Raw genomic sequence first — 144,179 nt, 5'->3', positions numbered from 1 at the left:
TCCAAGGGCCCTTGGAAGGACCCCGCTCCCATCAGCGAGATAAGCATGGTGACCATATACGCCCCCAGGTCCAATCCCTCCAGCCCCTCAGGGAGGCCCAGGATCTGCAGATTCTTCCGCCGCGAGCGGTTCTCCATTTCCTCGAGCCTTGCCTGCCATTTCTTGTGGAGTGCCTCGTGCACCTCCACCTTCACCGCCAGGCCTAGGATCTCATCGTCGTTCTCCGAGGCCTTTTGCCAGATCTCACGAATCTCCGTCCCTTGGGCCGTCTGGGACGCCAGGAGTTTGTCGAATGAGGCCTTTAGCGGTTCCAGCAGCTCAGCCTTAAGCTCTCTAAAGCAGCGGTGGAGCAGCTCCTGCGCCCACTACGTCCACGCTGCCTGTTCCCCGCCCGCCGCCATCTTGGTCTTCCTCCCTCGCACCTTTCTCTGCTCCAGTGCCGATTTTTTTACCGCCCCACTCCTAGTCTAGTCCAGTCCATCCACCAGCAGGGAAATGTTGCTGTTACCTTCCTACACCGGGAAAAGTCAGACAAGCGCCGTTACGGGTTCTAAAAAGAGCCCAAAGGTCCGATGATAGCGGGAGCCACCGAACATGCGGCTTAGCTCCGCATAGCCGCAACCGGAAGTCAGATCTTACATAAATTAACCTACACCAATACATAATCATAGATACACAATTTTCCAGACGATTTAGAACAAATTAACTGTCTGTTGAAATGGTTAATTTTCCTCCAGACAGTAAAGGGGCGGAGAGTGGGCGGAGAAACCCTTCCCTTTACGTAACTTAAATTCTTACTTTGTTCTTTTCCTTCAATTTTGCTCAAATTTCAGCTCTTTTGTCGATCCTTTCATAACCAATTTTAATTTCCAATTTTTTGCAACCCAATCAAAGTTACAATAGAAATTTGGTGAAATGGGTTTTAGCATACTCTCAACATTTTTATAATTCAAATGTTTTGAAAGACTCAATTAGATTGCTGCCAAAGTCGCCTTATTGTTTTGTTTTAGAACAGGCTTCCGCCATTTGAAATTTGTCCTACTTGCTTTGTCTCAATCCCAAACACAACCCTTGTGGATTTCTTTTAAACATAAACTCACTGAATTTTAGTTCCCTTTCCAAACTAATTCTTTATTCACCTCTTCCAAATTTCCCCTCAATTGTTCTATCTAAGTGTTAACAGTAGTCATTCTTGGACTGTACATTTCACCTCTCTTTCCCATCATTCTTGGCTTCACAATATTTTAGTCTGTTGGTTATACAGGGCGAGATTCTCCGCCCAGCAACGCCAAAATCGGGAAGTGCGTTTGGGCGGAGAATTGCACGTGAGCTGGAAATCGTGGCTGGTGCTGGACGCCCGATGGAATGCCATGTACCTCGACAGCAACGGCAATGCGGTATACTCCACACCTACAGTAAATGCTCTGGGCATATCACTGCCTGCCTCTGCCAGGAGGAATTCCCAACGGCGGGTTTCACTTGTGGTTTTAAAAATCGGGAAACAGGCATTGTGGCTGCTGAGGGAGAGAGAGGAGGTAGGACATGTCCCCAGGGGCGTGACCCTGGGGGGGTTGGGGGAAGAGTAACGGGGGGGCTGACCAGGAGATGGGCCATGGGATCGGGGTGAACCCTCGGGACTAAGGGGTCCAGGCACGGACCGCTATTGCCGCAGACTGCAAGGAAGTCATCTTGCTGCACTCTACCCCTCCCCCACTCCACCAACATCCCCAACCCCACCCAAACGCTCTCCCTCACAGATGAGCGCCATCCTGCAGGTGGGGCATCACATGGCCAACCCAAGGGCAACACCCAGGATAGCCCCTACAGGAGGGCGCCAGACAAGGGCCACAGAGCACACATCCAGCATGGGTAGGGCCAGCCGCTGGTACCCCTGCCAGCAGGGACAGATGTCAGAGCGAGAAGCCCAGTGGTGCCGGGCACGAACAGGGCCAAGGATGTGGCGCGGAGGGCAGAGTTCCAGGGGGAATGCTGGTAGTGGGCGTGGGGATGGGGGCGGAAGGAAGAGAGGAGGGGAACATGTGGAGGCAGGGGCTGCAGTGCAGGCTAGGGATACTGTGTGACCCGTTGGGCATGGTTGGGTACGCACCATGCTAACATGTCTGCTTTTCATCCCCCCGCAGACAAATATTTCGGAATCCAACCAGCAATGGTGGCCTTCATCCTAGCCGCAGCCCTGGGGGATGCACTGAGGCTGTACGAGCAGGAGCTTGGGAAGGGCCCTGCAGCAGTGGAGCCTGCCCCAGAGGAACAGGAGCCAGCTGTTGAGGATGGAGAGGCAGCCACCCAACAGGCCGAGGAGGAAGTGGGAAGGAGGCAACGCATCAGGAATTGTGTGTATGGCAATGCCTGTCATTCAAGGACCTGCCGGACCAAGCACGTCACGAAGACTCCGGCTGAGCAGGGGGGCACTGCAACATATCTACTGGATTATGGCGTACCTGGCACCACAGGGATATAGAGGAGGGCACCCGCTCCCGATGGCTGTCGAGGTGATGATCATCCTGAATCTTTATGCCGCGGGGTCCTTCCAGGCGCCGATTGGGGACCTGTCTGGGATTTTGCAGGCCTCGGTGCACGGGTGCATCCGCATTGTCACGGAAGCCCTAGATGCCCGGTTGGCACAATATATCAGCTTTAATGTGGACCGAGCCTTTCAGGAAGTCCGGGTAGCAGGGTTTTCCGCCATCGCAGGTTGCCCCATGTCCAGGGGGTGATCGACAGGATCCCTGTTCCCCTACGAGCATTGGCCCATGACGGTCTTCACAAACCAAAAGGGGTTCCACTCGATGAACGTGCAGCTGGCGTGTGGCCATGAGCTGCTCCCAATACCTTGGCAGCATGCACAACGCCTTTGTCCTGGCACACTCAACGGTTCCTGACAACTTCAAGGCACACCTCCGGATGAGGGGTTGGCTCTTGGACGACATGGGTTATCCACTGCGGCCGTACAGCGACCTGGGGCGTGATCGATGAGTGCTCTGGCATCCTGAAGATGCGGTTCAGGTGCCTGGACTGCTCTGCAGGAGCCCTCCAGATAAGAGAATCTCCCACATCGTGGTGGTCTTCTGCATCATTCCGGGCGACATTCTGGAGGAGATGATGAACATCAGGCCTCGTCTGGCGAAAAGGATGTTAGGTGGTGGTCAGCCGGTGGGGAGGTGGTATGGAGGTACGATGGGATGTTCGTGCCATCAGCCAGGGCCTCTAACCGGTGAACCTGGAATTGCTCCGGGACTGGCACCAATTTAGTTGTCGCAGAAACTCACCAATTCAGCCCCGGCGCCAACACTTGGTTTCTGAAATGGAGGATCCCAACCACACCCGTGCCAAACCGATACCACTCTTGTAGAGTGCAGATTTGCCCTATTGAGGCTGCCCACCTACTTGCCAATTCCGCTGCAATGTCAAAATATATGCAGATATTGCTACCTTCCCACCACATGTCATGGTTCTCCATGGCCCACTTTAGGACCCGCTCCTTCGATTGATAGCCGTGGAAATAAGCTATCACTGCTCGCGGTGGTTCATTCACCCGTGGCTTTGTCCGGAGTGACCGGTTGGCCCGATTGAGCTCAATGGGGGACCCTGATTCTCCTCCCCCATCAACCTCCTAAACATTGACTCGGAGTATTCAGTTGATCCCGGACCCTCCACCCGATCAGGTAGCCGCACGATGCTAAGGTTCTGCCGTCTCCACCTATTCTCCAGGTTGTCTACCTTTGCTCTACCTTCCACCCTCTGCAGCTCTGCATCTAGTGAGGCCAACTGCTTGCTATGTTGCAACAGCACCTCCTCCACCCCTTTCAACACCTCACTATGCTGCTGCACTGTCTCTGGCATATTTTCCAATGCCTCCTTTATCAGCACCAGGGCCTCATCCACCAACTTTCTGAGGGTCTCCATCATTTCCCTCCCATCCCTCTAGAATTGCTTGCCAAAATGTTTATCCAGTTTGACAGCCATTACCTCTGGCAGCTTGTGTACCGTGATAGGTGTGGCTCCACCCGATGAACTTGCCTCCGTCATCTTAGATCCTCCTGAGCTCCGCACCTTGTTCGTCTCCTCTGAACGACTACTGCTTTCACCTTTCTTAATTATATTCTTTCTTGTGCCTTTTGACATCTTATCACCAACGACTCTCAAATGGGACGAGTCTATCCACCAATTATCCCTGGAAACTGGGTAAAAAGAACCAAAAACCAAAGACTCTAGCGGGAGCTACCTTACGTTTGACCTCTTTTTACATGTTGCCACTGGAAGTCCTCCTACCAGTTGAATTCATACAAGTTTAATATAACTATGTGTTTGTTTAAACAGTTACATAAGCTTCAAGACTCACGACTTAAACAAAACTTGGCCAAGTTTTCTCTGGAGGTATGCCTTGTGAGTCTTTAAACTCAGGTCTCATCATACGACAGTTGATCCCTAGGGTTGAAATCTCAGTGGTTCTGTATTTTATAAGGTTTCAATTAAACAAAACGTCATTCGAGCCTGTTCTTTATGTTCCAAAAACAAGGGGTTCTCTGGTTCCCATGAAAGTCATTCTGCAAAGAGCTGCAGTTTTCTCTATTTGCTTGTTTAATATTAGTCATTGCCTTCTTTTCCGAGCATTCCTTATGGCACAATGTTAGTCGTTGTCTCTTTTCCCAGCAGGGTTGGAGAATCGCCTGGGGCCGCCGAAAATCCTGCCCCCGCCGTGGCAGAGATTCTCCGCCACCCGGGAAGTGGCGGCGGCGGGAATCGGTATTGTGTGAAGCAAATAATGGCATGATGGGAAAACTAGTCAAGTCTTCTTGGTACAATTGAATTTAAACCTAAGGCACAGATACAAAATACACAGATACAGCCGAGGTCAACATGACCTGAGAACTGGGTGACTCTGACATTCTAGATAATGCTTGTTCGTCATGAACCTAGAAGCAGTCTCAACCAAGCTGAAAAACTGTCTCTTCCTGTTCGTAAACAAATTTGTCCCTTTCTTAAAACAAAGACAAGATAATGATATGAAACTCCATTCCCCTAAAGGTCAGCAAGGTGACGCCATTGTAACGATTATTACTTATGTTTTACTTTCGATCAAATTCCTGACCAAGTTGTATTCATGTTATCTTGATCCTATAATGTATAAAAATCGCCTTATTCTTCTGTAATATCGCAGACTTGGGACGGACTCAGCAGTTTGTACTGACTGCCTTCCGACTTCAAAAGTCTCAGCCATTACTGCTAGCAGTCAATTCTAATTCGTAAATAAAGTTCAGTTTTGCTTACCTAATGAATGCTGTTTGAATTTCTCTATCACAGTCAAGAAGCGGGGAAAATATTGAATACGACATTTGGCGCTGCGAGAAAAAAATCCAATATCCTGAAGTGAGCTTCCGTGAGGGACTGAGAAAAAGTGATCAAAGCCATGACTGGAGTACAGAGATAGGCGCCGGCACAAGGTAAGATTGACCTTGGTCTCTCTCTATCTCGGATCTGTGCTGCAACCCCTCATCCCTGACGGAAGTAACTAAACAGGTGATGGTTCTCGAATCTAAATTTGACTGTGAGTACATTTTTTTTGTGTAATTAGCCGCAGGTCAGGGACCTTTTTGATCTTGTTTTTCATCCGCATCAGATGTATACAGGCTGTCAATACGTTTTGGGGTCAGGGACCCTCTCAGTAATTTTTTGGGGTCAGGGACCCTCTCAGTAATTTTTTGGGGTCAGGGACCCTGTCAGTAATTTTTTGGGGTCAAGGACCCTCCAATTTGATTTGGTACCAGAAATTTTTTTGAACATTTTTTGCCAGGGGCACATTTTTACTGACATTATGGGACAAACTTCAGATAAAACTAGCGGCAATTCCCCTCTATTTTTCATGTGTTTAGAAACCCCTTCTCAAGAACGTAATATTCGAAGACTGTCTGCAGCGCTGCTTTAAACAATAAATTAGGTAACGATATCTGGCCACTAGGTTACACAGGGATCTTGGAACTTTGACAATAGCATTGAGGCAGAAAAAAAAGCAATCTGGAAAAAGAAATGCCGGTATCAAATTGTTTAATTTTACAGTGGAAAAAAAAACAGTCCACTTAACGCAATGAACAATCACAATGCGTTGGAGAGATAACGCCCGCAAAAGAGATATTAATGAGTGTGTGAACGGTAAATTGAAAGATTGGAAGACTTTAAAATTGTAATGTGAGCTTTGGGATAGAAAACAGTCAAAACACTAAAAAAGCAATTTGGCAATAACAAACCTCCTGTTAGCAGAAAAGTAGGACTGGCCAATCAGATTATAGGAAAGGAGGATCCTCCCAGTTGCTCTGGTATGCTGATGTTCCCCTATTCAAGCGATACGGAAGACGAGGAGAATTTGAACCCTGGATCCACCCACATTTTGCGCTCCCCGATCCTACAATTCCACTTTCCCAAATCCTGACTCCCGCTTCTGATCCCATTACCAATGAAACTCCTGCTAATGTATCCCCCTTAGCGACATGCACTCGGTCACAGACGCAAGCCGTAAATATCGAACAACCCTTCTCTACGGAAAACATGATAATTGACTAAAAGATGTTGATTAAAAGATCCACAATAAGGGAATTATAGAAGTGAAGTTAATGAGTTTCCAATTTAGAAACATGCTGGGAATAATGACTGGATTTTAACATTGTTTTTGAACGAAATTTAGTACATCAGATAATGTAAACTGACTACTGCTTGGAATGTTGTACTGGCCTTATTATGATAACAAGTGGTTCTTCTAAAGGACAACAAAATGAGTACTCGAATTGTTTTAAAACTAATGGCAATACATTCATATTTCCTCTTGCAAATGTTCCCAAATTTGTTCAGTTCACACTATATCAGTTTAAAAGAAAGTAACTTTACGAATAAGAGTAATTGAAATATGAATAAGTTTTTAGATTGCGTGAAAAGACGTAAATGGCATCATGCCAAGTTCTCCGCCCCTTAGGTTCTGCAGGAAACATTAACCATTTCAGCAGACAGTTGGTCTTTTCTGAATTGACAAATGAAGAAATACATCTCAGAGAACAGCTAATGCCTCTAAGATTAATCAGTGCAAATTGACTTAAATGGAATAACACAAATAAAGTTTTCGAAAGAGAATGAAAAATTTTTGTTCAAAATTTGTCCGCAAGGACAAGGGCTGAATCCAAGAGAGAGAAAGAGAGACAGAGGAAGAGATTGAAGGAGAGAGAGAGAGCCAGCGACAAGAGACAGGAACTGTTAGAGACAGCGAAGTTGAGAGAGCGAAAGAGAGCGAGTCAGGGAGAGGCAGAGATGGAGAGGTAGGCAGATAAAGAGATAGAGCAACAAGAGTTCCAAAGACAGCTAGAGTTACGTAGAGAGGGAGAGAGATAGATAAGAGAGAGAGGGAAAGAATTCATATTTCATTTTTCAGACTTTGACTTTAAAAATTATGTTTCAAGCTGTGATGATTTGAAAGAGGTAAAGAGATATCGATGCCAACATGGTCCTTTTTATTACCTGAAACCTTCGCGATAAAAGGTTCCCGTTAACTTTGTAAGGCGGGTGACACAGAATCTTTACGGTGTCAAGGACCCTCCAATTTGATTCGAGCTGTTAATTGGTTTGTACGGAGCGCGATTACTTCGTGATTTAAATTATAATCTCCTGCAGATGCGGATAACTCTGCTTAATAACACATAAACAGGGCAAAAAGCGTGCGGACCCTGACATAAAACATCACACACGTAATTTCCTTAATCAATTGTTAAAATTGTAATCGGAAGGACCATCTGGCATCAGACAAAGGGTGCAATGGGTAAAACTTTAGATACAACTTTTTTAAATGGCAGCGTACTGCAAACGCTGTGTGAGCAACTAAAGACCTATCAACAGTAATAGAAGCTCAACAAGTGATTTAGGAAAATAATAGGGGGTCAACTGCTAAAAAGTTAGTTGCTCTATGGAGGGAAGATTGTCCAAAATTGAAGGATGCCTCCTTGTTAGCCAGCTGGCAGGATAAAGGATTAAAATTGGGTATAGAATTGACAGGTCTTGAAAACGGAATGCGCATTTTTCATTTCATTTTTCATATGGGAAAAGAACCAAGTTAGGCTATCCACCTTGATCAGAAAGGGGCTAAAACACTCCATTAGTTTTTGTTCAGGAATAACTGAGGATGACAAATCGCCCAAAATGAAAAAAAGGGAGCAAAGTCAATACAAGATTAAGGTTAGGAACTTAACAATGGATTCTTGTCTAAAATAACTTCAGATCGTTTCAGGCCGTCCAGATAGACTCGGCGGTCGTTCAGTTCATTTGAAATAAAAAGAAATAATAAACATCCAGTAATGTCTCTTTCCAAAAAACTGGTTAAATAGCAAATATTGAAAATTGACTACTCATAGCCCTCTCCCAGGAAGGATGTACCTCAACTAGCGACACCTGACTCTATTAGGCAGACACACTGCAAATTCGGAGCGGTAATACAAGCGCATTAATAATGGTATGTTTATAGAACTGTCTCAAATACGAGGTCACCAGCTGCAGAATTTAATAACTTCTGAGCCTGCGCCTGATTGCTCTGTGTTCTATGCTGGCAGCTAACGTTAACCCTGAGTACCACTGTTTAAAACACCCGATAGAGTCCAGATGAGAGAATATAGTGACCCAAGCCTTGAAATCGGCATTACCATATCACCTATCCCGCAGGCCCAGCTTCAAAACTTTCCCCTATTCACTACTCCACAGTGGAGGTCGATTGATTTTGATCCCTCACACTTTTCACCTCCCTTAGATATTCCCAATCCACATGTCACTCTTTGCTACGATCATACAGTAACCTCGCCCGATTTGGAGAGCATTTACCAAGACAAAAAAACGGTCTGCCTTTGTTGTCAATTTATCCCACAGCCTATGGCGTCAATCGAGACTTGTGTCACCCCCACGTGACCCTTTCTGTAAACGAAGGCTACAGTGCCAAGTCCTTGGGATTTCTGGCAGCTGCACTAAGAGGACAAGCTGATCCTTTCCTTAATGATAGTCAAACCCTACCCGCAGGCACTTTAGAATATTTTAAACGCCCATTTGTCCACATTGGCACACTGCACCACCATTGTTCAGTCCAATCTACGACTCCTGAACTACCCGCAGATTTATGGGCAGCCTCCAAACACGAAGTTGGTCTCACTAATGTCCCTCCCGTTGTTATTAGAATCAAACCTGATATGCCCTTGCCCTCAATTTCACAGTACCCTTTGCGGCCCAAGGCTGAAGAAGGAGTCTCGGTCATGATTTAATCGTTCCTTCAACAGGGGATTTTTATACCGTGCCAATCGCCCTGTAACATCCCGATTCTTCCACTTCCTAAGATAGGTAGACCATCCGAATGGCGTTTGGTCACTCCCAGTTAGCAACATTAGCACCTCCTGGTGGCTCCACCATCATTCAATATGTTGATGACTTACTCCTTGCCAGCCCTGATTTCATCGCTAACCAGCGTGACACCTTTTAGCTGCTCATCCGTCTCCATTCATGGGGATATGTAATCCCGCCCGCTAAAGTTCATAAAGGTCAACGACAAGTCAGATTTTTGGGTGTCCTAATAAGTGCTACTGATCACTCCCTTACTCAAGAACGCATTACTCCTATACTGCAGACCCCATTTCCTACATCGCCCAAGCAGGTGCGAGCCTTTTTAGGATTAGTGAACTTTTGCAGACAATGGATTCCGAATGTTACTGTATATACTAAAGAATTAACTCCGTACTCCTCTCAAAATGCTCCTCTTAACTTTGAACTACCTGATTCAGCAAAGCTATCTTTTATTACTCTGAAACATGCCCTGGCTACCGCCCCAGCGCTAGGACGACCTATGTATGACAGACCTTTTCAGCTGTACGTTAATGTTCTTGATAAATGCGCCACTGGTGTTGTTACACAAGAACACGGTGACCGGCGTCGCCCGGTCGCCTACTATTCTACTAAATTAGATCCTGTAGCTTGTGGTCTACCTCCCAGCACCCAAATTCTTACTGCTGTCCATTTGTTAGCCCAGGCAGCCTCCAATCTAACCCTTCACCAACCAGTACAAGTGCATACTTCACACTCTATCGTGGCTCTCCTAACGTCTCAGCAAACCCAGCATCTGACTCAAGCGCGATTGAGCCGCTATGAGATTTCACTATTGCAAAACCCCTACCTCTCTTTTCATTATTGTTCAACCTTAAATCCTGCTGTGTTCCTCGAACAGCCCCCCGATAACCTTGCGACCCACCACACGATTGTTTGCTGCGGAATCACTTCCTTACCGCACCTCGCCCGGATTTAACAGACAGGCCTATTGATAATCCAGATCTAATTTTTTATGTTGATGGCAGTTCGTCCATTTCCCCATTTGGCGTCCCACAGTCGGGATATGCCGTGGTAACCGACACTGACGTGCAGGAAGCAGCAGCCTTCCAGACCCCTGTCTCTGCACAAAAAGCCGAGCTATTCGCCCTTACTCGAGCATGTATTTTAGCCACAGATAAAAGTACTAATGTTTACACTGATTCTAGGTATGCCTTTGGCGGGACCCATGATTTCGGCCGCCTCTGGCAACAGCGAGGTTTTCTCACCTCCGCCGGAACTCCCATTCAAAATGCTCTTTGGGTTAAAAATCTCCTCGATGCTATTCAGCTTCCCCGTCAATTGGCAGTTATTAAATGTGTTGCGCACACGAAGGGTGACACTCCTGTTCAGTTAGGAAATGCCCGTGCTGATTCAGCTGCTGCTAAAACTGCAGCTTCATCAACCTCTTTAATTGTTCCCAGTGGGGCTAATCAGGCTCTAAACCAGGTACCTGCATTACGGACGAAGGGCATGCCAGAGGTAGCTGAAGTTCAAAATTTACAGAGGGACGCCTCTGATTCTGAGCGAACACTATGGAAGTCAATGAGGTGTTCGCACTCCTTGACACGAGACCTCTGGCTGACTACAGTTGGTCAAGTTTGTATTCCGAATTCTTTATTGCCGTTACTTGTTGATTATTTGCATTCTTGTACCCATCTTGGCAAGGAGGGAGTGGTACAGCTACTCCTAAAAACTTGGTGGCACCCAGATTTGAATACAGCAGCGCAAATGCGGCTGGATCGATGCGTCATTTGCATGAAACATAATAAGGGTAAAGGTATTAAATGCCCTCCGGGAACCACCCCCTTGCCAGATGATCCTTTTGCTTGTATGCAGCTTGATTTTATCGAATTGCCAAAAGCACAGTGCTATAATCAATAATCAATATGTTTAGTAAATGGATTGAAGCCTTCCCCACCACTAATTGTACGGCACATACAGTAGTGAAGTTGTTGTTAACGGAAGTCATTCCTCGTTTTGGGGTACCCAAAATGGTGAGCTCAGACAATGGACCACATTTTGTAGCTCGGATCAATACTGAACTGTGCAAAGCACTTGTAATTAAACAGCAACTGCACTGCGCGTATCACCCGCAAGCAGCAGGAATTCTGGAAAGAGCCAACGGGACTTTAAAAGAAAAATTATCTAAATTAACTGAAGAAACTGGGTAAAATTGGCAAAAAGTATTACCCTTGGCACTGTTTCACATGCGAGTGACTCCCCATTCGCGGACCGGACTGTCAGCTGCAGAGATAGTATATGGTCGGCCAATGAGGACTCCCTGGGATGCCCATGAAAAACCCCTAGAGGGAGTAGACCTCCATGTGATGGGGGAACAAATACAGAACTATTTGATGCAATTAACACTTTCTTTGAAGTTTCTTCACTCACAGGTAAAACAGGTACATCTACCAGTAACGACAGGGACAGCCGTCCCTCGATATCCAGTGGTCAAACCCGGAGAACTCGTGTTGGTAAAAAACTGGGACAGAAAGAAACTAGGACAGGAGCTACTACTGGCGACGCCAACTTCGGTCAAACTTGAAGGACGTGCCAGTTGGATACATCTATCCGATTGCAAGAAGATAGTCTCCAACCCAGACGAGAACACAGGATGAAGATCTTCAGTGTAATTTTTGGACTTTCTGGACTACTTAGCCTTAATGGCCACTCGGTAGTAAAAAAACGAACTAAACAAGACCTGCCTTCCAATACCTATTTACATATGTCATATCTTTACGCCGAAAAATTGAATATTAGCAAGTGTTGGGTTTGTACCCATATCACCGTCCATTCAAGGGAAGGAATACCTCTCCAATCCCTCCCCTTTCATACCACAGAAACAGTTGAATGGATTTTACGACAAAATCAAACAGGCATCAGGGGAGATAGGGGGAATATGAAAATATGGAGATCTGCTGGCTATAACATGACTAAATTTTCAGCTTCGTATCAACCTACCTATAATCATGTCCTGACTCCACCCTCCCTCACTGTCCACTCGTATAATGATCAAGGTTCCATATGTTTTAATAAATCAGGGAAAGGAAAGTTAATGGGGCAAAGTAGGTGCAACCTACCAATATAATCCCCTGGATGACATCAGCTGATGATTTTACAGCCTACAATGGAACCTGTTTCATATGCGGCACTAAAGCATATCCGTGGCTCCCCATTGATTTGACAGGATCCTGCTTTTTGGGATATGTCGTACCCCAAATGCGTCACCTACCCACCCTTAAGCACTCCCCCTCGCGAGCAAAAAGAACAATTTCTAAACAGAACAGTTCCTTATGATGGCCTTTCCCTTGTACGGAAGCTGCAAGGCATCCAATGAACTGATCTACATGGCCTCAGCATTGGAACATCTGGCAAACGTAACGGCAACAGAAGCCAGGGACACTGGACAGGCACTGGCCGAGGTCTCAGCTGAGCTAGTGGCTGTCCGGACCGTGGCATTACAAAATCGACTGGCTTTGGAGGGGACATGAGAAGTCTTTGGCAGGTAGGATCAAGGAAAACCCAAAAGCTTTCTATAGGTATGTCAGGAATAAAAGAATGACTAGGGTAAGAGTAGGGCCAGTCAAGGACAGTGGTGGGAAGTTGTGTGTGGAGGCTGAGGAGATAAGCGAGATACTAAATGAATACTTTTCGTCAGTATTCACTCAGGAAAAAGATAATATTGTGGAGGAGAATGCTGAGACCCAGGCTATTAGAATAGATGGCATTGAGGTGCGTAGGGAAGAAGTGTTGGCAATTCTGGACAAGGTGAAAATAGATAAGTCCCCGGGGCCTGATGGGATTTATCCTAGGATTCTCTGGGAAGCCAGGGAAGAGATTGCTGAGCCTTTGGCTTTGATTTTTAGGTCATCATTGGCTACAGGAATAGTGCCAGAGGACTGGAGGATAGCAAATGTGGTCCCTTTGTTCAAGAAGGGGCGTAGAGATAACCCCGGTAACTATAGGCCGGTGAGCCTAACATCTGTGGTGGGTAAAGTCTTGGAGAGGATTATAAAAGATACGATTTATAATCATCTAGATAGGAATAATATGATTAGGGATAGTCAGCATGGTTTTGTGAAGGGTAGGTCATGCCTCACAACCCTTATCGAGTTCTTTGAGAAGGTGACTGAACAGGTGGACGAGGGTAAAGCAGTTGATGTGGTGTATATGGATTTCAGTAAAGCGTTTGATAAGGTTCCCCACGGTCGGCTATTGCAGAAAATATGGAGGCTGGGGATTGAGGGTGATTTAGAGATGTGGATCAGAAATTGGCTAGTTGAAAGAAGACAGAGAGTGGTGGTTGATGGGAAATGTTCAGAATGGAGTTCAGTTACGAGTGGCATACCACAAGGATCTGTTCTGGGGCCGTGGTGTTTGCCATTTTTATAAATGACCTAGAGGAGGGCGCAGAAGGATGGGTAAGTAAATTTGCAGACGACACTAAAGTCGGTGGAGTTGTAGACAGTGCGGAAGGATGTTGCAGGTTACAGAGGGACATAGATAAGCTGCAGAGCTGGGCTGAGAGGTGGCAAATGGAGTTTAATGTGGAGAAGTGTGAGGTGATTCACTTTGGAAAGAATAACAGGAATAAGGAATATTTGGCTAATGGTAAAATTCTTGGTAGTGTGGATGAGCAGAGGGATCTCGGTGTCCATGTACATAGATCCCTGAAAGTTGCCACCCAGGTTGATAGGGTTGTGAAGAAGGCCTATGGTGTGATGGCCTTTATTGGTAGAGGGATTGAGTTCCGGAGCCATGAGGTCATGTTGCAGTTGTACAAAACTCTAGTACGGCCGCATTTGGAGTATTGCGTACAGTTCTGGTCGCCTCATTATAGGAAGGACATGGAAGCTTTGGAACGGGTGCAGAGGAGATTTACCAGGATGTTGCCTGGTATGGAGGGAAAATCTTATGAGGAAAGGCTGATGGACTTGAGGTTGTTTTCGTTAGAGAGAAGAAGGTTAAGAGGTGACCTAATAGAGGCATACAAAATGATCAGAGGGTTAGATAGGGTGGACAGCGAGAGCCTTTTCCCGCAGATGGAGGTGGCTAGTACGAGGGGACATAGCCTTAAATTGAGGGGTAATAAATATAGGACAGAGGTCAGAGGTGGGTTTTTTACGCAAAGAGTGGTGAGGCCGTGGAATGCCCTACCTGCAAAAGTAGTGAACTCGCCAACATTGAGGGCATTTAAACGTTTATTGGATAAGCATATGGATGATAAGGGCATAGTGTAGGTTAGATGGCCTTTAGTTTTTCCATGTCGGTGCAACATTGAGGGCCGAAGGGCCTGTACTGCACTGTATCGTTCTATGTTCTATGTTCTATCTGTTAGCCTCGCAGGGAGGAACGTGCGCTATCATAGGCCAAGAGTGCTGTACTTACATTCTAGATGGCTCTGAAAATATCACTAACCTGGCCGACCATATTAAGAAACAGGCTGCTCAAACTCAAGAAATTGGCAGTGAATTTCACAACTATAACCCGCCGGGTTGGCTAGGGTGGTTGGGTCATGGATTATTTGACTGGATCTTTAAGGCCTTTATTCTACTGCTACTAATGCTACTACGGATAGGATTACTTGCCTGCTTGTGTAAATGCATTTTCAAACGAATCATGGATATACCTATTTAGCTGGTTGTCATGATATGACAAAAGTGGGGAGTGCGGTATTGTGTGAAGCAAATAATGGCATGATGGGAAAACTAGTCAAGTCTTCTTGGCACAATTGAATTTAAACCTAAGGCACAGATACAAAATACACAAATACAGTCGAGGTCAACATGACCTGAGAACTGGGTGACTCTGACATTCTAGATAATGCTTGTTCGTCATGAACCTAGAAGCAGTCTCAATAAATACCAAGCTGAAAAACTGTCTCTTCCTGTTCGTAAACAAATTTGTCCCTTTCTTAAAACAAAGACAAGATAATGATATGAAACTCCATTCCCCTAAAGGTCAGCAAGGTGACGCCATTGTAATGATTATTACTTATGTTTTACTTTCGATCAAATTCCTGACCAAGTTGTATTCATGTTATCTTGATCCTATAATGTATAAAAATCGCTTTATTCTTCTGTAATATCGCAGACTTGGGACGGACTCAGCAGTTTGTACTGACTGCCTTCCGACTTCAAAAGTCTCAGCCATTACTGCCAGCAGTCAGTTCTAATTCGTAAATAAAGTTCAGTTTTGCTTACCTAATGAATGCTGTTTGAATTTCTCTATCACAGTCAAGAAGCGGGGAAAATATTGAACACGACACTTTCTTGTGCCTTTTGACATCTTATCACCAACGACTCTCAAATGGGACGAGTCTATCCACCAATTATCCCTGGAAACTGGGTAAAAAGAACCAAAAACCAAGCGGGAGCTACCTTACGTTTGACCTCCTTTTACATGTTGCCACTGGAAGTCCTCGTGCCAGTTGAATTAATACAAGTTTAATATAACTATGTGTTTGTTTAAACAGTTACATAAGCTTCAAGACTCACGACTTAAACAAAAAATAAACTACCCCAATGGAGAGAACTTGGCCAAGTTTTCTCTGGAGGTATGCCTTGTGAGTCTTTAAACTCAGGTCTCATCATACGACAGTTGATCCCTAGGGTTGAAATCTCAGTGGTTCTGTATTTTATAAGGTTTCAATTAAACAAAACGTCATTCGAGCCTGTTCTTTATGTTCCAAAAACAAGGGGTTCTCTGGTTCCCATGAAAGTCATTCTGCAAAGAGCTGCAGTTTTCTCTATTTGCTTGTTTAATATTAGTCATTGTCTTCTTTTCCGAGCATTCCTTATGGCACAATGTTAGTTGTTGTCTCTTTTCCCATGTGTCTTACGGTTAATGGGCGAAATTCTCCAACCCCCAGCAGGGTTGGAGAATCGCCTGGGGCCGCCGAAAATCCCGCCCCCGCCGTGGCAGAGATTCTCCGCCACCCAGGAAGTGGCGGCGGCGGGAATCACGCCACTCCGATCGGCGAGGCCCCTGCGGCGATTCTCCGGCCCGCGATGGGCTGAAGTCCCGCCGCTGGGAGGTCTCTCCCGCCGCCGAGGTTTGAACCACCTCTGGTGGCGGCGGGGTTGGCGGCGCGACTGGGCCCCCGGGGTCCTGGGGGGGGCGTGGGGCGATCGGACCCCGGGGGGGTGCCCCCATGGTGGCCAGGCCCGCGGTCGGGTCCCCCCGCTCAGACTCCGGGCCAGTACCCTGGGTGCACTCTTTCTCCTCCGCGGCTGCCACGACCTCCGCCATGGCGGAAGAGAAAGAGAAACCCACATCGCGCATGTGCCGACCGGCGAAAGCCTTTCGGCCAGCCCCGCTGCCAGGCGGCGGGCCTGAAAGGCCGCTGGGGCCGGTTTTTTGCGCCAGTCTTCTGGTGCCAACCGCTCCGGCGCGGGGCTAGCCCCAAAGGTGTGGAGAATTCCCCACCTTTGGGGAGGCCCGACCCCGGAGTGGTTGGCGCCACTCCCCTACGCCAGGACCCCCCGTCACGCCGGGTAGGGGAGAATCCCGTTCGCAAATGTCCCACTCAGCAAAGGAGTGAACGTTTAAGGTACGAAGGTGGTTAGATTATTTTTTTTATTGGAGATGGTGATTGCATGAATATTACTTGCCTGAATGTTGTCCTGGTTTGCAGTTTGCTGGGCTGGACTTTATTGGTATTTGAGGAGTTACAAACAGTACTGAAAACTATGTCATCATAGAATTTACAGTGCAGAAGGAGGCCATTCGGCCCATTGAGTCTGCACTGACCCTTGGAAAGAGCACCCTACCTAAGACCACACTCCATCCTATCCCCATAACCCCACCTAACCATCAGTGAGCATTCCCACTTCTGACCTTATGATGGAGGGAAGGTCATTAGTGAAGCAGTTAAAAATGGTTAGCCCCGTATGACCCTGAGGAACTCCTGCAGCAATGCCTGGGGTCAAAATAATAGACCTCTAACAACCAAAACTTCCTTCCTTTCTACTAGGTATGACTACAACCAGTGGAGAGTTTTCACCTGATTTGCATTCATTTCAATTTCATGAGGGTTCCTTGATGCCTCACTTGATGAAAATGTCGTCTTGATGTCAAAGGCAGTCACTCTAACCTCAACCTGCTAAATTCAGCTCTTTTGCTTAGGTTTGCACTATGGATGTTCCAAGGTGGAACCTGAACTGAACATCAGAGAGCAGGTTATTGCTGAGTAAGTGCCATTTGACAGCATTGGCAATTATACATTCCATCACGTGGTTGATGATTGAGAGTCAGCTAATAGGGATAATTGATTGTATTTGTGGACACGGCATACTAGTGCAATTTCACATTGTTGGATAAGTGCTAATGTAACTGCATGGGACCACGTTGGCCAGGGTGCAGCTCGTCCTGCAACACAAGTCTTGAGTACTACAGTTAGGATGTTGCCAGGTCCCATAGTCTTTGCAATATTCAGTGCCTTCAGGTGGAATGAACTGAATAGACTCAAATCTGGCATTCGTGATGGTGGAGGCCTCAGGGGAAGGCAGATATTAATGATACATTCAACACTTCTGCTGGTAGCCTTGTTTTTTTGCACTGCCATCACTGAAGATAGGGTTGTTTGTGGAGCCTCCTCCTCCAGTTTGTTGCTTAATCGTCCCCCATCATTCAGTTCATGTTGTTTCCAATACCTAGCTCAATTTCATTCTTCTTTGAATTTTCTGTAGTGGCTTAATACAACTGAGTGACTTGCTAGGTAAGTTCAGAGGACATTGAAGAGTCACCACTTTGCTGTTGTCTGGAGTCACATATAGGCCAGATCAGGTAAGGATGGCAGATTTCCTTCCCTAAAGGACATTGGTGACCAGATGGATTTTTTTTTTACAACAATTCAGTTATTGCATGGTCACAATTACTGAGAATAGCCTTTTATCTCTGATTTATTTATTAATGAATTGAATTTACATTCTACCAGCTGCCATGGGAGGGTTTTGCATTCCTGTCGCTGAAACATTAGTGTGGATCTCTGGACATTAATCCAGGGACATAACCACCATGTTTCCATTCACTTATCCAGCTTCTCCTTCAATCATCTATGCCATTTGCTTCAACTATTAATTTTGGCAGCATATTCCACATTAACCACTCTCTGGGTAAAAAATCAAGATATTCTTCTGAACTTCCTATTGGGTTTATTAGTGATGAACTTCTATTTATGGTCCTTGGTTCTGTACGGGCCCAAGAGTGGAAAAGTCTGCTCAAGCCTACACAATATTGTTCATCATCTTGAAGACCTCAATCAGGTCAACCCTCAGTCTTCTCTTTTCTAGAGAAGAGACCCAGCCTGTTCAATCTTTATCATAGGTATAATTTCTTAATTCTGGTGCTGGATTTTCATCTCGGGGGTTGGATAGGAGAAACCGGGACTGTTTCCATGTCCTGAAACCAGTCCTGGGAGGAAGCAAACACAAACCTGGAATTGAAACCGGAGCACTTCCTTAATTAGCATGGTTTCCTGTCCAATGAAAAGTGACAAGTGGGCTCTTGAAGCTGGAGGGCCAATTAGAGGGCATCCATCTTCAGAGGAGTACCCGACAACTGTACAAGGTCATGAACTGTGAGGCGTTCTCTCAGCCACTTTGTAAAAACATTAAATAAAAAAATACAAAAACGTAGCTAGTTCACTATTATTGGAAATGGAGGCCTCGACAGGGTGACCTTTGGGTGCACCCTTACCTAGGCAAGGAGACGGAGCCTTCGGCCCTGCCTGGAGTGTTGGCACCCAGTCTTCCACTGGGTTACCATCCTGTGGCAGTTGATCTGTGTCACTACTTTCAGTCATTGATGTAGCTGTACCCCGATCCTGATTTTTATTTTATTATTTATGTATTTGTAGAATATTTATTATTCCTTTTTATGTCCCTTGAGAATTTAATTTTGCACCTTTTCAATGCATTCCCAATTGATCTTCAGACTTTATTCCGTAACTCTGCATATTCCCTTTTGATATCCTTTCCTTTGATGTGTATGTTCTATGTCTAACGTGGAAACATTTTTCTTTCATTTAAATTCATTTAAATTTTCAGTAATAATTGCTTCTTTATTCATCCTAGGTGTGTCATTGCCATCTAGTTTGTTCTTTGTTTTAGTGGGATATATTTCTTTAAAACCCGATTAATCATTGTTTTAAATGTTACTCTCAGCTCTTCTATTTTTTCTGTCAGTTACATTTTGCAGATTAATTTCCCAGATTTCATTCCCATCTCTTCAAAATCAGCTTTTTCCCCGACTTTATTTGATCTCGGTCCTACTTATGTCCTTCTCAATTGTTTTCTTGAACCCTACTGTGTTATGATTGCTATTGCTTAGATGTTCCCCTCATTATATCTTCTAGTTCATTGCCCAGCATTAGATCCAGTAGTGCTCGCTGTGTTTTTTTATCCATTCAAGGGATGTTTCCGTCACTGTCATTGATTGCCAATCCCTAACTGCCCTTGAGAAGGTGATGGTGATCTGCCTTCTAGAACCACTGCAGTCTCTGATATGTAGGAGGAATTCCAGGATTATTACCCAGTGAAAGTGAAGGAACTGCGATATATTTTCAAGTCAGTTTGGTGAGTGACTTGGAAGAGAATTTCCAGGTGGTGTTGTTCCTATGCTCTTGTCCTTCTAGATGGTTGTAGTCATGGACTTGGTAGCTGCTGTCTAAAGTAGGGTTTTGCAAAGTGCGGATCATGACCCACGGGTGGAACGTGGTGGCTGTCAGGAAGCTCATAGAGCGATCGACCTTGGCATTTCCCAATTGTGGGAAAAGCACTCAAAGGCCACTACCAGCATTTCTATTGAGAATAGTAGCCGTAGCCACTTTTAGTAAAGAAGGAAATGAGGCTGTGTGTACAGTCTTCCAGCCAGAAGCATGCACGGTAGCATGGTGGTTAGCATAAATGCTTCACAGCTCCAGGGTCCCAAGTTCAATTCCTGGCTGGGTCACTGTCTGTGTGGAGTCTGCACGTCCTCCCCGTGTGTGCGTGGGTTTCCTCCGGGTGCTCCGGTTTCCTCCCACAGTCCAAAGATGTGCGGGTTAGGTGGATTGGCCATGCTAAATTGCCCGTAGTGTCTTAAAACAAAAGTAAGGTTAAGGGGGGATTGTGGGGTTACGGGTATAGGGTGGATACGTGGGTTTGAGTGGGGTGATCATTGCTCGGCACAACATTGAGGGCCGAAGGGCCTGTTCTGTGCTGTAATGTTCTATAAGTAGCAGCAGTGAGCAGATCATGCACCTTCACATACATTTGATGTCAAGCACCATGTACATATGTGCTTTCGGCGCAAAATCACCAGGGCAGCTTCTTCCACTATCTAGCTGCTGGAAGGCAAGGCAAGGTGAAGGTGAATCATTTTCTTACAAGTAAGAGATGGCCAAAGGCACAAATAGGCAGTATACCTGCTGGCCAGGGTCTCATATCTGAATCTGCTGGAGAGAGCTGGCCAGGAGAGTCCAAGACAGGACAGAGCAGTGTTAGTGTTAATTCTGTACAGAGCTCCAGGGCCTCTAGTGAACAGCCTACAAAGAAGAAACTTTTTTTAAAAAGCACAGTGGGCTAAACAGCTGGCTTGTAATGCAGAACAATGCCAGCAGAGCAGGTTCAATTCCTGTACTGGCCTCCCCGAACAGGTGCCGGAATATGGTGACTAGGGGCTTTTCACAGTAACTTCATTGCAGCCTACTTGTGACAATAAGTGATTGTTATTATTATTCATTCAGGCATAATTTAGCGTGGCCAATCCACCTACCCTGCACATCTTTTGAGTTGTGGGGTGAGACTCACGCAGACATGGGGAGAATATGCAAACTCCACACGTCAGTGTCCCGGGGCCGGGATCGAACCCGGGTCGTTGGCGCCGTGAATAAAGAAGAAACTTAACTGAGGAACAAGGTGGTATAAAGATGATTTCTTGAGGTATGGTTTTGGCAATTGTGTCAATGCAAATGAAGCTGCAAAGCCCAAGAGTGTTATATGTAGGGAAATACTGGCGAATGAGAGGAGAAGTTTCAGATTTTTAAAGAGAAGTGGTTCGTGAAAAAATTATTTTGAAATTGAGACCCCAGAATCAGTTACAAACTTACAGCTTATATCAAATGAAAAGCAAATGCTGCTGTTCCTGACCTATGACAGTGCATTAAAACATGTCAAAACCCATGTGGCTGCCAGCATTCTGGAATAGCAGCTCCCAGGATTGTCCAGTACTGTTGCCCTTCACGATGACCTACATGTGCGAGGTTGGATTTTCCTTTCTCACAAAGATGAAAATGCCACAAAGGAACTGGCTGAAGGCTGCACCTAGGATGTGCATTGCTCTCTCCTCTTGTGAACCTGATTGGAGTGAGATTGTGAGGACCAAGCAGGCTCCCCTTTCATATTGCAGGTAAGTGAACGTGAAATGGGTCGCAAAGGTCGGCACGCGTGGGTCGGAAACATCGGCTGCCATGGGTTGCAAAGGTCAGCCAGAGTGGGTCCCGAAGGTCGGCCAGTTGGCAAAAGTGGGTCCTGGGGAAACAAATTTGAAACACACTGGTCTAAGGGATCCTTACACATTGAGTACTCAGACTCGTGGACATTATAAAAACTCTAATCCATTTATCCCTTTGATGCCTCTTCTTACCACTTTCGGGGCTGGTTTAGCACAGTGTGTTAAATAGCTGGTTTGTAAAGCAGACCAAGTCCAGCAGCGCGGGTTCAATTCCCGTAACCAGCTTTACCGAATAGGAGCTGGAATGTGGCGACTCTGGGCTTTTCACAGTAACTTCATTTGCAGCCTACATGTGAGAATAAGCGATCAAATAAAAAGTAAAAATAATCATGGGGTAGTTAAAATTTCTCATGGTTATTATTTCAGAAACTCTACTCATTTTATACATTTGTTGACCTATTTCTGCCTCAACCTCCCTTTCACTATTGAGTGCAATGTATTACACCGCTATTATCTTTTATACCAATCCATATTGATTCTGTTTCTAATGCTCTGTTAGTTATGGCCTAGGCAAATTTACAATAAAACACATTGAGCCTAGGCACAGGGCCCCAACCAATGGGGGGGGGGGGGGGGGGGGAGGGGGGGGGGGGGGGTCCCACGTCAGCCGGTATCTGTGCGCACCAATCAGAGCCGGATAACTCTGCACTTGTTGATAGGCTCATTGATTTAAACTAGGAAATTATCGGTTTAAGATAGCAAATTTTCAAACTCAACTGGGATAAATATAGCTGTAAATGAATAATAATTAACACGGAACCTCTTCAACTGAGTGCAGACTCCATCTAAATGCAAAAGAGTTTGGTGAGTGCAGGTGTTCAATGAGATTGGGACAAGAGGTTTAAATATTTGTTTAAATATAAACAAACAGGATTAAATTAGTGTGGCAGGCTAGGTAACAGCGAAGACCTAAAGCTTATAACTAAATATAATAAATAAAACACAGTTATTAACTAGAATAAAAACTATAAATAGATAATTAAGTGATATTTAAAAATATGAAAATCCAACTAGTTAAATTAAATACAGTGGAGATAACAGAGCAGGTGATGTGTTGCAGCTGCAGCATGTGGGATTTGGTGACTCCAGTGTGATCCATGGCTACCGTGACTGCAACTTGAGGAACCACAGCTCAGAGTTGATGAGTTGGAGTCTGAGTTTTGGGCAATCCAATGCATCAGAGAAGGAGAAAGTTACTTTTTTTTTTAAAAGCATGTTTATTAAGAAACTTTTCATAATAATCATTACAACCCCAAAACAATCAAACAGAAAAAAGGCAAACGAAAAAGGAAAGTTATGCACAATACCTAATTAACTTAAATACAAACCTTAACCCCTAATAGCTGACGGTGGCTGACTTCTTAAAAAAGGGAATAAATGGTTGCTATCTTAGATAGAATCTCTCCACCAAATCCCTGATGGTGAACTTGACCTTCTCAAAATGCAGAAATGGCATTAAGTCACCCAGCCAATTAGAGGAACTCGGCAGAGTGAGGGATCTCCACCTAATCAATATTCACCTCCAGGCTGTCAATGAGACAACCCCACAACCCAAAAATAAGTGCAGGATAGGTGAATTGGCCACACTAAATTGCCCCTTAAATGAAAAAAAAGAAGAATTGGGTAATCTAAAAAAAATTTTAATGTCCCGCCACAATTTGAGCAGGTTCCGGACAAAAGCTCGGGAGTTATAGGCCTTTAAGTCAAAATTAAATTGTGGGAAAGAATTGAAAACCCTTCTGCTGGCAGTGTTGGAGGACCTCCCATCAGGACAAAACATAAGTCCTGCTTCGGCCCATAAAGTCACTTTTTTATTGTGTTTGAGCTGGGTTATTCAACTCTTCTTTTGGGGACAGTGTGATTGAACATTTGGACAAATACAAGCTAATCAGACAAAATCAACAGGGTTTTTTAAAAAAGAGTAAGTTATGCTTAATAAGCTTAGTTGAACTTTTTGAGAACGCAATGAACATGGTACATGGGGACAGTCTGTGGAATCTTATTAATATGGCTTTCCAAAAAGCATCCAATAAGATTCCACACGGGAGAATGTTAACAAAAATGAGAGTATATATCAAGTGAGTGGACAGCACTGCATATGAAGTTCAGTATTGAAAAGTGTGAGATCACCTATTTTGAAACAAGAATCACAATTTTCTAAATTGTGAGAAGCTGGGATCTGTGGCGAAACGGCAATTTTTAGATCTATGTAAAGAAATCACTAAAAGCTCGCGGACGCGTACAAAAAATAATTTGAAAAGCTAACAGAATGTTGGTCTTTATCTAAAGAGGGTTGGAATATAACGGTTATGCTATAGCTGCGTGGAGTTCTGGATAGACACCATCTTGAGATCAGGCACCATAACTCAGGAACAGAATTGCCCTTGGAGGAGAAGGCGGTGCAAATTCAACAGAATGATACTGAGGCTAAAAATGTGAAATTATGAGGACAAGTTGCATGGATTTCTACATAGACGAGTGATATAACTGAGGTGCATACGGTAATTAAAGGATTTGATCGGTCAATAGAAAGAAACTCTTTCCTCTCGTGCATAGTCCAGAAAAAAGGGGCCATAAACATAACCTTAGAGCTAGATTACTCAGGCGCAATGCCAGAAAACACTTCTTCACACAATGGGTAGTGGAAATCTGGAAACCTCAACTCCAATAGGTCTACTCAATGGCAGATGAAATGAATGGCTCAAGGCAAACAAATCAACAGGAGGCAGCGGTACTTTGTAACAATGCACTAAAACAAGCAATTGTTGTAACCTCTTAACATCTTGATATTAGTGTATTGAAAACCACCTGTGCCACTTATGTGAAATGTGCAGAACATACTACACAACCGTTCATACCCTCTTCCTTATCCTGAAAGTGTTCTTTCCCTCATTGCTGAATATCGTCAAATTGTAAAACGTTTATTTGACAGGCATTTCATTGTCAAAAACTGTCCCCATCCTTGATTCCGAAACCGGAAACTGCTTCCACATGATGGCGAGCACATACTTCCTTCTTAAAGGGGAATTTGTGTAACAAGACAGGCAATGAAGGACCTCAAAACAAGTCTTCCACTACACATCACCACCCAGCTACTTCAGGACCTCCTGCCAGGAGAAGTAGATGGCTATGCTCACAAAGGGACTGAATTGCGGGTATTAATTGAAGGGCGCTATCGTACACAGTGGGAAGATGGTCAGATTTGTTTTCAGTAAACTATTTCATTTCTGACAGGATATGTACATAATGATTTACAGCAAAGTGGGGAATGGGTGCATGAAGGAGTAGCGGCATGATTTTAAAATGAGAACGTTAGTAGTTGGGCAGAAGAGCTTGTCCAGAGACAAATGAGCTGCAAATGAACACATTTGTTAGTTTTTGGTCAGTTGAGTTGCACCCACAGCTATTTGTCAGCTAGAATAATTCAGCAATTCCTTCATGAGGCAAACATAGCAGTACTTAGAAGTTATTGTGGTAGTCATCTGGCCTTTTTTTTCAGATAGTGAGGGATGGGAGCATTGCATAAGGCAGAAAGAGAACTTGTCTATTCTCTTCCAGTGACTTCCTTGTACCCCCTTACACTTTTTATCCTTACCTCCACTTGTGTCTCCCAGTTGAAAACACTCTCCTCTAAGTTGCTTACATGAATGTTACCCTTCCCGACAATAACTTCAGCAGCCATCAATTTGCTCAGCTATTCCCCCATCTCAATTTTAATGTCTCTATGCAGCAAACACTTCACTCTTTCCCATTCTGGTAATTGCTCTTACTTCACTTTCCAGTCCACTTTTATGGGAAAAGTGCTTCCTGATTTAACTCCCAAATAGCTTAACGCTAATTTTAATACTATGCTCTCTTGTTCTGGAGTCCCCCAATAGGAGAAACAGTTTTTCTGTACTTGTTCCATTCTATTAAATCCATTTAACATTTTAAAAATCTCAATTAGATCACCCCTCGACCTCAATGAAGGTTATACAACGTGTCCTCAGAATTTCATTCCTGAAATTCTAGTAACATTCTGGTGAATCTGTACATTACTCCTTCCAATATCCCGTGCCCTAAACTGAATGTCTTGTTCCAGATGAATTTCCGCATCTGCCCGGCGACCGGGAATTCCCGCCCGACACCAATGGACCTTTACATGGTCCCCGTACCGTCCGTGGCGATCTTGCGGCAGCTAACCTCCTCACTTCTGTATTCCAACCTCTTGACAGAAAGGCCAACATTCCATTAGCGGTTTTATTATTGTTGTATCCGTACACTTTTAATGATTTGTGTCCATGGAAGCTAATATCCCTTTCCTTCTTCACATATGCTAATCTTTCTTTTCTTAAATATATTTTTAGTTTTTCCGGTTTGGGGGCAATTTAGCGTGGCCAATCCACCGACCCGGTTGTGGGGATGAGATCAACACAAACACGGGGAGAATGTGCAAACTCCGCATGAGCGGTGAGCCATGGCCAGAATTGAACCCGGGTCCTTGTGAGGCAGCAGTGCTAACCACTGCATCACCCCCATATTCTAATCTTTCACCATTAATAAAATGTGATGATTTCTCTTTCTCAGACCCATAGTGGATAATCTCCCTGACCCTGAACTCTATTGAAATGCTTGCCCATATTTAATGAACTCAAAATATGGTATCAAAATGTGGATCCTCGGCTGCCTGATTAATATTGCACATGGCCTCTGTTGATGTTTTGCAGAAACCAGAGCCATGAGAGTGCGGGCTGCAGTGACCTTTATTTCAACTGTAAATGCCATACAGCATTTTAGTCCTGGCTGAAAGTCATTGCAGAGCATGTCACAGAGATGACTAATAGTTTCCTTAGTTAACAGTAGTCACGAGGCGTATAGCTCGTCTGACATGTCCCCAAATGTACACTTCCTTAGCGTATGACAGCAGACAGACTAGTGTGTGTGTTCTTGCGAGCTGACCAGCATCTGTTGTTTCTTTTCCTTACTCTTTCATTCTATGACCTTGGGTTTTACCAACAGAAAAAAATGATGCTCAAATTCTGAGATAAATTAAAGCCTAGATGGCAGCGCTGCCTAGAAGTCCCGCTTTACACTGTTGGGATACTGTGGGTCCCTATACACTTGAAGGAATTGGGTAAAGATTTGGGATATTATTTTTTCTCTAATAAATCCATTGGGGAATTCTTTTCTTTAATTTTTCCAATTAGGGGGCAATTTAGCGTGGCAAATTCACCTACTATGCACACCTTTGGGTTCTGGGCTGAGGCCCAAGCGGACTGGGGCCAGGATTGAACCCGCATCCTCGGCGGCGTGAGGCAGCTGTGCTAACCACAGCGCCACCATGCCGCCTCAAGAAGCAATGTTCTCTAATGCAATGTTGGCCAAACTCCACACGGACGGTGATCTGGGGCCGGGATGCAACCCAGGTCCTCGGCGCGGTGAGGCAGCAGTGCTAGCCACTGCGCCACCGTGCCCCCCCCCCAATCCAATGGTGAATCCATGAGAATTACCAAGAAAGTGGTTATAATGAGGCCTTACTGTGACAAGGAATAGATTAGGCAACAAGCATAAATACATGCAAGGGAAAGGTAGATATGCACGCAAGGGAGAAATGAGTAGAAGGATATAATGGAGTTAGACGAAAAAGAGTGAGAGGAGGCTCATGGAGTCTAAACACCAGCATGGATTTGGAAGGCTGTAAATGCTACATAAATAAAATTGTCCTCATCTCCCTCCAGCTGTCTTGAAAATTATCTTGGTCAGTGAGCCACTGACAATGTAGGCAGTTTCTACTTACTTACTATCAAAATTTTTGGACACCTGTTGCGACCAATGTATAATTGTTATGTGTCAAGTATGGTAAAAAGGGTTTCAGTTTCGTGTAGGTTTGCTATTAGCCTTGGTGACTAGAAGTCGGGGTGGATCGGTGGTTGAAATGTCAGTGTTTTTGCTTTGTTCATGTGAATATACATTTTAATGAGGTTTTACAACCCCTGAAGTTAAACCGATGGTTTAAAAGGGGGTTGGAAGCTTAATGGTTTTGTGGAGGGACACACAAAGTAGGAGAAACTAGGCTGTTGCCTAGCAACAGTGGTCAAGTGACACAGAGAAAGACCATAAAAGATATGCAGTTGCATTGCATCCGAAAAGCAGCGTGGCGTGGCTAGTAGATGCCGGAGCCCGCTCGCCACGCCTCCCTCCCGAAATCTAACAAGATCTCACGGGACGTCGCAATTTGAATCCTGCCCATTGTGGGCGGGATTACTATTTTGTAAATTTGCATATTAGAGCGTGACAGGTGATCTCATTCTAACATGCACTTCCCGGAAGCATCCGAGGCATTGGGATCCAACCCCTTCGCCTCGGAGACCTCAGGTGAGTTCCGTTCAGTGCTAATCTCCACAAATGAGGTCCAGACGGAATGGCACTTGTATGCGTCTCCCAGGGATCAGAGGCGCCTAGGTGCTTGCCCTACAGGCAGGGTGGCACCCTGGCACACTAGCAGTGCCACGTGGGCACCTTGGTACTGCTAGCCTGGCACCCTGGCAGTGCCACCTGGATGCCAGCCTGGCACTGCCAGCTGGCAGGGGCATTGCCAGGGTGCCCAAGTGACACTGCCAAGGTACCAGGCTGGCATTTTTCCTGTGACAGGGATCGGGCCTGGGGCTCCGCTACACAGGTGCAGGAGGGCCCCCTAGGACCCACTTATAGGTGAGTTGGGGCTTTTGGGGGGGTTCAGGGTCACATCGGGGGGGGGGAGGGGTCGAGGGGTCGAAAGACGGGGCTCCATTTAGAAATGGTGTGCCAATCTGTCCCTGTACTGAAGAGCTCCTGTGAGCCGAGCTCCTGAGTGCAGGAAATGGGACTAAGTGCAGCCTCGTCGGGGAGTTCCCCACTGAGGCCCCGAATGAACCAGAGTCTTAGGAGATAATAATAATAATAATCGCTTACTGTCACAAGTAGGCTTCAATGACGTTACTGCGAAGAGCCCCTAGTTGCCACATTCCGGCATCTGTTCGGGGAGGCCAGTACAGGAATTGAACCCGCGCTGCTGGCATTGTTCTGCATTGCAAACCAGCTATTTAGCCCACTGTGCTAAACCAGTGGTGTTTCTTGGCACTGCGTATGCTGGGAAACAAGCAGCTAAATGCACCCGTCCTAGGAACCTAGGGATTTTCAGCTCTCTGAGATAATATTACAAGGCTATTGGGAGACTGAGTTTAGGGAACTCGTGTTTGCCCTGCAGTTGAAGCAATAGTGAATTTAGAGTGCAGGTTTGTGGGTTTCAGGGAGAGATCCAAATTGGGTGAGAAGCATCAAGTGAATGCTCAAGAATTTACCAGATGAAAACTATTTGCATGTGTGTCAGTCTCAAGCAAAAGCATTTGCATCAAGAGAGTAGTAACGCTTCACTGGGTTGTGTCTCTAAAGATATTGCTGGGTAACAGAATATTGAGGAATTCAATCGTCTTCTGTTTGCACTGAGGTCTTTCCAACCTTTTTATCTGGAGTAATATAGTTCATTTTTTTTGGTTTAATATTTTATTCTTTGTGTAAGAAGCTCATCAGCAGACTCCTGTGAATGTGTTCTGTAACTTTCCTCCATCATTTCTAAAAAGAACGTTAGCAGGCCCGGAGAAAGGTCAGTTACCGAAGCAGATGTCGGCATCGGGTGAAGAAGTGAGACCCAACTGAGATGCGGATTCTCTATGGCACATGTGTCACCCTGCACCCCCGGCCCATGGTCCAATCATGAAATGAAAATCGCATATTGTCACAAGTAGGCTTCAATGAAGTTACTGTGAAAAGCCCCTAGTCACCACATTCCGGCGCCTGTTCAGGGAGGCCGGTATGGGAATTGAACCGCGCTGCTGGCCTGCCTTGGTCTGCTTTAAAAGCCAGCTATTTATCATATATCCTGTCTAGTGTTTTTCAGGAGTTCCAGGTGACCCCTACCGCAACCACAAGTGGAGAGCAGCGATGATGAGGACACGGACAGCGATGGGACCCCTGGATCTGTATTCTGTGACACCCCAGAGCTCGAGTCCAGGGAAGACACCAACTTCCCGACACAGCTATCTCCAACACCCTCCACCATTCCAGAGACACTCACCTCGGTTGGCCACTTTCGGGAAGAGGCTCCTGGGGCACTATCTGGTGCGAACCACACACGTGTCGCAGAACGGGTGAAGGTGGGAACCTCTGAGAGGGCGGAAGGTTGGGGGATGTGCTGACCCCAGGAACTAGCTGCCATCCAGATGGGTTTCGAGCTTCTGGATCAATCCCATCGAACAAGAGCCAGGGACTGCATGAGGGGGTGTTGGCAAGCATCCAGCGCCTGCAGGAGTCCAATCATGTGCAGGAGCAGGAGGTTGTGCGACTATGCTTGCCACTCAGCCCAACACAATATGGGAGGCGTCCATGTGGCGGCCTTGGGAGCAAAGGTTTCAGTCATGGGTCAAGATGTCCAAGGCCTGGGCACTGTGCAGGCAGTAGCCGAGGCCCAGGACAAGGCTGCCCTGTCACAGTCAGCCATGTACCAGAGCCACTTGGCCCGTGCCTGGACACCCCGGTCCAGTGTGGGGACGGTCCCTAATCAGCCATGGCACCCGTTTTCCGATTTTTAAAAGCACAAGTGAACCTCGCCATCGATGGAAGCAGTGGAGGGCCCGGAGAATACTGGGTCAGGCCCACTAATGATATGTAAATGGCATTTACTGTATGTGTGGAGTGGAACGCATTGATGCCTCTGTCGAGGCACCGGAGAATCGTAATTTGGCATGAACCCAGTCGATTCTCCACCTAATCGCCTTTCTCGCTTTCGGTCGACCAACAGAGCATCTCGAACAGGATCTGCCAAGCCAGGTTTCACTCTGGGACCCGACTTGTCCGTTATGAGCATCACCTGAAATTGTGACCAAGTGGGGCCGCTAGCAGGATCAAAAAACCTTGCATTTAAGTGGGGAATGTGCATCTTTAAATAAATTATGTCAAGATAAATCGCGACTGGGCAGAGGCTCAGAACTTGCTGTGAATTATATTACATATGTTGGGACTCAAAAATAAACACCTGTTCACAAACCTTCCAAACTACCACGGTCCTCTATCCGAGGTGTGCGAGGGATGTGTGCTGGGTGGGGGTTGAAACGTGTGGGAGGTCAGGCAACGAGGACCGTTGGGTGTACGCCCCGGGGCCACCCCCAGAGGCAGTGGAGCTGGCAGTGACCAGGCTCCCTAATCAGCGAATCTGGAGATCATCAGGTTGTCCCGTGCATGGCGACCCTGGCTCACACGTCATGAGGCCATCTGTGCCTGCCCAGGCCCATGCACTTCACATCCATCCTGCCCTCCACAACATCCTCCTCATCAGATGAAGCCTGGCATTCCTCCTCCTCCAGCATATCGCCCCTCTGCTGCATGATGTTGTGGAGGACGAAGAAGGCCAGCGCGATGTGGGAGATCCTCCTGGGGTTATATTGAAGGGCCCCTCCAGAGCGGTCCAGGAACCTGAACTGCATCTTGAGGACGCGGGTTCACCCCTGGTCACTGCATGGGCGTCGCTTTAACAGTTCTCCGCATGGGTGTGGGACCTCTGTCTTCCACAGCTGATAACCCTTGTTGCCCACGAGCCAACCCCTCACCCGAGGGCGAGCCTTGAAGTTGTCGGGAACCGATGAATGTGCCAGGACGGACGCAGCATGCACACTGCCTGGATGCCAGGCAGACGTCCACGATGTGCAGCCCGCAATCACACACCAACAACACATGCATAGAGTGCCAGTTATTCCTATTAATGGAGGACGCCCCCTCGTGACCAGTATCCATAGGGGGACACGTGTCCCACCTATCACTCCTTGGACCTCAGGCTTGTGGCGAATCCCACTGCCCGGGCAATCTGGTGGGTTGGTGCAAACTGAAGTTGACGTATTATGCTATCCAGGTGTAAAGGGCATCCATGATACCGTGGTTGCACCTGTGAACGGACATCTGCGAGATCTCAGACAGTCACCACTTGGCACCTTGAAGAACCCCGTGGCAAAAAGGTTCAAGGCAACTGTCACCTTGATGGACACCGGCAATGGGTGTCCTACCCCATATCCCCATGGTTCCAGATGCATCACCATCAGCAGAGATATCGCACTGTCTACTTGCTCAGCCATCGGCGACACTATCAGTCTGGCAGGTCCTCGAATGACAAGCGCTGTCGGTGTACAGGAGGCCTGATCTGGCGTTTCCTTCCCACCACCGTCTCGGCCTGTTGGGCGGCTGGCTCTCCAGCTTCACCGGTTGGCCCCTGTTCCTCTAGGGCAGGCTCTTGTTCTGCAGGGTCCTCCCCAAGCAGCTCCTGCCCGTGCAGCCTCAGTGCATTAACAAGGGCCGCCAGAGCCAGGCAGATGCCAACCAATCCTAGTTGGACTCAGAAATCCATTGCCTGCAGGGCGTAAAGGGCAGACATGTTAGCATGGTGAGTACTCCTGTGCCCATCCAGGCCCAGCAGGCTACACGGTGGCCCTAGCCTACACTGCAGCCTCTGCCTTGCATGTCTCTTTCCCCCCCCCCCCCCCCACTCTGTCATCTGCACCTCACCTCTGACCCCATTGGTGCCTGGCACCAGGGAGATTTGATCACACTGTCACCCAGCCCTGCCAGCAATGGTACCAGTGGCTGGAGCTACATATGCCAGCACAACACTCCACAGCTCCGGTCCTGCACCCTCCTCTGGGGTCTATTGAAAGTGTCCTCATTGGATGGGCATGTGCTACGCCATCAGCAGGGTGGCACCTGGGGGTAGAGTGGGGTGGGGGCCACCTTGTGTCACTGACCAGCAGCATTTTTGGTGGCATACTGTTGGGCAGAGCCAATGGATGGGGTTGCACGAGGTGGGTGGGCACTCGTTGAGGCAGTAGCTGCAGTGTGCCATGGGTCTCTTTGCGACACACAGGTTATGCCGACCTGTAATAATCTTTGCAGGGCAGGACTGGAACCGATGTCCTAGGGGGGATGTTTTCTAGAACTGTTGGGGAGGGTTTAAACTAATGTGGCAGGGGGATGGGAACCGATGCAGGAAGTTGGAAGGTAGTAAAACAGGGACAGAAGCAAAAGGAAGTAAGGGGAAAAGTGCAAGGCAGAGAAGACATAGTCAAAAATCTAAAAGGGTGACAGTACAAGGTACAGTGACTGAGGGGAGCTCAGTGAATAGGCCCAGTAATAACAAAAGGAATAAAACTGGAGATGTTAAGATTCAAAACAGAGGTAAATAAACCAACATAAGTGTACTTTACCTGAATGCTCGTAGTGTTCGGAATAAAGTAAATGAGTTGATGGCACAAATCATCGTAAATGACTATGACTATTACTGAAACATGGTTAAAGGATGGTCATGACTGGGAGTTAAATATCCGAGGGTATCAAACTATTCGGAAGGACAGAGTGGATGGTAAGGGAGGTGGTGTTGCTCTGTTATTTAAGGATGACATCCGGGCAATAGTAAGGGATAACATCGGTGCTATGGAGGATAAGGTTGAATCCATTTGGGTGGAAATCAGGAATAGTAAGGCGAAAAAGTCACTGATAGGAGTAGTCTATCGGCCACCAAATAGTAACGATATGGTGGGGCAGGCAATAAACAAAGAAATAACTGATGCATGTAGAAATGGTACAGCAGTTATCATGGGGGATTTTAATCTACATGTCGATTGGTTTAACCAGGTCGGTCAAGGCAACCTTGAGGAGGAGTTTATAGAATGTATCCGCGATAGTTTCCTAGAACAGTATGTAATGGAACCTACGAGGGAACAAGCGGTCCTAGATCTTGTCCTGTGTAATGAGACAGGATTGATTCATGATCTCATAGTTAGGGATCCTCTCGGAAGGAGCGATCACAATATGGTGGAATTTAAAATACAGATGGAGGGTGAGAAAGTAAAATCAAATACTAGTGTTTTGTGTCTAAACAAAGGAGATTACAAGGGGATGAGAGAAGAACTAGCTAAGGTAGACTGGGAGCTAAGACTTTATGGTGGAACAGTTGAGGAACAGTGGAGAACCTTCCAAGCGATTTTTCACAGTGCTCAGCAAAGGATTATACCAACAAAAAGGAAGGACGGAAGAAAGAGGAAAAATCGACCGTGGATATCTAAGGAAATAAGGGAGAGTATCAAATTGAAGAAAAAAAGCATATGAAGTGGCAAAGATTGCTGGGAGATTAGAGGACCGGGAAATCTTTAGGGGGCAACAGAAAGCTACTAAAAAAGCTATAAAGAAGAGTAAGATAGAGTATGAGAGTAAACTTGCTCAGAATATAAAAACAGACAGTAAAAGTTTTTACAAATATATAAGACAAAAAAGAGTGGCTAAGGTAAATATTGGTCCTTTGGAGGATGAGAAGGGAGTTTTAATAATGGGAAATGAGGAAATGGCTGAGGAACTGAACAGGTTTTTTGGGTCGGTCTTCACAGTGGAAGACACAAATAGCATGCCAGCGACTGATAGAAATGAGGCTATGACAGGTGAGGACCTTGAGAGGATTGTTATCACTAAGGAGGGAGTGATGGGCAAGCTAATGGGGCTAAAGGTAGACAAGTCTCCTGGCCCTGATGGAATGCATCCCAGAGTGCTAAAAGAGATGGCTAGGGAAATTGCAGATGCACTAGTGATAATTTACCGAAATTCACTAGACTCTGGGGTGGTCCCGGTGGATTGGAAATTAGCAAACGTTACGCCACTGTTTAAAAAAGGAGGTAGGCAGAAAGCAGGAAATTATAGTCCAGTGAGCTTAACTTCGGTAGTAGGGAAGATGCTGGAATCTATCATCAAGGAAGAAATTGCGAGGCATCTGGATAGAAATTGTCCCATTGGGCAGACGCAGCATGGGTTCGTAAAGGGCAGGTCATGCCTAACTAATTTAGTGGAATTTTGTGAGGACATTACCAGTGCAGTAGTAACAGGGAGCCGATGGATGTGGTATATCTGGATTTCCAGAAAGCCTTTGACAAGGTGCCACACAAAAGGTTGCTGCATAAGATAAAGATGCATGGCATTAAGGGTAAAGTAGTAGCATGGATAGAGGATTGGTTAATTAATAGAAAGCAAAGAGTTGGGATAAATGGGTGTTTCTCTGGTTGGCAATCAGTAGCTAGTGGTGTCCCTCAGGGATCCGTGTTGGGCCCACAATTGTTCACAATTTACATAGATGATTTGGAGTTGGGGACCAAGGGCAATGTGTCCAAGTTTGCAGATGACACTAAGATGAGTGGTAAAGCGAAAAGTGCAGAGGATACTGGAAGTCTGCAGAGGGATTTGGATCGGTTAAGTGAATGGGCTAGGGTCTGGCAGATGGAATACAATGTTGACAAATGTGAGGTTATCCATTTTGGTAGGAATAACAGCAAACGGGATTATTATTTAAACGATAAAATATTAAAGCATGCCACTGTTCAGAGAGACTTGGGTGTTCTAGTGCATGAGTCACAGAAGGTTGGTTTACAAGTGCAACAGGTGATTAAGAAGGCAAATGGAATTTTGTCCTTCATTGCTAGAGGGATGGAGTTTAAGACTAGGGAGGTTATGTTGCAATTGTATAAGGTGTTAGTGCGGCCACACCTGGAGTATTGTGTTCAGTTTTGGTCTCCTTACTTGAGAAAGGACGTACTGGTGCTGGAGGGTGTGCAGAGGAGATTCACTAGGTTAATCCCAGAGCTGAAGGGGTTGGATTATGAGGAGTGGTTGAGTAGACTGGGACTGTACTCGTTGGAATTTAGAAGGATGAGGGGGGATCTTATAGAAACATTTAAAATTATGAAGGGAATAGATAGGATAGATGCGGGCAGGTTGTTTCAACTGGCGGGTGACAGCAGAACTAGGGGACATAGCCTCAAAATAAGGGGAAGTAGTTTTAGGACTGAGTTTAGGAGGAACTTCTTCACCCAAAGGGTTGTGAATCTATGGAATTCCTTGCCCAGTGAAGCAGTTGAGGCTCCTTCATTACATGTTTTTAAGGTAAAGATAGATCGTTTTTTGAAGAATAAAGGGATTAAGGGTTATGGTGTTCGGGCCGGAAAGTGGAGCTGAGTCCACAAAAGATCAGCCATGATCTAATTGAATGGCGGAGCAGGCTCGAGGGGCCAGATGGCCTACTCCTGCTCCTAGTTCTTATGTTCTTATTATTGTCATAGGTAGGCTTACATTAACACTGCAATAAAGTTACTGTGAAAATACCCCAGTCACCACACTCTGGTGCCTGTTCGGACACAGATCTTAAGGACTTGTGGGTGAAACCCACGCAGACACAGGGAGAATGTGCAGACTCCGCACAGACAGTGACCCAAGCCGGGAAACAAATCTGTGCGCTGTGAAATATCAGTGCTAACCACTGTGCTATTGTGTCACTCGGTGGCAGGATGGGTGAGAGCAGGGCACAATGGGCAAACAGGAATTTTGACGGCCAGTGGTCCTGCGGGGTGGGCTAGCTGCTAGTGCCACAGATGGGGCATCCACCCTGGGGGAGTGTGCCAGGCTGGGTGGCAAAGGCCACTGTACATTCGTCCTCTGTTCAGGGTGTGCTGTGTGTGACATTAAACAAATGCAAAGCATGTGAATAGTTAATATTATGTTAAGCCTGGCCACTAGAGGGAGCTAAGGAACAGTACTATAAATTGCACTGGCTCTTAAGCTCAGGGGAGGAATTTAGACTGGAGCTGACGAAGAGAAGATTCATAGTGTGTTGCAGAGTTAGTTAAGATATTTAAGCTATAATTATTAGATAGAGATAGTGTTAGTGAGTGTAGTTTAATTCTTAGACATATGTTTGCTATCCAGAATAAATGTCAAACTCAAATTTAGTAGTGTTAATAAAATTAGTTTTGTTCTTCAAATAGAGCTTTATGTATCTTTGTAATCACTACACCTTCCATCCTGGAAATCCCTTACAAAGATCACCACACTCTGCTCTTCCCCTGCAATGGGGCAGTGCCTCGCATGCATGCACTGAGTGTCAGCATCTGGTAGGCCACTGGTTGTGCTGGACCATGCCCATCCCATTGATGGGTCAGTTGGGGCCTGGGATCCACGGGGTTGGCACTCTGCACATTTACACGCCACAGTGGGCAGTCAGTGGAGTGCACAGCCAGGTGGCTGCCTTGCGGGTCACATCAATGGTGGTCTGTGCCTAAAAATCCCAGACTCAGTGCCCGTCTCCTGGTCGCCCCCCCCCCCCCCCCCCCCCCGCTACTCACGCCGGGCCCTGGCAGACCCCCCACCTCCCATAGCCAGCAGCACAACTGTCAGGCCACTGTTGCGCCTTTAGACATTTTTCTGGCCTCCTCTCTCCCTCAGCAGCCCAGAACCTGGTCCCAGTACTGAACAGTGCTCGCCCAAGATTTCCAAGGCGAAAGGGATAGATCCCAATGCCTTGGTTACCTCAGGGAACTACATATTAAATTGACACTAGCTGTCTCACTCTAATATGCAGATTTGCCAAAACGTGATTCCGCCCACAATGGGTGGGCTTCACATTGCGAAGTCTTGGGAGATTGCGTTAGATCCCTCAAAGCTCGGCGAGCCGGATAAATCCCGGGATGGAATCTCCCGACATTTACTGACCATGTTGCTCCACGGCACACGCTTTTTGGGCACAGCATGGCCAGTAGATCATGCCTATGGTGTCAGATATGGTGATGTATTGCCTCAGCTTTGTACAAACTCAGTAAATTCCAACACCAGTAAAACTCAGTAAATTCCAACACCACTTCAATATCAGGTCAAAGGATGCTGAAACACAGTGGCTGGCTATTTAACAGAAAGTTAAAGGCTGTAATGAAATACATTGCTATTTTCATGTTCAAATGGGCAACAATTCTTAAAATCCTGGCAACACTTTGATCTATTGATTTTAAAGTGGGATTCAGGAGACTACAAAATGGATGAAAACCAATTAAAAGGGAAATTATAAAAGTTCACAAAACTTTACTCAAAAAGATGCCTGAAAATTCATTTTAATAAGTATTAAAGTATAATACAAAAAAGTACAAAAATGTATTCAAATAAATACAATGTAAACAGTAAACCAGACTCTTTCCCTTCAAATACAGAAATAATAGATTATACTTGAACAAATAAATAGTGGAGCCAATTTTTCAGGACACGTTTTTGGATGAGAAATGTGCTGTCCCTGTCCAAGTTGAGCTGCAACTAAATTTGGTGGGCCAGATGATTATTTTGGCAGGACCGCACTCTTACATCGGCATGTTCCCAGATATTGGAATAGAAACAAGAGTAACACTGGGGACCTAAGCATCAACTGACACTCTGGTGGCACTCCCACTAGAGAATGGAGAATGCAATGGTTTGGGAGAGATCTGGCACAAGACCGCCCATCAGCTTCTGAGTATCTCATTGAAGTGAATATGTTGGTCATAGGAAGAAACAGATTTAAGAGGTCTGGGAACAAATACTTGTTCCTGCTTGTACCTATTGAAGGTGCAGACCCTGCTCTGCCTGTTTGTGAATTCCTTGGACCAACAAAGGGGCAGAGAGTCAACCAAGTCTCTATCACATTTTTCATCTTTATGCCAGGATGTTGGCATTTCTTGGGGGCAGTGGTCTGGTAAATATGCCCCAGCATCTTTGATATCTCTCCTGAAGCTTCATATGTAGCCACAATTGACCCACCTTCCCAAGTGGCACTACGAGGAGACACAAGTCAGTAACTTCCTGGAGCAAAAGCATTTGTTTAAAAACCTCGCCAAACTAGAAGCTTATTTGAATTGAAATTCATTAAGAAAGCACATAATTATATGATTATAAAGAAAAGGAAATTGCAATACCAGGCACTTTTCTCGAAAGACTTTTCACATCAGCATATCAAACGGAAACAAATTGTGATTTTCAAAGTTAAAACATTATATAAAACCAAAATCTTTAAATCTCTAACGTTCTGATAATTGCTAAAGCAGTTTTAGATCAACTGTTGAAAACAGCATTGAAATTGCTTACAGTGCTACAAACTCCAATTCTGATAGAGAAGTTTTTTTAGTCTTTACCGACAGTGTGGCATTAGATACCAGGGACAAAGTTCCAACTAGATACTTCAAATTAATTAACTTTCATCCACAAAATCATTTTGGTTTTGGTCTGCACATTTGAGCTCACACCAAAATTATACCAGGTTATCAGCATGAATAGGTAAATTCATAACATACAAGTCTGGCACAGGATCCACTCACTGCAATTTAAGTTGAATTTTTAAAAAAATCATGGGAGAAACAAAAAATGTGCCATTGTGGATGGTGATGAATTTGATAAAAGCTAATGTTTTGTGTCGACATCAATCATCACAAAACCGTAACTCATTTTTTCTTTCCATCTAATGTAACTTGCATTTTAATTTCAACTTTCAGCATTTGCAATTTTATTTCTACCACATAACAAATGACCTGAGAATTCTTGGGGCGATGGTAGTGTTACACAGCTGATAGTCATATATATGATAGATCGACATAGACTCATGCTACAAATATAATTCTGGGAGCAGTGTATAAAGATTATTTTATAAATTCATAAATTGCTTGTGAATTTTATCAGCTCAAGATTTTGGATTCTTGATCATAGGCTTTGTTATTTGATTTTATTTAAGACAAATGTGATTCCAGTTGACAGTATTGAGAAGAATTCATGTCCCAAAAAAGATTAGTAAAGCAGTTGAATCAGGTTAAATTAGTAAAGTTAATTCATTAAAAAATATATTATCTAACAAAAAAAGTGTATTATTGTACAGCTGATAGTGAATAACTTAGAAAGATAAATGGTAATATGATCAATTAAAAAAACCATTCGAATTATTGCATTTCAAGTACCCACAACAATAAAACAATGTATTGTACATATGAAATATTAAAGGCATTTCTTTAGGTAAAATTTGAAAAAGGCAGAAAGCAATCTGGTAGTTAGTTTTTAATTTTACAATGATGAAGAGACAATTGGAATTCATTTATTACATATGTGTTTAGTGGGTACTGCGGCACATTTCACTGCAGTATGCACAAATCTGAGGACCGTATATTTGTTTTGTTTCAGGAATATGCAAATTAGACCCAGATATCAAATCCCTCCAGGCAAAAGTAATAACACAATGGAACTTTCATGTGAAAGATTTGGAATTCTTAGTGACATAACACTCTTCATTCCAACTCTTTTCCCATATGGTTATCAATTCTTATATTAGCGCAGAAAATACTTGGGTTCCCAGAGTTTAGATTCACACTTCTGAAGAGATATGCTTCCTTGAACCAACACAAAATAAAAATGAATTTTGCATTGGCTTGATAGAACGCAAGAGTTGCCACTACAAATTGGTTAAGCTAAAGTTACTGGTCACTTTATATTTAGGATATTATTTCAGTTCTTTAAACTGCCATTGGAAAATGAATTTGGTTGGAAAATAAAACATTTCTGAGTAAGATTTACATGCATATTTTAGTGCTTAGTTATTTGCCTTAACTTTCAATAAACGTTCATTTCCGTCAGGAAATGTCAAGGATACATGTTTCATGCACTTTATCAATAGCCCTAATAATGTAAACATATATATTTATTTTCTTTACAGAAAAGGAAACTGTAAATCATTCAAATAAAGGATGCAATCTTGCCAGTGTTAGTAATGTTTTCTTCAGTTCTAATTCTTATATCTAAGTTCAATAGCAAATAGACCTATTAGGAGGTCAGATTTGTAGCTTATTCCATGCTACACATCAAAATTTATAGTGAAGCTCGAAAGGAATTGTTCCTAAGCATGTGACTACACATAACAGGATATAATAGTGATGGGCATAAGCAGGCCGTTTTGCTTTTCTTTCTACCATAATTTCACAAAAGAAGTTCTCCAGTAAATTCATTTCCCCACCTCTGTTGACAGCAGATTCCATTTCACAGGTTCTAGATAACAATAGTCTGGTATGTTTTTTGACAGTGGAAGACATCACAGTGAGTTTGGTTTCATCTTCACCTGCTGCCCACAGACACACAAAGGAACTGATTTTGGTTTCACATTTAAAACAAAACGTCCTACTGGCTACCAAAGCAGATCTCAGCTATTGGTTACCTTTTAGAATCCTTGTGACACTCAATGTTTGTCGTAGGGAAAGTTAGAATATTTGTGAAATTATGGTAGTTCACATCTATCAAAACTACTCGAGTATAATCCTATTTGGTGGAGTTGTGCTCAATCAGTCGGACAAGAGCATCACCTCATTCGCAGAAATAACTGATTGTTGCAATAGTGAGGAATGTTTTCACCAACAAAAGCTGTGATTAGAGAACAAGATGGCAAACTGATGACATTCAAGATTGCTACTTCAATATGCTTTGCCAGGGTGGGATACAATTTCACACCTATCATACTTCACACAAAAAGTTGATCATCTCAATCATGCCATCCATCATGCTGAGAGGAGATGTGGAGACACACATGCAGATTGTGAACCAGGATATGGCTCTCAAAGTCCAGAGAGGAAAACCTTATTAGACACGAGTCTGCAAATGATTGCTAGATGGAATGCTGATGATAAAAATTAAATACAGTAGTAATTGCTAGCATTACATTTAAATGGAATCTTTAAAGAGCTTTTGAAAAGTGTATATTGTTTAATGATCATAATGGCATTTTATTTTTAATTGTGATATTTTTGCACCATTCAAAACACATTTAGGGTTTAACATTTTGCTTTCACGCAAGTATGCATATTGACAAAAATATTGTGAGCTTATTAGCACTGTTCTTAACCCATAACCAATTACAGTTAACTATTTATTTAACAGTGCCTCAGGGACAGCCTCATGTTTTTTTCCTTGCATGTCTATAGAGGCGACAATGTCAGTTTCAATGACACATTCTTCTGCTTGACAGCGGGCTTCTGGAATCCTGGTACTGCTATCTCCAGACAATTCCACTGAAGCACCAAAGAGGGAAACATCATTGCTGCTACTGCATTCTGTCCTCTGGCGAAAATTCTCATCATCCTCTGCAGCATCCAACTGCCTTACTGAATTGAGATACTGCAGTATAAGGCTGCTGTCCTGTTCACTTTTGCAGTTTTCTTTATTGCATTGTGTGGGGCTGGAATCTAGGGCTTCTGGCTCCTCAAGTTTCTTTGTTAGGCACTCGTAATCTTTGTTCACAATTTCACGGGATACTTCTACAACTGTGCTCGCGCTCCCTGATGAACTCGGAAGAGAATTCAGGGAAGCTTTGAGACAATTGTGGGTGACGTCTGAAGACTGAAAGCCAGAATCAGGAAATTCTTGCACTGAACATTCCAAGTGAGTATCTTGCCTGGAGGTGGGGCTTAGGTGATTGTTCAAGAGAAATGACTCTGGTGTGCATTCGGATGAATTAATAAACATATGCTGTGGGAGAATGCATTCTTTTGCATCAGGGTGCAATACTACATTTTGCTTCTGGGTCATGCACATCTGCCATTCCTGGAGGCTCTGAACCTGCATTAAAAAGGAAAAAAATAAAAATAAAAAACATTGCATCTAAATATCTTATTGAGGTCCATAGGGTGAAATGCATACATATATTTTGTGCTCTTAATATTCATTTGTATTCACTTCTCATGGGTTGAATGTGAACACCAAAGAACGAGTGGCTGAGTTCAGGCCAGATGTTAACATTTACAAACCTAGCTCTAACCAGTGCGCTGATTCACAGTGTTACTTTGTGTGTAATACAATTGGACAGGAAGACCAATGGATTGGTAAAGACTTAATGCTGTTATTTCAGTGTTGTCAGAGTCCACTAGACCCTTAAAAAGGGTTGGAGGGGGAATCTCTGGAGATTCTGTGCAATCACTACCATTTTGTCCGCAGTGTGAGAGCGTGTTAACAGACGTGGCCCTTTTCAGTGGTAACGTATGTCTGAGGACTTCAGATGGAATATGGCAACTGGTGAATGTGATTCAAGGGTCAAAACAATTGAATGAGAAGCAAGAGATCCTACATTAATATGGCCAATCGGGACCATAAAGGCCAAAGAAGTGGCTGCAGAGAGACAAATACCTTGTAAAGTATCCTTTACAGGGACATCTAAAATTTTTACTGCACTAGTTGAACTCTTGTGGCATTGCACATGGGAGTCAACAATCAAGTGTAGTTTTCAGGTGAAATAATGCTCGAGGCTGGAGAATAATTGGATCAGAGCATGTGGATACAATTCAGACCCCATTTTAAAGTCATGCACTTATTGCTTATTTTTATAATGTTTTTTTGTTTGCTTTAATAATGGAAAATTTCAATGTCAACTTGTCACATAGTAATTACAACCCCCCCTTCCTTGCATAAAAGTACATTGTGTAAACATCTAACAGTAGATGAGTAAAAGACCAATTGGGAAATATAAACTAATTGGCAAATAAAATATTTAATCTTTTACCAGCAGAAAAGGGGATTCAGAATTGACTATCAAGTGAAGGGGATTACGAATGCCAACTTGTCAGGCTCTGAGTTAACATTGTTATGGGCCAGGGTTTAGAGAACCCCAAAGTGTATCATGGAGTTCACCTGACCCACAACTTTTAATAGATTGTGGTAAGGGGAGCACACGGCCCACTCTACAGGTGTGGTACAGCAGAAATGGAAAAGTATATTTTTAAAGCAAAACAATGTTTATTCTATGAACTCAAGTTAATCTTTTTAAAACATAGTGACCATCTTAGCAACGATTAATTCAAATACAACCCCAAAGAATACAACACTAATCAATCCTTAATAACTTCCCAAACAACATCCAGAAGATAAAAGAAACATCTTTTAACAGAAGCACATCAGGTTTACATTCACTACTGAGAACATTTATAATTCTGAATTCACCAAATGATCAAAAGATAGTCTTTTCATGGCAGAGAGAACAGCAGTACACCTGCTTTGTCTGGCTTCGGCTCCAACACTGAAAAGGAAACCAAAAAAACGCAGACACACCCAAGCTTTTCGTAAAGTGAAACTAAAAAGCAGAGCCAGAGCTCAGCTCCTCCCACACTGACATCACTGCAGTAACAAGAGCAGATAGACATTTCTTAAAGTGACATTCTCATGACAACATGCTGAAGTTTAGTTTGGAGAGGTGCTTAGACCAGATCAACAGGGCCCCATTATGCTGAATTGACTGAACAGTAAGGGGCAGAGAGTCATTTTTACAATGCAAAAAACTTGGTGAGCTGGGTTGGGTGGAAGTGTGAGAGGTGTAGGAAGCAATAAATTATAGAAACACATTGGGCCCTTTGACATCCTCGGACTGGCAATCAGCGTCAGATTTCATGAAATTTTGTCCGTGCCTGTTTCGCTCAGCCTTCCAAAAGGTGAGATCCAAGCAGCACATCTGACCCTCATGCCCAGCGTCGCAGTCCAGCAGAGTCGGATTGAAGGATGACACGCCCACCTTTTTTTTTACACCACTAGCTTGTATCGGGGGTGAGGGAGGAGTCCCCTCGTGAAGTCAGGGTGATGGAGGAGAATGTGGGTGGAGTCCTGTGCAGGAGCCAGACTGGGTCTTTACAATGGCTATCTAGGAATTAGAAGGTGTTTTAATTCTTCAAAGTTATTCTGGGTAACTATTTGTGTAGCACAACCAGAACCATTCAAAGTTTGAGATTTAAATCACATTTTCAGATGGTTCCCCGTGCTGGACAATTGCCCAAAGGAAGGTTACACTTCTGGACAACAGCCATGCAAACCCTGACTGTTGAGCTTTCAAGAGGGATTTCCCAGCATATTTTTGGAGTACATCCTAAATCTGATTTGCAAAGTTCAAAAGTTACGTCCCACAATATTTAATTTTAATCAATGATATATTTTCTTATATCAGCATGACTGTTGGCTCAAAAACATAGGCTGTTCCACAGCAAATTGGCAGTGAGATATTGCAATTGAACGTAGGCTGAAACATTTTTTTAAACTATGAAATGAACATACTATTTGACAATCATTGTTTTTGCAGCTAATATTATGTGGCTTCGATTGAATACTGTCACAGCAACATTTGTAGGTGTAATGGATACTGTGGGTAAACTTTTGGCAGCTTTCTTTTGGGCTTTCCCATCGTCAGCATCTGGCATAGGACGTTTCAATGTAATTTAAAATGGAAAATATGGAAAGGGTGAGTGACAGAGCGAGAGAGAGCCCAAAGCTCTCTACACATATACGCCTCTGAGGGGTATAAACTATAACTACTGAGCCAAACAGTTGGCTGCTAAAGCACAGTTAACTTACACAACCATAGGGCAGCACGGTGGCGCAGCGGGATAGCCCTGATGCCTCACGGTGCCGAGGTCCCAGTTTCGATCCTGGCTCTGGGTCACGTTCTGTGTGTAGTTTGCACATTCTCCCAGTGTTTGCATGGGTTTCACCCCCATAACCCCCAAAAAATGTGCAGGTTAGGTGGATTGGCCATGCTAAATTGCCCCTTAGTTGGAAAAAAATAATTGGGTACTATTTACGTTAATAATTACGTTAAAAAACTTACACAACCATTTTGGTTCCTCTGCTCTATATGCATCGATAGTGATATATTTCTATTGTTGCTTTATGCGCCTCTTCGGTGTTCAGAGAAAATAATTACATTTTATTTTAAGATCTCTCAAGCTTCAGTACTGCATAGGTCCTTTCTCAATGAAGCATTAATACTGAATAAGTAAATGTCACCACAGTCCCAAAGGACCATAGGTTGTACTCCTGTTTGGGAGCTGACTGGTGGTGATTTAACCTGAGGGTCACCACACCTTAGGCTAAGAAGACCTTAGGTTGAGAAGGCGGGGCCTTCATGAATAACCTCAGCTGGTACGGGAATTGAACCTGCACTGTTGGCATTGCTCTGCATCACGAACCAGCTGTCCAACCAACTGATTTCTGTACCAGCCGGGGTTATTCATGAAGGCCCCCCTTCTCAATCTCCCAAAGAGGAGAGCAGCCTATGGTCCTCTGGGACTGTGGCGACGTTTATTTTACTGGATAAGTCTAAATTTTTCCTATTTTGTTGATACTACTTTGATTATTGCTACTATGAACTCCCTTTCCTATTCTTGACAACTTTCGTGTGATGTACAACATGGCATAGCCCTTAGCCTACAATTGTCAATTTTGAAAAACACATACTTGGTAATGGGAATAGACCCAACCTACTTCTGAGATAAGCAACTCATTAGACCACAAACACAAAGAGTAGTTACCTGGTTCCATAAAAACTTTACAGCTTCTTCTTGCACCATCCTTTGAATACGTTCTTCTTCACATTCTTTCCTCCACCTGAAAAGACCCAAACATGGAACAAAATAAAATGAAGATTAAAATATTTTCTAGAAAGCACCTGTTCAAAAGGGAGCGACTGCATCTCAATAGGACTGGGGCCCAAGGACTTGCGGGAAGGCTCACTGATGGTTGGGGACGATGTAAACTAAATTTTCTGGGGTATGGGCACCAGCATACAGAAGTAGAAGAGACGAATAAAATGCGTAAAGTTGAATAGTAGGCAGAGAATGAGAAGGGAAAAATTCCATATTAAATAGGAACAAAGCAGGAGGAAATAGTAAGATTTTGGTTTTCAGGTGGTTTCAGAATAAGTAAAAAAAAAGTAATAAAGTTACCATGCATGTAAATTTGTGGTAAATAAGATTGATAAATTATAGGCTCAGTTTGTCATGTGCACGAATTATATAGTAGCCCTTTTTATCCTCAAGTGAAGGTATCCCTGCAAATATATAAAGATTTGCATAGTTTTATTCCAAGCAGTAAATTGAAAGGGAACATGGTTGGAGAATCATGCTTTAAGAGAGAAAGTGGGACATAAATGCAGGATATAAAAGTGGGGTTATATGAGCATTTTAGGAATTGTCTGGATTATTTTCAACTGCCATACAAACATATTTAAAGCTCAAATGAACCGTTGGTTCTACAGTCAGAAATGTAACTTTTCTTGTATAAAGCTTTTGATCTAGGTTTGAATAGTGAAGTGAGGGCAGGTGCAAGAAACATGCCGCTAATGGCTCAGACGACTAGTAAGTAGTTGCACATAAAAGGGCGTGCACGGTAGCATAGTGGTTATCACAATTGCTTCACAGCTCCAGGGTCCCAGGTTCGATTCCCGGCTTGGGTCACTGTCTGTGTGGAGTCTGCACGTTCTCCCCGTGCGTGCGTGGGTTTCCTCCGGGTGCTCCGGTTTCCTCCCACAGTGGCTATGCTAAATTGCCCTTACTGTCCAAAATTGCCTTTAGTGTTGGGTGGGGTTACTGGGCTATGGGGATGGGGTGGGGGAGTTGGCTTGGGTAGGGTGCTCTTTCCAAGAGCCAGTGCAGACTCGATGGGCTGAATGGCCGCCTTCTGCACTGTAAATTCTATGAATAAACTCACCAAATACATTGCTCTGGCGATTCTTTTCCCGTGTAACCTGTCTTTGTAGGATTCATTCAGACTTTTACTGGTTACCATCTTATTTAAAAAATCTTTGTGCCTTGTGGGGTGGGCACACATCGAGGGAGAGCAAGTGCAAGGGAGTGTGAGGGTGCGTGCAAGGGCAAGCAGGAAAGCGAGTTTAAGAGAGTACATGCCCAAGCACACACCTCAGTCAGAGTGTGCCAGCTAGAGAGCAAACAAGCAAGAGAGAGTGTGCGACAGAGAGTTCTTGACATTAAAAATACTTTTCCTCATGTCTCCTTGAGTGATGTTCCCCTTTAAAAAGATCCTGACACATTTTAGAGATATTACCACCTTATTTGGACATTAGACTAATATTCATCTTAATTTTGCTTGACATTTTATTCCTTGGATACAAAACCAGGAATGGAAAATCTGTTTAAATAAACATATTTGATTTTCAATAACAAAACCTACTTCTAACCCAGCTGCAGTCGTAAAATGAAAGTGGAAAACCTGTATTAACTTCAGGGCTTGGTTGTTTCAGAATTTATTTGTTTGGAAACCTGCTAAACCAACAAACTCACATTATCACTTAAATTTCCCTACATTACAGCAAAATACAAAAGTGCCATAGAACGTAAACAATGGGAGCGCTAGAGAACAGTAAAGAGGATAAAAACAGTGGGATTTGTGAAGGGATGACACCCGGCGTCCAATATTAGACGGCTCCTAAATGTAATAATAATGCCCGCAGAGGGACGCGAGGTGGAGTTGGTGGATGCAGAGAAGGCCTTTGCTCAGGTGGAATGGAGGTACCTGTGGGATGTCCTGGGAAGGTTCAGATTCACGCAGTGATTCGTGGATTGGGTCCGGTTGCTATATCAGGCACCAGTGGCGAAGGTAAGGACCAACCTGGTCTGGTCAGAGTATTTTAGTCTGTGCAGGGGGCACGGCAGGGGTGTTCACTCTCCCCACTACTGTTTGCCCTGGCCATAGAGCCTTTGGCAATGGCGCCCGAGGGCATTGAACATTTGGCGGGGGGATAGTGAGAGGTGGGGAGGAGCATAGGGTCTAGCTCTATGCGGACAATTTGCTCCTGTATATAACAGACTCGTTGGTGGGGACTGCAGGAATTATGGGAATACTGGAGGAATTTGGCCGGTTCGCAGGCTACAAACTAAATGTGAGCAAGAGCGAGGTCTTCGTGATCCAGGCAAGGGGGCAGGAGAGTAGACTGAGGGAGATGCCGTTCAAAGTGGTGGGAAGGAATTTTAGGTATCTGGGGATTCAGATGGCAAGGGACTGGGGTCAGCTTCATAAATTAAATTTGGGCAGGGTGATTGAGTAAATGAAAGGGGACTTCCAGAGGTGGGATGTGCTCCTGCTGTCATTGGCGGGGAGGGTACAGACTGTGAAAATGACAGTCCTCCCGAGATTGCTGTTTGTGTTTCAGTGTCTCCCAATCTTTATCCCCAAGGCTTTTTTTAGGAAAATGAACGCAGCGAACTCAGGGTTTATATGGGCTGGGAAAGCCCCGAGGGTGAAGAGAGTCCTTCTTGTACGGGGCCGCAAGGAGGGAGGTTTGACCCTTCCGAACTTTATTAATTACTACTGGGCGGCTAATATTTCGATGGTTAGGAAGTGGTTAGTGGGGAAGGACTGGTGTGGGAGCTGGTAGAGGCGGCATATTGCAAGGGCACAGTCTGGAGGCTATGTCAACGGCACCCCTGCCGTTCTCGCCGGCTTGGTACTCCACAAGCCCAGTGGTAGCGGCAGCCCTGAGAGTGTGGGGGCAATGGAGGCAGCATATGAGACTGGTGGTCACCGATGTATGAAAATCACCGGTTCGCTCCGGGTGGGGGGGGGGCTTTAGGAGGTGGTAGCGGGCAGGGATTGAGAGATTTGGGGATCTCCTCATTGAGGAGGGTTTCCCGAGCCTGGAGGAGGAGTTTGAGTTACCAGGTGGGAATGGATTTTGCAGGTATGGGACTTTGTCTGGAGGCAGGTTCCAAGTTTCCCTCGCCTCTCTCTGAGGGGACTACAGGATAAGGTGATGTCAAAAGCAGGAGTTGGGGAGGGGAGGGTCTCAGAAATATATAAGGAATTGATGGAGTGGGAAGGGGTCACATTTGGGGAGGTGAAGAGGAAGTGGGAAGACGGTCTATGGGAGAAGGCCCTGAAATTAATCAATGCATCCTCCTCGTGTGCCAGGCTTAGCCTGATCCAGTTCAAAGTGGTCCACAGGGTTCATATGACTGGGGCCCGGATGAATAGGTTTTTTGAGATGGTGAAGGACAGGTGTGGAAGGTGCAGGGGAAGTCCGGCAAATCATGTACATATGTTTTGGGCATGTCCAAAGCTGAGGGGATTTTGGCAGGGATTTGCAGATGTCATGAAGATTAAGTTCGCCTTAAGGGGTTCAATACAGGGGTTCGCTCGGAGGTGGCAGCCATTCATTGACTTCTTTAAGGAAAACTGACCGTCAGCAGAAGGGGGGGGGGAAAGAGAGAGAGAGAGAGAGAGAGAGAGAGAGAGAGAGAGAGAGAGAGAGAGAAAGGAAGTGGAGAATAAGGGCAAGGAAGGAATCTAATATATGGTTAGCTAGGAGTTAGGGCAGGGGGAAGCTGGGTACGTTACTTTGGGGTTTTTGCGTGTGTCAGACCGTTCTGTTATTTAGAATGTTAATATGTTAAGAAGTTAAAATTATAAATGCCTCAATAAAATGTTTCCTCAAAAAAAGAGGATAAGAACAGATTAGTAATGGCTACAAAACCGGAGTATGGAAATAAACTTACAAGGAATGTCAAAACAAACAAAATGTAAAAGTTATTTTTGGAAAATAAAGATTGTGGTCAAGAGCAAGTGGTACCCTTGAAAACGGAAACAGGCGATATTGCCAATGAAAATTAGGAAATGGTGGACACGTTGAATAATTACGTAACCCATTATTTACAGTACAGGGAAAGGTCAACAGCAGCACATCCCAAGAAACTAATACCCAATCACAGACAGAGCTCTTCAAAATTAACAAGCAAAATAATAAATAAAATAATGACACTAGAGAGTGACAACTCTCTGGTTTCCATCTGAGTTTTAAAGGAACGAGGTGAGCATATTGCAGATGTCCTAATTATAATCTTCCAAAGTCCCTGTAGAGTGGAAAATTACGTCAGTGCACTTTTTTAAGAATGGTGGCATTGCTGCCTCACAGCGCCAGGAACGCGGGGTCAATTCCAATCTCAAGTGACGACGTGGAATTTGCACTTTCTCCCAGTATCTGCATGGGTTTCCTCCGGGTGCTCCCGTTTTCTCCCACAGTCCAAAGATGTGCAGGCTAGATAGATTGGATATTCTAAATTGTCCCTTAGTGTCCAAAAGGTTAGGCAGGGTAATGGGGAAGTGGGCCCGGGTGGGGTGCTCTTTCACGGGGTCAGGGCAGCCTCGATGGGCTGAATGACCTCCTTCTGCACTGTAAGGATTCTGTGATCTATGATGACCTATGAAATAAGGAAACAAGGAGTGGTTGACCAATTACCCAATATAAATTGTTGGGACATAGGGCTGACTTTTACATCTGCAAATCAGCAAACAGTGCTTGTTAGCGACCCAATCACTTGAAATTTTTCATAACCTGCTCTATTTTTCATGTATCGGCCATGAAGAAGTTTGGGAGTGTTTTACAACAGGTACAATGAGGGAGCAGAGATGGAAGGCTTGTCATGTGGACCATGGCTTAATGAAGCCTCCAATTCTTCTGGTGAAGGTGGCAGTGCCTACTGATAAAAAATAGAGACATAGAGCAAAGGGCCTTTAAATTTGCAACCGTGACCAACTTTCTATTCGCGACAATCTCCCTTTGCCATCAGACGTCCCAGATCATAATCTCGATTGGGCATTGAGTCCTGCTGTGCATCTCTAATTGGCCTCCTTCCCATTAAACTGACAGTAATTGGCCATCTAATGCTTAACTGGATGAACTCGGATGGTGGGGACAGGAGAGAGTGTACCAGTTTCCATCCTGCCTCCCTCACTCCAACAAAAGACCTAAAATCCAGCCCATGGTATTTAAGGAGAATGACATTTTCAGCTGTGCAGGGAGCATCAACATGGATTTATAAATTGAGGCGATGCCTGGCGGACTTAGTTGTACTTTCTGAAGAGGTGACTAATGTAGTGGACGGGGGAATTAAAGGTAAAGTCGTCATAGTCCCAGATGACCGACCATAGAGCTGGCTGGTGGTGGTTTCACCCGAGGATCACCACACCTCAGGCGAGGGGCAAGGTTGAGAAGGCAGAACCTCAGCTCTGAATAACCTCAGCTGGCACGGGAATTGAACCCGCGCTGCTGGCTTTGCTTTTCATCACAAACCAGTGGTCTAGCCAAGAGGGCTAAACCGGTCCCCTGCAGCGGAATCAATGTCTACAGATGTCATATTTATGGGCTTTCAAGAAACATTTGATAATATCCCTCCTTGCAGACCGTTAGCTATAGTTGAATCTTATGAATTTGAAATAAGAGTAGACCAGACTGCCCAACAAGTCTGCTCCATCATTCAATATGATCATGGCAGGTTTTGGGTTTCAACTACACATTGCAACCCACCCCTCATATCCCTTAAATCACCAGAATTCTGTCTATACCAGCCTTGCACGTATTCAACAATTGACATCCACAACCTTCTGCGTAATTTCTCCTCATCTCAGTCCAAAATCATTGTCCCCTTATTTGAGGCTATGCCTTCATGTTTTAGACACACTGGCCAACAGAAATGATTATGGAATCGAAGGTAAATTATAAACTTGGATAGGAAATTGTGCATCAGGAGACAAAAAGTAGGAATAATGGGGAGGTACTCCAATTGGCAGGATACATTTGGTGTCCCGCAAGGATTTGTACTGAGGCCTCAACAGTTCCAAAAGATTGGATAGGCTATGTCTGTATCCACTGTAGTCTAGAAGAGGAAGAGGCGACTTGATTGAAACCTTTAGGATTCTGAGGGACCTTGATAGGGTGGATGTGGAGAGGATGTTTCCTCTCATGAGAGAATCCAGATCTAGGGGTCACTGTTTAAAAATATTGGGTCACTCATTTAAGCCAGATGAGGAGTTTTTTTTTTACTGAGACTCATGAGTCTTTGGAACTCCTTTCATCAAAAGATTGTGGAAGCAGAGGATTTGAATATTTTTAAAGCAGAACTAGATAGTTTCTTGACAAACATGGGAGTAGAAGGTTATCAGGGTAGGTGAGAGATCACAATCAGGTGAGCCATGATTCTATTGAACAGCAGAGTAGGCTCGAGTGAAGGGCCAAATGGCAGTCTCCTGCTCCTGATTCTTATGTTAAGAAGCTATTTTTGCCGGCTGAGGAACTTAGGCCTAGGAGACATAGGGTGGAATACTCAGTTTATGTGCTGACGCGAGAACTGAATTGCGTGAGCTTCACATTGCTGTTAGGAGTGCTAGATCCGGAGCAAATCAGAACATGCTGATGGGCCAGGACTCAGCCCACATAAAACTAATCTCATCAGCGCCGGTGTCCGATTCGCTGGGGTCGGAACGGTGCTGGCGAACTTGACAAGCTGGACCTCCTTGTAAGCACTCCACTTCCCACAAACTCTCATTTCAGCCAAGAAGATGGCCCAGAGAAGAGCTGCCGCACATTACAGATGCAGAGCTAGACTGGATGCTAAATATAGTAGAAGAGAGGTGGAATGCCCTCTTCCCCAAAACTGAGCAGAGGCTACCGCCCGCCAACATTAACCAGGCCTGGGAGGATGTGGCAGAGGCTGAATGCCAAGGGCCTCACCAGGCCGTCTGGCAGTGGCGTGCAGAGGGGGGGGGGGGGGGGGGGGGGGGCGACGGTGCATTGGCCCCGGGCATCCATTGGATGGGGGCATCCAATCAGAGAAGGAAAAAAAAAAAAAATTTTTTTTTTTTTAAATTTAGATTACCCAATTATTTTTTTCAATTAAGGGGCAATTTAGCGTGGCCAATCCACCTACTCTGCACATTTTTTGGGTTGTGGGGGCGAAACCAACGCAGACACGGGGAGAATGTGCAAACTCCACACTGACAGTGACCCAGAGCCGGGATCGAACCTGGGACCTCAGTTCCGTGAGGCGGTTGTGCTAACCACTAGGCCACCGTGCTGCCCCAGAGAAGGAAATAAGATAGTAATTTTAAAATTTCAGCGGTGATAAATCAATTTTTGGAGGCTCACCACACAGCAGAGGCAGTTGTTAGCCCTTTATTCCTTTAACATGGTGTACCCTTTCTGTCTAGAGAAAATGGTCCTTCTCCCCATACCCCCCACACGCATGCGCATGATGTACGTGGTGCAACCATCAAAAGCAACAAGCAGACGTGGCTGTTCGTTCCTGCGTTTCCTCGAGTCATAACTCGTCTTTTCTTCAGCTTTTTGTGCATCTCGATTAGTTCTTTTACCTACTCAGGTCAGTGAATAGCTCTAGAACAGGTGCAACTACGGTTTTTATAGGTTTTTTGGCGATATTTAATGAAATATTTACGTGGGATGTAGTAAGAGTGAAGCCTGGATGATCAGAGGATTGCTATGGCATTTAATCTCGGAATAGGAGACATTTATTCCTTAACATGCTAATATTCGAATACAGATACCACTAATTTGCAAGTCTATGATATAAATTGCACAAAATTATCAGTGGAGAATCAGTGTGAAATAATTTGATACGAAGGAACAAAGAAATGAAATATGGTTTATCCGTCTGCAACTGACCGATTGTTTACCATTTTCTTCCCATTTTCTCATGCGTCTTACGGTTTTTGAGATAGAAAATGAAATGTTACGAGTATTTCGTGTACAACCGAGTGGAGCACAGAACAGGAAAAAAAAGAGGGCCAGAGTCGAAGAAGAGTCCTATCAAAGAGGGGCATTAGATGCATGGATAAAAAGAAGTAAAGAAGATGTAGGAGAACCTGGAGAAGTAAAAGATGATGTGGGTGCAGAGAAGGATTTTTCTGATACGGATTCAGCTCGGTCAGAACATAATACTCTCTCTCCTCAGTCTCGTTGTCAGGATGATGATCCATGTGAAGAAAATAAAGAAGATATTTGCATATTTTTGCAAAGAAGCAATTTTGGCTGTTTGAAGAAACCGATTCCAGATCATTTGAAGATGACAATATTACAACATGGCCCTGAAAGATATCAGAATAAAAGTGGTCAATTTGCTGAGAAGGATGGGAGATCATTTTCCAAACAGTGGTTTGATAAAGTTTCCACAAACGGAGAAATTGTGGAGAGAAAATGGTTGTTATACTCTCCATATCGGAAAGCATGCTACTGTTTTGTTTGCTTTTTGTTTTCAAAGGAGCATTTGTTGTCTGTGTCAAACTTTGGAAAGGAAAACGGTTTCTCCACTTGGAGAAAATTAAATCCAACAATACCTGACCATGAGAAAAGCCCTTCTCATAGAGCTCACATGAGGGAATACCTGAACTTGTAGTTCGACTCCATCATTCAACTACGATAGATGCTGAACTTCAACAGCAAATGTCTGCTGAAAAGAAAAGATGGAAAGCTATAACTGAACGGATTGTCGAGGTTATATCCTTTCTGGCAAAACAGAATTTGGCCTATCGTGGACATCGAGAAGAAGGAATATCTGGGTTATCAGAGCCAGGGGAGACAGTCAGTGAAAATACAGAAAACTTTCTAGCAACAATCAGACTTTTGGCCAAATATGATGACATCTTAGCAAAACACTTGCAGAGAGGGAAAGAGAAACCAAAAAGTGTCACCTACTTGTCCAACAGAATTCAAAACGAAATAATCAATCTTCTTGGTGAAACTGTCAAGAAAAATATAATTTCCGAAATTAAGGACGCAAAATATTTTAGCATAATGCTGGATTCAACTCCAGATATTGCCCATGAAGATCAGGTTTCTGAAATTCTGCGTTACGTTCATATTGATGAAAACAGAAAAGTAGAAATAAAGGAGACATTTCTGGGATTTTTTCAAGTCAACAAGAAAGATGCAGTCAGCCTGGTAAATAAAATTCAGGAAAAATTGGAAGAAGACAAAATTTCCATGAATGACTGTCGTGGTCAAGCATATGATAACGCAGCAGTTATGGCTGGAGTGAGAGGAGGTGTTCAACAAAAAATTCTTGAAGTTAACCCAAAAGCTGTGTTTGTGAACTGCGAGAACCACAGCCTCAATTTGTCCTGTGTCCATGCAAGTGAGGTGCAACCTGTTGTTGTTACATTTTTTGGCATTCTAGAAAAACTCTACTTTTTTTTCTTCATCTACTTCTCGTTGGGAAGTGTTAAAATCATTTGTCACTCGGACTGTGAAAAGACAGTGTGACACAAGATGGAGTTCCAGCCATGATGCTGTGCAAGTAATCCACGAAGAGTGTGACAACGTTATTGCAAGCCTTCAACACCTGCTGGAAGGAGAATTTTCAAGGGAAACTAAATCTGATGCAGGATCGCTACTGAACTCTATTCAACAGTTCCCGTTTATAGCTTTATTAAATTTTTGGAACTCAGTTTTATCATCAGTGGATAAAGTCTCAAAACGTTTGCAGGATCCGAAAATGGGGTTCCATGAAGCTTCTTGTGATCTGAGAGGACTTATTCATATCTTGAATTTGAAGAATGACGAAATTATCCACAATGCAATAGATTTAGCCAATGAATATTGTCAAAATTGGGGAATACCAATTGCACGAACAAGGAGAAGAAGAATAATGCCTGGAGAGTCAGCAAGAGATAGTGGACTGACGGCACAAGAAGATATGAATAGAGTAATGGTAGAGATTGTGAACAGATTAAAAACTGAAATTGAAGACCGCAGTGTCCGTCTTCAAAGACTCAGTGACCGATTTTCTTTTCTTCTGAACTTGAATTCAGGAGTGATTGAAGATGAACAAGAAAGAGAGAAATTAAAAAAGGAATGTTCAGACTTTGCAAATTATTATGACAATGATGTGGTTGCAATTCAGTTATATGACAAAATTATTGATTTTGTGATGCTCCTTCGAGCTGGAGGGAATAGAGTTCCCCCTGATCCTAAAGATGCTCTGGAGTCTTTACTGCAGTATGGGAGGGATGTCTTTCCGACGCTGTGTGTTTCATACAGATTACTGCTTACAATCGCATTTTCAGTCGCAAGCTGTGAAAGGTCATTTTCAAAACTGAAATTAATAAAAACATATCTGAGGTCTTCTATGTCACAGGAGCGACTGACCAACCTGGCTTTAATAAGCATTGAAAAAGAATTTCTCACAGCTGATGTAAAAAGTGAAGTAGTTCAGGTGTTTTGTGACAGGAGGTATCATTTGGGGAAAATAACTTAATAAATTTGATTGAAATGAAATGAAATTCGCTTATTGTCACGAGTAGGCTTCAATGAAGTTACTGTGAAAAGCCCCTAGTCGCCACATTCCGGCGCCTGTCCGGGGAGGCTGGTACGGGAATCGAACCGTGCTGCTGGCCTGCTTGGTCTGCTTTAAAAGCCAGTGATTTAGCCTTGTGAGCTAAACCAGCCCCTTTATATTTATTATCGAATATTAAAATTGAATAAAGCGTTTATTTCATGTTTCATCTGTGTTTATATATTCAAAATGTTTTCCTTTCTCATAATATTTCTCAGTATATTAGGCCTTATACTTGAGTCTTTGGGGCATACAATCAAGATTTGCCCCGGGCATCACCAGACCTCTGCACGCCACTGCCATCTGGTCTGCAGTGCCGAAAGAAGATGATCTCCTTAAATCAGCCCAGGTGAGTTACCACTTCTGTGGCCCTTGCATCACTCCTGTCCCTCAACAGCCACACCCCTCCCCCCTCAAGAGGCCAAACAAAACCTATCAGCTGGCATCCCCCTTACATCCCATCCTGCACCAAACCCAATCACCTGTATTGTCCTCTTTGGCCAGGTGTCATTCACACGTCTTCAGCTACAGACGCCATATAATTTGCATCCAAATGTCTCACAATGTTCATCATCTGTCCCCCAGGGGAAGATTGGCCATAACAGAAGTGAGCATGAGAAGACAGGAGGCGGATCACCAGAGCTAAGGATGTTGTCTGCCACTGAGCAGAGGGTGATGGAGCTAGCCAGAAAGGTGGGAAAGAGGGCTATCTCCCAGGTGGAGGTCGGTGTCCCTTTGGCAAATGAGTCACCCCTCTCCCCAAAATACTCCTTCCCGAGATCTCACAGTGTCTTGTCTTTTGCCTTGCAGATCACCATCTGACGTAGCCAGCCCGTCTGGGCTCCACCACGTCCCCCCACTACCCCCCCAAACCCAAACCCACCCCTCAACTGTTCCCCCCCCCCCCCCGCAAATATGTTGACTACCACACTGCACCAAGCACTATCAGCGAGTGGCACCAGGCCTGGTCTATGGGGAGCCTCTATCCTCACCACCCATCCATGTCAACATGGGTATCAGTGACTGCCGTAACCTGCATCAGCGATGAGCTCTGTGGCTCCTGTCCTGTTCCCTCCTGTGGGGACTACTGTGGATTCCCTCACTGGGTGGGCATGCTATCCTGCCAACAGGGTGGCGTCTAGTTGTGGGGTGGAGGAGTCACTGTGTGCCACCTACCGCCTCCAAGCTCAAGGGGCTTGTGTGTGGGCAGGTCTTACAGATGTGCTTGTGTGAAGGGGAGGGTGTCTGCTGGGAGTGTAGCTGCAGTGTGATATGGGTCCTTAGTGTGGCAGGAAGTTTGCGACAACCTGATTGCGGGCAGGATGGATGGGACATAGGTGCAATGGGCAGGCAGGGCTTGGAGATGGCTGGTGGTCCTGCAAATTGGGCCAGCTGATTGTGTGTCGAGTGAGGCCTCTGCCCTGAGAGAGGTAGTATACCAAGGAGGGAGTCACAGGCCATGGTGCATGGGTTCTTACTTTAAAGTGAATACCACAGCAATGGCTGTCTGTGCCTGGCCACCCCTGTCCCCGTTGAAACATCCCAAATCCACTGCGCGGTCACCAGGTTGGTCCCCACTACTCCCCCGACACAAGCAGCTACCCCCCAGCAATTGCTATGATTTTTAATGCTTCACTTATCTCTCTCCCTCCCTCAGCAGCCACGGCATCCCTTTTTAAATACTTGTCGTGAACCATGCACGCAAGACTGCCGCCTGACAGGGGCAAAGCATCACAAAGGCTCGGAGAATACGGGTCGTACCCAGAAATGATATGCTGACAAATGCAAATGCCAGCTCTACACGCTGACACCATTGCAGGATGCAAATCACATTGCTGACACCCGGGCGCGGACCTCGTTTTCGGCGTACACCAGATTCCCCGTCCGATTGCGTTCGGCGTTGAGGGGCGGAGAATCCCCCCAACAGTATAAAAAAATAGAGCCAGACCTTTCAGGATTGAAATTAGGAAATACATCTACATGCAAATAGAGGTAGAAGTTTGAACTTTCATCTGCAAATGGCTATTTGTGCTAGAGCAATTCCTAGCTTTAAATTTGAGATTGATAGATTTTTATTAAACAAGATATTAGTTATAGGGGCATGGGTGGACATATGTAATTGTATCACAGATCAGACATGGTCGCTCTGTGTAGTTCAAGGGGCTAATTGGCCTACTTCTGTTCCTCTGTTCTTTTATTTAGAGACTGGTTGAACAACCAAATATTTTGTTATTAGTCTGGAACTGGACTTTGGATTTTCACTCCCCAATTGGGATGTATTAACTAGAACGCAGTATGAATTCTCAAAAGGATAAAAGAACACTTCCTTTCTCACAAGTATTTCACCTGATTACTTCTTCAGTCAAATATTCTACATGTTCCTGTATTCTACGAAGTCGGATTTCACAGCGTATTTCCTTTGCTTTTTGATTCCAGTTCCTGGTGTAGAATCCTCGCCAGTGTGCTTGAATCCGTATGGCTGCTTTAGTCATTTCATTCAGAAATTCTGCATCTGGATTAAGTGTCACAGATGCACCATATTTATCTGGTTTTGGGTCTTCTCCCACCATTTTTTGGTTGGTTTCCATTTGTGCCCATTTAGGCAATCTGTTATCCAGCAAACTGTGCTCCTTTGTTGATACAGTTGACCCTGGACTTGTACATGGAGTGAAGCTGACACAAGACTGCACTGGACTCGATACATGGAACAATTTGCTGCCATTCACGTCTTTACTTTTCTCGCTAGCTTTTCCCCCCCAAGCTTTACATTCTTCGGTTCCTCTTGTAGCCCTCTCAGGTTTTTGATCATCGCTATCCTCATATTTAGCCCCAGTTTCCAAATGCAATGGTGATGTGACATCATCTTCTGGAGCTAGAATATCTCCAGGAAGCCTCAGATCACGCGAAGGTGAAAGGGGAGACATTGCAGTGGTTACAGGCATAAACATAGACTCTGAAGAGAGAAGACTGCAATTCAGTTTGTCTTCATCAGTCTGAACATCCTCCAAGAAGAGCTCACTATGACAATATCCTGCAGTGTGTCCAAGAACTGGTGAGAACTGTTTGGCTGCATGGCACTGGTCTCCATGACCACTCGCTCCAACCCATGAGTTAATTCGAAGTACAGATTCTACAATACAACAAAGAAAAAGGGTTTTTAGCTTTGTAGAATGAAACCACACTATTTTTGTTGTGCCTATGCACAGCAAGACAGCAAACTCATCCTGTCCCTAAAGGCTGCCTCTGGAACATATTGGTTGTCAATTTACTGCGCACTTAATTGAATCAGCCATATAAATACTTTAGTTGCAAGAGCGCGCTAGAGGCTACAGATTTTGTGGTAAGTAAGTTACCTCCTGATTCCCCAATGCCTGCCCACTTGCACATGTCAGGAATGCGATTGAATACCACCCACTTACATGAATAAAAAAAATGGTTACAATATTATACAGAGCATCTCAATTTTATTTCACAGTATATGGACTGGACATTTTATACATAGTTGACTGGATAAGTAGTTTCTCAGTTTATCAGACCACAGTCAAATTCTCTCATTACTTCACTGGGTGGGACTGTCAAGGGGTGCTTCATTTATGGCCCAAAACACCCAGTTAAGGAAACACCCTCATTTGGTTTCACTCTCACTTACCCAATCAGAGCCAGTGTATTTCCTGCAATGCCTTCTCATGCTTTACCACTACGCAATTAACTCTGGTGTTTCCAAGGAGTTACGCTTGGCTCCTCGTATTCCTCAGATAAATGTAACTCACAATAGTCCCAGAGGACCATAGGTTACTCTTCCCTTTGCGAGAGAGTTGACAGGTGGAGGTTTAACCTGACGGCCATCACACCTCAGGCGAGGGTCAAAGTTGAGAAGATGGGGCCTTCATGAATAACCTCAGTCAATATGGGAATTGAACACACACAGAACATACAGTGCAGAAGGATGCCATTCGGCCCATCGAGTCTGCACCGACCCACTTAAGCTGTCACTTCCACCCTATCTCCGTAACCCAATAACCCCTCCCAACCTTTTTGGTCACCTTTTTGAACTCCTGAGATTGGCATTGCTCTGCATCACAAACCAGCCGTCTAACCAACTGAGCTCATCGACCCCCCCCCCCCCCCAGATAAATAATGGTCCTTGAAAAGATCAACCAAAGATATGGGGGTCAGTTTTCATATGTTGACAACACTCAGGTCTACCTCTCCATCATTCCTCTCAACCATTCTGCTGCCTCTGTACTGTCAGCCTGTTTGTCTCGACATCCAATCATGGATAAGCTTCAATTACTTCAAGTTAAATATCAGGAACAGTGAATGAAGCCATCATCTTTGGCCTGTCATAAATTTTGCACCTTGCTATTTATTTTCTATTGTACTCTCCAGCAACTGGCTCTGTTGAACCAGACGGTTCACGATCTAATCAATCCAAAGCTGAGCTTCCATCTTCACATCCTCTCCATCACAAAGACCATCTATTTTCACTCCAGCACCCCCTGCCTGCATCCAGATCAGCCCATCTGCTGCTGAACCCCTTTGGCATCTCGAATCTGGACTATTCCAATGCTCTGCTAGCTCCGACTTCCCATCCTCTACCTTTCAAAACCTTCAGCTACTCCAACAAAAAACCGTTCTCTCAGTATCCATTTCCACTCATGCACAATATATTATTGCTCATTTATGTGGTTCAAATGGGATTGTGCAAAGCAATACAAATTAAGATGAGGTACTAGAGGCATTTATTAAAATAATCACATAGAACATAGAACACTACAGCGCAGTACGGGCCCTTCTGCCCTCGATGTTGCGCCGACCTGTGAAACCATCTGAAGCCTATCTGACCTACACTATTCCATTTTCATCCATATGTCTATCCAGTGACCACTTAAATGCCCTTAAAGTTGGCGAGTCTACTACTGTTGCAGGCAGGGCGTTCCATACCCCTACTACTCTCTGAGTAAAGAAACTGCCTCTGACATCTGTCCTATATCTATCACCTCTCAATTTAAAGCTATGTCCTCTTGTGTTGGTCATCACCATCCGAGGAAAAAGACTCTCACTGTCCACCCTATCTAACCCTCTGACTATCTTATATGTCTCTATTAAGTCACCTCTCAGCCTTCTCCTCTCTAACGAAAACAACCTCAATTCCCTGAGCCTTTCCTCGTAAGACCTTCCCTCCATACCAGGCAACATCCTAGTAAATCTCCTCTGAACCCTTTCCAAAGCTTCCACATCCTTCCTATAATGTGGTGACCAGAACTGCACGCAGTACTCCAGGTGCGGCCGCACCAGAGTTATGTACAGCTGCAGCATGACCTTGTGGTTCCGAAACTCAATCCCCCTGCTTATAAAGGCTAGCACACCATATGCCTTCTTAACAGCTCTATTAACCTGGGTGGCAACTTTCAGGGATTTATGTACCTGGATGCTGAGATCTCTCTGTTCATCTACACTACCAAGAATCTTGCCATTAGCCCAGTACTCTGCATTCCTGTTACTCCTTTCAAAGTGAACCACCTCACACTTTTCCGCATTAAACTCCATCTGCCACCTCTCAGCCCAGCTCTGCAGCTTATCTATGTCCCTCTGTATCCTATAACATCCTTCAGCACTATCCACAACTCCACCGACCTTCGTGTCATCTGCAAATTTACTAACCCATCCTTCTACACCCTCTTCCAGGTCATTTATAAAAATGACAAACAGCAGTGGCCCCAAAACAGATCCTTGCGGTACACCACTAGTAACTGAACTCCAGGATGAACATTTGCCATCAACCACCACCCTCTGTCTTCTTTCAGCTAGCCAATTACTGATCCAAACCGCTAAATCACCTTCAATTCCATATTTCCTTATTTTCTGCAATAGCCTACCGTGGGGAACCTTATCAAACGCCTTACTGAAATCCATATACACCACATATGATAATGTAGCTTTGAAGGCAATCAAAGCAAGTCTGGTAATTGAACATTCATGACTTTAAATCTTCATGTGAACGAGAACTAGAAAAGGAAAGCAGACCTATTAATTAAAAACATAATTAGAGCTATAGAAACTATAGCTTTTCATTCATGGTGGCATTGCTTATATGGTCTGAGGGGTTGAGGAATGATAGGGTATTATAATTTTATGTAGACAACTGAACAGTAAAAATAAATTAGATATGCAATGTATCGATTAACAAAACAATCCTAGATGCACTCCAGAAATACCCTCTCATTTTCTTCTTGTAATCTACTTAAAGTTTCCCATTGTCACAGCTGCAACTACTGCAAATCTCTTTAAACTGCCTAGAAACCTCACCCTCAAATTTCTATCACGGCTACATCACATATTCCCCCATTATAATTAGTGTTGGTAGTTCATCAAATTAATTGTCGTGGGGACTAAAGACAATAAATAGCTTGGTTTTCTCGATGTTTAATTGGAGAAAATTTATTTCACCCATGTGGATGTCTGATCATTTAGCAATATTGGAAAAGTTGACAGAGGTGATGGTGAGGTAGAGCTGGATGTCATCAGCTTATACGTAGAAACTAACAATACCTCAATTGGCCAGAGCAGCATGTAGGTGAGAAATAAGAGAGGCCAAGGATAGATCCTGAATGGGAGTGGGAAGTCCCCACATCTATGGTTTGTCGGGGTGAGACGCACGCAGACATGGGGAGAATGTGCAAACACCACACGGGCAGTGACCCAGGGCCGGGATCAAACCAGAGTCCTTGACGCAGTGAGGCAGCAATATTAATATTTGATATCCAGTCCTACCCTTCTTTGAGCCAGGTCTCTGTTCATAGCATTAATGGGCAGCACAGTAGCACAGTGGTCCGCACCATTGCTTCACAGCCCTAGGGTCCCAGGTTCGGGACACTGTGCAGAGTCTGCACGTTCTCCCTATGTCTGCATGGGTTTCGTCTGGGTGCTCCGGTCTCTTCCCATAAGACCCAAAAGACGTGCTAAGTAATTTGGACATTCTGAATTCCCCCCCCCCCACCCCGTGCACCCGAACAGGTGCCGGAATATGGCGACTAGAGGCTTTTCACAGTAACGCCATTGCAGTGTTAATGTAAGCCTACTTGTGACAATAAAGATTATTATATCATGATTCCATTTGTTATTCTCTCACTCTGAATTTCCCCTCAGGATCCCATTCCCATGTCAATTTAGTTTAAACTCCCCCCAACAGCACTCGTAAACCTCCCCAGACATTAATCCCAGTCCCGTTAACATGCAACCCGTCCTTCATGTACACCTCCCACCAGTCCCAAGACTAGTTCCAATGCCTCAGAAATCTAAAGCCCTCCCTCCTATTCCTTTTTTCCAGTCACATGTTGAACTAATATATCTTCCTATTCTTATGATCACTGGCACATGGTACTGGGAGTAATCCTGAGATTACTGTTTGATGTCTTGCTTTTCAATTTCCTTCTCAACTCCCTAAATTCTGCTTTCAGGAGCTCATCCCTTTCCCTACCTATGTCATTAACCCCAATGTGGACCACAACCTCAGGCTGTTCATCTTCCCCCAAAAGAATGTCCTGCCGCCCCTCTGTAACATCCTTGATCCTCCAGTCCAGAGAGGCAACATACCATCCTGGAGTTATATCTATGGCTGCAGAAACTCCTGGCTGCTCCCCTAACTACGGAATTCCCCACCACTACAACACTTCCACTCTTCTTCTTCCCCTCCTGTGTAGCTGGACCACCTGTGGTGCCATGAACGTGGCTCTTTAGCTACAGTCCTCTAGAACCATTTCACTCACCAGTATCCAAAATGGTAAAGAAGTTAAGAGAGCATGATAGCCTCTGGGGATTCCTGCCTATTTCGTTTAGATACCCTAGCAGTCACCATTCTCTCTCTTCCTGTTTATTTCTGAGCTGACCACATCTCTAAAAGTGCTATCCATGACAGATTTGTCTTGCGGATGCACCATAGTGACTCTAGCTGCTCTAGAGTTCCACAACCCAGAGCACAATTTCTGTATGCAACAGACAGATTGCCACCATATTACATTAAATCTCTCCAAAAGAAAAAAACTATTTGCATTGAACATTCACAGGTTTAGAAAAAGGCATCAAATACCAGGGACACATGGGTTATAAAATAATTTAAACATATAAAATCATAAAGATAGCATCTTGATGCAAATAAAATGGGTCATTCATTTATTCATACTTCAATTGTCATAGATCATGTTATTTTCAACAAAGGTATTTTATAAAATTCTGGATTCTTCCTACCTTTTAAATTTTTAGTTGGGCAACTTTGAGTTGGGCTGTTATGTTCACTTTGAAATGATAACTCCTGGGTGGGACTTGACAGCGGAATATGGCTGCTGTTCTGTAACTTCTCCATCAGCTCCATTTGGTGAAGCCTAGCAACAAAAGAAAACAAAATTAGCGACCCAAAATCTTTGGATATTGAGCTTTGCAAATTGGTTTCCTTGGAACAAGATTGAGGGAAGATTTCACAGATGTCCACAGGATTAGGATAGGTTTGGATAAGATAGATGAAGAAAGACTGCTCACATTAGTTGATAGAAGGTTTAGGAGACACAGATTTAAAGTTTTTGGCAAGAGATGCAAGGGGAATGTAAGGAAGATGTGCAGGTTAGGTGAATTGACCATGATAAATTGCCCTTAGGTGTCCAAAAAGGTTAGGTGGGGATCACTGGGTTACAGGGATAGGGTGGAGGTGTGTTTAAATGGGCAGAATGACCTCCTCCTGCACTGTAAATTCTATGATTCTGTGAAAGGCAGTGAGTGGTAATGACCTGGAACTCATTCTGGGGTTGAAGCCGAAATGATCAATGATTTTGAAGGGAAATTAGACAAACAAGAAGAAAATAAACCTGTACTATTATAGGGATCAAGGAGTGGAACTGACTGGATTGCTCCAATGAGGGCAGGCATGGACTTGATGGGTCGAATGAGTCATTTATGGCACAAAACAACACCAAGGAAAAGCAAGGAAAATATTCACAATCCTAAAACTGCATTGATTTCATATTCAGTCTCTATAGATTGCATTTGGGAAGACCTGAAAACTTGGGTGTCAACAATTTGATACGAATATAATAGATATTAGAACAATTTTCCTGATGTCTTAGATTTCGGGAACTCTCTATCCATGGCATCCAATTGTATAACATTTTGAGGAACATTCTTATTGTAAGAACCATTTAAATTTTAGAGATGTTTACACACCACTGCAGTTACTTACTCTCAAGTTTGTAAAATTCTGACCAGCTAATATTAACGTGTTGTAGAATTTTTTTCTCAACAGGACTATGCTTGTTACCTCAGTATAAAAGGTCTAGAAAATAGATTAGGGCACCAACATTTTCCATTTTTTACCTCGAGTCACTGGAATAAACAATAAGCAATGACTGAAATGAAAAGCCACAACTTGATCACACCCTTAAGGTGCCCATAAAGCACTTAACACAAGATGGAAACAAATGCAAACTATTGATGGGAAAGAGCGAGGTGAATTGAAGGCATTACACAAAAAGGAAGTTTTAAGAATGGTCTCAAAGGGATTCAAAGGGACAGAAAGTTTGTAACACTTTTAAAATAAGTTTCTGAATATGAGGCTAAACTGGAAGATGGTTCTGCCATTCAACATGGGGCAAGCAGGTTGAATGTGACAAACAGCAGATTCGCATTTAGGTCTGGAAGAGAATGCACAAATAGGAGGGATCTATAAATAATTTAATAACCCAGATTATGCAATCAGTAGCAAAAGAAAAGCAATGTTTAACAACCATAAATTGCTGTGCGAGAGCTCATTTACAGTATTGCTCTCTGCAGCAGACTTGTGGTACATAAGCAGGGTAATCAACAATGCAGTTCTCCAAATAGATCGATGAATCCTCAAAGACAAGCAGTGTCTAAACCAGGAAGTATGAATTTGAATATTTAATTAATTGTAAAATCATAAAGTGGGAAATTTAAAGATGGGATTGAGAGATAAAAGACAGAATATGAAAGTAAAGAGAAAATAAATATTGCTTGTCTAAATTTCCAACTCTGAATAATGAGACTTCACACCTTTAAAATTAATTTTTCAATTGCAGAGAAGTTGTTGGGTAGTAAGACTTAACACGGCATAAAAAATTTACACTACACATCAGCTTGAACATTTATGGTGTGTTTAGTGGGCAAGTACCTCAACTTCACTGACTTGCACTGATTTCAATGCTGATTGGTGAGAAACGTGGAGCACAGCTTCTGGCGAAGCAAGACCAAACTGGATAGCAACTTATGGATTTCTGCATTTAACTGCAGAAGCTGCTGTCCGATTTACTCCCTAATAATAGGAAATACTGATCACCTCACAAATTATTCATTGCCATCCATATTCAAATGCTATTACATAGAGGTTGACATGCCAGGGAAGATAGGAGAGTGGGACTTTGTGCAGAGTGAAATGCAGGCAGGAATATTTTGATACTTGTAATTTAGGTAGACTGGAAATTTGGAGGTTAGTAGGCACAATGATTCACTTCCAGGCTTGGTTGAGCCAATTTAATCTCTGGTAAGCACTTCTGGGGCAGCAAAAAGAAAGCTAAGGATATTGCAGTAATGTAAACACATAGTGCTGGAGGCAGATTGGAAATGGAGCTCCAAGTTCAACAGGAGATTGAGGGGGTATGCTGTCAGATTCAGTCTAAGCGTGTAGTTGGCCAGGAAGATGAATTCAGGAACTCAGTTTTAAGGGAAGTACTACTGCCTCACGGCGCTGAGGACCCGGGTTCGATCCTGGCCCTGGGTCAATGTCCGTGTGGAGTTTGCACATTCTCCAAGTGTGTGTATGAGTCTCACCTCCACAACCCAAAAGGTGTACAGGGTAGGTAGAGTGGCCAGGCTAAATGGCCCCTTAATTGGAAAAAAAAATTAAGTTTACATGTTAAGAATTGAATTGAATAACCGTGGTTTTGTTCATTTTAAATATGTTACGAGATAAACATCACGTTACTAAGAATCATCATGAAGAGGTACAGTTGGGTTACTTCAGCATACATATGGAAACTGATCCAACAACCAAGAATTAAGTTGCGATGGGGAAGGATGCAAATAAGGAAATGAAGGGAAGCAAAGATAGAGCTATGTCAGCGAAGACAGCATAAACAAGCAAGCAAGAGCATTGCAGTTGGACCACAGAGGTAGATGGTTGGCTCCGAGGGTAGGACAAGATCAAAGGATGTTATCATCTACTTTGCCAGGTCAATTTTGGTCCTATAGGTAGATAGATTAGGTGATATTTTGGCACAAGCTGGCTGGTTGACAAATGCGGTCACAAACGTTAGAAAGGAAAGATAATTTGAAAATGATTTTGTAGTTGCAGAGAAGAGATAGGCAAAGTGGCCCTTTGAAGAGCAGAGTGACAGAGCCTGATGAAAAGCTGCCACTGATGATGTCAGCAGACATTTGCCATGGTGAGGTAACTGCTTGGTCAGGAACTGAGCTGGAAGGAGATCGAGGGGACAAGAGATGGGTCCTATGGCTGTCGTGTTATTCATCCGAGGGCAACACGGACTGCAACTGTATGCAGTTATACTGGAAAGCAGACACCAAACTTAGACGTTAGTTCAATTACGGCTTATTGAACTTCTGTAGCAGTGCACACAGCTTGCTGTGGGTTGACACTACTAATCTAAATGTGCTAACTATAACTAACTAGATCAGACTACCTCTGAGCCATGTGTAGAAGGTGCTAACTGATATATACACCCTGACTGTCACTACAGTTGTCACCAGTGGAAAGAGGCAGAGTGCTGATGCCTCGTGTGCTTTATAGTGGGAAACCCCCCTCTAGTGTTCTGTCTGGTGATTGGTTGTGTTCTGCCCTGTGTGTTGATTGGCTGTACTGGGTGTCTATTACTGCCTGTCTGTATCTCATTATGTACATGACATACCCCCTTTTTAAAAATAAAAATTGTTGGTTGCTTCGAGCATATGCAACTGTATGTACAGACATAACTATTTACAGTAAATGGCGAGTGAATGAATATATACATGAAAGGTGTCTAGTGTGCAGATCCAGAACAATATGTACAAGATACATGTCTATTAAGTCCAATCTTTGGGGCTGGCGACAGATCCTTGTCGACCACCTCAGAGGTGGAGGTGGGGACGACGGCGCCTTGACAGGCGGGATTGCAGCCAGACTGGTGGCCTTGTGGTGTGAGGTGTCCGGAGGAGGCATAACAACATCTGGAAAGGCGAGATTTGGTGGTGGGCAGGCAAGTTTGCCTAGTGCCCTTCTGTTGCGCCTGACAATGGAGCCATCAGCCATACGAACCACAAACAACCTGGGAGCAGCCTATGGAACAACAACAGCTGGGGCTGATCAGCCTCCATCAGGTAGCTTGATGCGAACAGCATCTTCCGGAGATAGCACAGGCAAATCGGTAGCATGAGCATCATACGTCAGCTTTTGCCGGTTCCTGGGTTGCTGCACCTTTTGCACCACTGGGAGGTGATCCAGGTCTTGTAAGTGAATGGCCGGAACAGTCGTTTGCAGGTCTCTATTCATGAGTTGTGTCGGAGACATACCGGTGGACAGAGGGGTTGCCCTGTACACCAGCAGCGCACGGTTAAAGTCAGAAGCAGAGTCCACAGCCTTGCAGAGCAGTTGCTTCACGATATGGACCCCTTTCTTGACCTTCCCGTTGGACTGCGGGCAGTGTGGGCTCGAGGTAATGTGTTTGAATTGGTACGACTTGGCAAAATTGGACCACTCTTGACTGTGGAAGCAGGGACCATTGTCACTCATGTCAGTGAGTGGAATACCATGCCTGGCAAATGTCTCCTTGCAGGCGTTGATGACTGTCCTTGATGTGAGGTCTGACAGCCTCACAACTTCCGGGTAATTTGAGAAGTAATCTATGATGAGCACATAGTCACGCCCATTGACGTGAAAAAGGTCGATTCCCACCTTGGACCACGGAGAGGTCACGACCTTGTGTTGCTGGAGTGTTTCCTTCGCCTGAGCAGGCTGGAAGCGCTGGCAAGTCGCACAATTGAGGACCATGTTGGATATGTCCCGGTTGATTCCAGGCAAATAGACAGCCTGCCGGGCCCTGCGCCTACACTTTTCGTCACCAAGATGTTCCTCGTGGATTTGTTTGTGCACTACGCTCTGCAGACTGCGAGGAATAACAATACGATCTAGCTTGAGGAGGATCCCCTCAACAGATCGTCCTTGACATTAAAGAACTGAGGGCATTGCCCTTTTTGCCAACCAATTGCGAGGTGGTGCATTACACGCTGCAGAAGAGGGTCCTTGGCAGTCTCTTCACGGATGTTTTCATTTGAGGCTTTGAGGTTGCTGGCACACAGTTGCATCTGCACCTCAATTTGGTGGATGAAGTCAACTTGTTCACAGGGCGAGGTGATGGAGCATGACAGGGCATCCACAATTATTGGCACCTTGCCTGGTGTGTATACTAACTCAAAACCGTACCTGCAGAGTCGAAGTAGAATGCGCTGAAGCCTGGGCGTCATGTCATTCAAGTCCTTATGAATGATATGGACCAAGGGTCTGTGGTCAGTCCCCACTGTGAAGGTCGGTAGACCGTAGACGTAGTCATGGAACTTTATAATGCTGGTTAGGAGGTCCAGGCACTCTTTCTCTCTCTGGGCATACCTCTGTTCAGTAGGAGTCATGGTCCTTGACACATGAGCCACTGGAGCCCAGGACAAGGAATCACCCTTCTGGAGGAGCACCGCACCAATGCCGTCCTGGCTTGCGTCTGTGGAGATTTTTGTTTCCCTGTCCGGGTCAAAAACCGCTAGTACTGGAGCAGTGGTGAGCTTTGCCCTTAGCTCAAGCCATTCTGCTTGATGTCTGGGTAGCCACCGGAATGCAGTGGATTTCTTCACCAGATGCCTGAGAGCCGTGGTGTGAGATGCCAGGTTGGGAATTAAATTTCCCAATAAGTTTACCATACCCAGGAAGCGTAGTACCGCCTTTTTGCCTTCCGGGGTCTTCATGGCGTTAATGGCCTTGACTTTGTCCGAATCTGGTTGGACACCCTGCCGGGATATCTGATCGCCCAAGAACTTGATGGATGACATGCCAAAAGGAGCACTTGGCCTTGTTCAATTTGAGGCCGTTTGCATGGACACGTCGAAAGACTTGTTTGAGAAGAGATGCGTGTTCCTCGGGTGTCGTGGACCATGTGATTACATCCTCTACGTAGACACGCACACACTCGATGCCCTCCATCATCTGCTCCATGCTCCTGTGGAAGATTTCAGAGGCTGAAACAATGCCGAACAGCATGCGGTGATAACGGTACCTTACAAAAGGTGTATTGAAAGTGCAGAGCTTCCTGCTGGACTCATCCAGTTGTATGCAGAAACCACGCGATGCATCTAGCTTTGTGAAGAATTTGGCGTGTGCCATCTCACTGGTCAGTTCCTCCCGTTTCGGGTTCGGGTAGTGTTCCCGCATTATGTTCCGGTTAAGATCTTTGGGATCTATGCATATCCGCAACTCTCCTGAGGGCTTCTTCACACAGACCATCGAGCTGACCAAGTCAGTTGGTTCCGTCACTTTAGAGATTATGCCCTGGTCTTGGAGCTCCTGCAGCTGTGCCTTTAAATGTTCCTTCAGAGGAGCCGGCACCCGACGTGGTGCATGGATTACAGGCATGGCATCAGGCATGAGTAAGATCTTGTAGCAGTATGCCAGCGTACCCATTCCACTAAACACATCTGGGTATTGCGCCAGGATGTCATCAATCTCAGCCTGAAGATCCACATTGGCAGAGGTTGAGTAGCTTGCATGCATGGGCACCAAACAGGGATGCCTTGTCAGGCTTGATGATTTTGAATCGCAGTGTGGCATTGATGGTCTTGTTGGAGACATACAGATGAGAAGATCCTAATGCAGTTATGGCATTGTCATTATAATCAAGGAGCTGGCAGGCCGGCGGATGAATTTTGGGTTGCTTTTTAATGTGGTCAAAATCTGCTTGAGAGATGAGATTGGCTGAAGCACCAGTGTCCAGCTTGAACTGGATGCTGCATTGGTTAACATGTATGACAGCACGCCATTCGTCTTCAAAATCCAAGTTGAGGATAGATAGGCGTCTTGCTGAATTTGAGGAGGCATATTCACATGTAGTGATGATGCCCACATGATATGGGGACTCCAGGCAGTTGTACTGTGGATCCGTAGTGCTACCAGGATCAGAATCCAATAGCCCTTGCTGTACACATCAAACACGTTTGCGTTGGAAATGGGATCGCTGGCCCTTGACCGGTGGTGCAACAAGGCTGCATAATGTCCAGGCTTCCCACAATTTAAACATCACCTGCCTTTTGCAGGACATTGCCACTTTAAGTGGGCGGTGCCGCAGTTCGGGCACGTCATGACGTTGACGTCGTTTGGTCTTCGGCCGCTTCATTCTCCCGTTCGTGATGCGCATGCGTGGGACCCCGGGAAAAGCGCGCGAAATGGCCACTTTCATTGATACTGAGGCACCGCATCCGAGCGATGGGCTGTACACTCTGCCTCGTGGGCGGCAAGTTGTTCATGTTCTGCCGATTTGAAACGGGAGTACCGACTTCTTGCCTGTTCATGCACTTTACACGTCTCGATTGCGACTGGCAGGGTCATGTTTTTAATTTTGAGGAGCTGCTCCCGCAAAGCGTCGCAGTGGACCCCAAACACGATCTGATCCCTGATGATGGAATCAGCAATGTCACCATAGTTGCAGGACTGTGCTAATATACGGAGATGAGTTATAAAGGATTGGAAAGGTTCATCCTTACCCTGAAAACGTTGCTGGAAGACATAGCGCTCAAAGCTCTTGTTCGTTTCGACTTCACAGTGACTGTCGAATTTAGCTAAAACGGTCTTGAATTTGGTCTTGTCCTCACCGTTAGCTAAAGTGAGTGAGTTGAAAATTTGGATGGCTTGGTCCCCCGCAGTTGATAGGAGCAGCGCGATTTTTCTGGCACTGGACGCATCCTCAAGGACAGAGGCCTCAATCTGGAGATGGAACCTCTGCTTGAAGACCCACCAGTTGGCGCTGAGATTGCTGGAGATCCGTCGCTGTGGAGGAGCCTGGATCTTCTCCATGCCGCTGGAAGGCACTTGCTGGTCGTCACTGAATCATTCGAGGTAAGTCACTTAGATAAATTAGACTCTTGGTACCATGTCGTGTTATTCACCATGGGGTAACACAGACTGCAACTGGATGCAGTTGTACTGGAAAGTAGACACCAAACTTAGATGGTAGTTCAATACGATTTATTGAATTTCTGTATCAGTGCACACAGCTTGCTGTGGGTTGACGCTCTACTAATCTAAATGTGCTAACTATAACTAACTAGACCAGACTAGCTCTGAGCCATGTGTAGAAGGTGCTAACTGATATATACACCCTGACTGTCACTACAGTTGTCACCAGTGGAAAGAGGCAGAGTGCTAATGCCTCGTGTGCTTTATAGTGGGAAACCCCCCTCTAGTGTTCTGTCTGGTGATTGGTGGTGTTCTGTCCTTTGTGTTGATTGGCTGTACTGGGTATTTGTCACTGCCTGTCTGTATCTCATTATGTGCATGAGTGCATATAATTTTTTTAAAATAAATAAATTTAGTGTACCCAATTCATTTTTTTTCCAATTAAGGGGCAATTTAGCGTGGCCAATTCACCTAGCCTGCACATTTTTGGATTGTTGGGGTGAAACCCACACAAACACGGGGAGAATGTGCAAACTCCACACGGACAGTGACCCAGAGCCGGGATCGAACCTGGGACCTCGGTGCCGTGAGGCTGCAGGGCTAACCCACTGCGCCACCGTGCTGCCATGAGCGCATATCATGACAATGACAATGAATTTCATCAAGGTGGGTGAGGGAGTATGAGAAATTATAGTATCATGGGTGACTGAAAATGTTCCAATCAATGTTACGGCTGTAACATTCAGCCAGTTTTGCTTATGATGAATGCAAGAAATTGTCATACTTTATATATTGTTTTTCAGTAAGGTTATTAAAACCTGGGTTAAGATGCATGCAGATCGTATGAATGCTAGAGCGGTGGTTAAGGTGTTGTAAAAGTGAGATAATTGTTGATTTGCAGGTGAAGTGTTCTGCAGTGAAGTGGTATTGAGAACCACTTACTTGTTTACAGATTGCTAGCGAATGGGATACTGTTTAGGTTTGAAGGGCTCCTGGGGTGTAGATAATTTATGAGGGGTATTTTGTTCGGTGATGGCTAAACAAGTAAAGGGACATCTTGTAAGAAGAGACAAAATAATGCCTTATGCTTTGAGTACAGCTGATGTAGTTAAGCGGAGGAGCCAGGTCTGTCTGAAAAGTCAGCTGGTCCAAGAACTCTAATCTGAATGTTTCAGTTTGGTCCTGAAAGACTCTCCAAGATTCTAAACAGAGAAAAGCAAGTAAAAATCTGGTTATTAACCATATTTTGTTTTTCTAAATTGGAATACATTGGCAGGTTTAGGAAGTAAGTTAGGATTTCTTCTTTTACTTGAGAACTGTTCCTGTGATGCAGTAACATTTCCTCAGTATTACAAACTGAAAAAAGCTGGGTTTTCATCCGGGATCCTAACATGCTTCATGAAACTAAGAAATGGAACATTTTATCATAAATATTTAAAAAACAGAACTCGGGGCGGGACATTGCTGCCTGTGGCACTGAGGACCCGGGTTCAAAACCCGGCCCTGGGTCACTGTCCATGTGGAGTTTGCAGGTTCTCCCTGTGTCTGCGTGGGTCTGCCCACAACCCAAAGATGTGCAGGGTGGGTGGATTGGCCACGCTAAATTTCCCCTTAATTGGGAAAAAAATATAATTGGGTACTCTAAATGTATAAAAAAAATACAAAAATAAAAAATAACAACTGAATGCCTGCAAACTTATTTCACACAAGCGTTTGCAAAATCACACTTGCTCCCATTTTCCGGCACGTGGCAAGAGCAGAACTTTATGTCCGTCCTGGCAAAGGTAGAGTTTGATGGGCAGCACTGTGCCCCAGTGGTTAACACTACTGCCTCACGGCGGCAAGGATCCAGGTTCCATCCCGGCCCCGGGTCACTGCTCTTGTGGAGTTAGCACATTCTCCCAGTGTCTGTGTGGGTCTCACCTCTCAACCCCAAAAAGATGTACAGAGTAGGTGAAATTGGCCACGCTAAATTGCCCCTTAATTGGGAACAAAATGAATTGGGTACTCTAAATTTATATTTTTAAAAAAGATTTCAGATAGTTACAGAAAAGGACAAGGATGGGTCTGAAAATGGGGAAAGGCCGATTTAATAAGTTCATATATGATTTGGCCACTGGGAGAAGAAACATTTAGGTAAATCTGTGATAGAAAGTGGGATGAATTTAAGTTAGAAATAGGGAGAGTACATGGCCAAAATGTTCCAATCAAAAAAAGGGTAGGACCAACAAATCCAGTGAACCCTGGCATAGAGAGAGATATATACAGCAGTGGATAAAGAGAAAAAGGAAGACTTCAGGCAGTTATCGAGAGCTCAAAGCAGCAGAAGCCTGAGAGGAATATAGAATGTGCAAGAGGGAACTTAAAAAGGAAATTATGAGAGCAAAAAGGGGACATGAAAGAAGACTGGGAAGTAAAATAAAGGAAAATCCCAAGTTGTTTTACAAGTACGTTAAGCATAAAAGGATACCTAGAGAAAGAATAGGGCCCATTAGGACCACAGTGGTAGTTAGTTTGTGGGGCCGGAGGACATAGATATGATTCTAAATGAACACTTTATGTGTTCACTTGTGAGGGGGAGGATGTGGGTATAGAAATACGGGAGAAGGACTGTGATAAAATTAAAGAAATTAACATGGACAGAGAGGAGGTTCTGAGCAAGCTTAAAAATAGGTAATCTCCAGGGCCAGATGAAATGTATCCCAGGCTGTTGAAAATGAAATGAAATGAAAATCGCTTATTGTCACGAGTAGGCTTCAATGAAGATACTGTGAAAAGCCCCTAGTCGCCACATTCCGGCGCCTGTCCGGGGAGGCTGGTACGGGAATCGAACCGTGCTGCTGGCCTGCTTTAAAAGCCAGTGATTTAGCCCAGTGAGCTAAACCAGCAAGTGAGTGAGGCAAGGGAGGAAATAGCAGAGCCGCTGGCAATAATTTTCAATTCCTCTCTGGCCAAAGGAGATGCCAGAGGGCGAGAGGATAGCCAATATGTAACCATATTCAAAAAGGGAGAAAGGGATAAATCAGGAAACTACAGGTCAGTCAGTCTAACATCAGTGGTGGAAAAACTATTGGAAGCAATTCTTAGAGACAGAATTCATCTGCATTTGGAGAGGCAGGGATTTATAAAGAACAGCTAAAATGGTTAAGTGGAGTCATGTCTGACCAACTTGATTGAATTCTTAGAAGAGGTGACCAGGTGTGTAGATGAGGGCAATGCAGCCTACTTGAACTGCAACAAGACTTTTCATAGGTCCCACATAGGAGATGATAGCAAAGGTCAGAGCCCATGGTGTTCAAGGATATTTGGCAAATTGGATCCAGAATTGGCTGAGTGGCACAGAGCAAAGGGTGATAGTCGATGGGGTGTTTTTCTGCCTGTGTCCAGTGGGGTTCTGCGGGGATCGGAGTTGGTGCCCTTGCTGCTTGTGGTTTACATAATTCATTTCATTTCATTTTCATTTCACTTAAATGACTTAGACTTGAACGTAGGAAGATTGATCAGTAAGTTCGCAGATGGGACAAAAATTGCTGAGGTGGTAAATAGTGAGGAGGAAAGCCTTAGATTACAGAAGGATATAGACAGGCTGATCAGTTCGGTTAATCAGTGGCAAATGGAATTCAATCCGTATAAGTGTGAGGTGATGAACTTGGGCAAGGTAAACAAGGCAAGGGAATAAACAAGGCAAGGGAATGGTTGACAAACGGAAGACCCCAGGAAGCACTAAGGATCCGAGAGACCTTGAAACATTGATTAGGCCAAAGCTAGATTATTCTGTACAATTCTGGAATCCACGTTATAGGAGGATGTGATAGTACTGGAAAGGGTGCAGAGATTTCCCAGGATGTTTCTTGGGCTGGAGAGTTTTAAGTTTTAGTTATCAAGAGAGATTAGATAGACTTGGGTTATTTCCTTGAAGCACAGAAGTCTGAGGGAGGACATGATTGAGATATATAAAATTATGAAGGGCATAGAACGCGATCAACTGGTCACGTTGCACTCGAACAGGAGTGCGCCCGGCCGGTAGATGACGGGTGAAGCCTCCCGCGGGCTTCCCAGCAGCCAGTACGCCTCGCAAGATTTAGCAAGGCTTCGGGATCAGGACCTCGCCCAAAATGGGAATGACCAAGCCGCACTCCCCAAGTTGGTTTTAAACAGTTGAGCAAGCTCACTCTGGATCTACCGGCCTCCTCTAGGGAGGCCCCAGCCGGGTGCTATTCAGTACTGGCACCCGGGATGGGGGTGGGGGTTTCCCAGGCCATCGGAAGCCTCTGGGTGGTCAGGGTGTCCCCCCTGGCCATCCCCCGGTACACGGGCATCTTGGCACTGCTCTCCTGACACTGCCAAGGTGTGCGGTTGGCATTGCAAAGCAGAATGGAGCACTGCTGGAATGGGAGTGCCAGGGTGGCAATGCCAAGACTCAGGGCCCGAGGTGGCCATGCCCATGAAAGGAGGGTGGAAGGGAGGGTGGTGCACAGCAGGTATGTAGGAGCATCTGAAAGCCGGAGGAGGGTTAAAGGTGGGAGTCCTGGAAGTGGGGGGGGTTCTGGGATGGGGGACCCTCAGGGATCCCATAGTGGGGTGTCCTCACTTGGGGGGGGGGGGGGGGGGGGGGGGGTAATGCCCAAGTTTGTGGAGGGTGGCATTGCCCATGGGTGGAGGGTGTGAGGGACCCTCAAGCTCATGATCGGAGGAGCTGATTTGGCCAGCGAGATCAGCTCCCCAGTGAGGAAAATAATTCTAAGTGGAGGCTACACTGGTGAGAAACTTCCCAGGGTCCAGAAAAGTGATCAAGTGTCGTTAGGTAGTGGTGGAACTTGCCGACCGGAAACTCCCAGAAAAACCCTCCACAAATTACATTTAGAAACCTTTCCGTTAGATTGCGCCCATGGAGTAGACAAGAAGAAGTGTTTCCCTGGGTGGTGGTATCAATAACTAGGGGCACACATTTAGGTAAGGGGTGATGGAACCATCAATTCACCAGACACGTGTTTCCGATGTGAATCTAGGCTTTAATCGACTTACTTCAGAGCCAGCTTGTTACCTGTCGATGAACTCGTAGTGACCCAGGCTGACCCTGGACACGGATACTTATACAGCTGCACTAGGGGGAGGAGTCGTGGGCGAAACCAAGGGTGGAGCCCAGTACAAGTTCCTAAGTGCTCCCAGCGCTACTCCCCCTAGTGGTAGGATGGTGCTACTGCGCTTACAGTAACAGTGTGAATTAGTATATATACATTCATATATTACATTCACCACAAGGGGCAGGAGGTTTAGAGGGATGGGAGGAAAAAGTTTTTTTACCCAGAAGGTGATAGGAGTCTGGAACTCAGTGCCTGAAAGGGTGGTGGAGACAGAGACCTTCACAACACTTAAGTATTTAGATGTGCACTTGCGATGCCACGGCATACAAGGTTATGGGCCAAGTGCTGGAAAATGGGATTAGAATAGTTAGGTGATTGTCTTTCACCGGCACAGATGCAACGGGCCAAAAGGCCTTTTCTGTGGTGTAGTCTTCTGACTTCAGCACAGATGCAAATCGGCCAAAGGGCATTTTCTGTGCTGTAGACCTCTATGACTATGACCGTGCCCTTCCAGGGTAATTGGAGGTAGCTGGGCACTTTTTAATATGAAAAAAACTATTGGTTGCCTTGAGCCTAATTGTCCCAAAATACCCTTTCAACTTACTTTTCAGCTTTAACTCTTTCTATTAAGCTTCTGCTCACTGCCATTCACTTGCCATTTCCCTCTCCCAACTCCTTCATTCCTCCTCCTTGTCATTTCCATTTTCCAACCCCCTCACATCATCCTGTTTGCTGCTTTCCTCTCTCTGTCCCCTCAACTTCCTTACTCCCATGATGCCTTCACACCCTCCCACTCACCTCTTCCCTCCAGGGCCACTTGGTCTCTCTCCCTCACTGCTTCCACCATCCACTTTCCTCTCCTGACCCCTTTAGACCCTCGCTACCTTTCTTGTTCTCTCTCAACCCTCATACTACTTTCCCCTCGCTACCCCTCTCCTGAGACTTTACTCCCATCTAGGGCTTGAAAAAGGAAGTGGTGACGGCCAAAGCAGTGTTCTATTGAAGAAAACAGATGGAGCATGCAAAGTTACATGGTTCTTACTGCACGTACAATAAGCACACCAATCAAAATGGAGGCAACATGACTATTTACAAGCCACACTAAAATGAAAATGTGCTATTAGAATGGGTTTTAAACAGGTGATACCTGTATTTATGTTTGCACGTATATGTGCAAATATATGTGTGCCCTTGTATATATAGATGTGTATATTTAGATATTAAACACATACGCGATTAGTAGTGACAGTATATAAAACATCTGGGGGTCACCATCACCAACAGTCTGTCCTGGTCCACTCACGTTGATGCAACCTTCAAGAAAGCCCAACAATGTCTCTACTTCCTACGGAAGCTAAAGAAATTCAGCATTCTGTATCGACTCTCACAAACGTCTACAGATGTGCCATAGAGAGCATCTTATCCGGCTGCATCACAGCCTGGTATGGCAACTGCTTGGCCCAAGATCGCAAGAAACTGCAGAGTGTGGTGAACTCAGCCCAACGGATCGCACAAGCTTGCCATCCTCCAATTGATTCTGTCTACACCTCCTGCAGCCTCAGGAAGGCAAACAGCATTGTCAGAGACCCCTCACACCCAAGCTGTGCCCTCTTCCAGACCCTTCCATCAGGCAGACGATACAAAGGTCTGAAGACCCACACATCCAGACACAGGAAAAGCTTCTTCCCCACAGCTCCTAGACTTATCAATGACTCTCCTTCGAAATGATCTGTTCCCTGTAAGAACACTATTCACGATGCCCGATTCTGATCTTGCTCATGTATTGCTTGTTTGGTCCTTGTTCCGCACTGTAACCAATCACTATTTGTTGATGTACCATTTGTCAATGTACTCTTTCGATTATTCTTGTGTCTACTACGCACGTTCTTTTGTCTACTGTGTACGTTCTGTGTACGTTCCCTTGGCCGCAGAAAAATACTTTCCACTGTACTTTGGTACACGTGACAATAAATATCAATCAATCAATTAGTAAATTCAGCATTAACAAAACCCCGTTCGAGCAAAAAGAGAAAATGTAAAAGAAACATCTTGGCATCCATTTTTTGTATACATATCAATGCAAGAAAATTGATGCTGGGTTTTTATTTTTACCTTTGTTTATTTAGAATTTTTTCTAGTTTAGCATCCTCTGCAGATTGCAGTGCTGGAGTTGAAGTGAGAGGACAAACCGAGGCCAAATATTGGACGAGCTGCACGTGCTGACCAGGTCGAAAAGATCGGCCTTTCCCTTGACTGTAAAGCCACTCTGCTTTGAGGCTGAAACAAAACAAAAAGGTTTACAACATCACACAGTGCATGCACCTGCTGTTAGCCACTCCCAGAGCCCGCCATCTCTTTAAAGGGTCTCACTGCTGCTTTGCTCAATGGAAGGGCCATGGAAGCCCAAGCACCACAAACCACCAGTGGGCAAGATAGTAATCAAGTCCATTCAGCCCTTGCAGCTAACTGATATTATACTCACAGAATTGGAACCATTTCAGTTTTGGCATGGAGCATGTGTTACCCTCTTGTGGTGTTTTACAGTGAAAGCAGCTTGTGAAACGTCTTCACATAGTATGGTTGGCAACAACTTTGTTTGAAGGGCCGTAACATCAAGCCACAAGATAAGAAAAAGATGAACGAGCAATGACTTTACTTCTTTTGAAGAGCCTCCATATACTAAGTATTAAGCTGGTACTAAAAAATAACGACCCTGTGTTACAGTAATGCACAAAGCAGACAATAAAAACAGTACTGGCAGAAAAGATGTACATTTTTGGAGCACCTTCACCATAAGGATGGGTTCACAAAGGGAACCCATCACCATTTTCTCAGGGCAAATGAGGATGAGCAATTATTTCTGGGCTTGTCAGTGACACCACATCAAAAAGAATGTCCAGCAGGATAGATAATAGATTCGGAACCCGTTATTTAATGTTTATCTTCACCTGTTTGCCTGTAATATTCTGTAACACGCTCCCTCTTTCTCCAAGAATACAGAAAAACACATTTTCAAGCATTTGGTACGATCATACATACTTTTGCTCTACGGTACTTTGACATAGATACGCAGAAGAATGGCTCCATACGTTAATACTCACAAAACCTTACACTGAACCTGACTGTTTGCAACCTTGCTGTTATATCTGAACACAACTCGAGCTTCTGACCACATATCTAGTCCAACACTAGGACTACCTTCGTAACATCACCAAACTTCATCCCTGCCTCAACTCACCTGGTGCTGAAACTCCCATTTGTGGTCTCGTCCTTCCCTAGCTGTCCTATCTGTATAATCTCCCATAACCTCACAACTCTTCAGATATCTAATTCTAGTCTCCGATTTTAATTGTTCCAATGGTAGTCATCCTTTCAGCTGCATTGGCCCCAAGCTCTGTAATTCAGTCTACAAACCTTTCCAACTCCCTTCCTTTCTTCAGACACTTCTTAAACCCAACTTCTTTGAGCAAGCTGTTGCCCACGTGCTCTAATATCTCCTAGATGGTTTGGAGTCTAATTTTACTTTGCAATGCTCTTGTGAAGCACCTTGGGATATTTAATTCCCCTAAAGGTGCTAGATAAACAAAAGTTGTCATTGTTCCACATGATTTATAATTTCTGCTTGCTCCCATGTTGCCAGAGATCCCAATAGTAATTCGATGTTTTCATGCCTAACCCACTCTTCTCATGTTATTCAGGATAGGTGAATGCAGGTAAGAATTTTCAAAACTGAATCATCACTATGATTTTATGGGCGTGATGTAACAGAAATGTTTCTAAGTGTCATTTGTGGTGGCTTTGCTAGGCTGGGGGTTTCCTGCTGGCTCTGCCGGCAGGTTCCTCACCGCCATCTATCCACACGTAGTCACTTCTTGGTGGGCCCTGGAGAGTTTCACACCAGCTTAGCCCACACTTGAAATGTTATCACCTGGGAGCTGAACTCAAGATATCAGGCCATTTTGAAAGGTTGCCTCGATCTCCTCACCCATAGGCAATGTCAGCCCCCCGTTGCAAGTGAAGAATCCCTGCAGTGGGGTCTCTGGGGAAACCGTATGGGGCCCCCCCTCTTCAGGCCCCCCCCCTTCTAGGACCTGCACACGTCATCTCCCCAACCTCTCTTCTTACCTGCTGTCATGTGAAAGTACCTTTAAGAAATGGGTGTTTAAGAAATGTACCTTTAGGAAATGGGTGTTTATCAGTGATGTTAGAGTGTGGGTGGAGCTGGGCTGTCTGTCAGCTTTTTACTTTCATTTTAGGCTGTTTGCTGCAGGGTGTGTTTTAGTTTCGTTTTCAGAGCTGGATAGCTGCAGTCACAATCAGAAGGGGTATTAGTCTCTCTCTCTGTAATCTAAAGACTGTAAATCGATCCGTTGGTGATTTAAAATTAATAACTGCTCCCAGTAGTGACTTTAACCTGATGTGCTTCTGTTTAAAATGGTTTTTTTAGTCTTATAGATGTCAAAAGGACAGCTTAAGGATTACTTAGTGTTGTACTCTTTGGGGGTTGTATTTGAATTAATGGTTGCTAAGATGTTCACTGTATCTTTTAAAAAGGTTAACTTGAGTTCATAGAATAAACATTGTTTTGCTTTAAAAAATACGTTTCCATTTCTGCTGTACCACACCTGTAGAGTGGGCCGTGTGCTCACCATACCACAATCTATTAAAGGTTGTGGGTCAGATGAACTCCATGATATACTTTTGGGTTCTCTAAACCCTGACCTGGCACGGTAGCACTGTGGTTAGCATTGTGGCTTTACAGCTCCAGGGTCCCAGGTTCGATTCCCGGCTTGGGTCACTGTCTGTGCGGAGTCTGCATGTTCTCCCCGTGTCTGCGTGGGTTTCCTCCGGGTGCTCCGGTTTCCTCCCACAGTCCAAAGATGTGCGGGTTAGGTGGATTGGCCATGAGAAACTGCCCTTAGTGTCCAAAAAGGTTAAGTGGGGGTTTCTGGGTTGCGAGGATAGGGTAGATATGTGGGCTTGAGTGGCTTGCTCTTTGTAAGGGCCGGTGAAAACTCGATGGGCTGAATGGCCTCCTTCTGCACTGTAAATTCTATAACACTGCCCTGCACCCCCCTTTGCCCCAACTCATGGCACTGCCACCCTGACAGTGCCAGGGTGGCAGTACCAAGGTGTCAGTTGGGCAGTGCAAAGGTGGTCAGGGAGCCACCCTGCTCAGTCCCTGACCAACCTCGGGTCTCCAATGGCGCCCGGCTGATGAGGACTCCCTGGGGAGGCCATTAGATGCATTGTTGTCTGCCCATGCGTTGTTGCCCTTCAGAAGGTGATGACTGAACTGCCTTCTTGAACCACAGTGCTGTTAAGGAGGGAGTTCCTGGACTTTTCCCCAACAGTAAAGGAATGGTGATATATTTCCAAGTCAGGGTGGTGAGTGATTTGGAGGGGAACCCCATGTGGTGGGGTTCCCAGCTATCTGTTGCTCTTGTCTGATGGTAGCTGTTGTTGGTTTGGAAGGTGCTGTCTAAGGAACCGTGGAAAGTTACTGCAGTGCATCTCGTAGATGGTACACACGGTTACCACTGTTCATCGGGGTGGAGGGTTTGAATGTTTGTGGAATGAGGAGCAATCAAGCGGGCTGCTTTATCCTGGATGGTGTTGAGCTTTTTGAGTGTTGCTGGAGCTGCACTCATCCAGGCAAATGGAGAGTATACTATTACACTGCTAACTAGTACCTTGTAGATTGTGGACAGGTTTTGGGGGTCCAACCAACCACCATAATCACCTTCCTTTGTGCCAGGTATGACTCCAATCAGCAGAGTTTTCCCCTCATTACCACTGACTCCAGTTTTGCTCGGGCTCCTTGATGGCATACTCGATCAAATGCTGCCTTGACGTCAAGGGCAGTCACTCTCACCTCACCCCTGACCTTCAGCTCTTTTGTCCATGTTTGAACCAAGACTGTAATGAGGTCAGGAGCTGAATGACCCTGGCTGAACTGAAACTGAGCATCTGTGAGCAGGTTACTTCTGAGTAAGTGCCGCTTGATCGCACTGTGGTTGACTCCTTCCATCATTTTGCTGATGATGGAGGGTGGTAATTGACAGGGTTGGATTTGTCCTGTTTTTTGTGTACAGGACACACCTGGGCAATATTCCACATTGCCAAGTAGATTCCAGTGTTGTAACTATACTGGAATAGCTTGACTAGGAGTGTGGCAAATTCTGGAGCACAAGTCTTCAGTACTATTGCCAGAATATTGTCAGAGCCCATAGACTTTCCAATATAGAGTGCCTTCAGCCATTTCTTGATATCACATGGAGTGAATTGTATTGGCTGAAGACTGACATCTGTGATGTTGGGGACCTCTGGAGGAGACCGGGATGAATCATCCACTCGGCACCTCTGGCCGAAGATTGTTCAGGGAAAATTATCTCCTACAGAGCGCATTTGGTGAGGACAGCAAGGGTGGAGCAGCAGAGGCTGGTGGACTCCATTCTTGAGATGGACCACGAGTATTCGCTTGATCCCATCCCGGAGTTGCTGGCGAGTACGAAAAACTGCAAGCACAGTTCAAACTATTGTCAACTAACTGGGCTGTAAACCAATTGCACGTTAAGGTTTATGTTTTCAGAATATGAGGAGAAGGCCAGTTGTCTTTTGGCTTTCCAGCTGAAACGACAGGTGGCCTCCCGGTTATGGCAAGCAGCTCTACTGCTAGAGCAAACAGAAGTGGGTGCAGTGGACAGCCTTGCCTCGTGTCCCTAGTCAAGAGGGAAATAGAGTTCAGGGCATTCGTATGAACACTGCCAGCTGGAGGCCTTATACAATAGGCGAATCCAAGAAATAAATTTTGTGGCTAATGTGGCATTTAAATCTTTTTTTACAGTGGTCTCCACAGATCAGAGCCTCTTGCGGATGGATCGGTCATGTCGGACTTTATGGATGGCCTACCCATTCCACCAAGAGGTGAAGAGGTTGGAATCCCCGTTATACCCTGATGAAATTTTTAAAATGTATTGGATTGATATAATCTGGCAAAGTCTTCAGTTCAGATGGCTTTATGATTGAATTCTATAAGTAGTTCTTTGAGCAGCTTGTGCCTATAATTCTCGACGTATTCACCGATTCCCTATCCAGGGATCGCTGCCCTCTACCCTCACTCAGCCTCTATCTCTTTGCTTTTTAAGAGGGACAAAGGCGTAAAGAGTGTGGTTCATACTGTCCTATTTCACTTTTGAATGCAGATACTAAGCTACTTGCCAAGGTGCTGGCGCTTCGGCTGGAGCCTTGCCTCACAAATATAATCTCAGACAATCAGATGGGCTTTGTGATGGGTTGGCAATTATCTGCCAATATATACTTTGTCGCCTGTTAAATTCTGTCCTTTTCACTTCCTCAGTGCCCAAACCTTTGGTGATTGTATCTATGGATACCAAAAAGGGATTTGCTGTATTTATTTGAAATTCTTGGGAAATTTGGTTTGGCCACAAAATCTATTCCTTGGATTCGCCGATTGTATGAGGCCTCCAGCTGGCAGTGTTCATACGAATGCCCTGAACTCTAACTATTTCCCTCTGAATAGGGACACGAGGCAGGGCTGTCCACTGCACCCACTCCTGTTTGCTCTAGCAATAGAGCTGCTTGCCAGAATGCTGAGTTCCTCTGTTAAGTGAAGGGGGATTGACAGGGAGGGTCAGAACATCGGGTGTCTCTTTACACGGACGCCTTGCCTCTCTATATTACGGACCCAGTAGCCTCCATGGAGGACACATGCAGGTGCTTAGCACTTTTAACTCCTTCTCTGGGTTGTGAGTGAATGCTTCCTGGTCGTCGCCCCCCCCCCCCCCCCAACCCGGTCGGCCTACAGCTGGGTCACACTTCATAAATTAAATTACTCTAGTCGGTTTAGTGGCATTTAGGTAGACTTAGAGATGAAACACCCTCTCTCTATCCTTGTCAGGTAGGGTGCAGACTAATGAACGTGCTCCCAAGATCTTTATTTCTCTTTCAGTGTCTCCCCATTTTTCTCCCCAAATCCTTTTACTAAGGTCAACAAATTGATATCCTTTCTATTTGGGCAGGTAGGGTTCCCAGAATCCATGGGGTTTTACTCCAAAGGGGCAGACAATCGGAGGACCTGGCCCTTCCCAATTTTTTGTTTTATTATTGGACAGCCAACATTCAGAAAATATTATTGTGGTTTAGCGATCCTGGGTCCATATGGGGAGAAATGGGAGCGCGCTAGCCTTTACTGTACTGCCGCCTTTTTCCCCTGTTAGATTTGCCTTGAATCAAGTGGCGGTCTCCTCACTGAGAATTTAGAAGCAGTTTACGCAACATTCCAAGCTCCTTTCCCTGTTTTCACTAGCCCCCATATGCAATAATCCCTTTTTCCTACCATCTGGTTTAGACTCGATGTTTAAATTTTGGGAAGGGAAGTGTCTGCAATTATTGGTTCAGAGGCCTGTTCGTGGAGGAGAGGTTTGCTAGTTTTAAGGTGTCAGCTAAGAAATTCCAGCTGCCCAGTTCTAATATTTTTAGGTATTCCTAAATGCGTAATTTTCATACTAAGCTTTTCCAACCCCCTTCTCTGGTGAAGATGATTCTGTCTCTGGCTAGCCTCACCAGGGGGGTGGGGGGTATTTTGGTCACATCCTTTCTGCTCCCTTCAGTGGTGTGAGGGTGAAATGGGAGGTTGAATTGGGTCCCATTCTTAATGGTGAGGTGTGGAGTCAGGCCCTTCACAGGGTCAACTCCACGTCGGTCAGCTGCGTCTGATTCAAGGTTTTGCATAGGACGCACTTGACCAGGTCTAGGATGAGCAGGTTCTTCCCTCCGGTTGAGGACAAGTGTGAGCACTGTTCTCGTGGGCCGGCTAAGCATATGTTCTGGTCCTGTCCCAAGTTGATAGGTTTCTGGACTTCTTTCTTTAACACCATGTTAGAGATACTCAGTGTAAATTTGGATCCTGTCCGCTGGTGGCCATATTCAGGGTGTCAGATTCACTGGTGATACCGTCTGGAGTGAAGGTGGATGTCCTCGCCTTGGCCTCGTTGATAGCCAGGAGGCAAATATTGCTTGGGTGGAGGTCTCCCACTCCACCTAGTGCCTCTGCTTAGCTGGGTGACCTAATGTCATTTCTGCATTTGGAGACGGCCAAGTTCATCATCAGGGATTCAGTGGAGATGTTCTACCAAGATGGCAACCATTTATTTGCTTTTTTAATAATAATCTTTATTATTGTCTCAAGTAGGCTTATATTAACACTGCAATGAAGTTACTGTGAAAATTCCGTAGTTGTCATAGGTGCCTGTCGTAGGTGCCTGTTCGGGTACACAGAGGGAAGTGTGTGTTTTTGATTTTTTTAAACTCTCTTGTTTTGTATTTTCCTGTTTGATTTTTTTTCAGTTGTTCAGATTATGAAAAGCTTCTTAATAAACATATTTTTAAAAAACCAATACAACAGAAAAGTCAAAGAATGAACAAAATTTTTAAAAGTCATTTATATGGCACCTTTTATGTTCTAAGGATGCATTGACCACCCAATTAAATACTTTTGAAGTGCTGTTGCACTGTTGGCAAACATAGCACCTAATTTGCACAGAGCAAACCAGCAAACAGAAATAGAATGAATACTAATAACTCGGTTTTTGATGGGATTGGATGAGTGGTGGAATGTTGGCCAGGATAAAAGAAAACTTGCTGCTCTTCTGCAAATCAACAATGACAACTTATAGAGCCTTTGATGTTCTGAAACATCCCAAGGTACTTCACAGCAGTAAAATAAAGTATGGCATCAAACCAAATAAGGAGATATTAGTGTAGATGATCAAAAACTTGGTCAAAGAAGAAGGCTGTAAGGAGTGTCTTAAATTATGAAAAGGAGCAGAGATACAGAAGTGTAGAGAAAGTACCCCAGACTCCAGGGCCAACAAAGGCATGCCGCTCATGGTGGAGTAATTCTAATTGCAAATGCACAAGAGGTCATAATTAGAAGAGTGCAGCGCAGATATCTTGAGGGCTGGAAAAGATTACAGAGATGGAGGGGGGCAAGGCCATGAAAGAATTTGAAAACAAAGATGAGAATTTTAACAGCAAGATATTGCTTGAACATGAGCTAATGTAGTGAATCATAGAATCTACAGTGCCGAAGGAGGCCATTCGGCACCGGCCCTTGGAAAGAGCACCCCACTTAAGCCCATGTCCCCACCCTATCCTTGTAACCCAGTAACCCCACCGAATCTTTTGGACACTAAGGGGTAATTTAGCATGGTCAATCCACCTGCACCACTTTGGACAGTGAGAGGAAACCGGAACACCCGGAGGACACCCACGCAGACACTGGGAGAAAGTGCAAACTCCACACAGACAGTCATCCGAGGCCGGAATTGAACCCGGGTCCCTAATTGGTCAGGCAGCAGTGCTAACCACTGTGACACCCAGTGCGTACAGGGATAATATGAGAACAGGATTTGGAACAAGTTAGGCCAACGGGCTTGTCTCCGTGGCATGGATTGTATGAAGTTAAGACAGAAGTAGTAGAGTTTCTATGACTTGTTTAGAGGGTAGAATGTGGTAGGCCAGCCAGGAGCGCATTGGAATAATTGAATGTAGAGGTAGCAAAGGCATAGACGAGGGTTTCAACAGATGATTGGAGACTGGAGCGACATTGGGTGATGTTAGCTTAAATGATGAGCTGAAAATCTTGGTACATGACACAATCACAGCTAAATCCATACAGTGATGTTTCGTAAATGAGTAACTATGGTGTCATTTGGCACATTGCAAAGAGCATGCATTGGGGTCTAATTCAGTGATGTCCAAGAAGCTGCATTGAATAATCAGAAATCTGCTTTTGAGTTTGTAGCTGAGTATATTAATTGATCCAATTGGTTATTTTGAGTCAATTTATTACAGCAGGACACTGGAAACAGGTATTGCAGATAACTTGTATAACGTAGGAGTTTCTGAAAACTGAGAGCCCAGGACAACCATTGGTGTCCAGCCTGCTTACATTTTAGTTTGCAGTTCTGACACGGGATACGCACTGTGTCCAAATCAAACAGATGTCAACTGACTTGTGTACTTATAGTATTTTCTACTTTTGGTTCAGACTGCTAATATTTTTCCCTTTTTCTATTTATTTATACGATGAATTTGAAGCAGCTTAAATAAAGAACATCTGTGCATCACCTCCTTGTGTTCTCTACCCACAGCACCACAACCTCCACCTCGGGTGTAGGACAGGGAAGCAGGTCCCAAATCCGATCCAGCTCCCAAGGCGTCTTGAGTTGCTGTAACAACATGCATGCAACATGTTGCAGCCTGGAGCAGTGGATAGTGATGACCGAGGTTCCAATTTCTTTCCATCGCCTGCCTGACCAGGAGTCTCTCCCAGTCTTACTGCCTGCACTGACATCTGCTGGAATGATTTATAAGAATATTAACCAGTTTGGTCAGATTATGAATGCACCCTCCTTGACCATCAAGTCCTGAAGTGGGCAAGGCAGCATGGTGGCGCAGTAGTTAGCACAGCTGCCCCACAGCGTCGAGATCCCAGGTTCGACCCTGGCTCTGGGTCACTGTCTGTGTGGAGTTTGTAAATTCTCCCCGTGTTGGCGTGGGTTTTGCCCCCACAACCCAAAGATGTGCACAGTAGGTGAATTGCCATGCTAAATTGCCCCTAAATTGGAAAAAATGAATTGGGCACTCTAAATTTATGAAAAAAAGTCCTAGGGTGGGTCATGAACCTGGGGATTCTGGCTCAGAGGCAGGGAAGTTATACACTGCCACCAGATCTCCACAATTTTGATGTGAGTACAGCATAACCAAGTGCAAAAATGTACATGATGTGCATCTGTGTGGCGCAGTGGTGTTTAACCACATATCACAATTTTTGATTTGAATCAAATCTAGACTGATGAAGATCTCTTATACATTGTAAATATTGCGAAGAAAATGGGTTAATCCATTCTCAATTCAGTCTCTAACAAATGAGTGTCTATAACATCAACCTATTTGAAATTCCGCATCAACTGGTTCTCAAAAGCTGCTTATACAGGTGTAGCTGTGGACTGCTTTGGCAGTAGCAAACCTTAATGCTACATCTAACCACTGAAGTAACAGTGATGGAAAACACAGGTATCATAAGTGGAAAAATAACATATTACAAGCATAACATTAATGTATGATTTATATTCCAGTGAACAAGAATTAACTTAAACCACAAAAAGGCGTGTCTTGTAAATTTAGCATATAATTCTGCAATAAAACTCCAGATTTTTGTTTACCTCTCCTTCTGTGAGATTACATAACCATCTAGAATCCGCAGAGTTAGACACCAACTGACTATATATGGTCTATAATCAAATCCAGGAAGGGATGGTGTGGCCATCACACAAGGATTGTTCATGATTGACAGCTGCTCCAACTCACGAAGAAATCCCACGTAAGAAACCTAATAAAAAACATCTTACGTGATTTTTTAAATGGTAAAGAAGAAAATTCATTACAATATGATGTTCTGCTAGCAAAGAAAAAAGTTTGATTTTAGAATGAAAAGACAGAATTAAATTGGTATTTGTACTTCACATTACAGTTACAAATTTACTATGCACCATGAATAATAATAACATTTATGCATTATTAGAATCAAACACAGCATACCTCATTTAGATCTCGAATCTCATTCTCTGCTAGAGAGAGGATGTTTAAATCTGGTGGCAGGTGACTGGATGCAGACCGGAGTGTGGTGATAGTATTTCCATGCAACAGCAGTATCTATGAAGTGAAAAATATATTAACAAGTCATATTTATCAACATAGTTCTGCAACGCAAAAACATTTTGCAAACCAAAAAAACATCAATTTGCGCAGTTCTAATGGCATCTCATCATTCACGATGTGATAAGGGCACAGCTCCAAAATAAAAAGATAGGACCAGGTACATGGTGAAGTAGCACACCATGTGCTCAGCTTTGATGTGGTGAAGGTTCGGATTGAACCTTCATCTTCCACCAGTGACTCAATGAGCAGTTACATAATAAGTAGGCTTACATTAACAATGCAATGAAGTCACTGTGAAAAGCCCCTGGTCGCCACATTCCAGCGCCTGTTCGGGTAATGAGCCAGTACGGGAATTGAACCCGCGCCGCTGGTCTTGTTCTGCATTACAAACCAGCTGTCTAGTCCACTGAGCTAAACCAGCTGGAACCACATGGGAAAGACATTGAAGAAACAGCAAGGCAATGTGGCAAACAAATCTCTCCTTCACCAGCATCAACAGTTTGTATTTATATAATATCATTAACATAGAGAATGGCCCACATAATAGACATTTGGTGAGGTATGTCTTAAGGAGTGTCTTAAAGAAGGATAGATGTAGACAGGTTTGAGAGGTTTATGTACCTAGTGGAGTGGTGCAACGCCAACAAGTGGAGTGGTGCAACGCCAACAATCTATCCCTCAATGCCAGCAAAACTAAAGAGCTGGTCATTGACTTCATTCCTGGCTGCATCAACAGAGCCGAGGTGGAGATGGTCAACAGCTTCAAATTCCTTGGGGTGCACTTTACCAAAAATCTGTCCTGGTCCACCCACGTCGACGCTACCACCAAGAAAGCACAACAGCTCCCATACTTTCTCAGGAAACTAAGGAAATTCGGCATGTCCACACTGACTTACCAACGTTTACAGATACACCATAGAAAGCATCCTATCTGGCTGCATCACAGCCTGGTATGGCAACTGCTCAGCCCCAAGACCATAAGAAACTTCAGAGTCGTGAACACAGCCCAGTCCATCACATGAACCTGCCTCCCATCCATTGACTCTATCTACACCCCCAGCTGCCTGGGGAAAGCGGGCAGCATAATCAAAGATCCCTCCCACCCGGCTTACTCACTCTTCCAACTTCTTCCATCGGGCAGGAGATACAAAAGTCTGAGAATACGCACGAACAAATTCAAAAACAGCTTCTTTCCCGCTGTTAGCTGACTCCTAAACGACCCTTTTATGGACTGACCTGATTAATACTACACTCCTGTATGCTTGACCCGATGCCGGTGTCTATGTATTTACTTTGTGAACCTTGTGGTGCCCCTTTATGTATTTTCTTTTTATTTTATTTTCATGTACTAAATGATCTGTTGTCCTGCTTGCAGAAAAATACTTTTCACTGTACCTCGGTACACATGACATTAAACAAATCCAAATGTAAGAATTCCATAGCTTAGCACCTTGGCAATTCAAGAGACAGCTGCCAGCGGTGGAATAATAAAACTTGGCGATGGTCAAGTGGCCAAAATTGGAGTGCATATTACTGCAGCTGGAAGGAATCGCTAGATTAGAGAGAGGGGAGTAAACCCCCCCCCCCGCCCCCCGAGTCTATGGCAATATTTATCGCTCAACCAACATCAATTAGAATGCTGCGTGCAAACTGGTCGTCAGGTTTCCCTACATTATAACAATACAAAGTGGTGATAAATTTCTTTGGGACATGCTGGAATTATGAATGGCACTATAAATGCAACTTCCTTCTTTCATATGGCTTGATTACCCTCCATTTCATTAGTCATAATGAAGAACGCAGGAGTACAAGCCAGGAGCAGCACCAGAAATATCTAAAATATTGTGTCTCAACCTGGTAATGTTACAATACAGGACTACTTACATGTGATGCAGCAGAAACAGTGGGCAGAAACAGTATGAAATAAACAGGGCTAAGCAACAGCATAACCAACTAGATGCTACTTTGTTCTAAATGTGTTTGAATGGTGGTGGACGCTTAACCAAATAACCAAAAGAAAGTCCAAAATATCTTAATCCACGATAATGGGGCGGGGGAACAGGAGACCATCTTCAGCCAGAAGTACCAAGTGGATTCATCTTGGTATCCTCCGAGACCCTCAAGTCTTCAGCCAATTAAATTTACTCCATGTGATATCAAGGAATGGCCATAGGCACTATGTACTGCAAAGGCTGTGGGCCCTGTAACACTCTGGCAGTAGTATTGAAGACTTGTGCCCCAGTATTAGCTGCACCCCTAGTCAAACTTTCCAGGACAGCTACAGCACTGGCAACTAGGTAACAACGTTGAAAATTGTCCCGTTGGTCCTGTCCAGAAAAGGCAGAGCAAATCTAACCAGCCAATGATGGATGATGCCTTCAACAATGCTGTCAAGCAGCACTTACTCAGCAATAACCTGATCACTGATGCTCAGCTTGTTCCATCAGGGTCACTCAGCTCCTGACCTCATCATAGCCTTGGCCCAAACACTTACAAAAAAGCTAAACTCTGAGTTGAGAGTGACTGTCCTTGACATCAAAGCAGATTTGACCAAGTGTGGCATCAAGAAACCCTGGCAAAACTGTAGCCAACAGGAATCAGGGAGAAACTTACCCACTGATTGGAGTCTTACCTTGCTCAAGGTTGTGATTATTGGAGGCCAATCATCTCAGTCCCAGAATAGCATTGTAGGAGTTTCTCAGGGTAGTGCCTTCAGCCTGACTACCTTCAGTAATGGTCATCAATTACCGTTCCTCCATCATAGGTCAGAAGTGGAAATGCTCATTTATGATTGCACAATGTTTGGTACAGTCAGAAGTGGAGATGCCCACTTATGATTGCATAATGTTTGGTACCATTCATGACTCCTGAGACACTGAAGCAGTCCATGCCCGTACGCAGCAAGACCTGGACAACATTCAAGCTTCGGCTGATAAGTGGCAAGCAACATTCACACCACACAAGTACCAGGCAATGAACATCTCCCTTTGACATTCAATGGCATTACCCCACAACATCTTGGGAGTTACCATAGACCAGAAATTAAACTGGACCTACCATATTAACTCTGTGTCCACAAGAGCAGAGTCTGCAAAGTTTGCAGAGAATAACTCGCCTACTGATTCCCCAAAGTCTGTCTACCATCTACAAGACACAAGGAGTGTGGTAGAATCGCTTCACTTATGCAGATAAGTGCAGCTCCAACAACATTCAAGAAACTTAACACCATCCAGGATGAAACCGGTCAACTTGATTGGCACCCATCCATCACCTTAAACATTCAGTACCCATCCGCACCCCCACACCAATGCAGAGAGGCAGCAAAATGTACCATATATCAGATGCACTGCAGCAACTCACCAAGGTTCTTTCCCAGCCCACAATCTCTACTACCTTGTAGACAAGGGCAGCAGACACATGGGAAAACCACCACCTGCAAGTTTCCCTCCAAGCCACACACCATCCTGATTAGGAACTGGATTGCTGTTCCTTTACTGTTACTGGATCAAAATCCTGGAACTCCCTTTGTAACAGCACTGTGGATATACTCACATACATGGATTGTATGAAATAATACATCTACCTAATACATAATTTTCCCATGGTGAAGTTACAGCCCTACATTTTTGCTATGCGATGTCTTTGATTTGCCATCACAGGAAGGAAGGTGGAATTTTAGGGCAACCAAAGAACAAAAGGTGGCATCTCCATGTCCACAGGTAGCAAACTTCAGATTTAGCAGTGACTGTTGTTTTAACAGAAATAGACCACAATTATCTAATTCTTGCTGGTTCAAAAGAAGAAAGGATGGACCTTCATGTTTGATTCAAATGGAAAACAAATGAAGAGACACGTGTTATGAAAAAGGTATAAATCTAGGAAAAGGTGCATGTGATAGTTCAGCACTAAATACGTATGAATCGAGACATTTTGATCTGTCTTATGACTGCAACAAGGCCTTGTGATAAATAGTACAGGAGCAAAAGGCTGAAGAACACTGACATGGTTTGTGCCTCTGCTTACAGTTAATGCCTTTTGGGTAAAGTTATCAGTATTGTCCAAAAACAAAGTTACTTTCTACATTAACTATGTCTCATAGAAACACAAAACATTACAGGACTAAGGTAGGCTTTTGGCTGGATTGGTGACTTCTCGCAACAATCGAACCAGTCTAATCTCATTTTCCTTCTTGATCCTCATGCTTTTCAATATTTTTCTTATTTAAGGAACAATCTAACTGCTTTTCCTAAAAGAATAACTGCAAGTCTGCTCGACAACAAAGAAATCAATATTTCAACCATCTTAAACAACCTTAAATTTGTGTCATCATTACCAACACACCCACACGAAATATATTATATTCAGTGGTCAGCCAATTGTGTGGGCATGAGCCTTTTAGACACAGGGAAACATCCCTGTTCCTCCTGGACCACAGACTGTCTGGAAATAAACTTCTCTTATGGATCTGACCCTTCCTCCATTAAAACTTGAAGTGAGAAGGTGCTGGAGAATTCTACAACTTTTGCCAGCATTTGGAAATTAAAACACATCCCCCTCCCAAGGTGTGCTGCTAAATATTATGCCTAAATCAAATATGAAATCATGCATGGCTCATTTACAATTTGTGATGTATGGGACTAACCAATTGCTTCAACACCGATGACCACCTCTGCCTTTATGGGCAGGAGTGAAAATAAGCAGATCACTGAAGAAGCAGCCAGGATTATTCCTCACATCTTGAATAACTCAACTCAAAGGACGGCACGGTGGCACAGTAATTAGCACTGCTGCCTCACAGGGGACCCGGATTAATTTCCGACCTTGAGTGACTATCTGTGTGGAGTTTTCACTTTCTCCCCGTATCTGCGTGGGTTTGCTCCAGGTGCTCTGGTTTCCTCCCAACAGTCCAAAGATGTGCGGGTTAGGAGGATTGGCCATGCTGAATTGCCCCTTAGTGTTCAAAAGGTTAAGTGGGTTTACTGAGTTACAGGAATAGAGCGAGGGCATGGGCCTCGGTACGGTGCTCTTTCAGAGTGTTGGTGCAAACTCGATGGGCCAAATGGCCTCCTTCGGCACTGTAGGGATTCTTAGAAACAGGCAGTGTTTGGGAAAATGTGGTTAATACGAAGTGATGAAGAGAAAAATCAAAAGTAAAGTTAAAATGGAGTTTAAAGAGAAAGTATTCTATAGCATCTTGAATAAATATTTTTCTTAAGCATGGTGAAGCATGGTATACATATCTTACCTGCAGGAACAGTAGCTTTGATAGGTCACCTATCAGGGAAATGTTGTTGTCTGACAAATCTAAATGTCGAAGTGCCAAGCAGCTATTAACTGGCTCCATGATCTGTTAAAAGCAAAAATCACACACCAGATTGTGGATTACATGGGTGTTTTTCCTGAAGAGAAGAATGCACTCAACATAAATCTAGTTCATTAAACTGAATGTCAAATCGCAGATAAGCTTGTCCTGTTGATGCACAGTGGTTTACCTCCCTATACTTCTCAATGCCATCTGAAGATAGAAGATTATGCTTGGTGTCTGTAACAACCCTCAAGAGACTCCATACCATTCAGGACAAAGAAGCCTGCTTGATGGGCACCCCATCCACCATCTTAAACATTCACTCCCTTCACCACCTACACACAGTGGCAGCAGCATGTACTGTCTACAAGATGCACTGCAGCAACTCACCAAGGCCCTTCAATATCAACTTTCACCTTGACCTCCACCAACAAGGACAAGGGCAGCAAGGGAAGCAGATGCATGGGAACACCACCACCCTCCGAGGCGCACACAATCCTGACTTTGAACTATATTGCTGTTCCTTCTGTGTCAACATCCTGCAACTTCCTTTCTGTGAGTGGATTGCAGCAGTTCAAGATGGCGGCTCAACTCAAGTGCAATTAGGGATGTGCAACAAATGCTGGCCATGCCAATGACATTCACGTTCCATAGTAAATGAGAGGAATACAAGTTAAATATTTCACATTATTCTTTATTAAATTTAGAGTATCCAATTCATTTTTTCCAATTAAGGGGCAATTTAGCGTGGTTAACCCACCTACCCTGCACAACTTTGGGTGGTGGAGGCGAAACCCACACAAACACGGGGAGAATGTGCAAACTCCACACAGACAGTGACCCAGAACCGGGATCGAACCTGGGATCTCGGCACCATGAAGCAGCAATGCTAACCACAGCCCCACCGTGCTCCAATATTTCACATTATAATGGATTTTTTTTGCCAAATGAGAATCCCAGCTAAGTTCCATGTATGATACCATTAAATATAACAGATGATAACTGCATTTGCAAGAGAGTGGAGAAGCAAGTGCCTTCGTTCTACCAGCAATGGACAAAAAGATGATAATTTTGCAGCAATCTGGCTGTTGCACTGGAAGAAATTTTAGGTTGTTGACCTGAGTTGAAGGACATTGCTGAATGTAGATAAAAATCCTTAGCAGAAAAGTAGATAGGTTGAATTATGAGGTCACTGATAGAGAACAAGAACATTGGAAATAAGTCACAGTTAATGGGAAACAGCTATAAACTACAGTATATGTAGAACAATTTGAGGAAATTGCATAGTCAGGAGCAGAATTTTGAAGCCGAAACCATGTTAATGATTTGCCAAAGAACACACTGGCATTTCTTTCAAAGTTTTAGATAGTTCATGTAATAAATAATGATGCAAATTTCATAAAAAGACACATAATATAGGAAACAAAATCACCAATGGAGCAGCAATACTAAATGCGGAGGTTGGCACATAGTGATGTCACTGGCCTAGGAATCCAGAGGCTCTGATTAATGTTCTGGAGACATGGGTTCAAATCCCAACATATTCTTTATTAGTGTCACAAATAGGCTTACATTAACACTGCAATGAAGTTACTGTGAATATCCCCTAGTTGCCATACTCCAGCACCTGTTCGGGTACACTGAAGGAGAATTCAGAATGTCCAATTCACCAACAAGCACGTCTTTCGGGACATGTGGGAGGAAACCGGAGCACCCGGAGGAAACCCACGCGGACAAGGGGAGAACGTGCAGACTCCAAATATACAATGACCCAAGCCAGGAATCGAACCCGACCCCATGCGCTGTGAAGCAACAGTGATAACCACTGTGCTTCCGTGCCGCCCAGGGCAGCTGGTGGAATTTAAATTCAATTAATATAATCTGGAATTTAAAGCTAATAGCGATCTTGAAACTATTACCAATTGTCGTGAAAACACATCTGGTTCACTAAAGTCCTTTAGGGAAGGAACCTGCCATCCTTACTGGTCTGTCCTACATACGATTCCAGACCCAGAGTAATGTAATTTGTTAAATACCTTCTGCCATGGCCTAGGAAGCCACTCACTTCAAGGGCAATTAGAAATGGCCTTGCCAGCGATGCCCACTTTCCATGAAATAATAAATTTAAGACAAAAAAAGCTTATTGGCAGTCACGGATTCATCCAGAACTGAAAAGTGATAACAGCATATTCCACAGCTTAGTTATATGCAAGAGCAACAAAGCAGTAGTTTGAAGGGCAGGTGAAAGAGGCAGAAACATTAACAATGTTTTGGAGCAAAAGATTGAAGAGGGGGCATGCAATAAAATTCAAGGAAGTACATGGTGGGATACTACGCAACTTGATTAGATCATTTAGCCCTTCAAGTCCATTCCATCATACGAGAACATAGCTAATCTTCAATTATCCTCCATATAATTTTCATTGTTTCATACCCCTTAGTTCCTCTGCGGAATAAATCTCAGCTTTAAAATTAACAATTGATCGAGCATCAAATACTGTTTCTGGAACAGAGTTCCAAACCTTAACTATCCTTATTGGAGACACAGTAGAACAATGGTTAGGACTGTTGCTTCACAGTGCTCGGGACCCAGGTTTGATTCCCGGCTTGGGTCACTGACTGTGCGGAGTCTGCATGTTCTCCCAGTGTCTGCGTTGGTTTCCTCCGGGCGCTCTGGTTTCCTCCCACAAGTCCTGAAAGGCGTGCTTGTTAGAACTAGACATTCTGAATTCTCCCTCAGTGTACTCGAACAGGCGCCGGAGTGTGGGGACTAGGGGATTTTCACAGTAACTTTATTGCAGTGTTAATGTAAGCCTACTTGTGGCACTAATAAAGATTATTATCTGTTAAGAACTGTTTCCTAATGTGAATCCTGTAGGCCTGACTCTAACTTTTAGTCTATGCCTCCTTGGTCTAGATTCCCCGAACAGCGAAAGTAGTTTTATCCCCCCCCCTTATCTACCCACTTGTCCTCCTTAATGTCATGAAAACTGATCAAATCTCCCCTTAACCTGCTGAACCAGGGAAAATAACTCTACCTTGTGTAATCTCGCCTTGTTGTTTAACCCTTGAAGTCCAATATCATCTTTCCAAGGTCAATATTCCTCAGGGATAGGTACCAAGAACTGTTCATGGTATTCCAGGAGTGTGGCCTAACAAGGGCTTTGTATTGCTGAACTATCTATCTTTGTGTCATCAACAAATTTGGATATGTGTCTTTTTGTCCCATCATCCAAGTCATTAATGAATACCTTACATAGTTGAGACTCTAACACAGATTCTTGCAGGACAATTAGAGTATCTGCCCATTATTCTGCTCTCCATCGCCTTGCCCCACAATCAATTCCCTAACCAGCTCAACATTCTATCTTTAATTCCAGAGCTTCAACTTTATCTAACACAGATAATTTATCAAATGTCTTCTGGAAATCCACATAAATAACATCCATGGACTTCCTCTCCCCACTACTTTAGTCACCTCTTCAAAATAATCAATTAGAATTGTCAGGTCTGACCTATCCTTTACAAATATTTGCTGGTGGCATAGTAGTTGGCACTGCTGCCTCATGACACCAAGGACCTGGATTCGATCACGGCCCCGGGTCACTGTCCATGTGGAGTTTGCACATTCTCCCCTTGTTTGCGCGAGTCTCACCCACACAACCCAAAGATGTGCAGGCTAGGTGGCTTGACCATGCTAAATTGCCCCTTCATTAAAAAAAAATAATTGTTCTGTTTTTTTCTGATCACAAAAAAAATTCCAGCGTGCAGCCGCCCTATCTTTAATTACGGACAATTTCCTGACAACATATTATGCGAACTGATCAATAATTTCTTGCCTCCCCACTCTTATCTTTCTTAAGTAGTGAAATGACATGCGTATTGTTTCAATCTGAAGGAACTACAAGGAAATCTCATTGTAATGTAGAAAGCAGAGGATTATTAAGTCAGGTGTGATAAATATGATGTCAGTCACAATGACCAGAAGATTGTTTACAGAGATAAAGTCAGGAACAAAAGTGATCCAAAAATGTTATTCATTTTTCGTCAGGTGAGCGAGCAATTGTGCCATCAAAAGGCAAAAGAAGTTGAAAAGAATATTCACAGAAGCTGTGCGTGGATTCTTCCAGCTTCCTCTCACAAGTCCCGAAAGACGTGCTTGTTAGGTGAATTGGACATTCTAAAGATTCTCCCTCAGTGTACCCGAACAGGTGCCGGAGTGCGGCGACTAGGGGATTTTCACAGTAGCTTCATTGCAGTGTTAATGTAAGCCTTCTTGGGACAATAATAAAGATTATGAGAAATGGCTTTAGCAAGAAACCAGAAACAATGGTTAATGCGGTTTCCTTCTATAGTCCAAAGATGTGCATGTTAGGTGGATTGGCCATGCTTATTGCTCCTTGTGACCAAAATAAAAAGGTTGGTGTGGTTACAGTGATAAGGTGGGTGTGTGGGCTTAGGTAGGGTGCTCTTTCCAAGGGCCGGTGCAGACTCGATGGGCCGAATGGCCTCCTTCTGGACTGTAAATGCTATGATTCTATGATTAGGGCCCCTAGGAGACTAGGGGCTTTTCACAGTAACTTCATAGAATCACAGAATTTACAGTGCAGAAGGAGGCTATTCGGCCCTCAGGGTCTGTACCGGCCCCTACAAAGAGCACCCTACTCAAACCCAAGTATCTACCCTATTCCCGTAACCCAGTAACCCCCACCTAACCTTTTTTTTGGACACTAAGGGCAGTTTAGCATGGCCAATCCACCTAACCCGCACTTCTTTGGACTGTGGGAGGAAACCGGAGCACCCGGAGGAAACACAAAGAGAACGTGCAGACTCACAGGCAGTGACCCAGCGGGGAATCGAACCTGGGACCCTGGAGCTGAGAAGCAACGGTGCTAACCACTATGCTACTTGTGACAGTAAAAGGTTATTATTATTATTGTTCTTAATATAAATGTACAGAGTAGGTCTCAATTTTATGAAGTCAAGTCAAATGATGTGATTGGGCAACATTTTCTAAATAATCTTCAGTGTGCCAAGAATTATGCTGAGAACCAATTTAAGATAGTCAGTCAGACTCACAGTGGCACATTTGTTTTGCACTGGAAGCTAGATATATTAATACACAGGGCCCTGTTCTTTGCAGATCGGAAGAACATCTATCTATATTCCGCCTGTTTCAGCTAAACAAAATTAGTGACAGCCATTGACTGATTCATTCCCCTTAACCAATCACGGTCAAACTGCCTGGTTTAAATTTTAACCAATTCTTGGCAGTTATCTGTTTGTCACCCTCAACTGGTGCATCCGCCATGGAAATGCCTCGACCAATCAGAATTCATTTACCATCCAATCAGCATTCCCTTCTCATAAGGTATGAATTGTTGCTTTTCCTTTAAGTGCCCTGATGAGTGCAAAACAAAATGTTTCAGCATGTCTCTTTTTTCAGCAATACTCAAGTTCTCTTTTACCAAATGAAGAAGATTGAGAACTAAATAAATTGTAGATCATGTAAATTAACTTCATACAACTATTTATTTGGCACTCAAAAATATATCCTCTTAAGCTATGACACTGCAAAAATGAATACTTCAAAAGAAAACCAATGTGATTGGGTGTTGGGAGTTCAGATTTAATTAAGCAAACACAGTACCTTGATATTGTTTCCAGCTAAATTGAGCCATTCTAGATGAACCAAGTCCTTGAGACCTTCGACATTTCCAATACTGTTGTTAGGCAAGTTTAAAACTCGCAAATTGACAAGTTTTGCTACACCTATCATCCGTACTAGACGATTGTTGGCTACAGATAACTGCAAGGGGTACAAAAAAGATTGAATTAACCACATTGTAATAAAATTCATTAAATGCTTTTTACTCCATTGTACCATTTAGTTTTATTTTAAAATATTGCACTCAAATAAAAGTCACAATTTATTTGGAAAGCAAATTTTCTACTCAGTCAATTTCTCTAGATAGTAGACATAGTAAGGGGACAATGCATTTTGATCTGCGCGCAAAGCTGTTAAGTGTGAATGGGACAATATTCATTGAAGAGTTGTTCTTAAATTTGTATCTACCATTCAGCTTGTTTGGGTTATTTTTTGATTATATTTTGACCTACAAGTCTGAAAAGGATGGGCTGTTGAGCATACTGAAAATAATAGTTTCATTTAGGCAGACTATTTACATGTTGAAAAATGTCCCCAATATGCAATACAGAAATGTAAATTGCCATCAAGTCTAATCTGTAAATAATAAGGCAAATGCTTGGTTAAAGTGGTAGGATTTCAGAATGGTTTTACTGATCACAAAAAAAAATTCAGAGCGTGCAATCGCCTTGTCTTTAATTACCTGACGTGTTAGGCTAACTGGTCAACATGTTAGGCTAACTGGTCAATAATTTCCTTCCTTTTCCCTCTCATCTTTCTTAAGCAGTGAAGTGACATGCACATTGTTCCAATCTGAAGGAACCACCAGGAAATCTTATTACAATGTAGAAAGCAGAGGATTATTTAATCAGACATGGTAAATGTGATGTCAGTCACAATGACCAGGATGGAGGAATGGAAGAAGATTGTTTGCAGAGATCATTAAAATTAAAGTCAGCAACAAAAGAAGAGGGACAGAGAATTTGTAGGAGTAAATTCCACAGCTTAAGGTCATTGATAGTGGGGTGATGTGTGTGGGACATGTAGAAGAGTTCAAAGTTGGAAGAATGAATAATTCTGAGTTGAATGACTAAGTAGGTTATGGAGATGGGGAGTGAAGAACCATAAATGAATTTAAATATAGGCTGAGAATTTCATACTGAAGGACTAGAAGCCAATGCAAATCATCAAGCAATAAAGACAATAGGTCTGTGGGACTTAGTGCAGGTTAAGATGCAGGTCACAGAGTTATGAGTAAGATAAAGTTTATGAAGAATGGAGCGTGAAGGTTGGCCCAGAAATAATTTGAAGCCATATAGGGAGATAACAAAGGCAAGGATGAGGTTTTCAGCAGCAGATGGATTGAGTCAATGATGCAGATGCATTGAGACAATGATGGAGAGGCAATAGTCTCTGTAATGGAGGACATGGATTACAAGCTCCACTTAGGGTTAAAAGAGCCCACAGTTGTAGTCAAAATGGCATAAAAGCAGACAGACCACCCAGCACTGACTTAGGCACCAGAAATGACAATGGCACACCTTAGCCTGCAAAGTCCTCCTTACTAACATCTGGGGGCCTGTGCCAAAATTGGGAGAGCTGTATCACAGATAAGTCAAGCAACAGCCCGATATATTCAAACTCTTAAATTCATGCCTTGTAGCCAATGTCCCAGGCACTACCATCACTATCTCAGAGTATTTCCTGTCCCATCAGCAGGACAAAACCAGTATAGGCAACATGCCACAGTGGTATGCAGTAGGGAGGTAGGTGCCCTGGGAGTCCTTGACTCCATGCTCCATGAAACCGCATGGCATCAGGTCAAACATGGGAAATGAAATATCCTGATCAGCACTTATCACTCTCCCTCAGCTGATGAATTAGAACTCCATGTTGACCATCATTTGGAAGAAGCAGTAAGGGTGGTAATGGCAGAATATGTACCCCAGGTGGGATCTTCAATATCCATTACCAAGGAAGGTTTGGTAGCACCACTACTGACAAAAGCCCGCATATCTGCCAGACTGGGTCTGCAGCAGGGGATGAGGGAACAGACAGTAAGGGACTATGTTTAAGAATTAGTTTAGTTTACACAGAGTGTATAAATTGATTAACCTAATTATTCCGTTTAGACTTTAACCAAGAGGGCTTCAGTATTTCAGGAGAATTGAATACAAAAGTATGGAGGTTAAGGCACTAGTGAGACTACATCTGGAATACTGTGTGCAGTATTGGTCACCTTATTTAAGGAAGAATGTAAATGCATTGGAAGCAGTCAGAGAAGGTTTACCAGACTAATACCTGAAATGATGGGTCGACTTATGAGGGAAGGTTAGACAGGTAGGCTTGAATCTGCTGGAGTTTAGTAAAGTAAGAGGCAACTTGATTGAAACATGTAAGATCCTGAGGGATCTTGTCAGTGTGGATGTGGAGAGGATGTTTCATCTTGGAGAATCTAGAACTCAAGGCCACTGTTTAAAAAATAAAGGGGTGGGAGGAGGACTTCCGGTCGGCGAGCGAAGCGGTCGCAGGGAGAGGGGCTCCCGCAAGCGGCAGAGCAGGGAAGGGACCCCCCCGGGCAGGCCGGTCGGCGGAGGATCATCGGCGGCGACGGGGCTTGGTGGCGGCGGCGACAGGGCTTGGTGGCGGTGACAGAGGGACTCGGCGGCGGCGACAGAGGGGCTCGGCGGCAGCGGCGGGGCTTGACGCCGGCAGGTCCAACCCGGTCCAACCCCCCCCCCCCCCCCCCCAACGCAGGCCAGGAGCGGTGCGGCAGCGGCAAGCCCTCCCTCCCCCCCCCCCCCCAACGCAGGCCAGGAGCGGTGCGGCAGCGGCAGGCCCTCCCTCCCCCCCCCTCCCCAACGCAGGCCAGGAGCGGTGCGGCGGCGGCAGGCCCTCCCCCCCCCCCCCTCCCCAACGCAGGCCAGGAGCGGTGCGGCAGCGGCAGGCCCTCCCTCCTCCCCCCCCAACGCAGGCCAGGAGCGGTGCGGCAGCGGCAGGCCCTCCCCCCCCAACGCAGGCCAGGAGCGGTGCGGCAGCGGCAGGCCCTCCCTCCCCCCCCCAAACGCAGGCCAGGAGCGGTGCGGGACCGAAGGGGGGGCCAAGCCGGAGGCAGCGACCAGGAGGTCGCGGGGTGCAAAGTGCGGCAGCGGGGACAAAGAGAAAGGGGGCACCAGAAGTAGACGGGGCAAAGGGCAAACCAGCTCGGGCGAACGAATCAGCACACGAAGCGGCGGGAAGGATGTATCGCCGCAGCAAAAAGAGCTGGACAGACAGGTACCCTCTCCCCTGGGGTTAGAGGGGGGCGTGAATTGGAAGGCAGCCTTTGCCGAGGTGGTGAGGGAGCAGCTGCAGGCAATCAAGGCAGAGTTGAAAGCGGACGGAGAGGCCGCAGTACAGACAGCAGTGGCCAGGGCCATGTCAGGGGTGCAGCAGGCTCTGACCAGATTGGAGGAGAAAGTGGATGCCCAAGGGGAGAAACTGGAAGCCCATGAGGCAACCATTAAAGAGCTGGAGAAAGCAGCGACCGACTTGAGCGACCGGGTCACGGCCCTGGAGAGGGAAGTGGCGAGACTGGGTGCAACACAGGGGAGCCTGAAGGGCAGGGAAGACGATCAGGAGAACAGCTCGCGAAGGCAAAATGTTAGGATAATGGGCCTGCCAGAGGGGATCGAGGGCAGAAACCCCACAACATTCGTGGCTGCGATGCTGGGCTCCTTAGTGGGAGGGGGGGGACACTTTTCCCACCCCACCGGAAATGGACTGAGCTCATCGGTCACTGTGCCCGAAGCCCAAGGCAGGGGAACAACCGAGAGCAGTCATAGCCAAACTGCACCGGTACCGGGATAGGGAGACAATCCTGCGCTGGGCCAAGGAAAATAGAGCCTGCAAATGGAACGGGCACGCCATCCGAGTCTACGAGGATCTTGGATCGGACATAACTAAGAGACGGGCTGAGTTCAACAGAGCGAAGGCAGGGGAGGGGGGGAAATCGCCCATCAAAGACGGGAGAGCAAATGGGGACAGGAATAGGGGATAGAGGGGCAAAGGAGGGGTATACAGGGGAGGGGGGAAAAGGGAGAGAGCGGGGGGGGGGGGGGGGGGGGGGGGGGGGGGCACCCGGGGTGCGAGAGACCAGGGAGGGGAAATGCAGGGACAAAGGGACAAAAGAGGTCAGAAAAGGAACAGGGCCACAAAGTGCCACAAACAAGGGCTCGAAACGGGGAACCGCTGCAAGCACCCACCCAGTACGGTCTGTGGGCGAAGGGGGCCCCCAGAGCGCAGGGGACTACCCGCGTGGCGGACACACAGTGGACGGCCATGGCGGGTGCCCCCGGGACAAGGGGAAACCCCGGAGCGCAGAGACCCGACCGCATGGGGAGAGCAGTGATAGTGGCCATCCTGGACGGCCCCCTAACAAAGGGAAACCCCAGAGGGCAGGGGCGCGTCCACCGGACAAATATGGTTAATCCCACAGGAGCGAGGGGGCAGAAGCCCCCCACCAGGATAGTCACCTGGAACGTAAGGGGACTTAACAGCCCAGTGAAGAGATCTAGAGTCCTCACCCACCTCAGAAACACGAGGGCCGACATAGTCTTCCTCCAAGAGACGCACCTGAGGGAGCAGGACCAACTGCGGGTAAGAAAGGGCTGGGTGGGACAAACCTATCATTCCTGTTATGGGACAAGGGCCAGGGGGTGGCGATCCTGATTGGCAAGAGGACAATGTTTAGGGCGACAAAGACAGTTACAGACCCAGGGGGGCGGTATGTCATGGTCAGCGGGGCCCTGGATGGGGCGCCGGTAGTTCTAGTCAACGTGTACGCGCCCAACTGGGACGACACGAGCTTCATCCAAAAGACCATGGCAGAAATCCCGGACATAGCGACGCACCGACTAATCATGGGGGGGGACTTCAACTGTGTACAGGATCCAAAGATGGACAGATCAAACCCCAGAACGGGGAAAACCTCAAACATGGCAAGGGAACTCAGTCACTATATGGAGCAGATGGGAGCAGTAGACCCCTGGAGATTCGCCCACCCGGGGGAGAAAGAATTCTCTTTCTTCTCCCCAGTACACAACATGTACACCAGAATTGACTTCTTTGTGGTGGGGAAAATGGTGCTTCCAGGGATAGACAAGGTGGAATACTCCGCAATTGTGATATCAGACCACGCCCCACACTACATGGACGTGCGGCTGGAGACGGGAAGGGCCCAGCACCCCACATGGAGGTTGGACGGTGCCTTACTAGCTGACAAGGCCTTCAGCGAAAGGATAGCGCGGGCCATAGCGGAATACACGGAGAACAACCAAAACGGGGAGGTCTCATCCTCCACGTTCTGGGAAGCGCTTAAGGCCGTACTAAGAGGGGAAATCATTGCCTACAAAGCGCAAAGAGATAGGGAGGAAAGGGTGGCTAGGCAGAAGCTGGTCGACTCCATACTGGAGGTAGACCGTAAATACTCCGAGGCCCCGACCGTAGAGCTCCTGGCGGAGAGAAAAGAATTACAAAGGAACTTTGACCTGCTCTCCACCAGGAAAGCAGTACACCAACTCCGCCAGGCACGCGGGGCCCTGTACGAACACGGAGACAAAGCCAGCCGCCTGTTGGCACACCAGCTGAGAAAGCAGGCAGCCAGCAGAGAAATTGCGCAAATCAGAGGTACCAGAGGCACGTGGGAAACAGAACCAGAGAGGATTAACGAAACCTTCAAAGCCTTCTACCAAGAGCTGTACACCTCAGAGCCCCCAGCGGGGAAGGCTGGGATGAACCGGTTTCTTGATGGACTGGACATACCAGTCGTGGGAGAGGGCAGAAAACGGGATCTGGAAGCACCACTAGCACTGGGAGAGATCATGGAGAGCATTAGCTCCATGCAGACGGGGAAGGCGCCGGGACCGGACGGATTCCCGGCGGACTTCTACAAAAAATTTGCGACAGCGCTGGCCCCGCACCTGCGGGAGATGTTCACAGACTCGCTAGCTAGGGGCACACTGCCACCCACGTTAGCACAGGCCTCAATCTCGCTGATACCTAAGAAAGACAAAGACCCAATGGAATGTGGGTCATACAGACCCATATCTCTGCTGAACGCAGACGCCAAAATACTGGCCAAAATCCTAGAAGACTGTGTACCTGAGGTGGTCACAGAGGACCAGACGGGCTTCGTCAAAGGTAGACAGCTTACCGCGAACATCAGGCGCCTGCTGAACGTGATAATGACCCCCTCCGGGGAGAGAACACAAGAGGTGATCGTCTCCCTGGACGCAGAAAAGGCCTTCGACAGAGTCGAATGGAAATACCTCATAGAGGTACTGGAGCGGTTCGGGCTGGGAACAGGGTTCACCGCTTGGGTAAAGCTCCTATACAACGCTCCCATGGCGAGTGTACGGACCAACAATACCAACTCCCAATACTTCCAGCTGCACAGGGGCACCAGACAAGGATGCCCACTGTCCCCGCTGCTGTTCGCACTAGCAATCGAACCGCTAGCAATCGCGCTCAGGGCAGCAAAAAATTGGAGGGGGATCCGAAGGGGAGGTAGAGAGCACAGAGTCTCACTCTATGCGGATGATCTGCTCCTCTATATCTCGGACCCACAAAGCAGCATGGACGGAATCATCGCGCTCCTGAAAGAGTTTGGAGCCTTCTCGGGCTACAAACTCAACATGAGCAAAAATGAGATCTTCCCAGTACACCCGCAAGGGAGAGAGAGAGAGAGAGGGGGGGGGGGGGGGGGCAGCACTAAAGGGGCTGCCGTTCAAACAAGCCCGACATAAATTCCGCTACCTGGGGATCCAAATAGCCTATGACTGGAAAGGGATCCACAAATGGAACCTCACCAGCCTGACGGAGGAAGAAAGAAAGGACCTGCAAAGATGGAACACACTCCCGCTCTCCCTCGCGGGGAGAGTCCTACGATCAAAATGAACGTACTGCCCAGGTTCCTCTTCATGTTTAGATCCATTCCGATCTACATCCCCAAGGCCTTTTTCAAAGCGCTGGACAAACTTATCATGGCGTTCGTATGGGGGGGGGGGGGGGGGGGGGGGGGGGGGGGGGGGGGGGGGGGGGAGGGGTAAAAATGCTAGGATAACAAAGAAGGTCCTACAAAAAACAAAATCCAGGGGGGGGCTAGCCCTCCCGAATCTACAATTCTACCACTTGGCGGCAACAGCCGAGCGAGTAAGGGGGATGGATCCAGGAGCCAGAAGCCGAGTGGGTGCATGCGGAGGAGGCCTCCTGCATGGGAACCTCCGTCCGGGCCCTCGCCACGGCAGCACTCCCATCCCCACCCAAAAAACACTCCAGCAGCCCAGTGGTGACAGCCACCCTCCAATCCTGGAACCAACTGCGGCAGCAATTTGGCCTGTACAAAATGTCGGACAAGGCTCCCATCTGCAACAACCATAGGTTCAAACCAGCACTGACTGACGCCACCTTCAAAAGGTGGAGACAGGACGGGGGGACACTGACAGTCAGGGACCTATACACGGACAACAGGATCGCAACACTGGACGAACTGACAGAGAAATTTCAGCTAGCTGGGGGGAACGAGCTACGGTACCTGCAGCTCAAAAACTTCCTACGAAAGGAGACAAGGACATACCCACAACCGCCACGACAGACACTACTGGAAGACCTACTGGATGCAAGTATCCTAGAGAAAGGGAACTGTAGTGACATGTATGGCCGACTGGTAGATAGGGACGACACCGTACTGGACGCAACAAGAAGGAAATGGGAGGACGACCTGGGGATGGAGATAGGGTGAGGACTCTGGAGCGAAGCACTGCATAGGGTCAACTCCACCTCCACGTGCGCAAGGCTCAGCCTGACGCAACTAAAAGTGGTACATAGAGCCCACTTAACGAGAAACCGTATGAGTAGGTTCTTCCCGGAGGTGAAGGACAGATGTGAGCGGTGCCAAAGAGGCCCGGCCAACCACGCCCACATGTTCTGGTCTTGCCCCAGACTTGTGGAATACTGGACAGCCTTCTTCGAGGCTATGTCCAAAGTGGTGGGGGTGAGGGTGGAGCCATGCCCGATAGTGGCGGTCTTCGGGGTTTCAGACCAGCCAGATCTATTCCTGGGGAGGAGGGCGGACGCCCTTGCCTTTGCCTCCCTGATCGCCCGCCGTAGAATCCTGTTTGGCTGGCGGTCAGCAGCACCGCCCAGAGCTGCAGACTGGCTGTCCGACCTCTTGGAATCTCTCCAAATGGAGAAAATCAAATTCGCCATCCGAGGGTCGGACGTGGGAGCCATTCATGCAACTGTTCTGGGACCTGTTTGCGGCCAACGTACAAGAGGAAGAATAGTCGGGTGGCCAAGAATCAGGGGAAAATGGGCGGGAATCGGGGGAGGGTAGCCGGGGGGAGGGGGATTACGGGCTCGTTATGGGGTTTTGCTGGCAAGCCAAGGCCCAAAACCAAACTATAAATAAATGCCTATAAACATGTGCCTCGGCCATATTGGGGAATGTAAAATATGTATGCTGGCTAAAGGGGGCGGCCACAATTGTTGTTATGAAGATGCTTACCTGTAAATATTCATGTTAAATTTTTGTGTTTTCTTTTTTTTTCTCTCTAATAATTTGTAATTTGTCATATATAAAATATGAAAACTCAATAAAAAACATTTATAAAAAAAAATAAAGGGGTGGCGCATGGCATAGTGGTTATCACTGCTGCCTTCAGTGCCGAGGACCTGGGTTCGAATCCTGGCACGGGTCACTGTCCATGTGGAGTTTGTACATTCTCCCCGTGTCTGCGTGGGTTTCACCCCCACAACCCAAAGATGTGCAGGGTAGGTGGATTGGCCACGCTAAATTGCCTCTTAATTGGAAAAGAAATTGGGTACTCTAAATTTATTTAAATTAAAAAATTTAAATAAAATACAAGGGGTTGCTCATTTAAAACGATGAGCAAAATGTTTTTACTCAAAGGGTCTTCTTCCACCACCTTTTCAGGAAGGGAGAGTCTAATTATTTTTAAGACAGATGTGGATAGATTCTTGGCAAACAAGGGGGCAACAGGTCATCGAGGATTGGCAGGTTGAAGATTTGAGGTTACTTTCAGCTAAGCCATGATCTTATTTAATGGTGGATCAGGCTTGAGGAACTGAATGGTCTACTCCTGCTTCTTGTTCATATGCTCGTATTTCGTATCGTGTGACTGGTTTAATTTGACAAAGAAATGCACTATGGGATATTAAACAGCATAAAGGTAACACGCTAATGAGTTAATTACACAACAACTGCTGGAGAGACCTTTGTTTGTACTTATTTCCATTTCACAGAGACACATTGTGAGAACTTGCAACTATGATGAATGCAAGAATATTAAGTCTACTGTATTATATGTATTTGGTGCAGTAAGGGTTAAAAGTGGGTTAATATGTGACTGTGACAGTAGTATTTTTTTAAATCCTGGTTTGAAAGACAGGCAGTCTTTGAGACTACAAAAGGATTGTTAAAGCATTGTAAAGTAAGGGCCAATGGAAGAAGGTTCCCTGGGACTAGTGTCCCCACGCCGCCGTGGAATTTTTGGTCTTTTACGCCAGGAAAAGGCGTCATAAGGCCACAGATTCACAGCTTTGCAGAGGGTTTGCAGGCAGCTGTTGTGGAGCTCGCAACTCAAGCTGCCGATACGGTCCCCTGCACACGCACGGCAGCGGCCTCCACTAGCCACATTGTAGACTCAGCCCGTGACCTGGACCGCCAAAATAGTGCCCCGCATTGGCCGCTCGCCCGACCCAGACAGCCCGTACACATAGCTCCCAGTCCCCCTGCCCTCCAATCAGCCCGCCCCCGACTGTGGCGACCACAGACTGAGTCCGCAGCCACGTGTTTCCAGAACAGCAGGACCACATTAGAAACACGCGGTCAGGAATTCAGCCAGTTGGGGATGGAGAATTACAGGGTGGGCAGGAGGGCATGCCACGAACAGCCTGGTGTCAATTCAGTTCAATTTTCATTTCTGGTAACATCACTCATTTGTTAAAAAATTACACGTTAATGAATAAGCAGAAAAATAAGAATACTCATTAACAGAGGTTTAATTTGAATATGTATTAAAATAATCAACCAGTAAATCCACCCCTAACCACAAATCCTCTTCCATACATCAAACTCCTGCTACAAGTTCTTAAAAGGGAAGAGCACAAAACAAATTCAGGAACCGATTTGTCCTGCATCCGAGGGATTGCAGTCTTTTCCCAGAACACAACATACTGAAACAAGTTATAAAATTCTTGACAGCAGACTTCATTTCGAAGGATCTGCATATCAAATGCCTTCCCTGCTTGGTTCAACAATCTCAGCACACTTGAAGGGTCTGCTTTCCTAGCAGACCTGTCTGCCAGGCGAGACATCCAAAAAGACTAACATTCTCAACTGCAGCGACATGGAAGAGTTTCATGGTTGTAGAATCTGCTCCAAAAGATTTTAATTTTCTGCATTCATATAATTATGCATGTCCCTTGGCCAACTGATCTATTATACACAGTTCCTCCAATTCAACTTCTACTCTACACTGACACCTAGAACTGATAACTATTTCAGTGTCCATATATCATAAATCTTCACAGGAATAAGATCATAAAATTGACTTTTCCCTGAAGTTTATAACTAGTTATATTGTCTTGTTTTCGTTTAGTTTAAGAGAATTGCTATTGCACCTGGACTTTACTTTATTATCCTTGATGAGAGTCACAAGTACAGCATGATCAGCACACTTCAGGATCGTTTTGTTGTTCAATCTGATCAACAATCATTTGTATTGAGGATGAAATGTGACAGACATCGCAGCTGAGGAGATCCAGTATTTGTTAACATTCGTTGGTTCCTGTTGGAAAGGAAATCACTGATTGAAGTCTCACAGTAGGATTGAAATCAAGGTTTTTCAATCATCTTGCATGCTATTAAATGTTGAAGAGAAAGCAGCAAAGATAGCACAAGCATAGTTGCCTAATCTATCTGCGTGTTGATGAATCAGATGGACCAAGGTCAGAACAACATCATCCACTGACTTGAGGCTGATAGGCAAATTATAATTGTTCAATATGTGGAACAAGAGGATCTAAAAGCTGCTGTGACACAGTGTGCTCAAAACACTTCACAATTATTGATTAAGAGCAACTGGCCGGTAATTATTCAGATAAGAAGGCTGCAACTTCTTAGCAGCTGAAACGAAGATGGCTGATTTCTAACAGCAAAGAACTCTATGCATGTCAAGCGCTTTCTGAAAGAACAGAGCAAAAGGAACTGCCAACTGAAGAACACATTCCTTAAGAATTTTCTGCTGATCGGAACTTTGCCACATGCTTTCCGTGGATTCACAAGCTTAAATCGCTTCTCTACCTCCCATTTGTTGATAGTAACTGGAGATCTTACTATTTCAAAAAAAAGAGAAGACTGCTGCAGAATCACATCAATAGAATTCATCATTTCCAAACCTGCTAAAAAATCCATTCAATTCATCTACAAGAGGCTTTGCAGGTTCCTGAGAATCCTGTTTTGAAAAGACATTCAATCCTACTATAATGTCAACTCAACTAAGACGACATTCGGCCTGAATTGAAATAGAGACCGCGTTGTAAATGTTTTTGTCAGATGATCTGATTTATATTACAAGCTATAAACAATTTATTCACATTAACTGTGGGTAAACTATATACAAAACAGATGAATAACAGTAAGACCAAGCACAAGCAACATCTCTCCAGCTTCCTCCAGGCAGTCTAAGGTGTCAGCTGACTAACATTCATTTGTATACTAGTGAGACTCCTAGTGGTCAGTCGGTGGATTACAACATAGCACAATGTCACTACATCCCCTTTCCTTTGAAGGAATAAATTTATATATTATCAGTATATTTACATGTCATATAAGCCTATGAGTCTAACAGTATTTTTTTTATTTTTAAAACTGATGTATATATATTTATTTCACTCCCCTGTGTCCTGCCTCCAACTGCACTATATCCAGCAAGGCCTCCAGTTATTAAGTAATGACTGCTACTACTATTTATTCTTCACGCTGTAGTCCTCTCCAGCACAATAGAATTACAGTTGGAATTTAAATCAACCCCCACCCATAGGCAGATCATGCAAGTTTCAGCAGAGCCTGCTGGTCGTAGATGTAGATTCATTCTCATCCTTGGCAGCTGTGCTTCCCCCAATCCCAGCAAGCTCTGCACTCACTACCCCTCAGCCCCAGCAAAGCTAAGCACTCACCCCCTCCCCAGCCAGCCTTGCACTCACCACCACTCTGCCCCAGCAAAGCCACACATTCGCCATCACCCCATTCCAGTTCTGGTGAAACCCTGTTTTCCCCTGGCACCTACCCAAATCTTATGATGGTGTCACACCACCCAGCCTTACACTTGCCCAAGAAGCTCCATTCATCTCCGCCATTTAAAAATCAGTCCTACTTCAAAAACACCACCCCTCACAAAAAGAAATAAGATAAACCAATTTCATTAAAACTAAAAACGTGACAAATTAAGAAACAGTTGCCCAAGCAGTTCCATTCATCTCCACCATCTAAAAATCGCAGTCCTGCTTCAAAAACACCACCCACTCCACACAAAAAAAGAGAAAAAAGATAAAACAATTTGATTACAAATAAAAACTTGACAAATTAAGAAAAGCTGAAGTCTAAAAACTAAAACAAGGAGCAGAAAGTCTGGTTCCTGTGATGTGGCACCACCTTGTGGTATCTTCTGGTGAAGCTACAACACAAAAATACTTGCACGCCAAACAGCGAAAGCAGCATGCAGTAGGCAGAACTAAGCCAGTGTTTTTCAAACATTTTTTCCTGGAATCCATTTTTACCAATCGGCCAACATTTGGGACACACCATTTTCACTTACCTTTAATGCGACAGGTGAGCCTGCTTGGTCCTAATTATCTCACTTGCTTTGTCATTCAACGTCATATTTCTGTTAAGGACCTCCGCTAATGATTTAAGTTGCATTCTTTGAAAAAAAGTTTGTCCTCAAACTCGCCGTGCATAGTCTTCAAATGCCTTTAAAGGTTTGAGGGGTTTAAACTCTCATTTGCCACCTAACCAGATTCCGAATGAACTAGTTCTTCCCGGAGTTGGAGGATAAATGAGAACGGTGCCAGGGAGGCCCGGCCAACCACGCCCACATGTTCTGAGCCTACCACAGACTTCTCAGGTTCTGGACAGCCTTCTTCGAAGTGATGCCCAAGGTTATGGGGGTGAGGGTGGAGGTCTGCCCGAGAGTGACAATCTTCGGGGTGTTGGACCAGCCAAATTGCATATGGGGAAGAGGGCCAATGCCCTTGCTTCCTTAGCGCACACCAAAGAATCCTGCTCAGCTGATGATCAGCAGCACCACCCTCAGCTGCAGACTGGCTGGCAGACCTGTCAGAATTTCACCACCTGGAGAAGATCAAATACACCAACTGAGGGTTGGACAAGGGTTTCCACAAAGCGTGGGGGCTATTCATCTGCCTGTTCCAAGATCTGTTCAAAGCTAATAGTGAAATGGGGGGGGGGGGGGGTGGGGGGGGGGGGGGAACCAACGAGCACGGACAAGATTGCACTGAACAGATAGGAACAAGGGAGGAGGGGGCGGCAAGGAAGGAACCCAGGGAAGGATCAGGAAGGGACATGGGAAAAAGCGAGGGGGGGGGGGGGGGTGCAAAGAGCCCCTTCCAACGAAGCCATATGGTTAACAGCAACAATCATAAAATTAAAGAATACAACAATACAACACCCATGACGGAAGAAGGTGCCAAGCCTTCCCGTACCAGCCTCCCGAACAGGCACCAGAATGTGGTGACTAGGGGCTTTTCACAGTAACTTCATTGAAGCCTACTTGTGACAATAATCGATTTTCATTTCATTTTTCAGATGGAGCCCGACTATCAACAAGGGGAGCAAGGAAAGGAGGCGGGCCAAAGAAAGGGGTACATGGAAATTGTACACAAGAAACGTCTTATTCTGCAAATATATGTGTTCTATATGTCTAATTGTTAAATTGTTAACATTGGAAAATACAAATAAAATATTTTTTTAAAATAAACTCTCACTTGCCCGTACTTCCCTGCGTATAACACATATGGGCTTTGCGTCCTGATTTGGCACAATTAACAAAGCCATACTTCAAGAAATCATATTTGTACTTCTTTATTCTCAATTTCTGTTGTCTCTTTGTTTAAAACAATCCATCTTCAGTTCTTTACAGTCCTGTTGCCTTGCTTTCTCGCAGCAAGAAAATTAAGGAATCTCTTCTGCATGATGTCACGCCAAAAGCACAAATATACAGCACGTGACGTCAGCGTACATCCCAGGTACGTGACCTGCCCTCTGCCACCGCTTCTGGCCGAAGACTCCATCGTTCCATTTAAAAGCCGGTCACAGCCAGCATTCTCAATTTAAAAGCTGGTCGCGGCAGTTGGGTGCTTCTCCCACGATCGGGAATGCTGCGATCGATTGCTCCATGACCCTCCCGCAACCCACCTGCCCTTCGTGATCAGCAGTTTGAAAAACCCTGAGCCTAGCAATCCTACAACACCACAATGCGATCAAAGATCTGCAGTCTTAAAACATCCCATCATGAATAGTGGTGGACAATTAACAAGAGGGGAAACACACAAATATTCCCAACGTGCTCAGCTCCCCCACCAATCAGTGCGAAAGAGGCTGATGCATTTGCAACATCTTTAGGCAAAACAATTAAGTTAAGGATCTATTTCGTACTCCTCCCAAGATCTCCAGCATCACAAGCTGCCAGTCTTAGACAATTCAATTCACTCCACATGGTATCAAAAATTGGCTGAACCCCAAATACTATGCGCTCTGACAACATCCTGGCAATAGTACTGAGGGATTGTGGTTCAGAACTAGCCACACTCCTGACCATGTACAGCTAGAACACTGGCATCTACTCAACAATATGGCAAATTGCCCAGATATAAGCTGTTCACAAAAAGCAGGACAAATCTAACACAGCCAATTACCCCCCATCAGCCTACTCTCAATGATTAGGAAAGTAATGGAAGGAATCGTCACTAGTGCCATCAAACGACATTCGCTCAGCAATAACCTGCTCACTGATGCTGTTTTGGATCTGCCAAGGTCACTCTTCTCCTCTCCCATTTACAGCCTTAATTCAAAGAGCTTCACTAAGAGGTGAGGGGTGAGTCTGCCTTGACATTTTAGCAGCATTTGACTGTGTGAGGCATCAAGGAGCCCTGGCAAAATTGAAGTCAATGCAGAAGCTCCTCCGAGTAGTGTCCTAGGCTCAACTAGAAGTGGAGATGTTCGCAGATGATTGCACAAGAACCCTTCATATGCAAACAAATAGGAATATGTTCAAATCTTGTGCCTTTTTTCAATTGCCCAGAGGCCTACTAATCCGATACTTCTCTGCTGCTTTCGCTATTACAAGGCCTCAGCCAATCAGAGTTGGCTTACCAATCAAATAGCATCCCTTTTCTCTGTTGTAAAAATTGTTCTGATCGTTGGAAATTTGGCATTTTGTATTTGTCCTAATGGATGCAAGTTGATAAACTTCTCAACTTGTCTCTTGATTTAGTAATATTCAAGTTCTATACTACCAAGTGACCATTTTGCTTAGTGCTACTTCTGTAAATGTTACTCCATTAAATTCCACTCCATAATGCAACCCAGCACATGAGTACATGGGAAATGTACAGTGGGATGAATAAAACACCAGAAAGTGACAGGTATTACAGTCAACTTAGGATACATACATGCTCTACCAAGATATATTTCTGATCATACCTGTTGTGCAAGCTATTATCATCATATCTTAACTCCAATTTTAACTGAATACAACTAAAGCAAGATATTGACCCGGAACAGGTCCAAGAAAAAACTCTGGATTACATTTTTGAAGGAAAGTGAATGTCTTTCAAACAGACTTTGCAAAACTGTTTTTCTGCTATAGCTCCTTGATCATATCAAAGCAACTTGCACCTAACTTTACAAGGAAATGTGAAAATTGTACAGCTACATCCCCAATTAGGTCTGCTGAACAAATGAGCAAAATACAAAAATAAAACAGTGTTTCACAATGCAGTCCAAATAAAATGTTACTTTCCATTCATCCATAACAATGGCTCTGAAGCAGAGAGGATAGTCTAAGAATTGAGCACCATGAGAAAATCCTTCCAAGCCCATGGTGATGTCCTTTAAAATCTGAAGTTTTAAGAAATGGTACCACGTACTTGTACTAAATCACTGCAATTCTCCACACTTTCCAATTTAGTCAGCTGGTTCTTGTCCAGAATCAAAGTAATCATATTTGTCTCACACAGAGAAACTGTATCCAAATGCTGCAATCCCATCCCTGATAAATCAACTACTCGACCTGAAAAATGAAAATAAAATCAAAATTAACATGTTACTCAGTTTCTGCAGACATTTAATTCTCTGTGCGCTAAACTTTCTTATCAGTGCTCAAATGTGAATATTCACATCATAACAAACTGTCGGATATCCTGTATTACAAAAGTCTAAACATAGAATTATACAAAACCATACAATATGAGAGGTGCTCGAAAAATATCACTATTTCCAAGACTTCGTCCGCAAATTATTAAAATACCAGAGTCGGTAACTTATACAACAAAACAGTATAATTTGTACACCATTGCATTCTGTTGCCCACTAAGAGTATGTGGATTCATTTCTAAAACTCCCCATGAGAATTACAAAGTCAGGGAGAGGGATCAGGAGAGGGCTAAATATTTTGGAGACATAATCCAGAAGCTGGCAGAACGTGTGCAAAATAAGCTTGTGTTTGACAGAGACAATGAAGTAAGAAAGCATTAAATATATATTAATGCTACGTGTATACCAAGTTTGTGAGCATTGCTCACAGGACAACTGAATTTCTAGTTTTTAGAACTGTCACTGTTCCAAGCTTTGCATAATTTACATAACCTGGATCTATTACATTTTGGTCGAAAATAGTTGGCCTCATATTTAGAAATAAGACCTTAAGTGATCTAGGTTGAAAGATAAACATTGGTCAGGATGTCAACAGAAATCTCTACTCTTCTTTGGTGACATGTCAACCTCCAGTTAGTGGTAGCACTTTTACTTCTGAATCAGATCACAGGATTGAACATTTAACTCCAGCACTTGTACAGCCTGGCATTGCTGGAGATGCTATCCTTCAGATGAGACAATAAGCTGAAGAGGTTTTCCCTCGTGGGAGAGACTTGAACTGTTTTAAACCAAGGCGTCTCCCATTTAAACAGAAGTTGAACAGGAATTTATTCTCAGAGGGTCGTTCATAGAATAATAGAAACCCGACTTCCGGTTGCGGCTATGCGGAGCAAAGCCGCACGTTCGGCAGCTCCCGCTTTAATAGGACTTGTGGGCTCTTTTAAGGGCCTCAAACGGCGCTGATTTGACGATTCCCGGTGGATCAAGGGGTCTGGAGCAAAACCCCCCCGGAATGTATGGTGCGGACTCGGAGTGGGGCGAGGAGAAAAATGGCAGCAGCTCCCCTGGAAAAGCAGGGGAAGGTGGACAAAATAGCGGCCGGTGGAGCCCCTGAGGAGTGGAGGCAGTGGGCGGAGGAGCAGCAGGCGGCCCTTCTGCGTTATTTTACAGAGCTGAAAGGGGAGTTGTTGGAATTCCTGAAGGTGACGACTAGTAAGCTGCTGGAGACCCAGACAACCCAGGGTGCAGCGATACTTGAGTTGCAGCAGCAGGCCTCTGAGCGCGAGGAGGAGGTTTCGGCCCTCGTGGGGAAGGTGGAGATACACGAGGCGCTTCATAAAAAGTGGCATGATCGGTTTGAGGAGATGGATAGGAAACGGGCCGAATGGGTGCTGGCCAGGGGCGAGCAGTCGATGGTCTATGGCTAGTCGACGGGGGAGGGGGGCGGGGTGCCCCCTGATCCGGCTGATTACGTGAGGGGGTTGAATGGGCCGGTTAAGCGGGCCCGGGTGTTTTCACATCTGAAGGGGCTGAAGGCGGACGTGGCCATGCTCCAGGAGACCCACCTGAAGGTGGCGGACCAGGTCCGTCTGAGGAAGGGGTGGGTGGGGCAGGTTTTCCATTCAGGGCTCGACTCGAAGAACCGGGGGGTGGCGATCCTGGTGGGGAAGAGGGTGGCGTTTGAGGCGTCTGAGGTTGTGGCTGATAGTGGCGGCAGATATGTGATGGTGAGCGGTAAGCTGCAGGGGGAAGAGGGTGGCGTTGGTAAATGTGTACGCCCCAAATTGGGATGATGCTGGTTTCATGAGGCGTATGTTGGGCCGCATTCCTGGCCTGGAGGTGGGGGGCTTGATCATGTGGGGGGGGGGGGGGGGAAGACAGACTTCAATACGGTGCTGGATCCCCTACTGGATCGTTCTAGTTCAAGGACAGGCAGGAGGCCGGCGGCGGCCAAGGTGTTGAGGGGGTTTATGGACCAGATGGGAGGAGTGGATCCCTGGAGGTTCGGGAGGCCGAGGGCTCGGGAGTACTCTTTTTTCTCCCATGTGCACAGGGCTTATTCCCACATTGATTTCTTTGTTTTGAGTTGGGGACTGGTCCCGAGGGTGGAGGAGGCCGAGTATTCGGCTATTGCGATTTCGGACCATGCTCCGCGTTGGGTGGATCTGGAGATGGGGGAGGTGCGGGACCAGCGCCCGCTTTGGCGTCTGGACGTGGGGTTGTTGGCTGATGAGGAGGTGTGTAGGAGGGTTCGGGGATGTATTGAGAGGTACCTCGAGGTCAATGATACGGGAGAGGTCCGGGTGTGGAAGGCTCTGAAGGCAGTGATTAGGGGGGAGCTGATCTCCATCCGAGCCCATAGGGAGAGGGGGGAGAGGAGGGAGAGGGAGAGACTGGTGGGGGAGCTGTTGAGTGTGGATAGGAGGTACGCGGAGGCCCCGGAGGAGGGATTGCTGGGGGAGCTGCGTAGCCTGCAGGCCAAGTTTGATTTATTGACCACCAGAAAGGCAGAGACACAGTGGAGGAAGGCGCAGGGAGCGGTCTATGAGTATGTAGAGAAGGCGAGCAGGATGCTGGCGCATCAGCTTCGTAAGCAGGACGCGGCTAGGGAGATCGGTGGAGTGAAGGATAGGGGTGGGAATGTGGTGCGACAGGGGGCAGAGGTCAATGAGGTCTTTAGGGACTTTTACAGGGAACTATACCGGTCGGAGCCGCCGGCGGTGGGAGGGGGAATGGAGAGTTTTTTGGACAGGCTCCAATTTCCAAGGGTGCAGGAGGAGCAGGTGGAAGGACTGCGGGCGCCGATCGAGTTCGAGGAGCTGGTCAGTGGGATTAGCCACATGCAGTCGGGGAAGCCGCAGGGACTGGTGGGTTCCCGGTTGAATTTTATAACAAATACGCGGACATGCTGGGCCCCCTGTTGGTTAGGACCTTCAACGAGGCATGGGAGGGGGGTGTTTTGCCCCCGACGATGTCTCGGGCGCTGATTTCCCTGATCCTGAAGCGTGATAAGGACCCCTTGCAGTGCGGATCAGACAGGCCAATTTCACTGCTGAATATAGACGCCAAGTTGCTGGCAAAGATCTTGGCCACTAGAATAGAGGACTGGGTGCCGGGTGTGGTACATGAAGATCAGACGGGTTTTGTGAAGGGGCGGCAGCTGAACACTAACGTGCGAAGGTTGCTAAATGTGATAATGATGCCGGCAGCAGAAGGAGAGGCGGAGATTGTGGTGGCATTGGATGCGGGGAAGGCCTTTGACAGGGTTGAGTGGGGGTACTTGTGGGAGGTGTTGGAGAGGTTCGGGTTTGGGGTGGGGTTTATCAAATGTGTGAGGTTGCTGTACGAGGCCCCGATGGCGAGTGTAGCGACAAATGGGAGGAGGTCCAAGTACTCCAGTCTCCACCGTGGGACGAGGCAGGGGTGCCCCCTGTCCCCCTTGCTTTTTGCGTTGGCAATTGAGCCTCTTGCCATGGCTCTCAGGGAGTCGAGGAGGTGGAGGGGTTTGGTGCGAGGTGGGGAGGAGCACCGAGTGTCGCTGTATGCAGACGACTTGCTGTTGTATATAGCAGCCCCGGTGGGTGGAATGCCTGAGGTGATGGAGATTCTTGCTGAGTTTGGGAGTTTCTCGGGCTATAAATTGAACCTGGGCAAGAGTGAGCTGTTTGTTGTACACCCGGGAGATCAGGAGGAGGGGATTGGTAGGCTCCCGCTAAAGAGGGCAGTGAGGAGTTTTAGGTACCTGAGGGTTCAGGTGGCTAGGAGCTGGGGGACTCCGCATAAGCTCAATTTTACTAGGTTGGTGGAGCAGATGGAGGAGGAATTTAAACGGTGGGACATGCTGCCGTTGTCGTTGGCGGGTAGAGTACAGTCCGTTAGAATGATGGTGCTCCCGAGGTTCTTGTTTTTGTTTCAGTGCCTCCCCATTTGCATTCCGAGGGCCTTTTTTAGGAGCGTGAACGGCAGCATTCTGGGATCTGTTTGGGCACACGGGACTCCGAGGGTAAGGAGGGTCTTTTTGGAGCGGGGCAGGGATAGAGGCGTGCTGGCGCTGCCCAACCTCTCTGGGTACTATTGGGCGGCTAACGTCTCGATGGTATGCAAGTGGGTAATGGATGGGGAGGGGGCAGCATGGAAACGGATGGAGGTGGCGTCCTGTGAAGGCACGAGCCTGAAGGCACTGGTAACGGCGCCGCTGCCGCTCCCTTCAACGAGGTACACTACGAGCCCGGTGGTGGTGGCTACCCTCAAAATATGGGGGCAGTGGAGGCGACACAGGGGGGGAAGTGGGGGGCTCGGTGGAGGCCCCGCTGCGGGGGAACCACCGGTTTGTCCCAGGGAACATGGATGGCGGGTTCCTGGGGTGGCACAGGGCGGGCATTAGGAAGTTGGGTGACATGTTCATTGACGGGAGGTTTGCGAGCCTTGTTAAATTGGAGGAGAAGTTTGAGCTCCCCCCAGGGAATATGTTCAGGTATCTTCAGGTCAAGGCGTTTGCTAGGCGGCAGGTGGAGGGATTCCCTTCGCTGCCCCCGCGGGGGGTCAGGGATAGGGTACTTTCGGGGGTGTGGGTCGGGGCTCGGAAGGTGTCTGACATCTACCAGGTGATGCAGGAGGTGGAGGAGGCGTCGATAGAGGAGCTGAAGGCTAAGTGGGAAGTGGAGCTGGGGGAGCAGATTGAGGAGGGGACATGGGCGGACGCCCTGGAGAGGGTGAACTCCTCCTCTTCATGTGCGAGGCTTGGCCTCATCCAGTTTAAGGTGCTGCACCGGGCCCACATGTCCGGGTCTAGGATGAGTAGGTTCTTTGGGGACGAAGACAGGTGTGTCAGGTGTTCGGGGAGTCCAGCAAACCATGCCCATATGTTTATTTTCCAATGCCTGACGATTTTCCTGCCAAACGCATTCTTCAGAGAGGTTGAAGGAATGATTACTTCGTTCATATGGGGAGGGAAGGTGGCCAGACTTAGAAAGGTGCTGCCACAGAGGGGAAGGAAGGCAGGGGGACTTCCGAACCTGATGTATTATTACTGGGCGGCGAACGTGGAGTAGGTGCAGAGCTGGGTCAGAGGGGTTGATTCCCAGTGGGTCAGAATGGAGGAGAGTTTGTGCAGGGGGTCAGGATTGAAGGTACTAGCAACAGCGCTGTTCCCAATGGCTCCGGGGAAATACTCAGGGAGTCCGGTAATAATAGCTTCATTGAGAATTTGGAGACAATTTCGCCAACACTTCGGGTTGGGGGCAGGGTCAAGGGAAATGCCGATTCGGGGGAACCACAGATTTGAGCCAGAGACGTGCAATGGAAATTTTCAGAAATGGGAGAAGGGGATTAAGACACTAAAAGATTTGTTTCTTGGGGGTTGGTTTGCAGGATTGAAGCAGCTGGAAGTGAAGTATGGTTGGAGCAGGGGGAAATGTTTAGATACATGCAGGTTCGAGATTTTGCCAGAAAGGAGATACAGAGCTTCCCGGTGGAGCCGGCCTCCACATTGCTGGAGGAGGTGCTGATGACAGTGGGACTGGAGAAGGGGGGTAGTGTCAGCCGTTTACGGAGCTATTTTGGAGGAGGAGAAGGCACCACTGAAAGGGATCAAAGCAAAGTGGGAGGAAGTTTGGGGCAGCAGGGTAGCATGGTGGTTAGCATAAATGCTTCACAGCTCCAGGGTCCCAGGTTCGATTCCCGGCTGGGTCACTGTCTGTGTGGAGTCTGCACATCCTCCCCCTGTGTGCGTGGGTTTCCTCCGGGTGCTCCGGTTTCCTCCCACAGTCCAAAGATGTGCGGGTTAGGTGGATTGGCCATGCTAAATTGCCCGTTGTGTCCTAATTAAAGTAAGGTTAAGGGGGGGGGGGGGTTGTTGGGTTACGGGTATAGGGTGGATACGTGGGTTTGAGTAGGGTGATCATGGCTCGGCACAACATTGAGGGCCGAAGGGCCTGTTCTGTGCTGTACTGTTCTATGTTCTAAGAATTGGGAGAGGATATGGAGGAGGGGTTCTGGTGTGAGGTGCACCGGAGAGTGAACGCCTCCACCTTGTGCGCGAGGTTGGGGCTGGTACAGCTGAAGGTGGTATATAGAGCACATCTCACGAGAGTGAGGATGAGCCGGATCTTTGAAGAGGTAGAAGATGTGTGTGAATGGTGTGGGAATCACATTCATATGTTTTGATCCTGTCCAAAGCTGGAGGATTACTAGGAGGAGATTTTCGGGTAATTTCTAAAGTGTTGCACGTGAAACTGGACCCGGGCCCTCAGGTGGCCATATTCGGGGTGTTGGACCAGCCGGGGTTGGAAACGGGTGCGGAGGCAGATGTTGTAGGCTTTGCCTCGTTGATCGCCCGAAGGCGGATCCTGGTAGGTTGGAGAGCAACCTCTCCACCCTGTGCCCTGGCGTGGCGAGGGGACTTGTTTGAATTCTTGACTCTTGAGAAGGTGAAGTTTGAACTTAGGGGAAGGATGGAGGGGTTCTCCGATTCATGGGCATTATTCATTATGCACTTTCAAGAACTGGATAACATTGAACATTAGTTTTAAGGGGGGGGGGGGTTTGGGAGGGTTGCGGGGAAGGGGACTGTATGTGTTAATGGTAGTTAATGATGTGGAGATGCCGGGATTGGACTGGGGTGAGCATAGTAAGAAGTCTTACAACACCAGGTTAAAGTCCAACAGGTTTGTTTCAAATCACTAGCTTTCGGAGAACTAGCTCCGAAAGCTAGTGATTTGAAACAAACCTGTTGAACTTTAATCTGATGTTGTAAGACTTCTTACCGTGTTAAAGGTGACTGTGGGTGATTCCTGATTCTTTTTTGTCATTTGTTTATGTGAATACGCGGGCAAATGTTTGGGGTGTGGTGGGAGGATGGGATCGTTGTTATTGATATGGGGATTTACATATCTGTTACTGATTATTGTTTATTGTTGATGGGTGTGAATATGGGAGAAAATGTGAAAAAGGAGGAGAATAAAAAATATTTCAAAAAGAACAAAACTTGATATCTACTTCTAATGACGTAAATGTTTCTTTCCGATTCACTTATTTTTTACAATAAAGAAATGTAACTCCCATTTTAGACATAATTACAATACTTAACACCAAGGCCCATTGTGCAGTTCAAAGTCAGAAATATAAAGACAAACATTTAAAGAGGAAACGGTAAATCAAATTATTAGCTGATGCTAAACTGTCTAAGTACCGTGCGCTAACCATTTGCGCCACTGGAGCACACGGCAGCTGATGCTAAACTGATGTAAAACGGAAAACTGTCATGGAAAGGAAAGTTTAAATGGGACCAGGAGCTTCACAACGCTAATTCTTGGGAAAGAAATAGCTACAATGTGGGATGAAATAGATAAAAATGAGATCCGCTCTGAACCTGTACTGATAAAAGTCACCTAAAGCTTCTTGTATAACTTTACTGGATGTTACTATTTTCCTTCCACTTTCAACAACAATGTTTTTATTCTTTCATGGGATGCTAGCTTTCTGGTTCAACCAGCATTTAATGCCCAACCCTAATTGCCCTCAAGAAGGTGGCAAGCCATCTTTAAACCTCTGCAATTCATGTACAGTTAGGAAGGGACTTCCAAGATTTTGACAAATGACAGTGAAGGAATGGTGATATTGTTGTAAGGAAAGACCATGTGTGGTTAGCACTGCTGCCTCACGCCACCGAGGTACCAGATTCGATCCCGGCCCTGGTCACTGTTCGTATGGAGTTTGCACATTTTCCCCGTGTCTGCGTGGGTCTCACAACCACAACCCAAAAAGATGTGCATGGTAGGTGGATTGGCCACGCTAAATTGTCCCTTAATTGGAAAAAAACTTGGATACTCTAAATTTACTTTAAAAAAAAGAAAAGACCATGTGTGGCTTGGAGGGGAACTTGCAGGTGGTGAGGTTCCCATGTGCCTGTTGCCTTATCCCTCCAGGTGGCAGGGTTTAGAAGGTGCTGAGTTGCTGCATTTCACCTTGTATATGGTACACTGCTGCTACTATGAGTCAGTGTTGAACTGAATGCTTGCAGTGAGGAAAAGGGTGCTGGTCAAATAAACTGCTTTGCTTTGGGTAGTATTGAAAGTCTTGATGTTGGTGGAGCCATACCCACCACACTCCTGACTTGTGCCTTTTTGGGGTTGGCTACTACGGCGAGAACATTCTTCAAACCACTACTACCTGGCCCATTGTGGTCTTGCAACCCATTTCCTTCTTTTAAAAACTTTCTGACAACCTCTCTGTGACACTGTATTGGCTCATTCACCTAAATATTTATTTTCTTGCACAGGCTCTAAGTGAGGCCACACTCTACTGGGTGTAGTTTTGGTGTCAATATTTGATGCAGATGTACTTGTATTGGAGGCCGCACAACAAAGTTTTGTGAGCTTGGTTCATGGGATGATAGAGTTGGGCAATGAAGGGAGATTGATTAAATTGGGATTTCATAGATTCATAGAATTTTTCATAGAATTTACAGTGCAGAAGGAGGCCATTTGGCCCATCGAGTCTGCACCGGCTCTTGGAAAGAGCACTCTACCCAAGCCCACACCTCCACCCTATCCCGTAACCCCACCCAACACTAAGGGCAATTTTGGACACAAAGGGCAATTTAGCATGGCCAATCCACCTAACCTGCACATCTTTGGACTGTGGGAGGAAACCGGAGGAAACTCACGCACACACGACGAGAACGTGCAGACTCCGCACAGACAATGACCCAAACCTGGAATAGAACATGGGACCCTGGAGTGGTGAAGCAATTATGCTAACCACTATGCTACCACGCTGCCCACTTGGGAGTTGAGTGGAATGAGATGATCTCATAAAACATACTAGAATCTGAACAGGCTTGATAGGGTAGACACAGAGATTGTTTCCTCTGCCTGAGGAATCTAAAACACAAGGACACAGGATAAGGGGACTGAAATCAAAAGAAGCTTCTTCAGCCAAAGAGTGGTAAATCTACACCAGGTTATTGTGTGTATTCCATTATCGAATATATTATTGGCCGTACAGTAGCTAGCACTATTGCTTCACAGCGCCAGGGACCCGGTTTCGATTCCCTGCTTGGGTCACTGTCTGTGCAGAGTCTGCATGTTCTCCCAGTGTCTGCGTGGGTTTCCTCTGCGTGCTCCAGTTTCCTCCCACAACTCCGGAAAGACATGCTTTTAGGTGAATTGGACATTCTGAATCCTCCCAGTGTACTCGAACAGGTACCAGAGCAGTGGTGACTAGGGGATTTTCTTATAACTTCATTGCAGTGTTGATGTAAGCCAGCTTGTGACAATAATGAAGATTATTAGTATAGAAAGTGAGATAGACAGATTTTTGATCTCTCAGGGAATCGAGGGATATACTGAAGTGAAGCTGAGGCTGATTACATTAAATCGCGAAGCAAGCACAACAGGCCAAATGCTCTCATCCAGCTCCTATTTCTTATGTTCTTCTGACTGTTAAAAACACATCATGTTACCCAAGGAGTACTGTGTGTGTTTCCTTTGGGTGCCCCGATTTCCTCCCACAGTCCAAAGATGTGAGATCACTTACAAATATCTAAATGGGAAGGGCAAAGGAATTTCAGTAACTACTTGTGACAATAAAGATTATTATTTGGGAGTACAAATAAACAAATCAGTAAAAGTAGTGACAGGGGTTAAGTCATGGCAAATCAAGCACTAAGTTTATCTCAAGAGGAATACAATAGAGTAAAGCTGTTATAGTAACCTTAGATCAAATCTGGAGCATTGCATTCAAAAAGATATAGAGACACTGGAGAGTGCAAAAAGATTTACAAGGGTGTTACCAGAAATGCGCGGGGGGGGGGGGGGGGGGGGTCCTCTAAAAGAGACAGCGGAGAGGTGGCATAATAGGGATGTTTAAAAATATGAAAGATGTTGATGGAAAAACGGAGAGAAAGTTTCCACTTGTGGGGAACAGCAAAACTATAGCCCATCGTCGATATGTGATAACCACCAAGATGTCAAATAGGGAATTCTGAATAAGCTTTTTGATGCAGAGTAGAGAGAATGTGGAAGTCGCTATCTCAAGGGTGGCTGAAGTAATTGTAGACACCTTTAAAGGGAAGCTACATAGATGTATGAGGGAGATGGATGGTTATCCGGACAGAATTAGACGAGAATGGACTGAAAAAAGGTTCGAGTGGAACATATATAAAGTGGGCTGCTTGGGCCAAATGGTCGGTTTCTGTGCTGTGTAACCTATATAAGTTTCAGTTGGAGAAAAAGAAAATCAAAGCACTAATTTGAAAACACACAAAGTTACTAGACTGCCGCTTCTAAAACAAAAACAAAGAGACCCCTGGGACAGCGCAACATTGGAGGCAAGGAACGGGGTTTAGGAGAGCAAAGGGGTATTTCGGAGGAATATTGTGCGCTGGTTGCTATGGGAATTGTAGTTATAAAGCGTGGACCGTTCACCTTCATCCCAGCGGCAGGAGGACAGCCGCACAACTACAACCTCCAGACTGCAGCAGCAAAGGGAACAGCCACGGCCAAGATCACCCTGACCAGACTGCTACTACTGCGGCTCGGAGGGGGAAAGAGAACACAACAGCCACTTCTCGCAAAGATGGAAGCAGACAATAAAACGGTGACGCCTGGTTTCCCACACAAACACCTACTTTGGGCCGGTTTAACCGTCATGTCGGCAGCCTCCTCCTTCTCAGCCGCCATCACGCAGCAACTTCCCGCGTGCTCAACGCCAAGCAACCGCTCCCGCCGCTGATTGGCCGGCGCAAACCGCTGCCGTTTCAGTTAACAAAAAACATATTCGTTTAATTCTTACTCCATAAAGCAGTCAGATTTGGTTTTATAGCCCCTACTTGTTTTTTGGGGGGCCTTTTTTTTTTCTTTTTGTTTCCCCACAATCCCCTTACCCACAATCCTCCTCCTTTTCCCCCTGCGCCATCTTTGCTGTCGAGATGAAGTGAGTTTTATCCTTGATTCAATCCCTCACCATCTACTTGTTCTATCCCCTAAATCACTCCATCCGCGGTTGAATTATGATGCTACCAAGTGAAAACAACTTTGATGACTGGTTATTTGTTTTTCCAGGGTCGAGCTGTGCAGTTTCAGTGGGTATAAGATATACCCGGGTCACGGGAAGCGCTATGCCAGAATTGATGGGAAGGTAAGAGAAAAAAATTCCCAAGTGGCGCCGTCGTAAATACGTGGATTTTTACACTGCTTGCATAGTTTGGCCTACGTTATGGTATTACGATGTATGCAGTATTTAATTCTCTTGTTGGTTCGTCTGATAAAGTTCTAACCATCTTGGGGAGTTCTCAAAAAGTAATTTGAGAACTTGTGTTGCTGATTTATTCTTACATGGTTTTTATGTTGGATGGAGATTAAGGTTGTATTGGCACAGGAAGTTATCTAAATGTAAAGGCTCTTACGGCTAACCAATTAAATACAGTTATCAGTATGACGTTATACTGGTGAACAATCCCATGTTTAAAAGAGCGAGACTTGCATTTTGTCTTCTCCTGCCTCCATGTCCCAGGACATTCTACAGTCAATTGTAGCCACTGATGTAATGTAGGAAAAGATGACAGCCTATTTGTAGGCATGAAGCTCCCACAAACAGCAATGTAATAATGATAATCTTTATTATTGTCACAAGTTTAACACTGCAATGAATTTACTGGGAAATTCACCTTGTTGCCACACTCCGGCACTTGTTCGGGGACACCGAGGGAGAATTTAGAATATCCAATTCACCTAACAAGCATGTCTTTCGGACTTATGGGAGGAAACCCACACAGTCATGGGGAGAACATGCAGACCCAAGTGGGAATCAAACCTTGAACCCTAGTGCTGTTAAGCAACAGTGCTAACCATTCTGTTTTAGTGCTGCTAATTGAGCTATAAAAATTGCCCAGGGCACAGGTTAACACCCTGTTCCCTTCCAAGTTGTGCCATAGGGTCTTTGTTCATAAGAGAGGGCAGATTTGGGGCAGCAGGGTAGCATGGTGGTTAGCATAAATGCTTCACAGCTCCAGGGTCCCAGGTTCGATTCCCGGCTGGGTCACTGTCTGTGTGGAGTCTGCATGTCCTCCCCCTGTGTGCGTGGGTTTCCTCCGGGTGCTCCGGTTTCCTCCCACAGTCCAAAGATGTGCGGGTTAGGTGGATTGGCCATGCTAAATTGCCCGTAGTGTCCTAATAAAAGTAAGGTTAAGGGGGGGGGTTGTTGGGTTACGGGTATAGGGTGGATACGTGGGTTTGAGTAGGGTGATCATGGCTCGGCACAACATTGAGGGCCGAAGGGCCTGTTCTGTGCTGTACTGTTCTATGTTCTATCTCAACAAGTTTTCATTTATTTAGCATCTTTAACATAAAATGATCCAGGTCACTTCAGGGGCATTGTAAAATATGCTGAACCATGTGGAGATATCGGGGCAGAGAACAAAAGTTGGGTCAACTATAAGGAGTATCTTAAGGGAGGAAAGTGGGGCCGTGCAGTGGAGATATTTAGGGAGATAATTTGAGCCTAGGCAGCTGTAAGCAATGACGGAACATTTAAAATCTAGGGTGGTCGAGATCAAAATTAGAGGTGCAAATATCTTGGGAGAATATTATAGAGACTTGGATTTGAACACAAGAATGAAAAGTTTTAAATCTATTTGTTGTTTAAACGGGAGCTAGTGCCAGTTAGCGTGTACAAGGATGATGAGTGAATGGCACTTGGTGTGAGAGGACATGGACAGCAGAGTTTTGAATGATCTGTATGTTGAGTGTAGAATCTCATCCAAAAGATGCAAACAGTATTGGATTGGACTGTTTGGTCTAGATTTTTGTGTTCAAGTCTCTGGAATAGGGTTTGAAATCATAACATGCTGATTTAAGAGGCAAGGTGGACGTATTGAGCCATGATTAAAATTTGGTTGGTGTCTATGATGTTAGCTCAGACGATTGGCTACAGCATCCAGGCTAGAAAGAGGAAAATCATCCAGGTTGCCAGACATCATCATTTGCTGAACTGTGGTAAATATTTGGCGAAATAGATTTATATTAACCAAACTGATTGCAGTTTTCAGGGTTGTGAAGATTGGGCATTGTAGAACTGACCCTGGCAAAAGTTGTGGACTTGATGAAGAACGGTTATGTTTAACTTGTTGATTTGAGCTTCAATACTATTGTGTCAGTGAGGTGCATTATAAATGCAATTTAAGATTAAAGTTTGTTTGATTTCACACCAAGAATAAGGCCAATGCTGGAAAAAGCTAACAGCACAGAAGGCTGGTACTAGGTAAGATCTGCAACTTGTTGCTAATTGTGTTCATTTTTGCAGGTTTTCCAGTTTCTGAACTCAAAATGCGAGTCAGCCTTCCTCTCCAAGAGAAACCCTCGACAGATCAACTGGACTGTCTTGTACAGGCGCAAGCACAAAAGGGACAGTCTGTAAGTGAGATGTATAGAAATAAATATATCTCTATCTCTGGTTGTTTGGCTAAGTATTGTTCTTTGTCAGGTACACTTTTATTCTCCTGGTAAGATGAAAATATTGCTTAAAGCGACTGGGAAATTCTCAACTAAAAGTACTCTTGGGTCATTGCTTTTCATTTATGGCCAGGGAGCTTTGTAAATTGGGTTGTGTTCACTGGCTTTAAATATCAGCTGCAAAATATGTTTTATCAGAATTTTTAGTCTTTAAAAGTGGTACTTGTTCTTGCCTGTTTTTAGTTTAATTATAACTGATTACCTCAAACTACACTTGTGATCTAGTAGTTGATTGGGCTTTAGTTGTTTTTGATATGTATTAGTGTAATGAATTTAATAGCCTTAATGGGGAGAGTTTGCTGTCTCCTGGCGAGCAAGAACAATTACATGAATTTGCTGTACGTTTTTAAAGGGTCGAGGGTGTTTCTTTTGGTCGTATTCTGTTGTTCGGTTATGCTTAATTTGGTTTGATGAGAAAAGAATTTGAGTTCAAGATTATTTTCCAAATCTGCATTTTGGAAACGTTCTAATGTGAATTGACATGAAAGGGCCTACCGAAACATTTTAAATAACTTCTGTCCAATATCCAAGTTTCTCAGACCCATCTTTCCAGTTGTTAAAGTTTTTTGTAGAGTGTCTGACAAAATCATGTAAATAAATGTATAATCTGAAATTCTTATGTTTTTCCCACTTTTCTGGTATTGTTTTACTGTTTCCCAAGAATGAAAAGAATCAGCAGACTTTTAAACTGACTTCTTGCAGTAGTTTTTAGTCTCTGATGCTGTACCGTTTGCATTCTTCTTTCCTAAAATAATGCTCCATTGCATAACTTCATTCCTAAGTATATGAGTCTTCGAACCATAGAATTCCTGCAATGCAGAAGGAGGCCATCTGGCCCATCCAGTCTGCACCTAACTTTTGACAGAACACCCACTCCCCTGCCCTTTCCCTGTCACCCCACCTAACCTTTAGGACACTAAGGGGCAATTTAGCATGACCAATATACCTAACCTACACATCTTTGGATTGTGGTAGAAAACCAGAGCACCTGGAGGAAACCCAAGCAGGCACTAGGATAACATGCAAACTCCACACAGACGTCAACCCAAGGCTGTAATTGAACCTAGGTCCTTGGTGCTGTGAGGCAGGGGTGCTAACCACTGTGCTGTCATGTTTTAGGTGGTTGATAGGGTTAAAGTGGGGACCTGAAATATATTCAAATAATATTTTGACTAGAATCGTACAGTTTCAGAATTCTAAGCCTCAGATGAAGCATTCCATCTATTGTCAGTATTTTAGGCCACAGTCATGTTTAATTAGAACCAGGTCCACTCGATTAAATTTAAATTGAGCTGAAAACTGCTTGACACAATTGGATTTATTTATTTTTAACTCCTCACTTTTTTTTTCCTCCTATCAGGAAGAGATTCAGAAAAAGCGCTCCCGTCGTGCAGTGAAGTTCCAACGGGCTATTACTGGTGCCTCTCTTGCTGAGATTATGGCCAAGAGGAATCAGAAGCCTGAGGTGCGCAAGGCTCAACGTGAACAAGCAATCAGGTGAGAACTGGTCTTGTTTGAGGTAGTAACCAAGTAGTTTTCTGTTGTAAGTTTATTTGTTGCTTGCACTATAGTATATGTAATTTGAACATTTTGTCTGGCCAAGGACTGTGCATTTTTCTTACTTGACAAGTTATATTCAGCTTCAAAATATTGTAGTGTTCAAGTGATTTCATTAAGTTTTATCTTGTGAGAATTAGTATTTTTCAAGTACTAGTAATGGGAGAAAAGTTGATCAACTCTTCTGGTCCACAGGGCTGCCAAGGAGGCTAAGAAGGCCAAAGCAGCAACAAAGAAAGTCAGTGCGGCTACAGCTAAGGTAGTGAAACAGATACAATTCTTTGTATTATTATTCTGATTATTGGAACTTTGTTATTTTTGAATCAAGACATTCAAAACAAATGTAATAAATATGAAGTATCTAAATTGTAAAGTCTGAAAATTGGTGTTAATAAGCAGAATATAGACATTGGCTCATATTAAATTGTGTAACATGGCCATTTCCCCACTACAAACTGGCTTTAAACTTGTGGATTTAATTGAGATAAAGTGGGAAGATAATCCATGATTTCAAATTGATATATATATTTTTATATAAATTTAAAATACCCAGATGTTTTTTATTCCAATAAAGGGTGAATCCACCTACCTGGCACATCTTTTTGAGATGCGGGGGTGGAACCCATACAGATACAGGGAGAATGTCTGTGCTGCCCTCATATTGATATTTATATCTGGTATTACTGCAGTCTCATCTTGTAAATAACAATTGAGCTGTGAATGAATGAGGTCCATGAAAAAGAACCAGTACCGCCACATGGATTCTTTTGGGTGCCGTTACAAAATGAACTCTATAGCCAAGGAACATTTTCTGCAATGTGGATTATCTTTAAAAATTAAGCCTACAGTACCGTGAAAAGGGGCAGTATGTGTTCTTGGGGGTTGTGATGTGGGCTTTGGCTGAAAGATAAAATTGCTGCATGTGGCATAAGTGGAGTGTTCAAATTAAAATTTAGCAGTGTTTCAAATTAGCTGCTCAAAGTCTAATTGTAATTCTATATTGCATGACATGGGAAGAAATCAAAAATTATAGACATTAGATAGAAACGGGGAAGAAAAGGCAGCACGGTAGCTCAGTTGTTATCACTGCATGCCTCACGGCACTGAGGTCCCAGGTTCAATCCTGGCTCTGGGTCACTGTCCATGTGGAGTTTGCACATTCTCCCCATGTTTGCGTGGGTTCGCCCCCACAACCCAAAGATGGAGGTTATGTTGCAATTGTATAAGGTGTTAGTGCGGCCACACCTGGAGTATTGTGTTCAGTTTTGGTCTCCTTACTTGAGAAAGGACGTACTGGCGCTGGAGGGTGTGCAGAGGAGATTCACTAGGTTAATCCCAGACCTGAAGGGGTTGGATTATGAGGAGAGGTTGAGTAGACTGGGACTGTACTCGTTGGAATTTAGAAGGATGAGGGGGGATCTTATAGAAACATTTAAAATTATGAAGGGAATAGATAGGATAGATGCGGGCAGGTTGTTTCCACTGGCGGGTGACAGCAGAACTAGGGGGCATAGCCTCAAAATAAGGGGAAGTAGATTTAGAACTGAGTTTAGGAGGAACTTCTTCACCCAAAGGGTTGTGAATCTATGGAATTCCTTGCCCAGTGAAGCAGTTGAGGCTCCTTCATTACATGTTTTTAAGGTAAAGATAGATAGTTTTTTGAAGAATAAAGGGATTAAGGGTTATGGTGTTCGGGCCGGAAAGTGGAGCTGAGTCCACAAAAGATCAGCCATGATCTCATTGAATGGCGGAGCAGGCTCGAGGGGCCAGATGGCCTACTCCTGCTCCTTGTTCTTATGTGCAGGGTAGGTGGATTGGCCACATTAAGATAGCCCCTTAATTGGAAAATATTAATTGGGTGCTCTAAATTTTTAAGAAAAAAAAGAAATGAGATGGGGGGGGGGGGGAGAAAAAATAGCATTACATTTGAGCAGTGCCAGAAGACTGGTGATCAATGGTGATGGTAGGAAAGATGCCCAAGCATGGAATAAAGTAATCAGCATTGATTCTGAAAGGGATGGTTAAACTTGATTAGGGAAGTAACAGGTAGATAAGAAGGATGCCATAGACACTATTGAATTTGGAGTGGAATGCTTGCTTACCAGGATGAGTGCTGCTCCAAAAACACTGGAGCTCAACATCATACAGGACAAAGCATACCGCTTGATCAACACTGTCGACTGCCTTAATAATTTCACTCCCACCACCAGTGCACAGTAGCAGCAATGTGTGCCATCGATAAGATGCACTACAGCAACTTTCTAAGCCACATTCCAAACCCGTCACCTCCATCACCTAGGACGAAGGCAAGAAATGCTTTGGATTACCGGCACCTCAAAGCAATGCACCATCCTGGTTTGGAACTGTTTGGAACCATTCCTTCACAGTCATTGGTTTAAAATCATGGAATTTCCTGCCTATTAGTAATGTGGGAGTACCCACACTACACACATTGCAATTGAGGGCATTTGGGGATTGGCAACAAGTGCTATTGATACTAGTGAATTAATAAAAAGCCGGGTGGTGCAGTGGTTAGCACTGCTGCCTCAGCACCGAGGACCCAGGATCACTGTCCGTGTGGAGTTTGCACGTTCTTCCCGTGTCTGCATGGGTCTCACCCCCACAACACAGATGTGCTGGATATGTGGATTGGTCACGCTAAATTGATCCTTAATTGGTGGGGGGGAGGGAGGCATTGGGCACTTTTAAAGTCATGAGATAATTAGCAGAATGAATAGCAATCTGACTAAGCATAAATCATGATGAATAGCAATCTGACTAAGCATAAATCATTGATCGGGGTTAACGCTCGTGGTGTTCCATAAGAAGGAGGATAAGAACAAAAATATGGGAAGTCATTGATATACTCGCAATATGTGCATATAATTGGCAAATTACCTTCAATATAAATTTAATACTGAGTATTTTGGTAGGAGGACATCTACTCTTGGTCTGAAAATAAGTGCCGAAATGGGAACACCCAAGGGATATAGATGCAAAACTTACAATGTAGCAAAGCAGGTTATTAAGTTATGAAGCACCATTGTGGCTCATTTCTAGAGCAGTACAGTTGAAAAGCAAAGAAATTAGATTAAATTTGTATAGACCGGCTGAATCAGCCATGAAACTGAAAGGTTCTGATCTCTATATTGAAAATAAGGCAACAAAGGTCCCAAAAAAAGATATACTAGAATGGTGCCTGAATTACATCTTATACCCATCTGGAAAGATTGAACAGGTTTTTTTTTCTCTATTGAAAAGGGAAGCCTGAGGGATGACCTGATGGTGATCCTTCAGATTATGAAAGGGTTTGATAGGGTAGGCACAAAAATATCTTTCACCTGTGAGTGAGACGACAAGTAGGAGCCATAAATATTTAATTACTAATATTTCCAGTAATAAATTCACACGATGCTTCATTGCCCATGGAACTCTGCCATAATGTGTGGTTGAGGCAAATAGTATAGCTAGAGAGGTTAGATAAGCACATCGGAGGTTTTAAAAAAGGGATATGTTTAGGTGATCAGTTGAAGGCTGGAGGTGACTTGCGTAGAGCCGAATGGTCAGTTTGTGCTGTAAATGCTTTGAAAGTTTGAAATCTGTGTACGTTTTCATAACTCTTCCATGATTTTCATTTGGTGTTTTTGTATTTCTAGGCTGCTCAGAAGACAGCACCCAAACAGAAGTTTGCTAAGCCAATGAAGTCTCAGGCTCCACGTGTTGGTGGAAAACGCTAAATGTTAACTGATGTAAAATAAAACCTGAACAAATTTCAGTGATTGATATGTCTTTTTTTAGGCCCTTTCTACTTAATCTCACTTCATGGGACAATTCTCGAATCTGTTGCACCCTCTCAAAGGCAAGTAAGGAATGGAGACAAATTATACAGAACTCCATTTTGTGTCTCACCAAAGGTCTATACAGTGGCAGCGAGGATTTTTTATTTGTGTACTCCAAACCTCTTGCAAGAAAGGGGTGGCACAGCGGTTAGACTGCTTTCTCACAGCTCCTGGGACCCGGGTTCAATTCCGGCCTTAGGTGACTATCTGTGTCGAGTTTGCACTTTCTCCGTGTCTGCATGGTTTTCCTCTGGGGCTCCGGTTTCCTCCCACAGTTCAAAGATGTGCAGGTTAGGTGGATTGGCCATGATATAAACTGTACCTTAGTGCCCAAAAGGAGTGGGATTATGGGGATAGGGTGGAGGTGTGTACTTAAGTAAAATGCTCATTCCCAGGCCGGTGCAGACTCGATGGGCCAAATGGCCTCCTTCTGAACTCTTGGGATTCTATGATTCTATAACCATTTTCCTTCTGAAATGTTGTACCTGATTATGTACAAGGAACCTCAAAGCCCTCAACACCAGCATTTAATAATTTCTAACAATTTTAAAATATACGTCCTGCCAAAATGAATAATCTCACATTTTCTCATAACATTCTATCTAAAAACCTTGCCCACTCACTCAACCAATCTATATCTCTTTCCAGCTCCTGAATGTCTTCTGGACATTCTTACCTAGCTTTGTATTGCCAGCAAATTTGGGTATATTACAGTATCTTCATCTAATAAAATTAATATAGATTGTAAATAGCTGAGGCACAGCATGTCACTAGTTACTGCCTACCAACCTGCTCTGTTGTCTGTCATACCACACATCCTCTATCCATGTGAATATATAACCCCACCGCCATGGGCCTTTATTTTGTGCAATCACCTTTTAATGTGACCTTATCAAATGTCTTTCAAAAAAGATATTCTCCAGCCACTGGTTTCCCCTTTGTCTATTCTGCTAATTATATTCTGGTTTAGCTCACTCAGCTAAATCGCTGGCTTTTAAAGCAGGCCAGCAGCACGGTTCGATTCCCGTACCAGCCTCGCCGGAATGTGGCGACTAGGGGCTTTTCACAGTAACTTCATTGAAGCCTACTCGTGACAATAAGCGATTTTCATTTCATTTTCATATTCTCAAACACTTTCATTTCTTGATCATAAAAACCTATTGTCTAATCATATTTTCATGATTTTCTCAGTGTCCCGTTACCATTTTCTTATTATTGGATTTCAGCATTTTCCCTATGTCAGACTAGCTGGCCTATAATTCCGTTTCCTCCCTTGCATTTGCAATGCACTGGGACCATCCCAGAATCTAGAAAAAGTTGCAAGATCCCAACCAGTGCATCTGTAATCTCGCCAATCAGCTCTTTTAAAATGTAAGTCATTGTACCCAGAGTATTTGGCTTATTAATGCCATTAGTTTCTCTTTTTTTTTACTAATTATTTATGTTCCTCATTTTCATTAGATTTTTACATCCTCATAATTTCAGGTAGCTTTTAGAACGTCTAAAGTTGTGCAGGTTAGGTAGATTGGTGCAGGGTTACGGGGATAGCGTGGGGGAGTGGGCCTAGGTAGAGAGCTCCTTTGGAAGGTTGGTGGGCCTAATGAACTCCTGTACTACGGGGATTCTATGGATTACTATGGTGACAGATCCAAAATTGTTATTTAACATCTATTTCCTTATTCCCCATTATAATTTCTGAATCTCTAAGGGGCCGATGTTTACTTGCGCTTGTTACATACTTGTGGAAGTTATTTTTATATTTCTTCCTTGTTTCATCTTGAATTCTATTTTCTCCATTTTATGAAGTTTTGGTGGTACCTAACACTCCCAAGGGCAGCACAGTGGTTAGCAATGTTGCCTCACGGCACTGAGATCCAGCTCTGGGTCACTGTGTGGAGTTTGCACATTCTCCCCCGTGTTTGCGTGGGTTTCACCCCCACAACTCAAAGATGTGCAGGCTAGGTGGATTGGCTATGCTAAATTGCCCCTTGATTGGAAAAAAGGAATTGGGCACACTAAATTTATTTTAAAAAAACACTCCCAAGCCTCGGGCTTACTATCCTTAGCAATATTGCAAGCCACTTTTGATGTAATCTTTGTAACTTCTTTAATTAGCTACAGATGGATCACATTTCCCATGGGAGTTTTTAATCTCAATGGAATGTATATTCATTGAGACCATCATACTTCTTAATCTAATTTCCCAGTCTACCTCAGCCAATTTACCTCATCCCTATATTTAGTTTAATACTCTTAAGGACGGTGCTGAGGACCCAGGTTTGATCCTGGCCCCGGGTCACTGTCTGGAGTTTGCACATTCTCCCGGTGTCTGCGTGGGTTTGACTCTCAACCCAAAGAGGTACAGGTTAGGTGGATTGGCCACACTAAATTGCCCCTTGATTGGGGAAAAAATAATTGGGTACTTTAAAAAAAAAAAAAAAAATTATTTAATTTAATACTCTAGTTTCAAATTTGTGTACATCACTCTTGAACTCAATGATCACTCTTTCCCAGAGGACTCCTTACAATGAGGTGACTAATTAATCCTATCACATTACACAAAACAAGATCTAAAATAGCTTCTCCCTGGTTGATTCCATTATGTATTCTTCAGGAAATTACTTTAACTGTATTTTGTTAACTTGTCCTCCAAACTACTTTCCCTGATTTGTTTTGTCTAATCTATATGAAGATTTAAATTGGAGAGTAGCAAATTCAAGAAAGTGTGTAAAGATAGTCCAACTACAATGCTAATATTGCATTTGCCTTCCTAACTGCTGACTGAACCTGCATGTTAATCTTGAACGAGTACTCATAAGTCCCTTTGTGCTTCTGATTTTGTAAGCCGTTACCCATTTAGAAATTAGTGTGGTATCAGTAGTAAATGAGATTTTGGGATCCATAATCACGTTTGAGTTCAGGAGAGTCAGTGCTATGTTGATAAATGAATGTTTTATTGAAGTAAGAAATTGTTAATGAAGAAAATGCAGTGGATGTCTAGATTTTATGGATTAGAATAAAAATTGGTTTACTGACAAAACAGCGGATAATGGTAAATAGTTGTTCAGACTAAAAGGTGGTAATGTGGTCTTCCCCCAAGTGCTAGGATCGCTGCCTTTTGTTGTCAATCTTCGAAGATGGTGGGACATTCAATAGTTAGCAAAGCAGATGGGATCTTCAGCGTCGGAAATCAAAGCATTGAGTACTTTGCTCAATGGGTCCATTCCTGGTCATTGCACTTTTGGAAAGATATAAGACATAGGAGCAGAATTAGGCCATTTGGCCCATGGAGTGTTCTGCCATTCAATTGTGGCTGATATTGTCCTGCTTCTCCACATAAACACTGATCCCTTATTGATCAAGAACCTACCTATCTCTGTCTTAAAGTCACTCATGATTTGGTCTCCACAGCCTTCTGTGGCAATGAGTTCTGCAGATTCACCACCTTCTGGCTGACGAATTTCTCCATCTCAGTTTTAAAGGATTGTCCCGTCAGTCTGATACTGTGATTCGAGTTCTGTTTTTCTGACCAGTGGAAACATCCTCTCCACGTCGACTCGATCCAGGCCTCTCCGTATCCTGTTTAGTTTCAATGAGATTCCCCCCGCCCCGTCTTTCTGAACTCCCAACGAGTACAGACCCAGAGTCTTCAGCCGCTCCTCATACAAACTTTGTTCCAGGGATCATTCGTGTGAACCTCCTTTGGACTGTTTCCAATGCCATAACATCCTTAGATGCGGGGCCCAAAATTGCTCACAGTACTCCAAATGGGGTCTGACCAGAGCCTTATACAGCCTCAGAAGTACATCCCCACTCTTGTATTCAAGCCCACTCGACATGAATGCTAACATTGCATTTGCCTTCCTAACTGCTGACTGAACCTGCATGTTAACATTGAACGAGTCCCTTTGTGCTGATTTTGTAAGCCTTTTACCATTTATAAATTAGTCTGTACTTCCATTCTTCCTACCAAAGTGCATAACCTTACTTTTCCACAATATATTCCATCCGCCGCTTCTTTGCCCACTCTCCTAACCTATCCAAATCCTTCTGTAGCGCCCCCTCCCCTACTGCTTCTTCAATACTACCCATACCTCTGCATATCTTGGTATCATCTGAAAACTTAGGAACCGTGCAATAAAGGTTCTTGAGAGGGTGGGTGCACAGGAAATTTACCCAAATGAGCCAGAGGATGAGAGTTTTTAGTAACCAGGTTAGGTTGAAAAAGTTGGGGTTCTTTTCCTTTGAACAAAGGATTTGAATTGTACGACATTATGACGAGTTTAGATGAGGGACACGGGAAAGCTTCCCATTCGCTGCTGGTACAAGGCTGGGATGGGGGGAGTGGAGAGACAGATTTAAGATTTTGAGCAAGAGATGGGTGGGGGGGACGGTTTTGCACAGCAAGTGGTAATGACCTGAAAAATACTGCACAAAGCTGCCTTTTGGCTAAGATGAGCGTGAGGTCAGATGTAATTCCTGGATCTGGTATGTCTCTTGTGGGGACCATGAATTGGATTTAATTTGAAATGGTTTTTGGAGCAGGCGAGTAGCTGGATTAGGGGGTTTCCCCTGTCCACACACTCGGCTCTGGCTTTGTAACTCTGATAAAGTAATCAATGATTTTCGAATGGACACTTTAAACTTCTGATCCATAATTGACTCTCCGTGATTACTGCATCGTCTTTGTTACAAGCTTCTCATTTTTTGAATAATATAGCTACTATGGAGGAGCCTATGAACAGACCCCCAGCATTTTCTGCCCCATGTCATTTCTATCCATATTGATAGTTCTTCCTGCTCTTCCGAGCCAAGATCCTTCCTCACTACTGTCCTTACGTGATCTATTATTATCAGATTTCCCACCCTTGCTTTTCCATTTTATATGAAATATCTTGGAATATTTATTTCCCAATCAGTCAGCATACAACCATGCCTCGGCACTGGCTAATATTGTGCTTCCAAAACTTATCCCCAATATGAAACTATATTAATGCCTCTTCAGAGGTTAACTTCCTCTCCTGAGCAAGGGGGTGGGGAGAGTTTAGCTTGCAAGAATTATTAAAACTGCAGGGTTTTTAAAGAACACAGGCTTTTTGCAGCAGCAATCAAGCCTAAGATCTGTCCGTTAGGCCATGCCGAGTAATAGAATAGAAAAAAAGATTTTAAAGGGGCCTCGCACCCGTTAGCGTCAGTCGCTCCAAAGCAGCTTTACTGCTTTGGAACTCATGACACCAAATCATATTGCGGGGTGGGGGTCATGATCCACAGTTCGGGAAAGCCTGGGCAATTAGTTTAAGCTTTTATGCTTCATATATTCAATTAACACCCTATCTATCTATTGCCCTAGTTTATCAATTCACCAGGACACTAATCCCATTTCAGCTTAAATGGAACCTGCCCCAAAGTAACTGTTCCATCATTCTGGCACCAGTGTCCTTAAATTGAAGCCCACATTTAATATTTATTAGTGTCACAAGTAGGTTTACATTAACACTGCAATGAAGTTACTATGAAAATCCCCTAGTCGCCACGCTGGCGCCTGTTTGGTACACTGAGGAAGAATTCAGCATTACCAATTCATCTAACAAGCACATTTTTCAGGACTTGTGGGAGGATAACCACGCAGACACGGTGAGAACGTGTAGACTGCACAGACAGTGACCCAAGCTGGGAATCAAACCCGGGTCCCTGGCACTATGAAGCAAAAGTGCGAACCACTATGCTACCAACATTTCCACACAATTCTTTGTGCCACACATTCAACTATAATCTATTTGACCCAATGCAAATTTGCACATTGCCACAGTGGTGGTGAGCAAATTAGGCATACGCAAAAATGTTTTCTTCTAGCATCTGCACCATTACATATGGTGTTCCCCAAAGGTTTATCCTTGGCAGACTCCCATTTCTCATCTACATGTTCATCTTGATGCTATCTGAAAGTACAATGTCAGATTCCACACTGCCTCACTACCACTGTTTTAAGCGTCATGATGCTTCTCTAAAATTCCCTCCAATTTTTTTTTTTCATTCATGGGAGGTGGGCATCTGGACCAGCATTTATTGCCATCCCTGAGGGCATTTAAGAGTCAGCTATGGATCTGGAGTTACTTATAGGCCAAACCAGGTCATCACAACAGATTTCCTTCCCGAAAGGGCATTAGTGAACCAAGTGGGTTTTTCCGACAATGGTTTCCATGGTCACCATTTGGACTTTTAATTCCAGACTTATTGAATTCAAATTTCACCATCTGCCATGGCAGGATTTGAAGCTGGGTCCCCAGAGCATAGCTCTGGATTACTAGTCCAGTGACAATACCACTAAGCCACTGCCTCCCCAATTAAATATTGAGAACACTCAAACCATTGACTTTGGTCGCTACAACAAACCCCAGTCCCTGGCCTCAAGAACAGCTCCTCCTCCCCTCGGCCAAGTGTCTTAGGTTGAACAAGTTTCTTTGCATCCTTTTTGAACTTGAGCCAAGGCTCTGAAGCTCTATGCTCCATCACCAAGACTGCCTACCTCCACTTCAGAAATGCTACCCATTTGCTGCTGAAAGCTTAATCCATGCTTTTGCTACTTCCAAGCTTGACTATTCCAATGCTATCCTTGCAGGATCACATCATCCACTCTTACCTCAAACTCATTTAAAGACTTGTTGCCCCTGTCCTGGTTCACACAAAGTTCTACTCAACACCCCTGTTCTCAAGATCTATACTGGTTCCCCTGGAAATTTTGAATACTCACCCTTGTGAAGTCTCACCTCACCCTACCTCGAACTTCCTTAACTGCACAACCCTACAGAATCCAGCATTCCCACAAATTTATCCCTATATTTCCTTAACCTTTCTAAATGTTGGAATTCCTTCTCTAAACTTCTCCAGCTGTCAGCTCTCCTTTCAAATGCTCCTTAAACCTACCTCTTTGACCATCTGCCTTAATATCTCCTTCAGCGACTTGGTGTCAAACTTTGTTTGAAATACTCCTGTGAAGCACCTTGGGATGCTTTACAATGTGAAAGGGGCTAGATAAATGCAAACTGTTGTTCTGACAAATGACCATCATCCTGAAAACGTAATTGTATTTTTCTCCTCATCGAAGCTGTCTGATCTGCCATTTGTTTCCAGCATTTTCCAGC

The 144,179-nt window shown here is 44.9% G+C and overlaps 2 protein-coding genes across 2 annotated transcripts; one reads left to right on the top strand and one right to left on the bottom strand.

The window, feature by feature from the left end:
• Positions 1–37,839: 37,839 nt before the first annotated feature.
• cep97 (centrosomal protein 97) lies at positions 37,840–128,907 on the bottom strand. The gene is made up of 12 exons (XM_038802275.1): positions 128,899–128,907; positions 128,761–128,860; positions 117,905–118,047; positions 101,678–101,836; positions 95,968–96,069; positions 90,603–90,716; positions 90,227–90,393; positions 80,088–80,252; positions 64,932–65,065; positions 59,031–59,814; positions 46,080–46,155; positions 37,840–42,354 (listed from the first exon to the last, which is right to left on the bottom strand). The coding sequence occupies exons 1-12, from the start codon at positions 128,905–128,907 to the stop codon at positions 41,662–41,664; spliced, it is 2,646 nt and encodes an 881-aa protein (XP_038658203.1). The 3' UTR covers positions 37,840–41,661.
• rpl24 (ribosomal protein L24) lies at positions 128,867–136,973 on the top strand. Its single transcript, XM_038801813.1, is given in 6 exon segments — positions 128,867–129,065; positions 129,194–129,269; positions 131,433–131,546; positions 133,002–133,138; positions 133,394–133,457; positions 136,855–136,973. Coding segments are annotated over 6 exon segments (477 nt in total). The 5' UTR covers positions 128,867–129,060; the 3' UTR covers positions 136,936–136,973.
• Positions 136,974–144,179: the final 7,206 nt, after the last annotated feature.

Source organism: Scyliorhinus canicula, chromosome 7, assembly GCF_902713615.1.
Source record: "Scyliorhinus canicula chromosome 7, sScyCan1.1, whole genome shotgun sequence".
Taxonomy (NCBI): Eukaryota; Metazoa; Chordata; class Chondrichthyes; order Carcharhiniformes; family Scyliorhinidae; genus Scyliorhinus; species Scyliorhinus canicula.
The sequence above is the reverse complement of the archived record's forward strand: the minus strand, read 5'-3'. Positions and strand labels throughout refer to the sequence as shown.

Bases quoted from the DNA above. Each gene is read 5' to 3' on its own strand.
- cep97 (XM_038802275.1), bottom strand. The intron at 101,837-117,904 runs GTACGTGGTACC...TACCCCTTGCAG, and splicing joins ATTGCAGTGATTTAGTACAA to TTATCTGTAGCCAACAATCG. The intron at 90,717-95,967 runs GTAAGATATGTA...TTCACTTCATAG, and splicing joins CAAAGCTACTGTTCCTGCAG to ATACTGCTGTTGCATGGAAA.